The 144,179-nt window shown below is 45.5% G+C and overlaps 2 protein-coding genes across 5 annotated transcripts; both read right to left on the minus strand.

Annotated features, from left to right (window-relative positions):
* Positions 1-1,701: 1,701 nt before the first annotated feature.
* PRKCH (protein kinase C eta) lies at positions 1,702-119,182 on the minus strand. Of its 4 annotated transcripts, XR_014548137.1 has the most exons (16): positions 117,705-119,182; positions 86,403-86,466; positions 59,055-59,205; positions 55,562-55,596; positions 54,275-54,363; positions 53,130-53,259; positions 52,109-52,236; positions 48,686-48,829; positions 48,020-48,193; positions 41,813-41,967; positions 16,335-16,473; positions 13,095-13,283; positions 4,927-5,070; positions 2,553-3,247; positions 2,350-2,379; positions 1,702-2,315 (listed from the first exon to the last, which is right to left on the minus strand). XR_014548137.1 is itself a non-coding variant. In XM_083614064.1 (14 exons), the coding sequence occupies exons 1-14, from the start codon at positions 118,050-118,052 to the stop codon at positions 3,065-3,067; spliced, it is 2,073 nt and encodes a 690-aa protein (XP_083470190.1). In that variant the 5' UTR covers positions 118,053-119,182; the 3' UTR covers positions 1,702-3,064. The 4 variants fall into 4 exon arrangements, 1 of the variants encoding a protein (XP_083470190.1); XR_014548138.1 differs by having other exon boundaries at positions 1,702-2,379; XR_014548139.1 differs by having other exon boundaries at positions 2,350-3,247.
* LOC310764070 (uncharacterized protein) lies at positions 77,478-80,288 on the minus strand. Its single transcript, XM_083617260.1, has 2 exons — positions 78,896-80,288; positions 77,478-77,610 (listed from the first exon to the last, which is right to left on the minus strand). Exons 1-2 carry the CDS (start codon positions 80,240-80,242, stop codon positions 77,596-77,598), a joined length of 1,362 nt encoding a protein of 453 aa, XP_083473386.1. The 5' UTR covers positions 80,243-80,288; the 3' UTR covers positions 77,478-77,595.
* Positions 119,183-144,179: the final 24,997 nt, after the last annotated feature.

The raw sequence follows: 144,179 nt of genomic DNA on the forward strand, positions 1-144,179 counted from the left end.
TTCTCCAGTGAAAATAGGAACAGAAAAGTGGGACATTCCGGGATCAAATCAGAAACCCGGACGGCTTCTCTGAATCGGGGACATCCCTGGAAAATAGGGACACTTGGAGGTTCTGTATACAGGACAGGAATAGCGAACCTCTTGCCCTCTAGATGTTGTTGGACTTCAGCTCCCATCAGCCTCAGACAGCATGGCCAATAGCGAGGGGTGATGGGAGTTGTAGTCCATGACATCCAGAGGGTGCCATGTTGGCTACCCTCGCTGAATCAGAATTCCAGGAATGAAGGCGAGAAGGTACCATTCTTTTCATCACTTGCTGGGCTCATGTAAGGTGAACCAACCTGAAGATGGATCAATTAAACCAGGCATATCATGATGGGCTACCTCTTGGTAGATGCCACACCCAGGGTGGTTCGCAGTGATGCTGGGAGTCTGTTGGCAAGGAGCACGATTTTTATGGCACAAGCTGGCTAAAGTCATGATGCGCAAATAAATAAATAGGACTTTCCTTGCTCAGGGCTGCTGCCCAAGCGAGGGAAGGTGGCCATCAATCAACCAGCGGCATGGGGCAGGAGGCACCTTCTCCCTGGCTGTGCCACGCATCTGCGTCCCCTCCTGACACCCATTCTGCTGGGTGCCCTTCTTGGTCCTCGCACTCTGTGTCCAGATGCTGCCACCATGCGCTCTGGCTCCCCTCAGGCAGGCTCGGGATAGGGGAAGCAGGCCACGGACAATTTCCAAGTTGCCTCTCTCTCCTCCCGCTCTCTCTCCTCCCCGCACACCCTCTCTGTTAAAGTGGGGTGCTTCTACACAATTTCACTTATGCATGTTGGGGCCCGGAATATAACCCACCCACCCCCGTGTAAGTTGGTGGGGGACACCTGTACTGGATGTTAGTTTCTGTTTGCCACTGAGCAGCTGCATGGAGTCACAGGACTCTGTTTACATTCCAGAGACAGTCCAGGCTATTGGACGTCTCACGGGAGACGGGAGATGGGATGTGACGTTAGCGGTTTCCTGTTTCCTTTGTTCCTTTGTTCAGCTGCTCTCTGCTTTCATAGTGAGAGGATGTATATTTCTTTGTTGTCTGCGTAGTAAGAAATGAAGCATAGTGATGTAGCCATAAATCTCATCACTTCCCTGTGCTGGATTCTCTGCTGAATGGGAGAACGTGCCTGAGGCCTTATCAAAGGCTCAGGTCGTTAATTATTCGTCGGGAGGGCGATTCCGAAGGACTTGGAGGAAGACGAGCCATATTGGCTTGGCCGAGCGGAGATCCCAACACTGAACACAGTCTGCTAGCCGAAATCAGTACCCTACTTAACTCATATAAACTAATGTTACTCATTCAAATAAATATACTTTTAATCAACTTAAGAACGTAAGAAACCAAGAGGAACCCTGTAAGCCAATGGCCCATCTACCTGTAGTCCAGCATCCTGTTTTCAAACTAGCCAAGCAGGTGCCCACTGGAAGCCTGCAAGACGGCCCTGAAACCAACAACACCCCCCCACACTTCTGATTCCCCACAACTGGGTATGCAGAAGCACATTAAGAACCAAGCGGTTGTGGCTTAAGAACCTCATCTTCCGCTTGTGTGAAATTTCCCTGCTTTGTCCCAAAATGAGGTCCTGAGTTGTAAGCCGAGTGCCTGGCAGAAAGGTCATGCCACCAGTGGCGAAATAATTTGAGGGACCACCATTTTGGTTTCAGTTTTTTCTTCTTCTGTTTTTAATGAGCCCTGAAGAAAACATCCATATTTTTTTTGAAGGGAACCAGGGTAAAAATCCTCTTTGAGGTAAAAGGCAGAGAGTACTTTACACAGTCTGTTTTAAACAGGAGAGGAAGCACTGAGGATGGGAGAAGAAAATGCTTAGCAAGCCCCAGGTCATCTCGGTTATTTGACAAACACAGGAAATAAATTCCCTCTCATCTTACAGTTAGGAAGGGCTCATCTAGGCTCTGTAGGCATGGGTCCAAGCAGGGACTTGTTTTGTTTTTGTCCCATTTGTGAATCACAATAAAAGTCAACTGGGTTTGCTGTGGATTGACGTTTTCTCAGATGAAGCAGTAAACAGCCAGGTTTCCCAAGGAAAGCAGTGGGGGGAAAAAAACCTACCCTACTCTTGACACATACTGGAAAGCATGGAGCTGCGCCTACAAATTGTGGCACAATTGGAAGTCTCTAACACAAAGAGGTAGCAGGTGGTCTCACTCTGTTAACAACAGTCACAAACTTTCACCCCAACTCAGCAAGGAAGATTCATTCTTCACCTCCTCCTCCTCTCTCTTTTCCTCAGAGCAGATATGAAAACCTGTTTTATCCTCCTTTCAGTTGACAGGACGCACGTGTTGGAAAGGAGGACAGTACAATCCCATCTGGAGCTACCACTAGCATACAACAAATCAGAACCGGGCCTGGATCTGGCCCTATATACCATGGAAGACTTCCTTGCCTCGAGGATATTTTGTTAAAAAATGTTTTTGACAATCTGTGCAATGAAATATCTCTTCAGATGGAAGCCTGAAACATTTCAGAGACCCATTTTTGCCCAGGAGGGATCTACAACGTTCTTCCTCGGAGGAAGAACAGTATACTATATAAATTCTTTAACCAAGGTAATGCCATGCATAACATTTTTCTTGATGCAGTTCGACCCAGTCATTGGCTGCCCTCTTTTTGTTACCCCTGTTTTGTGGAAGGTGCAATTGCAGGACATCAGTGGGGTATAAAAACTTGGCCTGCCTCAGAGTTCATTTCACCCTTCTGGTGACTCCCCAGACGCACTGCAAAGTCGAATTTCCCAGCCAGCTGTCCCGAGTCAACAAGGTCAAATTATTTCTTCTTCCCACATCCGCACCATCCATTTACCGAAGGGGATTCGTTCCCCTGCTATAAATATTTGTTCTTGCTGCTTCAAAAATTCCAGGACAGAACCTCTGCTCTGATATTAAACTAACAGTGCTTCTCTTGTCTGCGAGGCATGAATATTAGGCTGTCGGGTTTCGATCTCCCAGCTGGACAAATTTTCAGGAAAGCCTAAATTGCCACTGTTCCTCATTGTCAGGGGGAGAGGCTAGTAGACGCCCGCAAATGTGGTGAAGACTCTAGTTCTGGGTCTGTGTAAGAAAAGTTTTTAAATTCATCTTGGTTAATCATAGAAAGAATTCCTTCTTCAATGGGAGTTAATATTGGCTCCTCTTTTAAAAATTCGGGATCGAAGTTGCTCACATCTTCTTTCGATTTCTGTCATATGCAAATATAAAACAAATATATTAGGTTTTCGTTCTCTCCCTCCCCCCCACCTATTAACAAGGGTGACATTCACTTTGGTTTCTCAGTATTTTGAGGATTTTGAAAAATTGGCATTGTCATTTTCTAAAAGTTGGGCAGGATCGGGACTAAGTTTGTTACATCACACTAAGTACTTGCACTAACAGAAATCAGTGTGAAAAGGTAGTTAACACAATGATTTCTATAGGACCTAAGCGTGAGTAATTTAAGCTTGGGTCCAATCTGTTAGGCTTATATATCAGAAATTAGCTGTACTCAGCTTTTCTGTTAAAAGCACCCCAAAAGTGGATTACAGAAATGGCTGCATACACACCAGACATATAAAGCACATTTGAAACACATCTCTCCCAAAGGATCATGGGAACTGTAGTTTTTTTAAAGTGTTGAGAATACTAGCTCTATGATAGGTAAACAACAGTTCCTAAATTTTGGGCGTGTGTTTTAAATGTATAGTGTGTACCCAACCCAAAATACCAACAACCATCTAGTCCAAAATATTACATTAAAGGCTTATCCCAGGAAAACAACATACTAGCCTGGTTTGCACATAATGCTAAACCATAGTTTTCTTAACAAGTTGTCCCACAGACTATCAAACAATTCTTGTTTCTCCAATGTTTGTTTTGTCACTTGGTGATGGGATGGGATGACCAAGCAAACCATGGTTAACTGAGAGTGCCGGATTCACACGTAACACCCATGTTTTGTAAACAAACGCTAGTTTCAGATTGTATTTTGCTGGCAGCAAATAAAGCATTGTTAAATTACCGAGCAGGGTTCACCAATAACTTTGAGCCACCGTTTAATAACCCACAGTTATTAAACTTAGGGTCCTCGTATTTATGGGACCGCCTCTCCTGGTATGCCCCGCAGAGGACCTTAAGGTCCATGAATAACCATAGTTTAGAGGTCCCGGGCTCTAAGGAAGTCAGATTATCCTCCACCTGGGCCAGGGCCTTTTCAGTGATGGCTCCGACCTGGTGGAATGCTCTGTCCCATGAGACTAGGGCCCTGCAGGATTTAACCTCCTTCCGTCGGGCCTGTAAGACAGAGCTATTCCGCCTGGCCTTTAATTTGAATTCAGCCTGATCTTTTATTTCCCTTCCCTTCCCTCCCCCTCCCCTTTTATGAAGATCACCTGCTCTGAGACCCCACAGCTAATTCTCCCCTGGTCTCCTCGCTGGCCCAAGTAGGACCAATTCAGCCAGCTAGCCCTGGGGATTACCTAATGCTTATTTCCCCTGAATTGATTTCTGAATTTTGAATTTTATTGTTATTCATGTTTTTATACTGTACTTTATGCTGCTTTTACAATTAAGTGTTTTGAATTTGTTGTTAGCCGCCCTGAGCCCAGTTTTTGAACCGGGAAGGGCGGGGTATAAATAAAAATGTATTATGATATTATTATTATTATTATTATTATTATTATTATTATTATTATAGTTCAGTAAACTGTGGTTTGGTGTTATGAGCAAACCAGGTCATTGATGTGAATGCGGTTGTGCTTTGCATGCAGAAGCTACCAGGTTCAATTCATAGCTGCCAGGGGTTGAATCTGGGGAATTTTTTCATGTAATGCATGGTATCTGCTTCTGAGTACATGCACACTTGAGAAAATTCTAAACACTCACAATTCGAGGACGGTAAGGCGGCTCTATCTGACGCTGGTTCAGCAGATCCCAATCCAATTCCTTAAAATATGGGTGCAGTAGGATAGCATTCTCTCCGCCCAGGGCAATGCTGCCAAGACGCATTTTGGGGTTCTTGGTCATGAACTGCAAAAACAAGAAGAAAGGATTAGCAAGGAAGAAAGTGATGCTCTTAGCCATCCACTATCAGGTCCTGTTAATTATAGACATGGGAAGCTGCCGTATCCTTGGCCCATGTAACTCAGAACTGTCTGCTCTGACTGGCAGTGAGCCTCCAGAAATTCTGACAGGGGTCTTTCCCTTGCTTATCTGGAGATGCTGGGGGAAGCCCTATTGACATCAACGAGTGGCTGGGCCTTCTTGGTGGTGGCTCCCCATTTGTGGAATGCCCTGCCTGATGAAGTGCACCTTTTCTCCCCCCTCACATTTAGAGTTCAGGAGGAATTAAAAACCATTGCCAAGACATTTGATGACCAATAGATACCGTTTCTGAACCAAATTAAATACTTCTGTTATTAGAATCATAGGAGTGTAGAGTGGGAAGGGACACCAAGGGTCATCTAGTCCAACCCTCTGCTCATAATCACTTTAAGCCTTTTTCAGCTGGAGCCTTTTTCAGCTGGAGACCTGCTTTTCCTTGTAGGCTCAATGGCCACTCCCGTGCAAGTTGTGGGCAGGGCAAGATGGAAAAGTTGGCAGAGCAATGAATGTTAATTTTGCCCTTGTACAGAAAGCTAGTTTCCACACAGGCTCCTCTCTGCCCTCCACCCAGGCAAGCAAGAGACCTTACCAGAGTTCAAGAACACATTCCAGCCAGGCAAAAACAGCGAAGGAGGATGCAAACCAGGGCTGCTGAGGTGGTATGGCCTGGGGAGAAGAGGGGTGGTGGCCTGAGAAGGATCCCGAGGGCCAGATAGGGAGGTGTGGAGGGCCACATTTCGCCCCTGAGCCTGAGCTTCTGCAAAACTGCCATAAAAATTCTGGATATTGTAGGTTTGCATGCTGGGTCTGACGCTGGTTTAACGACATTGGTGAAAAGTTTCATGGTGCCTTGTAAAAAAGTTTGCAAAAGTATGTGTGTGGGAAACTAGCTTCCCTTGCTGCCCTCAGCAAAGCGCTGTAAATTCCTTGTTACAAAAGCAGCGGCTACAAAAGGAGAGAAGAGCCAGAATCTGCCATCTAATTGCCCTTGTAAAATAAAGAAGAAGGAGAAATATCTGGGAGAGATAGTCATTAAATGAATGGCCGGAAAGGATGAGGGATGAATTAGATCAGAAGGGAAGAGAAAGGCAGGAGAAGGGGAGAGAGGTTCGCTCCAACATCCACTGGCCTTTAAACAAAGAGAGAATAGTTATTTAAACAGAGCAATTACTCTAATTAAGGCTTCCTTCCATGTTGCCCCAGGACTGGAGGCTGAAGGTCCTGTAAGCAATTTCATCTGATTATTATGTAAGGAAAGTGGGTGGGGACAAGCAGGGAAAATTGCTGCTCATTATGTGCTTTGCTTGTGGTTGGAAAATAAGACAGATAAACTGGAGCAGACTGGAGTCAGACCTGGGGTTCCATTTCTGCTTGGAAATGTACCAGGTGCCCGAAGACAAGTTGCCATCTCTCAGCCTAGACCACCTCGCTCTCCAAAATCCAAAAATCCAAAAGAGCTCCCCAAAATTCAGGATGTGAACTTTGCAGCAGCAACAGCTCACACCAGAAATTCCCATCTGCAGCCCAGAGCGTAAACTTTGCCCCTTATGAGTCAGTGAGAACTCTTTCTGACACTGTAAACCACAGACTGATTTGATCTCCTTCCTGGTACTTTTTCCTGTTGAGAAATACCTAATCACACTCCCCTTAGTGAAATCTGCTCTGCATGGAGAACTCTGTTCTTCCAAGCAGATATCCCTTACTAGTTTTGAAAGGTTGCTGTTTTGCCACTCGACTTAAAGGTAAAGGTAAAGGGCCTGACCATTAGGGCCAGTCGTGGCCGACTCTGGGGTTGTGACGCTCATCTCGCTTTACTGGCCGAGCATGACTAAGCTGCTTCTGGCGAACCAGAGAAGCACACGGAAACGCTGTTTACCTTCCCGCCAGAGTGGTACCTATTTATCTACTTGCACATTGACGTGCTTTCGAACAGCTAGGTTGGCAGGAGCAGAGACCGAGCAACGGAAGCTCACCCCATAGCAGGGATTCGAACCACCGACCTTCTGATCAGCAAGTCCTAGGCTCTGGGGTTTAACCCACAGCGCCACCTGCGTCCCCGACAGCGCCACCCACGTCCCCACTCGACTTAGGAACCACTCGACTTAGGAACAGCTTAAATAAGCTAAGCAGATAGTTAACAGCCCAATTCTGCACCTGCCTACTGAGATGTAACTCCTCCTAAGTTTAAATGTGAATTTCTCCCAGCTAAATTTGGCTTATACCCTCAGAAGGGACACCCTTGCCTGAAAACCTCATGCAATTTCCCCCCAGTTAAAAATAGTTTAAAGACTTAGAGGTCACATTTTAGAGGCGCCTAAGTACACAAAAGCCCTCAGATTTATTTGCCTGCAATCTGACAGGGTTCACCCACTCTGGAGGGTCCAGCCTGCAAATTCCACCCACTTTTGTCAAAAAGGAAAGAAATTATATCCATCTAGAATTCCCAAGAGTGAAGTGGGGATGGCAAATGAGATTTGGACCCCGAAACCAAACTGGTCAGCCACTAAATGAGTACGAGGTGAACCAGGCTGTTTTTACAAAGCCCTGAACTGAGGACCAAACCAAATCTTGTGGTCAGTGCACACCCATCCCTTGTCTCTCATGACCCTGCCCTGAAGTTGATTTGGATCAGCCAGGGAGCACAGCCTGCTGTCCTTGGGAATCTGTTCCTGTCCTGGGAGCTGGAATGAGACAGGACAAATCCCAGGTGGGCAATGAATGCACAGGAAGAACTCCAGCCTTTAAATGTCACAACGGTGCCTAATGATGAGGCTGTAAAAGGCAGGTCCCTTCCACTGTTCTTACACATATAGGGGCCTGAAGCCCGGCTCTTTTAACAGAGGAGCAACGCAGCGAAGCAAACTGCAGAAGAGATGTAATGCCGAACTCTGGAAATTCTGTGGACTCATGAATGCACCTTTGGGGGGAATTTGCAATTGCAGAAACACATGTGTGTATCTAACGATTGCAAAATGCAAGCTGGACAGTGTTTTAAATAATATTCAGTAAACACGCAAGATGTAACCGGATGCAGAAAGCAAATTAGAATGGACTAATTTTGTGTCCAATGATTTGCGTTTTAATCTTGTCTTAGACTCTGTGAAAGGATTCTGTGGAACTGTAACAACCTTTTGTGTGGATTGTTGGACTCTATGAACAGACAGGTGGAATAGACACTTGCACATACATGGACTTTACGCATAAACTGATTAGAGAATGAACTGATCCACTGGGTCTTCTACAGTGGTACCTCTGGTTGCAAACGGGATCCGTTCCGGAGGCCCGTTCGCAACCTGAAAAGAACGCAACCTGTGTCTGCCCGTCTGCCCATGCACGGGTTGCAATTTGCCGCTTCTGCACATGCACATGACGTCATTTTGTGTGTCTGCGCATGCGCGAGTGACGAAACCTGGAAGTAACCCTTTCCGGTTACTTTGCTGCAGGACGCAACCTGAAAACGTGCAACTTGAAGCAAACGTAACATGAGGTCTGGCTGTACCTTTTTCGTTGAACTTTATGAGCTACTTCTGTCAAAATCTACAATTTAATACAATGAATAGTATACTTTATTTATTCAAACGTACAGCCGGTTATGTCTTGTGTGTTTATTGAATATGTTTCACGTAACTAGAGGTTTGTTGTTGTTTTGCGATTGTTTTTGGACAGTGTTTTAAAGCCAAGGCAATTTTTTTGAAGGAGGGAAAACCCAAGCCCAAATGTGTTGGGTATTCAAAATAGTTGAAAATCAAAATAGTGTGACAGTGGCTACTCTTTGGAACTCCCTGCTGTTGCACATCAGAAAACCACTGCCTTTATTTGTCTTTCTGGTGCCTGTTGAAGACCTTCCGCTTTCAACAAGCCCTCTAAGGGGAGATTTCTTTTATTTCAGTCAGTCACCTGTGTTGGATTTCAATTGGTTTCTATATTATTTCATTATTTATACCCCCCGCCGCCACCCATCTGGCTGAGTTACAACTGGTTTTCATACATGCAGCTTTTTAAATAGTTTTGCATTTTTTAAAAACTATAGTGAAATTGTTTTGTGATGCTTCATGGGAACCAATTCCGAAGTTTAATCAGTTAATTGATTAATCAGGAAAGATCCTTTGGATTTGCCTGAAAGTATCCTCCAGTGCCTCTGTTTTAAAAAATAAAGACATTTAAAATTTGGACATATGCTGCTTCAGATTCTTTTAAAAAGAAAAAAAAAATTAAAGCTTTTCTTTGTTTACAAGAGTACCGTACAGTCATACCTCAGGTTGAATGTGCTTCAGGTTGAGCGCCTTCGGGTTGCGCTCCACAGCAACCCGGAAGTAACGGAGCGCATTACTTCCGGGTTTTGCTGCTCGTGCATGCGCAGATGCTCAAAATGACGTCACACGCATGCGCGGAAGCGACAATACGCGACCTGCACACGCACAGATGTGCCATCGCGTCTTACGTTCTGTTTGGGATGCGAATGGGGCTCTGGAACGGATCCTATTCGCATCCGAGGTACCACTGTACATGCATTGTCTCTTTTTCAGGTTGTAGAGTCCTTTCTACAGATCAGTTACATTTTATGTGAAACATTAGTGTTGTGAACAGAATATTGTTGGGGAAGAAGGAGGAAAAAGGGGAGAGAAGGGGTAGGGGGTGGGGTGGTAAAACTTACATTCTTTACTTAGTGTGTGTGTTGGGGGGGTTATGTCAGCATCACTTGTGTGGGTTCTCTTTCTATTCGTTTGTTATATTTCCTTGGTTGGGGTGCCCAGAGCATGGTTGGTTGTCTTTAGTAAGATTTATTTGTGTGTGATGGGAGGAGAGTGTTGTTGGGTTAAGTTAGCCTACGGCTGCCATATGTCCTGATTTTAGAGGACATGTCCTGGCATTTGCCCCCAAAATTGGTGTCCTGGATTATGTTTTGGAAATCGGGCAAATGTCCCGGAAAATTGGCAGTGGGGGTTAAATTGTGCCGAAAATGCCTTAAAAAGCTCCAAAACAATTTTGGGGTATTCCTTAAAAAAAGCTCAAGAACTTTCAGGGTGCCCTGCTTTTTACATTTTGAAATATGGCAATCCTAAGTTAGCCATATTGATTTGTAGGCTATCGGTGCTCCGATTATTTTATAAGAATGAAATATACTCAGAGTCGCAAAGTGATTTCATGTTTGCCTCAAAGTATCTGCTTTATATACATTATTTACACAATGGGCTGCACGTGATTGGCTAATTCCGGACTTCTCCTGTAGGCCAATCAGGTTGTGGATTCACTTCTATCTGGAGCTGGATTGGGTGGCTCCTGCCGACCAATCATACTGCTGCATTCTGAATCCTATTGTTCTAGGACCAATCAGACTGCTGCATTTTGGATCCTATTGTTCTAGGACCAATCAGACTGCTGCAGTTTGGATCCTATTCAACTCAGTACATAAGAAAGAACATAAGAAGAGACCTGTTGGCTCAGGCCTATCACCAATCTAGTCCACCATCCTGTTTTTACAGTGGCCAGTGATTATTCTATTGTTTGGAAATGTTATTTGCCTTGGAAAGCTGACAATAAATTGTTTGTCAGAAACAAATAACTGAAGCCAGAGCGAGGGAGTGATCTTGGGAACCTTGCTCAGTTTCCCCCCTTGTGCATTATAGGTCACTGCCGCTTTCCTGCTAAAGAATGTTCTCAGGAACATTCCAGGAAGAGAAGTGACCTTCTAAGACTTCCACACAAAGAGGAATCTGGAGAAAGTCAGATGGTTCCTAAGAGGAAGCAGCTCTGCTGCCCAAGGGAAGGAGGTTGCCTTCCAAGGAACAGCAAACTTGGAACTGGAGACTTGTCTTTTGGAATATCTCAGTCGGTGGAGCATAAGACTCTTAATCTCAGGGTTGTGAGTCCCATGTTGGGCAAAAGATTCCTGCATTCCTGGGGGCTGGACTAGGCTATGGTTACCAGATGTCCCCGTTTCCCGGAGACAGTCCCTTGATTTACAAATCTGTCCCCGGACAAAATCTGTCCCCGGAATGTCCCCGGATTCATATTTTAAGTGTTGTAGATTTATTAGTAGGGAATGAATGTTGCGTGATTGGTTCAACGGCACAAGACGCATCATATGGGGATTTCCGGTGAGGCAAAATGGCGGGCGCCACAGCAGCGAGCAGCTCCTGAAGCCAGCCAGAGTGAACTGTGCTACCAGGCTGGCTCCGGGCTGCTGAGACTCCCGCTGCCGCTGCCACTGCCAAAGGGGAACCGGGGACGCCAGCGTGTCAACTGGGGGAACCGCTGACCGCCCCCCATGACCCAAATCGAGCAGGGAGCGAGAGCGCCCGGCCACCCGGCCGACTGCCCAGCGGCGCTCCGGGGCCAGTAAAACCCCTGGAGCTGACGCAGGGAGAAGGAGGAGCGGAGGAGAAGGAAGAGAGAGAAAGAGGAAGGAGAAAAAAGAGGGGAGCCCTGACCTTGCCACAACGTCGCCATCACCACCGCTGAGGAGGAGAGGTAGGAGAGCACCGGGAGGGCAAGGACATGTGGCCGAGCCCAAGCCCGACCCGAGCCTACTCCACGGCAGGGTAGCGCTCCAAGAGAGCAGGCCAGGGCCCAGAGGAGGGCCATGTGACAGAGGAGACCACAGAAGAGAAGATATTACTTCTTAATTTTTTAAAAAAAAAAATTCGATTTTTTTTTTCTCTTTTCAAAAAAAAAATAATAAATGTCCACGGATTCTTTGAAAAAAAAATCTGTTAACCTTAGACTAGGTGATCTTCTTGGTCCCTTCCAATTCTATGCTTCTGCTCCTGCCTCCCTGGCCCCACTCCCCTTTTGGGTAGCTGTGAGAGACAATACCTGTGAACTCAACATTTATTGCCCAGTGGTGGCTTGTTCCTACTGGGACCGACAGGGCAAAAGGCAGGGAAGATCTGCATTAGGTGGAGACACAGGCAGTGACAGGCAGAGAGCCACATCCTGACCAGTTGTAAACAAGGAAGGTGGGGTTGGCTGGGGACAGACTGAGACTGGTGGGACCATGGCCCATTCGCCCAGATGAACCATCAAAGGAGCAAAACATGGCAATTTTAAAGAATCGAAACAATGACAACACCTGAGAACATTTTAAAACAGCCATATATCCCCACAGCTGATATTTCCAAGGTTGCCAGGAACAGTATCTTTCATAGAATCACAGAATCAGAGATAATTTTAGGGTTGGAAGGGAACCTAAGAGTCATCTGGTCCTGCAAGACAGGAATCTCAGTTAAAGCATCCCTGACAGATGCCCATCCAACCTCTGCTCCAAGGAATGAGAGTCCACCACCTTCTGAGGGAGTCTGTTCCGCTGCTGAACACCTCTTACCGTTGGAAAGTTCTCCCTAATGTTTAGTTGGAATCTGCTTTCCTGTCATTTGAACCCATTGGTTCGGATCCTACCCTCTGGAGCAGCAGAAAACCAGCTTGCTCCATCTTCCATGTGACAGCCCTTCAGATATTTGAAGACGGCTGTTCCATCACCTCTCAGTCTTCTCTTCAAGCGAAACCTCCCCAGCTCCCTCAACCGTTCCTCAACAGGCTTGGTTTCCAGACCCTTTATCATCTTGGTTGCCCTCCTCTGCAAATGCCTGGGTGAACGGGGATATTTTAAAATTCCTACTGACTCTTACTGTTTAGCAAAAGATGCGCCGTATTTTTCGCTCTATAAGACGCACCAGACCACAAGACGCACCTAGTTTTTGGAGGAGGAAAACAAGAAAAAAAATATTCTGAATCTCAGAAGCCAGAACAGCAAGAGGGATCGCTGCGCAGTGAAAGCAGCAATCCCTCTTGCTGTTCTGGCTTCTGGGATAGTTGTGCAGCCTGCATTCGTTCCATAAGACGCACACACATTTCCCATTACTTTTTAGGAGGGGAAAAGTGAGTCTTATAGAGCAAAAAATACGGTAAGTCAGAGGGAAGTTGTGCAAACAAGACAAGTGTATACATACGGCCTTCAGAATTGAAACAGCATCTTCTGGGAGCCAAGACGGGTAGGAGATTTCATCCTTAAGGATGGCCTCAAAGAGGTCATCTTCGTTTTCAGCTTCGAAGGGAGCGTGGCCGCAGAGCATCTCGTAGAGCAGCACTCCCATTGCCCACCAGTCGACATCGGGACCATACAGCATCTCTTGTAAAATCTGCCGTGAGGTGAGCAAGAGTCAAAATCAACAATGCTACCCAGTCATTCTTATTCCCTGCCTGTTGAGGACTGCAACACTGAGTGATGGCATGCATATGTGAAAGAGGATGACAGATCAAAGCCCAGTGAGATTTAGTAATGGTTCCCAGAAGAGCAGCCATGTTAGGCTCTTGCAGCTAATAATAATAATTATTATTATTGTTGTTGTTGTTTAGTCATTTAGTCGTGTCCGACTCTTCGTGACCCCATGGACCAGAGCACGCCAGGCACTCCTGTCTTCCACTGCCTCCCGCAGTTTGGTCAGACTCATGCTGGTAGCTTCGAGAACACTGTCCAACCATCTCGTCCTCTGTCGTCCCCTTCTCCTTGTGCCCTCTATTATTATTATTATTATTATTATTATTATTATTATTAATACCCTGCCTATCTGGCTGAGTTTCCCCAGCCACTCTGGGCAGCTCCCAATCAAGTGTTAAAAACAAAACAGCATTATATTAAAAACTTCCCTAAACAGGGCTGCCTTCAGATGTCTTTTAAAAATAAGACAGCTGCTTATTTCCTTGACATCTGATGGGAGGGTGTTCCACAGGGCGGGCGCCACTACCGAGAAGGCCCTCTGTCTGGTTCCCTGTAATCTCACTTTTCTCAATGAGGGAACCGCCAGAAGGCCCTCGGAGCTGGACCTCAGGCTGAACGATGGGGGTGGAGACGCTCCTTCAGGTATACTGGACTGAGGCTGTTTAGGGCTTTTAAAGGTCGGCACCAACACTTTGAATTGTGCTCAGAAACATACTGGGAGCCAATGCAGATCTCTCAGGAGTGGTGTTATGTGGTCCCGGTGGCCACACCCAGTCACCAGTCTAGCTGCCACAAGCAATCACAAGGAGTCAAACAGAACCTAATAAATGTATTAGGGTCATAGAATTGTTGGAAGGGACCACAAGGATCATCTAGTCCAACTCCCTGCAGTGCCCAACATGGGACTTGAACCCACGACCCTGAGATTAAGAGTCCCATGCTCTACAGACTGAACTATGGAATAAGCTTTCATAGACTCAAACACACTTCTTCAGATGCAGGAAGTGAAATCTTGGCTGGCAGGTATGGAAAGGAGAAAACCATAAGATGGGAATTGAATGGCAAGCAGATCCAACAAGTTGCATTGGTAGATAACTAGAGCTTAAATATATCTTAAACAGGCACACCTTTAACCTTTTACAGTAGCAAATGGGTGATAATTGCTGAGATGGTTGTATTAACGCCTGCAGGGACTGATTTGCAAGGACAGTCATAGACAGCACAGACATTCTGGCATTGGCGAGCTAATTAACACATGCCGCATGATCAAAATCCTTTGCAGTGTGATGGAAATTTGAGTATAGCATTCTCCAACCCACACAAATGTCAAGCAACCAAGTCCTGGTTCACATTTGCCTGGTTGCCATGGGATGATTGCAGCATCAAGCAACGACTTATGACAAGAAGTGATGGAAGAAAACTAGGATCCTTGAAGGACTTGCTTAGTTTGGTTCCCCCAACGTGCCGTAGAGTAATTTTGATTGACTGAAGTATGGCTCCTTGAATTTAAGGAAAACGTCTGGTATGGTATTGTTGGGAGTTAGTCAATAGACACACATAAGAATTCTAAACACATTCAAGGAATGCTAGCTGAAAAGCTGAAAGCTGTAAAATTTGGTTGTTGGACATAAGTCAGTTTTGTATACTGTGAAACAAAATAAAATAAAAAAATTCCTTCCAGTAGCACCTTAGAGACCAACTAAGTTTGTTATTGGTATGAGCTTTCGTGTGCATGCACACTTCTTCAGAGTGTGGGTTCTTCACAGTGAAGTTACTTATTCAGAAATAAAGCCATTCAGAAACGACTTGGATCTGTGAATGAGCCACTGCAGGGCTAATCTCACAGAAAGAACTTTCATGTCACCTGTCTCACAATTGGCTGCGAATCATCAAGTGTTCAGAAACCAAGAGGAGTACTAGATGCATGCATGAACGATGAATGAGCAAGTTTAACGTGTGAACTGGCCCATGGACGGGACATAAAGAAAACCCTGAAATGTTCAATGAGAATACCCTAGACTTGATCCAGAGGTACCGGTGCAAAATGGGGCACAGGATGCCTTTGATACAAATTCACACAGATACAGTCGTACCTTGGTTCTCGAACAGAATGCATTCCCGAAACCATTCAAAAACCAAGGCGCAGCTTCTGATTGGCTGCAGGAGCGTCTTGCAGCCAATCGGAAGCCGCGCCAGACGTTTGGTTTCTGAAAATTGTTCAAAAACCGGAACACTCGCTTCTGGGTTTCCATCATTCAGGAGCCGATTTGTTTGGGAGCCAAGGTGTTTGAGATCCAAGGTGTTATGTACTGAAGTTCTCACCCTGGGCCAGCAGGGGGATACTGTAGATAGTTATGCAAATAAGGGATCAAAAGTGATGTTCAGTGATTGGATAGTTTTAGAAAATTGTTACAGTTACGTTGTACTGGAGCTCTATATAAGCAGGCTGACTGAACCCTTCAGTTCAGTTCTGTCCTGGCCTGTGAATAAACAAGAGCTGTTTGAAGAATCGCTGTGTCGTCTGATATGTTCACCCACAACTTAACACAAGGTACAACTGTACTGATAGGGAACATATTGGCCCTCGCTGAGGCACAACCATTGTGTAGGGATTTTCCCCACATCAGCTCATGCACTCCCATTTGCGGATGTTCATTATTAATGCACACTGCTTTATCTGCATGCAGTGAGCTTCTGGGTGCATGCACAGAACCGTTGTCCTGTTGGCAGAACAACACCCATGCGGCATGCAGAAGAGTCTCACGGCTTTGAGGCAACTACATATGTAAACCCTGTGCAAGCATGTATCCAAACGCCTCACAAATACTGTGCAAATATTTCTAATTTGGAATCATTTATTCTGCCACATAACCTGGCCTAGCTCAGTTTCTGCACTGCTGAGCTGAGCCTGGTGGAGAAATGCAGGGTTTGAGAAAGCAAAGCTCTTGCCCTGGCAACATCTTTCCTGTACCTCTGGGGCGATGTAATCAGGTGTTCCACAGAAGGTCGCCGTGGTGACCCCGTCGCGGATTCCTTCTTTACACATCCCAAAGTCAGCCAGCTTGCAATGGCCCTCATGATCCAGCAGCACGTTATCCAGCTTCAGATCCCTGCAACAGTGGAGACACAGGTCAGTTTGCAGGTAGTACCGTATTTTTCGCTCTATAGGACGAACCTGACCATAGGACGCACCTTGTTTTAAAGGAGGAGAACAAGAAAAAAAAATTCTCCCCCTCTCTGGTTAGCGCCCCTTCAGCGAAGCGGTAGGAGAACTGGAGCCCCTTCCATTTCTCCTCCCACTTGGCTGAAGGGGCGCTGCGCAGCTCTCTCCTGAAGCCAGGAGAGTCTTGCTCTCCCGGCATCAGCAAAAGGAACCCGAAGCCTCCGGAGCACAGTGTGAGTTCCCGCTGTGCTCCAAAGGCTTCAGGCACCGACCCCTCTCGCTCTCCAGGCTTCAGCGAAAGCAACACGTAGCCTCCGGAGCGTGAAGAGAGCGCTCCCTCTGAGCTTTGGAGGCTTCACGTTGCTATCGCTGAAGCCAAGGAGCCTGCATTCACTCCATAGGACGCACACACATTTCCCCTTAATTTTTGGAGGGGGAAAAGTGCGTCCTATAGAGCGAAAAATACGGTAAATTGAAACAAAAAGAAGTGTGACAACAAGTTGAACACCAACAAAAAAAGGTTATTTATGTATGTCACTACTGCGGCCCGTGTTTTGTTAGCCCCAAAATGGAAAACGAGCGAGGTCCCAACCAAAGAAGAATGGCAACATAAGCTGACGGAATATGTGCAGCTTGCAGATTTAAAATACAGAATAAGAGAACAAGAAGATCATACGTTTAGAGAAGATTGGGAAACGTTTACTGAATACATGGGGGAAATTGTGTACTGTACACTTGAAAACGCGGGCAGCATTAAGATAAATTCAACAGTGCAAATAAGTTTTGATGGATGAAATAATGGAATACTGCATGGTTTAGTTTTTGTAAAATATGCAGGGATTTTTATGATATGTAAAATGAACTATGGGAAGAGAAGGAGGGGAATCATTGATATTTTAAGGATGTTTAAATGAGTATTTTAAATTGTAAAACCAAAAATTTAATTACACACACACACACCCAGCATAGATGCTACCACAAATTCTGTTTTCAGTGGTTCCCCCTGCCCTCCCCAAGTGATGCTTGAATCATCCAGACCGGTGGTTCCCAAATCTTTTCAGAGTTGCCCAGCGCCCCCTACCCCACCCCCTAAAAAGCATCATTCAAAATAGCAGTTTGCATGACCCACCAAGGAAGATAAAAAACACAATAAAATTCAAAACAGTGACCACTGGTTACACATTTATTCAAAATCCAGTTAAAACTATTTAGTTTAATTCAACAAAAATTATGGACTTGATCCAGTAATATCCACTTTTCAGACTCATGGTTATTTACAGCTCCCCACTGCCCCCTTGCCTCTTAATACCCTCCCCAGGTAATCCCCCTCCCCACAGAGGGGGGCACTGCCCACAGTGGGAACCACTGATCCTGTCATGAGTCACATGAATATCATGCAGGTGGTACTCAACTTTACTCAGAGTAGACCCTCTGAAATCAACAGAGGTGAGTAAGTTAGGGCCATGCATTTCAGTAAGTCTGCTCTGAGTAAAATTCAGTTGAATAGCACCTACTGTGTTCTTTGAGTCACTGCCATTTGGGAAGAACCATCAATCCCTATCATGTTCTTATTTAGTCATTTAGTCGTGTCCGACTCTTCGTGACCCCATGGACCAGAGCAGGCCAGGCACTCCTGTCTTCCACTGCCTCCCACAGCTTGGTCAAGCTCATGTTTGAAGCTTCGAGAACACTGTCCAACCATCTCGTCCTCTGTCATCCCCTTCTCCTTGTGCCCTCCATCTTCCCCAACATCAGGGTCTTTTCCAGGGAGTCTTCTCTTCTCATGAGGTGGCCTAAGTATTGGAGCCTCAGCTTCAGGATCTGTCCTTCCAGTGAGCACTCAGGGCTGATTTCCTTCAGAATGGAGAGGTTTGATCTTCTTGCAGTCCATGGGACTCTCAAGAGTCTCCTCCAGCACCATAAGTCAAAAGCATCAGTTCTTCGGCTATCAGCCTTCTTTATGGTCCAGCTCTCACTTCCATACATCACTACTGGGAAAACCATAGCTTTAACTATACGGACCTTTGTCGGCAAGGTGATGTCTCTGCTTTTTAAGATGCTGTCTAGGTTTGTCATTGCTTTTCTCCCAAGAAGCAGGCGTCTTTTAATTTCGTGGCTGCTGTCACCATCTGCAGTGATCATGGAGCCCAAGAAAGTAAAATCTCTCACTGCCTCCATTTCTTCCCCTTCTATTTGCCAGGAGGTGATGGGCCCAGTGGCCATGATCTTAGTTTTTTTGATGTTGGGCGTCAGACCATATTTTGCGCTCTCCTCTTTCACCCTCATTAAAAGGTTCTTTACTTCCTTCTCATTTTCTGCCATCAAGGTTGTGTCATCTGCCAAAAGCAAATGTGATGGGAAGCACTTTATACATAAAAACGTCAGCAAAACCCCAGCATCCATTAATGGCTCCTCTGTTGGGAATTGTAGCACTGTGGAGGTAAACTATAGCCGTGGTTGTTTAAGGTGGCCTCCTTGCGCTATGTGTGAATGAGGCCTCCGCTGCATTCTCAGGAAGAGGAAAAGAGCAATAGGATCCTACTTCAGGCAGTGAGGTTGGAAAACAGGCCCAGGCAGGAGACAAATAACTACTAGCAGAAGATGTAAAAGGGGAGAAGAGCCAAGCAGAGCCAATAATTCAAAAGAGAAGGAACAAGGAAAAAGAAACAGATCTTAATGACAAGCAAAAGAAAACCAACATTACCACCCCAGTCAATACATTACGTCTGGGGAGGGAAGGGGGAAATAAATTTTCCCCTGTAAGTCATTCGGTTCAAGCCTTGCTCACAGATAAAGTTTCCAATAGCAAAATGTTTGGGGAGGCTTTTCTCTAAAGCTGCACTGCAGTCATTTTTAATTTGTTGTTCCTTTTTTAGCTTATTTATTGTGACAGCCCATTCCGAGAGGCAAATTTTAAAACCACAACACTATAGAACTGGGAACAGGGGAAATTGCTCCTCTGCATCTGAAATTTCAAGGGGTTAATAGTCACTCACTCCTGACTGGAGTGATCTCGCTTGCTCCCTGCTCCACATAGTCATAGGGCGGGGAGAAGAATTCTTGACTCGAGGGCCACATTTTTGATCGGAAGGTTGGCAGTTCGAATCCACTCAATGGTAGTAAGCTCCCGTTGCTCTGTCCCATCTTCTGCCAACCTTAGGGTTGCCAAACATCTGGAATTTGCATATGCCATACACAGAATACCGCAGTCAGAAGCAATGTCCCCCCCCAAAAAAAAACTCGACAGCTTTGGTGTTCAGATTTTTACTTGTTGAAATATGGCAACCCTAGCAGTTCGAAAGCATAACCAAACTCGGCCCTCCAGCTGTTTAGGGACTACAAGTCCCATCATCCCTGACCATTGGTCCTGTTAGCTAGGGATGATGGGAGTTGTAGTCCCAAAACAGCTGGAGGGCCAAGTTTGGCCATCACTGGATAACCAGTGCAAATAGATAAATAGGTACCACTGCGGCGGGAAGGTAAACAGTGTTTCCATGCGCTCTGGTTTCTGTCACGGTCTTCCGTTGCGCCAGAAGCGGTTTAGTCCTGCTGGCCACATGAGCCGGAAAGCTGTCTGTGGACAAACGCCGGCTCCCTCGGCCTGAAAGCGAGATGAGTGCCGCAACCCCATATTTGCCTTCGACTGGACTTAACCGTCCAGGGGTCCTTTACCTTTTTACTGAATACTGTTTAAAGCAGTATCACACCACTTTAAACAGTAAATGGCTTGCCTCAAATAATCCTGGGAACTGTGGTTTGACTAAGGCAGAATAGAATGGTACTATTACTTCCCTTGATCTGGACACTATACTTTGGTTGATGCAGCCTAAAATAGCGTTAGCTTTTTTGCTGCTGGATTACACTGTGGACTCATGTTAAGCTTCCTCATGTTAAAGTTACTCATGTAACTTTAAACAAGTATGGCTTCCCCCAAAGGATTCTGGGAAGTGTCGTTGGATGTTACGAGACCCCAAGTCGCGTTCACAGAGCTATAACTTCCAGTGTGGTTTAACAATCAGTCCCTCTTCCCCGGGAGCTCCGTGAGGGAGAATACAGGGTCTCCTAACTATTATTCCCCCTCAACAAACTACAGCTCCCAAAATTTCCTTTCTCTTTTGATCGCTTAGTTTTCTCTCCCCCATCCCCTCCAGCTCTTTTGGGTACCTATCCGCTTGGCTTTGTCATTCCCTTAACTTTCACCATCTCCTTCCTGACACATCAGCCTGTGGGAGACTTTGCTTCAAGGCTCGCTTAGGTGATGCACCTGAGACCTCTAGTCCGGCTTGGCATCACTCGCCTTCTCTCTGAAAAGGGCAAAGCACAGCCAGCCTAAGGCCTGTCTGTGCTTCTTGCCTGTCGCCATGACAACGGAAACACTGGCTCCCATTCATCTTCAGATACCTCCCCTGTGCTTCTGGAGGAACTAGAATTCGTTCCCTTTCCTGGACTGCTCGCTCTTATTTCTTTGCTGTATGAAATGGCCTCTGTGCTCTGGTTCTGCGGAGAGGCTCAGTGCTGGGCAAGAAGTATGTCCTCCTTTTCCAGGACACATCCTCTTTTCCAGGTCTGGGTGCAAATTTGGCAAAAAATTTGGCAAAAAACGGATTTTTTAGCTTGGTTTTTTTGTTTGCAGTAACCCAAGAAACTTTTTCTACTGCATTAGACTTCGATCTAAGGCACCCGGCTAAACTTGTCTGCAGCAGAGAATCACAACAGAGCAGCATCTTAAATTATTATTACTGTATTATTATTTTGCTGAAAGCATGTTTTTACATGAGTAGAATGTGTGCTTTTATTTAAAATGCATCTCTTGGTTATTTGTGGGGCATAGGAATTCGTTCATTTCCCCCCCCCCCCAAATATAGTCCGGCTCCCCACAAGGTCTGAGGGACTGCTGAAAAAGTTTGCTGACCCCTGTTCTATAGCCTACATGTAGTAGGTGTATTTTAAATGATAGTTGTCATAAGGATCTGTAGTTAAAAGCAGAGGAGGGCAAATGTGTCTTCTTTTTTTGCTCTTCAAAATATGGCAACCCTAGGATAGCATAAAGCTCCATGGATATAAAACTCCTATATTGCTTCAGCAGGAAGATGGAATGACCCTCAACCCTATTAAAAAAAAATGGGTTCAGTTTGCCTGCAAGATCGCCGTACCCAATATATGCCCACCTGATCTCTTCGATCGCGGAACTGGCACTGTTAAAGGTGCCATGTAACAACCATTCCACATTTGTAAGATACCAATATTTTAGTTCCTCCGGAACTCCCTGCCTATTGAAGTCCAGCAGGAACCTTCACTGTACTCTTTTTGGCACCTGCTAAAAACATTTTTGTTTAGACAAGCCTATCCACATGTGTAGAATGTGGATGTATGTTTTAATCCTGTTGTTAGTTTATTGTTGATTTTATATTTTGAATAATCGAAAGATTAACTGTTATGGTTTTTTGCATATAATTCTATTGTTCTGTTCTCTTTGTAAACCGCTTTGACGTTTGTTTGTTTTTACAAAAACCAATCGGTGTATAGATTTTGCAAATAAATAAACACACATATATATTAAGTAGAAGCACAGCTGCCTCCTAATTGCGAGACCCACTCAAAATGGAAGGTCATACTGAGGACTCAGCTAGTAAAGGTAAAGGGACCCCTGACCGTTCAGTCCGGTCGCGGACAACTCTGGGGTTGAAGCGCTCATCTTGCTTTACTGGCCGAGGGAGCCAATGTTTGTCCACAGACAGCATGACTAAGCTGCTTCTGGCAAACTAGAGCAGCGCACAGAAACGCGATTTACCTTCCCGCCGGAGTGGTACCTATTTATCTACTTGCACTTTGACGTGCTTTCGAACTGCTAGGTTGGCAGGAGCAGGGACTGAGCAACGGGAGCTCACCCCGTCACGGGGATTCGAACCACCGACCTTCTGATCGGCAAGCCGTAGGCTCTGTGGTTTAGACCACAGTGCCACCCGCTGTGCATTATACGAATGTGACACAAGATAGTGATGGTAAGCTAATGACAGATTCAATATATTTTTTTAATTAAAAAAAAAAGCATTTTCACAGCATTTTTTAATAAATGTGTAGATTCCACCTGAGTCTGAGCCACAAACCTTCCCCCTTCCCTAATGTTCGATTGCCCCTTCTTATGTTCTAATGGTCAGCACACTGTCCAGGGTGCTGGGTTGTAACGGGCAGTGGGCTGGAGTCATCTGCTCTGCAAGGCTAAATTTCTCTCTGCAGTTTGGAGCATGCATGCTTTGGACATTCTTTAGCAGTGATGCTAGGAAGGAGGGACTATGGGAAGAAGGGAGGAAGAGAGAGGTTGGTGTCACATGTTCCTTTGCAAACCACAGACCCTGAAGCTGTGAATCCAGGGAGCCAAATTAAGCAGGACCGCCCCTGGTGGCTTTTGTGCTCTATTCTCATCAGTTGGAAGAACCTTGCTTGCTGGATAATTGGGTTGCTAACTTTGGAGAAGGCGAACGTGGTAAGTTCCACACCGCAGGAGGAAATTGCTAAGCCGTCATGAGAAGACTGGCCAGCCCGAGTCCTCTGACGGAGAGGGAGAAGAAAGGAATATCTGTTTAGCATTAGCGAGTGGAATATTAGCGTTGCAACTGCCCAAACCTTTTCCATTTAACAGAGCGCCATAGAAAAGGCAGCTGCCGGGGAGGGATTGCAATGAACATTCCTACACGTTGAAGCAATTGTAAGGGTTCTTGCACTTCTTCCGACGCATTTATTATGAACTGCTCAAACTACAGCATCCATAACAAAACACGGGAGCATGAAACTGCAGCAGAATCTACCGTATTTATCGCTCCAAAAATGAAGGGGAAATGTGTGTGCGTCCTATGGAGCGAATGCAGGCTTTTGCTGAAGCCTGGAGAGCGAGAGGGGTCGGTGCGCACCGACCCCTCTCGCACCCCGGGCTTCGGGCAGCTATCCGCAAGCCTTCGGCCTGCGGATAGCAGCCTGCAGCCTGAAGAAGAAGAAGAAGAAGAAGAGTTTGGATTTGATATCCCGCCTTTCACTCCCCTTCAGGAGTCTCAAAGCGGCTAACATTCTCCTTTCCCTTCCTCCCCCACAACAAACACTCTGTGAGGTGAGTGGGGCTGAGAGACTTCAAAGAAGTGTGACTTGCCCAAGGTCACCCAGCAGCTGCATGTGGAGGAGTGGAGACGCGAACCCGGTTCCTCAGATTACGAGACTACCGCTCTTAACCACTACACCACACTGGCTCTCTACACCACACTGGCCAACTCCCGCTGCGCATCCCGAGCTTCAGGCAGCTATCCGCAAGCCTTTGGAGCCCGGAGGGAGTTCCCGCCGGGCGCCGAAGGCTTGTGGATAGCAGCAAGCTCCGGGAGCGAAGGCGAGGTTGCGCGCAACCTCGCCCCCGCTCCTGGTCCCGTTCTGGGGGCTGGGGTCAGGGGAAGCTCAGGCTTCTCCCGCCCCAGCCCCACTGCTAAAAACGAAGCCAAGACAGCGAGCGGCATCCATCCCGCTCGCTGTCTTGGCTTCTGCCAAAGCCGCGCACAGCCTCTCCCGGCTGGAGAGGTTGTGCGCAGCTAAAGAGGAAGCAGGATGGATCCAGCTCGCTGTCTTGGCTTCTTTGCTCTCTGAGGCTGGGGGGGGGGAGGGAATATTTCCCCCCCCTTTATTCCCCCCCCCCCGCTAAAAACTAGGTGTGCCCTATGGAGTGAAAAATATGGTATTTGTTTTATTGATGTGGTTAGATAGTTTTTTTGGGGGGGAATCAGCAAGTTTGCAAAACAAACCCGCAAGGACTGCTGTCAAAAATATTGGGGGGAAAAGTGATTACAGTGTGCAACCTGTTCTAACAAGATGTTACATCGGAGGATGGATGTGGCAACCTTATTTCTGCCAGGGGATGAGATCCCTTGAGGGTAGTCTGTCAGGGGATTCACATTCTGACAGAGGGGAGGGCCAGAACTGATCGTGGGTGGAGCCAGAAGCAGAAATGTTTAACAAATCTGGAATAAAGGCCCTCTGTGGAGCAGGCCATTACCATAGCTGTCAACTTACAGATTTGAAAATAAGGGACCAGCAGCCTCGACAATAAGGGATCAGCAGCCAAAATAAGGGATTTTCCAGGCACAGGTATGTTCAACTTCTGAGCCCCTCTGAGCCAAAGGCAGAAAGCCCAGCCAGCGGCCAAACAAAGCCTCAAAGCGGTGGTTCCCCCAGCGCAGCAACCCGGCAAAGGGGATGCAGCAAGGAAAACCACCGTCACCTCTCCGCTGGGAAGTGCTGAGCAAAGGCGAGTCCCCAGGCACTGCGGCCGATTTGATCGGCACAAGGCATGCAAGCTCCACCCCCCAGTCGTTCTTAGACTCCTTATTGGGTGAGCAACGCAGCCAAGCAACACAGTTGGAGCCTCCCTCCTCCCTGGCCGGCAGGGAGGGAGGGAGAGGAGCTGCTTCCTTTGAAACCCGGGAAATTTAAGGGACATCATCAATAAGGGACAGCAGCGTGACACGGCGCTGGGATAAAGGACTGTCCCGCCAAATAAGGGACGCTTGACAGCTATGGCCATCAGCTACTGTTCTAGAAAACAAAGGAAAGACACAAACGTTTGCATGGGTATGACAGAAGCTTGCCAGTTTGTTCTCAGACAGCTGGCAGCGGAACAACTTGTTTTTTCTTCAGCCATACAACCAGGAAAACATAACCAAACCCAGACCCATCAAGCTATTTTTATTAAACAACAAACTGTCTCTTCCAAATATTCTGAAACTACACCAAAAGATTGGGAGGGGCGGGGGGTGGGGAGAGAGAAAACACTTCAAAGTTTAGGGAAAATAAGGAGGCAATAGGAAGACAAGTCCATTTTTAGTGTTTCTCAAACTGAGGGCTCCAGCTGTGTTGGACTACAACTCCCATCATCCCTGACCACTGGTCCTGCTAGTTAGGGATGGTGCCTACCTGTGATGAAATAAAAGCGGCCATTAAGCCCTCCGTCCAATGGCTTGTGGGAGCAGTAAGTTTAGCTTCGAACAATCTCTGGCCATGTGCTTCTCAGAGTCCCACTAAAAGGACTCTTAAAAAAACACCCACCTAAAACCCCAACTAAAGAACCATGGCAAGAAAAATTGATGGACTATGCAGAACTGGCAAAACTGACATATAAGCTACGGGACAAGGATAACTGTGACTTTAAAGATGAATGGGAACACTTTACAAAGTACCGTATTTTTTGCTCTGTAAGACTCACTTTTTCCCTCCTAAAAAGTAAGGGGAAATGTGTGTGCGTCTTATGGAGCAAATGCAGGCTACGCAGCTATCCCAGAAGCCAGAACAGAGGAGGGATTGCTGCTTTCACTGCGCAGCGATCTCTCTTGCTGTTCTGGCTAATGAGATTCAGAATATTTTTTTTCTTGTTTTCCTCCTCCAAAAACTAGGTGCGTCTTGTGGTCTGGTGCGTCTTATAGAGTGAAAAATACGGGTATTTGAAGACGCAGCAAAGTGAACTGGACTCCTTGGCTGGTTTTGAATAAACATTCACAAACTTTTTATTGATAATAATTAGCTAAGTAGTTTGAGGATCTATACAACTTTGTAACATGCAGAAATCAGCATTCTCAGAGAAATCAAAGAAGGGAACTGAGGGAAGTCGGGGGGGTGGGGGTGCGTCGGTTTTGTGTGGGAGGGGGGGAGGAAAAATTGGGGAGGGAATAAGGATGATATGTTTCTGGATAATATGTTTTGTTTTAATTTTGAAAAATAAATAAATAAATACAAAAAACCACCCACCTCTTCACTTATGAATATACAAAGCTGTATCACACCTACACAAACCATTTGTCGGTCTAGCCCAGTCTCCTCAAAAGCGTGCTTGTCCGCCAGCAACAGATCTTTGCAGCCAGGCTGTTTTGAATTCTGATGCCTTGAACCAGGGGTAGGCAACCTAAGGCCCATGGGCCACAAGCGGCCCACGGGGGTCGTTTAACCGGTCCACGAACCACCCCCGAACCAAGGCGACCGCTCGGTGAGTCCCCGTGCACTGCGCTAAACTGGTGCAGCGCGGCACGGGGACTCGCTTCCGCAGTGCCGGAAATCATGTCTGCGCAGACGCAGACACTGGAAATTGTGCCTGCACAGACGCCGGAAATCATGGCTGCGCACGCATGATCCAGCCCATGGAGGGCTCTCCGCTGGAGTGAACTGGCCCAGGCAAGGTAAACCTTGCCTTGAACCATCCGATGGCTTCTAAAACAACCCAGGGGCAACTCACATCCCACATTCTGCTAAAGGTTGCAGTTTAAATATACGTAAAATTGTTGTTCTTTCATACAGACTGAGACACGCAGTCATTTCTCAGAAATGCCAGGGGGTGGGGTTGCGATTTCACTGAATGTATGACAGACACAAACCGGGAAGGGGAAAATCCTTCCTCTGTGGCAAGCGGACTGGGCAAACCTCCTGCTGACCAAATAACCAGCAACCTAGAAATGTAGCAGATTCTTTCATCTCACTGGACGGAGCTGCTGGAATTTTTTCTAGCCTATCCAATAACACAACGACGGAGCCAATTTGCTCTTAACAGTGCTGCTATTTTATGCAGGCCAAGCGGGGGATGGGGATGGCGGGGCAAGCAAATCTGCAACCTGGAGCCCTCCATGGAAAGCACATTGATGACAGCACGAACAAAGCAGATTGGTGTATCCCAGATAAAGGCTTTGGGGCACGTTTCCTGAGCTAAAATTCCACACGGCAGCTCTTTATTCACATACAACTTGAAAAGGCATGTGAATGGCTCATGGAATCGTAGAATTCTAGAGTTGGAAGGGACCACGTGGATCATCTAGCTCAGGCATCCCCAACCTGCGGCCCTCCAGATGTTTTGGCCTGCAACTCCCATGATCACTAGCTAACAGGACCAGTGGTCAGGGATGATGGGAATTGTAGTCGAAAACATCTGGAGGGCTGAAGGTTGGGGATGCCTGATCTAGCTCAACCCCCCTGAAGTGCAGGAATCTGTTGCCCAGCGTGGGACTCGAACCCACGACCACTGAGATTAAGAATCTCATGACTCCAGGAACATGGGCAGGAATCCTCCTAGTCAGGGTGGAATAATCCCATGTATGCTTCCCGGTGTGCAGGGGGACAAGAATGACGTGGGCCTCCATATCCCTTCTTCACTGACTATTGGCCATGCTGCCTGCCTGGGATGGCAGGAGCTGGGAATCCAAGAACAATGGAAACCCCTGCCAACGACACACTGAGTAAGAGGGCAGCTCATCACTTTAGCTGTGTTCCCTGCAGTGCAGGGGGTTGGACTAGATGATCCCTGGGGTACCTTCCAGCTCTCATAATAATAATAATAATAATAATAATAATAATAATAATAATAATTTGGCTGGGCTTCCCCAGCCACTCTGGGCGGCTTCCAACAAAGATTAAAAATACATAAAAATGTCACACATTAAAAACTTCCCTGAACGGGGCTGCCTTCAGATGTCTACATTTTTATGCCTCTTTAATTTCAGTTCACAAGCGCAGCAGCTAACCAGAGTAGCACCCTCAAAGGGCAAGGCAACAGTCAAATCAGAACGGTGGCAGAAAGAGAAGGAAACCAAATCACAGAGAGAAAAGGAGCTTGCCTAGTACTGACCATCACACTTCTCAGGCACTAGGGGGTCAGATTCCCCCCCCTCCACCACGCCATCCCCTGCCGAAAATGAACTTTAGCACAGTAAATCCAATCTTCAATATGCAAGATGCGTGTTAAATCACATGTATAAATGCACATATATGTACTGTGAAGGAACGAAGCATGGAGAGATTCTGGGAAACAATGTGCCCATTTTACAGATGGGAATCTATGGAGCCAAGAATTTACACCCCAATGGAAACAAACCATCACCTCTGTCTCATGCAGAATTAGGGTTTGCTTAACTCTGCATTGGACTAAAACAGCCATCTCACCCCTGCATTTTCTCTCTCTTTTTTTGGTCAGATTAAAATATATATGGGAATGGATCATAGCTCAGTGGAGGCGCATCTACCTTGCATTAAATTACAACAACAACAACAACAACAGCATTTATATGACGGCCACCTGACTGGGTTTCCAGAGCCACTCTGGGCAGCTCTCAACACAGCCCTCCCTGGAGATGCCAGGACTTGAACCCGGCACCTCCTGCCTGCATTGCAGACTCTGAGCCATCAGGCAAGTCTGAAGTGTGTAACAATGGCAAGTGTGGAGATCTGAGCACAGAGCGGCATAATGTCAGATTGTGCCAGACTGTTCTTTGCTGCTTGTTGCTTCTTGCCTCCTCCGCATGTCAAAGCATCGCTCCTTGATGTGGAAATGCTTTTGGAAACGTGCGCTGTGAGATGCCACCCTTCAGAGGTGCCAAAAAAGTGACTCACTCCTATTACTGAGTTGCGAGAGGCAGCTCAGAAGAGAGAACCATGCCAGGGAATTACAGTGAGATCCTAGGCAGGCCTACTCAGAAGTAATCCCTATGGGCTTCAACAGGGCTCCAGAGAGTGTAGGACTCTGACTACCATCACCTCGGCTCTCCGGACATGCTGGCTAGAGATGATGGGAGTTGGAGTCCAACAATTTCTGGATGACACTGCACGGTGTTGACCTTTCAAGCAATCTGAGACCATGCCAACCTGCCTGTCTCTGCTCCTCCCTCTTCATGCCTCTCCTGGTCCTGGAAGACCAGGGGGGAGGTGAGCTTGTTGCAGCCAGAGAAGGAGACACCCATGACTCTTCCCCAGCCTGACTCATCTCTGCCTCTTAGTCTCCCTCCTCTCCTGCTTCAGCTTCTGCCTCTGATTCTGCACTTTTCTCTGCCACAGACTCTCCCAGCTCACTAAGCCCTGTTGTCCCTTCCGCTTCCGGCACCTCCTCTTCCCAGGTTTCTCCCTTTTCTCCCTCTGACCACTCATGGTCGTCCCACCACCACTCCCTGGACTCTGAGTCTATTTCCCTTGGTGGTTCCCCAGTTGGTTCTTCCATCCACTCCTCTGCATCCGGCTAGTCCATGACGTATCCTGGTGTTACTGCAAGGTTTAAATAGGGGCAGCTTAAAAGTTAGGGGAAGGTTAATAATAATAATAATAATAATAATAATAATAATAATAATAATTTATACCCCACCCATCTGGCTGGGTTTCCCCAGGCACTCTGGGCGGCTTCCAGCAAAATATTAAAATGCAATAATTCATCAAACATTAAGAACGTCCCTAAACAGGGCTGCCTTCAGATGTCTTCTAAAAGTCAGATAGTTGTTTATTTCTTTGACATCTGGTGGGAGGGCATTCCACAGGGCAGGAGCCACTACCGAGAAGGCCCTCTGCCTGGTTCACTGTAGCTTTGTTTCTCGCAGTGAGGGAACCACCAGAAGGCCCTCGGCGCTGGACCTCCGTGTCCGGGCAGAACGATAGGGGTGGAAACGCTCCTTCAGGTATAGTGCAGTGGTAGAGCATTTGCTTTGCATGCTGAAGGTCCCAGGTGTAATCCCGCAGCACATCCAGGTAGGGAGAGCTTACCGGGTGCTCTTCCAGGTCCTACATCACATCATTTTGCCTCCCTGCCTCCAGCATGCTGCATGGTGCTAACTGCTAAAACAGCTCCTGCTGAAACTCTGATCCAGCAGCTCTCGAGAAAGGACTGGTTGTGGGAATAGTTCCATGTGAAGTGTGCTTCGAGTTTATTTGGAGGTACAACATGAAGCCCATTAGAACACAAACAAGCTGAACAGAGTTGCAAAAAGTGCTGAGCTCTGGGTTCACTTTGCAACTCGTAACTCTAGACCAGAGATTTCAGTGAAGGGAAACTGGCCTGTAAATGCCCAATCGGTACCTGTTGTTGTTGTTGTTTAGTCATTTAGTCGTGTCCGACTCTTCGTGACCCCATGGACCAGAGCACGCCAGGCACTCCAGTCTTCCACTGCCTCCCGCAGTTTGGTCAGACTCATGCTGGTAGCTTCGAGAACACTGTCCAACCATCTCGTCCTCTGTCGTCCCCTTCTCCTTGTGCCCTCCATCTTTCCCAGTATCAGGGTCTTTTCCAGGGAGTCTTCTCTTCTCATGAGGTGGCCAAAGTAGTGGAGCCTCAGCTTCAGGATCTGTTCTTCCAGTGAGCGCTCAGGGCTGATTTCCTTCAGAACTGATAGGTTTGATTTTCTTGCAGTCCAAGGGACTCCCAAGAGTCTCCTCCAGCACCATAATTCAAAAGCATCAATTCTTTGGCGATCAGCCTTCTTTATGGTCCTGCTCTCACTTCCATACATCACTACTGGGAAAACCATAGCTTTAACTATACGGACCTTTGTTGGCAAGGCGATGTCTCTGCTTTTTAAGATGCTGTCTAGGTTTGCCATCACCTTCCTCCCAAGGAGCAGGCATCTTTTAATTTCGTGGCTACTGTCACCATCTGCAGTGATCATGGAGCCCAAGAAAGTACAATCTCTCACTGCCTCCATTTCTTCCCCTTCTATTTGCCAGGAGGTGATGGGACCAGTGGCCATGATCTTAGTTTTTTTGATGTTGAGCTTCAGACCATATTTTGCGCTCTCCTCTTTCACCCTCATTAAAAGGTTCTTTAATTCCTCCTCACTTTCTGCCATCAAAGTTGTGTCACCTGCATATCTGATCGGTACCTATGAGCACACAAAACTGCCTTATGCTGTCAGCCCATTGGTTCAGCCAGCCAGCACTGTCTGCCCTGGGGACAGCCAATGTGATGGCCTCCACATTGGCAGACTACAACTCCCAGCATCCCTGGTCAGCATGACCAATGGTCAAGAATGATGGCAGCTGTAGAATATCTGGGGAGGGAACACACCACATTGACCAGTCCTGGTTCTCTGCTGTCTCGCAGGAGCTACCTAAGGTGTAGGTGCTGCAGAACCTGTGATGGGAAGTTGACAATTGAACCCAGGACCTCACATGGGCAAAGCCTGTTCTCTCAGGCCGAGCTTTGGCCTCTTTTTAAGCCTGCCACAAGCCAAGCGTTCTGCAGTTTGCCAGCTGGCAGGGGAAAGGTCAGCGGCATTGGAAAAGTCGCCTTCCCAAGATGTTCACAGACACACACGCACATTTCCCGGGACACAGATTACTCAGCTGTATTTACAGTAATTGTGGATCGTCAGCAGATCACAAGGTCCAGGGAGGGGGAGATGGATCAGGAACCCTTTCCACTTGTGACTCAGACACCGGCTCTGTGATACAACCATCCTTACAGTGCCAAAGGAGGCTTCAAATGCCCATCTCCACTTCTCTTTACCAGCTTCTTCCTCCACAATCATGCTTTCCAAAGCACTCATCAGTGGGCACACCGAAAGGTTTCCACCAGGACACCCAACACACATTTGAAGCACGCGACTTCCCCAAGGAATTCTGGGAAGTGTAGTTTTCCAAAGGGTGCTGGGGCGTGTAGCTCTCTGTAAGGAGGGAAACTACAGTTCCCAGGATTCTTCAGGGGGAATCACATGCTTTAAATGTGTGTCGGGTGTGCTCTAAATGCATGCAGTGGATCTGCTCTTAGTGATGCTCTTCCATCTGAAATGCTAAAATCGACATCATCCAGGGGCAGAGGAAGGGGGGTGCAGTGGGAGCAGCCCACCCCAGGTGTCATCACTGAGGGGGGTGACATTTGGTGCGTCATCTGCCCATGACTCCCAAGCCTACCCCGAGCCGTCGGGAGAAGGGGCAGAGCTCCACCGCCTTACCGGCTGCCTTCTCCCCCCCCCCATTCATTTTGACAGCTCGGGGGAGGCTTGGGAGTTGCAGGCAGGCGGTGCGCCGTTGCCCCCCACTCCTGGGCTGCTTCCTGGGGGGGGAGCCTCCCCCAAGCTGTCAAAAGGAAGAGGGAAGGGAGGAAGGCTGCTGGCAAAGCGGCGTGGCTTCCGCCCCAACCAGCCCAGGAAGCAGCCTGCCATGGGCAACTCGCTCCTCACCCATGGGTGTCTCAGCCCCTGGGACGCTCACCGCGGCACCCCCGGGGATGCTGGCCCTGCCACCATGGCTCCACCCCTGGGTGCACGCTCTGGGTGCTGGAACAGCTAGCTCCACTTCTGACACCATCCAGGGCGCTTCTGGGCTGTCGCAATTTTTGAGTGGGATTCAGTCACATACCGGCAAATCAAGTCTGTGGGTTAAAGCGGATTGAGAGCTCTTGAGCAACAAACCCACTTCCCCAAAAGACCAGACCTCGTCTAGTCTCTCTGTGCGCAAATTGGAGCGAGGAAGGCTCATTAAAAACAGCCAGCTGTTGCCTAATCTCCCTGCAGACAAACCAGGACGGATGTTCCGTAAACATGGCCACTGGAAGCGACGACCCTAGATGGCTGTTCTCTGAATATTAAGAACCAAATTACATGGCATGCTTTGAGATTTGGGATTGCATCTCCCGCCTTAACAAAACACTGAAATGCAGCTGAGTGGCTCATTATGCCCCACTCAGCAGCCTCATACGTGGTCGGGGAAAACCCAAGAATCTTCAATGATTCAAATGGCCCTAATTTTTAAGCCAAGGCACCTTGTGCATCTGCAGCAGCACAACTGGACACCTTCATCTGCCTCAGCTGCAACAGAACCTGTCTCTCCTGTATCGGTCTCTACAGCCATTGCAGGCACCGCAACCTTCCAACACCTGCATTGTCTCCCAAGACAGATGGATGCATATGCTCAAGAGCTGAGCTGCCTGGGGACCCTTCCTGTGCTTAGGAAAAGGCAACCAGCAGCTGACCGGGTAAGAGTCCTGCAGCCTCTGAGCCAACATGATCTACCAAGGGTGTGAACCCTGCTTCTCTAATAATAATAATAATAATAATAATAATAATAATAATAATAATAATAATTTATTATTTATACCCCGCCCATCTGGCTGGGCTTCCCCAGCCACTCTGGGCGGCTTCCAAAAAAAATTATTAAAAGAATCACAAGACAGAGAAACCAGTAGGAGAACACTTCAATCTCCCAGGACATTCTATACAAGATCTCAAAGTAGCTGTATTACTACAAAGGAATTTCAGAAATAGACTGGAAAGAGAAGCTGCTGAATTACAACTCATTACCAAACTTAAAACCATGGAGAGACCTGGTCTGAACAAAGACATTGGATTCTTATCTCATTATACATGACAAAGCCATTTTTCACCTTCTCACCCCTTGCTTTTTCCTGTAAGACCTATTGCAGTCGTTAAGAGTCGTCAACAGGCTCATCACAGCTATCTGCCAATCACCCATTCCCACCACCCTTCTGAGTAATACCCCTCCCCACCTTCTCACTATATAGAAGGATCTGGCAACTTCTGTTTCAGTGTATCTGAAGAAGTGTGCATGCACACGAAAGCTCATACCAAGAACTAACTTAGTTGGTCTTTAAGGTGCTACTGGAAGGAAAAAAATTTTTTTGTATTAAAATACTGTAATACATCAAACATTAAAAGCTTCCCTAAACAGGGCTGCCTTCAGATGTCTTCCAAAAGTCTGGTAGTTGTTGTTCTCTTTGACATCTGGTGGGAGGGCATTCCACAGGGAGGGTGCCACTACCGAGAAGGCCCTCTGCCTGGTTCCCTGTAACTTGGATTCTTGCAGTGAGGGAACCGCCAGAAGGCCCTCGGCGCTGGACCTCAGGGCAGAACGATGGGGGTGGAGACACTCCTTCAGGTATACTGGACCGAGGCCGTTTAGGGCTTTAAAGGTCAGCACCAACACTTTGAATTGTGCTGGGAAATGCACTGGGAGCCAAGCTTCCTCTTCCACAGTAAGCTCTGTGAGACTTGCTGTGCTCTGCCAGCCACGTCCAAGGCACTTATGACCCAGAAGGGCTATTAAAACATTGCACAGAACATGCCCAAACAAGGGAGGGTGAAAATTAAAAGACTAAGCGGAATAAGGGGAGGCTCAGGTGGTGCCAAGTGCTTAAGAGGATCCTGCCAGGGCAGGTGAGAGGGCTGAGCTGGAGCAGAGGAAGGCAGCGAGGCGGGCAGAAGAATATGAAGAGTGGCGTAAACATTTTTCAGAGCAATAGAAGGTGACAAATTCAGATTGCAAGACAAGCCCAAAGAGCCTCTTCGGTGCTGGTTTTTCTAAAGCGGCAAAAGAAGAGGTGCTCATAGGAGCCAGAATGAGTGCGGTGCCAACCTCACGCCTCCTCCTCTTCCTCCCCAAAGCTACTGTATTACATGCCAGCTTGCAACTCAGCCACCGATTCACACATGTTGAAGCCTGTGTGGAAAACTATAACCTGGAAACATTTGCAGCTATCAGCCTCCGGACTAACATGGGCTGGAAACAAGTCTTGCAAACGTTGAGACACGATGGGTAAAAAACTTGTCACTCTTCAAACGACCCAAAATGTCCCTCTCTAGTCATTATTGACATTTATTAAGGATTGGAAGCTTCTTGTGGACTTTTTGCATGAAAGAGAAAATATAATATCTGGATTTGAAGATTGAAAAAATACTGGCTTGTGGAAAATAGAATAGTTGGATATCAGTTTGAGTGAATACTTTGAGCAAGTTACTATAGATAGAAAACCAGAAGTCTTTTCATCTTTTTCTCTTTTCTCTCCCTTTCCCCTCTCGTCTTTTCTTTTCTTTTCTTTTCTTTCCCCCTTCTCCTTTATCTTTGCTCCTGTTTCTTTTTAGATTAGATTTTTAAAAACATTTCTTTTATTCTGGTGTATTATAAAAAGATACTTTGTACTGGGTATGTATATCTTTTGGTAAGTATGAATAAGAATAAAAAAATGTTAGGAGGCCAAAATGTACCTCTCTGGTTTTTTCACTGTTCAAATTATATATTACGTTCCACTCTCACCAGTTTGTTCCCCAGGACAAACTGGGGTGGGGTGCTCTCCACCCTAGGTCCTGAGTGGAGTCACTCAGAACAGATAAAATAAAGCATTTTTTTTACACAGCCCAAAGTTAAACTATGGAACTCATTTCCAGAGGAGGCAGTGATGGCCACCAACTCAGCTGGCTGTAAAAGAGGATTGGACAAATTCATGGGGGAGACAGCTTCTGGGGGAATCCAGGCTTCCTCATCCAACCCATCTCCTCCCTGCCAAAATCACACCCTCTTCAAACTAGTGTAATTTGGTTTGGTTTAGCCCAAGCAATATTTCCCCTCCTGAGCTGAGAGAGCCTACAATACGTAGCAGATCCGTATCTCCAGGCCTGGCAGGCCGTCTTTACCCAGGGGGTGCAGGGCACCCGGGCACCAAATTCTGGGGGGCACCAGGGCCCACCGCTGAAGCTGCCTAAGCTCTTAACTATCTACTTGTTATGAAATAATAAATAATTTTGATCAAGCTAGAAAAACAAAATACATATACAGTGGTACCTCGGATTACAGAAGCTTCAGGTTACAGACGCTTCAGGTTACAGACTCTGCTAACACAGAAATAGTACCTCGGGTTAAGAACTTTGCTTCAGGATGAGAACAGAAATCGCGCAGCGGTGGCACAGCGGCAGCGGGAGGCTCCATTAGCTAAAGTGGTACCTCAGGTTAAGAACAGTTTCAGGTTAAGAACGGACCTCCAGAACAAATTAAGTTCTTAACCCGAGGTACAACTGTATACCTAGGTATTACCGAAATGTATACCTACTGTTTCACTACAGGACTTCTGACTTTGTGCGCTCATTTACCAAATATGCGCCACGTCAGCAGCGGCGCTTGTCACTCAGTACAGCGGTGCTTGTCATTCACAACGGTGCAGTGGACGCGAAATTAACACTTCCATCAAAATAATATGTTTCTTATTGTATTGAGCTGCTATGCGGCAGCAGGGTCAGCGGCACCTTTGACACGACTGATGTATCTCTACGTAGGTGCCTAAATAATACTTAAAAGTTTAAGTGTGGTGGTGTTGTATACTTAAGTATAAGTGTATTGCAAATAAATGAGCAAATAAAAAAGTTTGTTTCTTTTCCCTCCCTTCTTTCGTAAACAAGAGATAAGGCGTAAGCGTGGTGTCTGCCATAAGCACAATAAAAGTTAATTTGGGGGCTAAACTAAATTTGGGGGCGCTGGGCGGATCTTTGTACCCCAGCGGCACATATGCTAAGGACAGTGCTAGGGCCTGGTATGGAATTTCTTGAAATCAGGGTTATTTACTTCTGAGTAAACATGTATCAGATCGGACTGCTAAGTCAGCTCCCTCATTTGCACCCAAAGGGGATCAGAAGTAAGATTACTGTTGTCATTTTAAACAGAAAAGGTGACTGAATAAATTCAGGGGAAAGATTTTGCAAACACATTTCCTGCCTCTCATTTAATATCTTTTTCTTATGAACTGCCTTTCCCTGAGCAGAAAGAAACCCACGACTGTGTCCTATCTGCCCTTTATTAGAAATCTTCTGCCTTAAAAAAGAACCCACACATGACAACAACCGCCAGAATTATTATATAAGGCACGTTCTAAATGTCAGCAGCTGCAGCTCAGCCATCAAGTTTATGAACTTGTTGATAAAAAGCATGTCCTGTATAAAAAAAAGCTATAAAAGAAGAAGAAGAGAATAAACCCTGAAGCCCTGAGATCAATGAGTGGGGTCACACCAGGTCGTATAATAAACTTTCTGATGAAGACAAGCTAGCTTGTAAACCTCAGTCGGGAGGAGATAACCATTCAAGGCAAGAGGTTAAGGCGAGATGCGAGCCCTGCCAACCCACAAAATGCAGGAACAAAACACGAGGAAACTTTCTGAATCTTTTTTAAAGTGTGCAAATCAAGGCCATAACTAGAACCACCATTTCGCTGGGAGATTAATCTGCTAAAAGGTGAGCCGATAAAATGGGGTGGGAGCCCATATTAGAATCTAGTATTGTAGAGTTGGAAGGGACCCCGGAAGTCATCTAGTCCAACCCCCTGCAATGCTGGAATCTCAACTAAAAGCATCCAGACAGATGGCCATCCAACCTCTGCTTTAAAACCTCCAACGAAGGCGTGTCCTCCACCTCTCGAGGGAGACCGTTCCACTGTCAAACAGCTCTTGCCATCAGTAAGTTCTTCCTAATGTTTACAGTAGTCAGAATCTCTTTTCTTGACATTTGAAGCCATTGGCTTTGGTCTTATCCTTCTTCAGCAGCAGAAAACAAGCTTGCTTCACCAAATCAACCTAGCCAGATGGGCAAGGTATTATTATTATCATTATTATTATTATTAATAATAATAATAATAATAATAATAATAATTTATTATTGATACCCCTCCCATCTCGCTGGGTTTCCCCAGCCACTCTGGGCGGCTTCCAACAGAATATTAAAATACAATAGTCTACTAAACATTAAAAGCTTCCCTAAACAGGGCTGCCTTCAGATGTCTTCTAAAAGTCTGGTACAGTGGTACCTCGGGATGCGAACGGGATCCGTTCCAGAGCCCCGTTCGCATCCTGAAGCAAACGCAACCCGCGTCCACACATCTGTGCATGCGCAGGTCGCGTTTTGCCGCTTCCACACATGCGCTTGACGTCATTTTGACCGTCGGCGCATGCGCACGTGGCGAAACCCAGAAGTAACGCACTCCGTTACTTCCGGGTCGCCGCGGAGTGCAACCCGAAAATACTTAACTTGAAGCACATTTATCCTGAGGTATGACTGTAGTTGTTTATTTTCTTGACATCTGGTGGGAGGGCGTTCTACAGGGCAGGTGCCACTACCGAGAAGGCCCTCTGCCTGGCTCCCTATAGCTTCGCTTCTCGCAGTGAGGGAACCGCCAGAAGGCCCTCGGCGCTAGACCTCAGTGTCCAGGCAGAACGATGGGGGTGGAGACGCTTCTTCAGGTATACTGGACTGAGGCCATTTAGGGCTTTAAAGGTCAGCACCACCTTCTTCTTCTTCTTCTTCTTCTTCTTCTTCTTCTTCTTCTTCTTCTTCTTCTTCCTCCTCCTCCTCCTCCTCCTCCTCCTCCTACTACTACTACTAGTACTACTACAAAAAGTTACAGGATTTCGGACATTTGGGATTGGAAATGATTCCTGCATTGCAGGGGGTTGGACTAGATGACCCTCAGGGTCCCTTCGAACTCTACAATTTTATGTTTCTAGAAGCAGGATGTCTGCCCCAAAGCAGGCCAAGACCACCATGAGCACAAATCATGGAGGCACAAGAAAAGGAAGTCTGGAGGTGTCCTAAATAAACACCATATTTTTCGCTCTATAGGACGCACCCGACCATAGGACGCACCTTGTTTTAGAGGGGGAGAACAAGAAAAAAAAAATTCTCCCCCTCTCTGCTCAGCGGCCCTTCAGCGAAGAGGCAGGAGAAACGGAGCCCCTTCCATTTCTGCGCTTTGGAGGCTTCGCGTTGCTATCGCTGAAGCCAAGGAGCCTGCATTCGCTCCATAGGACGCACCCACATTTCCCTTTAATTTTTGGAGGGGAAAAAGTGCGTCCTATAGAGCGAAAAATACGGTATACACCTGACCCTACAACCTCCCCACCCTGCCTCATTCACTCTCAGGCAATTCCACAGCTGTTTTCCAAAGCAAGACAACAAGCTACCCATCCCTCCTGCCTTCGGAATGGCTTAATATCTGGACGTGTGTTTGTTTCTGGGTGTGCATTAAACTGTAATATGAGGGCCCGTTTCTCCGCAAGATCAGCCTGCTGCCATCAGTTTCCCTTCGAATATTTATTGTGACACTTGGCGCAAGTGTGTGTGTTTGTGTTTGCATGCGCTGAAGGGCTCCTAGACACAAGATAATTTATTCCACCGTCTCTGGGAGAATACATTCGAGAGCAGGCAGACGCCTGGGGGTGCTCCGATCGGTGTAAACAGATCTCTTCGGAGGACTGATTGAATGTCAATGGCTGTCGCTCGTCGCTGTTTGAAACAGGGTCTCGGTTGCATAACCATTTGGCGTCTGCTCTCCTTCGGGCTTTGGCATCAAGCGCGAGAGGGGAAGTGAGAACGAGAGGCGAGTGCTGTATTAACAGGACATTTCTTCCTTCCTTTCGCCTTGCCAGAGGGGGCCTATGCCCGCAGCAACCAGCTTTTGCTTCCATATTTACAGGCAAAATGTTATGCTGGAGTGGGAGAGTTATTTATGCAATTTCCCTGGTAAAAACGTTCTCAGAGTCTGGCTGCTGTTGAGAGTGTTGCGGCGCTTGCCTGAGATGCAGAAGGGAGGAAGCTTTGTATGGCCAACAACACTTTTCCAGTGAAAATGTGGACAGGCTTGCATTCCTGAAAGGCCCCGACTCTCGCACCTGATCTCTTGCCCCTCGCGGCTCCTTGTGATCTTTTCTCTAAGGCTCTCTGTGTTGCATTCATCCAGTCTGCAAACACCTCTCATGTTTCTGTTTTTTCACTCAAATATACTAGCCTCAACTAGAGCCAGGGCCTTTTCAACACTGGCCCCAGCCTGGTGGAACGCTCTGCCTCATGAGACCAGGGCCCTGAAGGATCTGATTTCTTTCCGCAGGGCCTGTAAGACAGAGTTGTTCCGCCTGGCCTTTGGCTTGGAATCATTTTGATTCCATCCCCCTCTTTCTTTTTTTCCTTTCTTCTTCTGTGTTGGAACTCCTATTTGGGGACTTCCCTGGCTTTTTTCTGGCCCATGTAGGACCAGTCTGGATAGTTAACCTTGGTAGACTTGACGTTTTCATCCCCCCCAAAGTTTTTGATTTGAGTTTCCATTGAAATGAGGCTGCATTTTAATGTTTTAATGTTGTATTTTAATCTTGTATTTTAAGATGTATTTCAATCAATTTGTTCTTATATCTGTTGTTAGCTGCCCTGAGCCCGGTCTTGGCTGGGGAGGGCAGGGTATAAATAATAATAATAATAATAATAATAATAATAATAATAATAATAATAATTCTAAAAACATCACTGTCCTTGAACAAGGATGGGGAACCTTCAGTCCAGGGACTAAATATGACCCTCCAGACCTCTCTGCCTGACCCTGGGGACTTTGCACAGGCCACATAGCCTTCTGAGTCACGCCTCTTACCACCCCTGATTCACATCCTCACCAAATATTTGGGCCTGTCTAGGATCACAGAATCATCTAGTCCAGGGGTCAGCTAGGCTTACCTTGCCTGGGCTAGTTCACTGCCGTGGAGCCCCCTCTGTGGGCCGGATCGTGGGCGTGCGTAAGCGCCCGCCCGCAATTTCTGGTGTCTGTGTCTGTGCAGACACAATTTTCGGCTTCTGCACAGACTCAATTTTTGGCGCTGCCGAAGTGAGTCCCCGCGCCACGCTGCGCCGGTTTAGCACAGCGCGCAGGGACTTGCCGAGAAGGTGGCTCAGTTCGGGGGTGGCTCATGGGCTGGTAAAACGACCCCCACGGGCCGCTTGTGGCCCATGGGCCTTAGGTTGCCAGCTCCTGATCTAGTCCAACCCCCTGCGATGCAGGAATCAAATCTCTGGTCTCCCATCCAATTTGAGACCCTGCCTGACCCTGTTTACTTTCGCAAACGCGCTGTGCCCTTGAATTCTGACAATGTTTCAGATGCCCATGCAGGCCGAGGGATATGCCAGCCTTAAAAAGCTGTCAAAGTCTCCTCCTCTCCAGGGTTTGCCCCAAACAATTGGAGACCGTGCCTGCAGGAAGCCAACCTCTCCTCCGTCCTTTTCATGCCTCTTTTGGTTCTGCAAGACCAGGGGGAGTGGACCTTGTCGCAGCAGGAAGGGGAGACACCAGGACACCAGCAGGACTCGTCTCTGCCTCGTGGCCTCCCTCCTTTCCTGCTTCAGCTTCTGCCTCTGATTTTGCACTTCTCTCTGCCACCGATTCTCCCATCTCACCGTTGATGGAATCTTTTGAGGAGTTGGAGATGGCGTTTATAAGTGGTCCATGTTTCCCAAGCATACAGTAAGGTTGGTAGTACAATAGCTTCAAGAAAATAGCTTCACTGGGCTGTGAGCCAGTAAAAGGGTGAAGTGGGGAGAGTGTTTGATTTCCCCACATACTGCTATATGGCTGAAAAAGTGGCACATAGTGACATTTCCCTGTGAGGCTGCTTTTATTGATTTTATTATTCTAAAAAGAAAAGGAGGCATAGAATCGTAGAACTGGAAGGGGCCACAAGGGTCATCTCGTCCAACCCCCACCAATGCAGGAATCTTTTGCCCAATGTGGGGCTCAGACCCGCAACTTTGAGATTAAGAGTCGCATGCTTTACTGATTGTGCTATCCCAGGTCTATTCTTTTTTGGGGTTTTTTAATGCTGTGAACAGACCTGTGATCATTGGTTGAAGGGCAGGGTATAAATGGAATTTATTCATTTAATTTAATTAGCAGCAGCAGCAGCAACAACAACAAATTATTGCATGGTGTTCTTGCTCACCTGTAAATGATGCCTCCTTCGTGGAGGAACATGAGGGCCGAAATTATTTCTGCGGCGTAAAACCGGGCTCGGGCTTCGTCGAAGCGGCGGGATTTCTGGATGTGAAACATCAGGTCCCCTCCATTCACAAATTCCATGACGAAGAAGAGGCGGTCCTAACAAAAGACATGGAAACACCATGCTCAACAGGAGCCCGTTTGGTAACTGGCAATGCACTGAGGCACCACGTCACACGCAGCCTGAAATTTCACATGCTGCTTTGATTAAATTCATTTTAAATAATCAGTAAGTGTTGGAAGTCTTGAATGCTTGAGGAGCATCGGCAAAGCCCCTATGGGCTGCTCTTAGACACTCCCCCAGTCCAGATTTAGGTTGGATGAGGCCCTAAGCTACTGAAGGTAATGGGGCCCTTGATATGTCCAGCTGTCCTTTGTCAACAACAAATTGTTGCTGTTTTTTTTGTGTTGAATATATGCTATATGGTAATTTATGGACCTAACAGGTATCTAAAACCAGTGATATTTTAGGGAGCAGGCTAGCAGGTGGGGCCCATTACTTACATCATTGGAGCCTACACAACACAAAACACTGTTGCTGTATGTAGGTTTTAATTTATTTGTTTTTTATCTTCTATTTTAGAAATTAACATCCAGTGGTTTTTTTCCATTAAATTTTTTAGGGGGCCCCAAGAAAGTGAGGCCCTAAGCTGTAGCTTGTTTAGCTTATACGTAAATCTGGCCCTGCCTCAGTCTAGAAAGAGCTACTCTTGTTTATTATCTTGCAGAGGGAAACGAAAGCCAGCCAGGCAAGGATCTTTTATCTCATGGCAGGCGCCTGAGCGCATGAGAAGGGAATTCAAACGCGATGAGCGTTCCCACACCCTGAAGGTGATGTCCTCTGCTAGTTCAAACACAAAGAGCCAAAGTTAGGCCTCAAGTCCAGCCAACTAAAAATTCACCGCAGATATTTGAAATCACCACGTGGCTAAGTTTTATCTCAGGTATGTGCACACAGCAGTGGTCCAATTACAGTCCTTTCTACCCACAATGGGCTTCCTAAGAAGGTCAGAACTACATTGCAATTTGTGCAATGTTTTAAACTTGTGCATGAAGAAGGGTGCAACATTTGTAGGGTGGTGGGAGCCTCTGTGGAAGCACTTTCACCCCATTCAACCCAACCACACCTTTCTTTTCCAAAGTGGAGCTTCTGCACATTTGCACAAAGCAGTGGCTGTGCACAGCATGGATTGGCTAGCTCCTGTGATGTAACGGCAGCTAAAAAAGTGTGACGTGGCAGCTAAAAAAGCCAATGCAATTCTGGGCTGCATCAAGAGGAGTATAGCATCTAGATCAAGGGAAGTAATAGTGCCACTGTATTCTGCTCTGGTCAGACCTCACCTGGAGTACTGTGTCCAGTTCTGGGCACCACAGTTCAAGAAGGACACTGACAAACTGGAACGTGGCCAGAGGAGGGCAACCAAAATGGTCAAAGGCCTGGAAATGATGCCTTATGAGGAACGGCTAAGGGAACTGGGCATGTTTAGCCTGGAGAAGAGGAGGTTAAGGGGTGATATGATAGCCATGTTCAAATATATAAAAGGATGTCACATAGAGGAGGGAGAAAGGTTGTTTTCTGCTGCTCCAGAGAAGCGGACACGGAACAATGGATCCAAACTACAAGAAAGAAGATTCCACCTAAACATTAGGAAGAACTTCCTGACAGTAAGAGCTGTTCGACAGTGGAATTTGCTGCCAAGGAGTGTGGTGGAGTCTCCTTCTTTGGAGGTCTTTAAGCAGAGGCTTGACAACCATATGTCAGGAGTGCTCTGATGGTGTTTCCTGCTTGGCAGGGGGTTGGACTCAATGGCCCTTGTGGTCTCTTCCAACTCTATGATTCTATGATTCTAACCAAGGCTGTGTATACAACCATACACTTAAACCAAACTGTTCTTTGGAACTGCAGTTTACCCTTCCCAGAGCTACCATTTCCAGCATCCTTAACAAACTACAGTTCCCAAGATTCTTGTACTTTAAATGCATGGTGTGTGCACAGCCCAAGAAACCTTATCCCCACCCCAGCCTCTGGAGCAATTTTGCATATATGAAAGTTTTCCATTAAAAAAACAATGAGGGAGAAAGTCACAAATGAACGAATGTTCACACGACACTCTAAGGTTCCCTCCAGGCTGCCAGTATTTTGCAGGAGGGACAGGAAGAAGAGAGGAACATGGTGTGTCTTCCTTAGTATTGTCTACACTGACTGGCAGTGACTCTCTAGGCTTCAGGCAGGGACTCAGCTACATTAGTAAAGAAACGGCGATTTGAATGAGCTATAAACATGCAACACCAGATGGCGCCAGAGGGCAGAAAATTTTAAAACTCGATTTTTCATAGAGATTTTTTTCTTTTGTTAAAATGATCTAATTTCTTACTTATTTCCACCCACCCCCACCCGGTGTTTAGAGCCACCACAGGAGTCTCTCCCAGGCTGGCTGAAGGGAGGTTGGGAGAAACGTGTTGGCTTCAGGGCTGCACTACTATGGGGGGAAAGCCCCTCTTGATATGACCATGCTGTAAGATCTGGGCTGGATCTACACAGATATAAAAAAACGCTCTGAAAAAAAACTTCATATATATATATGTGCAATTTGTCATTGAGCTCTACAGTGCCATCTGGTGTCACATTTTTATAACTCACTTATAACGTTATAATTGGGGCTGTGCAGCTGAGTCCCTGGACTCTCTCCATGCAGACTGAAGGTGTAAATAGGTGAATAAACCACATTTCTTAAAGGAAAGACAGTCTCCGCCACGTCTCAGTTCTCCAGAGGAACATAGACCCTGGGTGAGTGCCTGGAACCCCTTGGGATCTTGCTACCACTCGGCAGAGAGTGAGGGGTTGGCGCCCAACTTTTGTGACAGTATTATCCGGGGCAGAAGCTGGCAGTACTAAGAAGTGGCGGAGAAAAGATGGCGTCGACAGGAAGCCGTGTGGCATCAAAAGGCCCTGCAACTGGGCATGGGGACCAGACGAGAGAGAGAGAGAGAGAGAGAGAGAGAGAGAGAGAGAGAGACCCCATTGCACAATGCTCTAGGCTGGAATCAAGCCGAACGAAAAAGCTGCAGAGAAAAAAAGTTACTGTAAATGAGCGAAGGGCTTGCAATAAAAAACGAGAAACATTTAGGAGGCTCCTAGGTACTCAGAAATTAACCAGCAGCATATCTCTTTTTTCTTGTATCCAAAAATGCAAGAAGGGCTTTTACACTTGTCAGAAGCTCGGCTCTGCCCTCACCAGTCTTGGAAGGGTCCTTTAAAAAAGTCCTATATGACCAGAGAATTTGCGCCTGTACATTGGGGGACATAGGAAGCCCTGAACACATATTTTTTAGATGTCCCTTTTACAATGAGGCACATGGAGAAAACATTGACCCCCTGAAGGTGAGGCTTGCTGACCTCCTGGTAAAGCAAAAATTCGATCTTCTCCATCCCCTGATTCAATCTAGTTTGTTAAGAAAATTCCCAAACTTTGATCCACAGGTCACTCTGGGTCATTTCTCTAAGGTAGTCTATCTTAAAGTTTTTATGTGTTTATATGCCTTATCACATTTTAAAACTTAAAATCCATTGTTGTATATTGTTTTAAATGTTTTGCTATTGGGATTGTAGTTCCATTTGTGTTTCACAAGCTGGTCTCTGACTGTGATAAATTTCATGTTCATGTGCTCAGAAATTGATCTAGTTGAATTCTCAAAGGTGAGGCTGGTAGCTCAGTGGACGCTGTCATGCACAAATTCTTGGGTTCAGTCCCAGGAGCCTCCCTCAAAAAGAATGAAAGAACTTTTCATTGGCCACCGCTGGCGAGGATGCCACCCACATCACTTTCACCTGCCCCTTTGGCAGGAGGAAGGAGGAGCTCCGAGCCAGAATTGGGACTCTGGCATCCCGCCACAACTGGCAACCAACCAGCGGGAGGCTGGCGCAGCAACCCCTCTGCCCAACCCACCCCAGCCTGGTGCAAAGGGACTTTGAGTCGCTCTGCAACAGCACATAATCTTTTTAAAAGATAAAATGGAAAAAGAAATCATCGTTGCAAGCAGAGACCTGTGTAAGTGTGTTTGTGTGTGTGTGTGTGTGAGAGAGAGAGAGAGAGGGGGGGGGAGGAAGGGAGGGACTGGGAATGGTTCCATAATGAATCATAATGAATATTATTATTGCATCAACAACGAAGGTCAGGAGGCTGTTTCTGTGACCCTATCTTTCCTGGCAATTCAGTTTGGGTTATTTTTCTAGTCTTCTGATGGTGACATGGCAGCTGGTTCTATGTCAAGCAGGAAAGCATTTGTGTGACTCAAATGAGGGAGAGGAGAGGAAATAATAATAATAATAATAATAATAATAATAATAATAATAATAATAATAATTTATTTGTCTGGGTTTCCCCAGCCACTCTGGGCGGCTCACAATAGAATATTAAAAACATGATAAGACATCAAACATTAAAAACTTCCCTAAACAGGGGGGAAAAGGAAAGGAAACATTAAAAGCTTCCTGAAACAGGAAACAGGAAAGGAAAAAGAGGCAAGGGGGATGTTTTCAGACCTGACATCAAGAGTTGGTACAACTGGAGATGTAATGAGGGCCTATACTTTAGGAGGGGGGTCACTGATAAGATCCCCCAGTACTTGCCGCAGGGAGGAGGTGGACCCATTTGGGTGGAGGCCCAAGATGGGTTGTCTTGCCCAAAGACCCCCCAGGAATCAACACCGGAGTTTTGAACACAGCCTTGCTCACCGTGAGCAACAACCGCGGCTGCGTACCCACCACACATTTAAATCACATGGCTCCCCCCAAAGAATCCTGGGAACTGTAGTTTGTTAAGGGTGCTGGGGGTGGTGGCTGTGTGAGCAGCAAACTGCATCTCCCAGGACTCTTGGGGGCCCAAGACATTTTGGCACCTGAGGCGAACCACAAAATGGCGGCTCACCCTACCCCATCCCCACTGCCCCAGCCAGGGAAGAAGAGGCGAGCGAGGAGCTAAATTGGGAACAGTGGCAGCAACAGCGAGGGATGCATTCCTTGGATCTGCTGCCCCTGTGCATCCTGCCGCCTGAGGCAGTCGCCTCACCTTGCCTCATGGGTGGGTCGGCCCTGGGGGGGGGGTGAGTTGTGTGCTTTAAAGGTATGGCATGGAGGCAGCCGGTTTCCTTGGCAGGCATCGTGGGGAACATATGAAAAGAGGAAGATCAGCCTCTCAAAAACTGAGTCGCTCCCAGGGAAAACTAGTAATCCTGTTTTATTGAAATGCTTGTGAGGGAAGTTAATGCCGAGGGACTCACAAGCCTGTCCTTTGGCAAGAATGCGGACTGTGGTTGTGAGGTCCCAACGAGGCAGCTGCTGCCTCGTTTCCTCAGCTAACCTTTCCTGGGAATTTTTTTTTTATAAGGGCCACGTGACTGGCTGCATTTTTCACTTGCGACGCCTGCCACCTAGTGCTCACTCTCAGGAAAACACAGCCCGTTCCTTATGAAGTCAGAAACTGTATTGTAATCAAGACAAGTAGATCTCCAGAGCTGTGAGCTTTTTGCAGAAAGAATCATAGAACTGTAGAATTGCAAGGCAGGAATCATCTTTGACCCAATGTGGGACTCAAACTCACAACCCTGAGATTAAGAGTCTCATTGAAATATACTTGGAGTTGAGAGTGGATTTCATGCTCTTTATTCAGCTCACAGTGGTGAGGAGGAATGCCAGTTCCCCCAGAATGTCTGCTTATATATATTATTTACACAATGGGCCCCACGTGACTGGCTAATTCCGGGATTCTCCTGTAGGCCAATCAGGTTGCGGATTCACTTCCACCTGGAGCTGGATTGGGTGGCTCCTGTGGACCAATCAGACTGCTGCATTCTGGATCCTATTGTTCCAGGACCAATCAGACTGCTGCATTCTGGATCCTATTGTTCTAGGACCAATCAGACTGCTGCATTTTGGATCCTATTCAACTCAGTACATAACACTCATGTTCCACTAACTGAGCTATCCCAGCAGGATCCTCTCTATACTTATTTGAGAATAACTCCAACAAACCCAGAAAACGCTATGGTCCACAGGCCTGTTTTGTAAGGAAGATTTAGAGCTCATTTAGGAAGCGAAAATCTCTGTGTTCCTAATGCTGATTTTGCTGTGGAGGTTGAGAAGAATACTTACAGGTGTCTGAAAGCAGCAGTAGAGCTGGGTTAGGAATGGATGATTCCTGGCCAGGGTCAAAATCCGCTTTTCTGTCAGAGTGCATTCCACATCGTCGTCTTGCAGAATCACATCCTTCTTCAGCACTTTTATGGCATAAAGGAATCCCGTCTGTTTTGTTTTAGCCAGCATCACCTAACCAGGCAGAAAGAAATGTTTTTAGTTTGCAGGGAAAGGAGATACGAGTTTATAAAACTATGGATGTTGTGGGGGAACTGGGTAGAGGGACTTTTATGCTATAATTTGATCTCATTTGGTGCTGGGCAGGAGCTTCTGATTTCTTCTGCTTTTCTCCCACCTTAAAAAAATAAATAAATCTATGGGCACAAATAGAAATAGGTTAATTAAATAAGTAGTGATGCAAAGAGGAATGGTTTTAAATTGTTGTTTTTTTATATACTGAGTTTCGTACACTGCTTAGATATCTTTATTCAAAGTTAACGGGGTTGCAAATGTCCTTAAATAAGTAAGTATGCAAAGGCGGAACCAAATGGCCGGGAAATTGGGTGCAACCCAGTTCTCCTTCCCCCCTACACGCAAACCCTGTGGAAATGAAATGGAAGTTCCACAGAAGAAACTGAGGAGCAAGTTCTGCCCATATTCCGGGTGCCGACGAGGAACTCTTACCTTTCCAAAACTGCCCTTTCCCAGAACTCTAATGAACAGCAAATCCTCAATTTTCAGCTTGCTCGCTGAGACTTCAGCCACTTCGTTGCCGTCCTTTCCACTCTCTTTTTTCTGCCGCCTCAGCGTTGACCTGGAGACCAGTTTCTGGGAGGGGGAGAGAGAAGGCAGCAAGCCACCGCTTATTTTATTTTATTTTTGCAAGGAAGCGCCATAGCTGACGTATTCACACCCACATGACGTTTGCATTTTTTTTCTCCGTAACAATGAGGGACAGAAACTTGCTCCATCTGATCAAGTAAGCTAATAGCAACTGCATAGCTGTAAACTTTTCCCTTTTTTAAAAAGGGAAATTCCCTTATTCCGAATAAGATTCCTCTCAAGAAAAGGGAAGAGTTGACAGCTATGAGCAACTGTGGGGACTGTTTTGAGGCTTTGCCGTTGAGGCGGGCTGAATACCCACCCTCAACTTTTGTGGAAACATTTGCCCCTCACAAAGATTTGGTGACATTTGGGGGAGGCACATTCTTAGAATTTTCAGGGGCGAAATTAATACGAAAGGTGGCCAGAAATTTCCCTCTTCATTTGCTCTTTAACTCCTCCAGAAGAAAACCTTGCTGCCACTTCAGGCAAAGGGGGCACCCATATCTCTCCCCCCACCACAAAAAAAATACTTCTAAAAACAAGGCTCTGTGCTGAGATTATCAAGCCTGCTATTATATATTTTAGTGTGGCATTGTTTTAAAGTGTTGTTGTGTTGTATGATTCTTTTTAAAAATAAATATATTTGTTTGGTTTTTCAGATTAAAATCTTACAGTCACGTATCCATCATGCAACATAAAAAGAAGATTCCAAGGAATCTCTTGGACTTCACTCTTTCCCTTTGTGGGTCCTATTATTAATCATTTCCTCCTGCATCTATCTTTTATGATGATCCAAATATTTTATATCTCCATTGTGTCCAAAATTCACCATTAAACTATAAGTGTTATTCCAATCCTACTAACGATCCAATCCTACTAACGATTTTAGCTGTTTACAATGGTCTTTAAGATAAGTTATAAATTTATAAGTTATAAATTCCTTATTAAAATTTTGGTCTTCCTGATTTCTGATTCTTCCGGACATTTTAGCTGTTTTGGTATAGTCCATCAACTTGATCTGCCCTTCTTCTCTGGTAGGGACTTTATCTTCTTTCCATCTCTGGCCCAATAACATCCACGCAGCTGTGGTCGCATACATAAATACTCTTTTCCGCTCCCTTGGGATTTCTTGTGTTGTACGATTCTACCGTATTTTTCGCTCTATAGGACGCACTTTTTCCCCTCCAAAAATGAAGGGGAAATGTGTGTGCGTCCTATAGGGCGAATGCAGGCTTTCGCTGAAGCCTGCAGAGTGAGAGGGGAGACCCCGCCGCCAGCGCAGCAAGCTCCGGGGACAGTGGGGAGGCGCAGCGCGTCTCCCCGCTGTCCCCGGACCTGGTCTGAGGGCGGGCGGCAGGGAGAAGAGTGCTTCTCCCCGCTGCCTGCCTCGCAAGCTCCGGGGACAGCTGGGAGGCGCAGCGCGTCTTCCTGCTGTCCCCGGACCTGATCTCAAGGCGGGCGGCGGGGAGAAGAGCGCTTCTCCCCGCTGCCTGCCCCGCAAGTTCCGGGGACAGCTGGGAGGCGCAGCGCGTCTTCCCGCTGTCCCCGGACCTGGTCTGAGGGCGGGCGGCAGGGAGAAGAGCGCTTCTCCCCACTGCCGGCACCACAAGCGCCTGGGGGGGAAATAAATTTTTTTTCCTTTATTTCCCCCCAAAAAACTTGATGCGTCCTATGGGCCGGTGCGTCCTATGGAGCGAAAAATATGGTAATTGTGTTTCACTAGCTGTTTCGAACACCGTCTAGGTTTTGCCATCAGCCTCTGCCAACCTGGTGCCTTGAAGGAGTTTTGCACTCTGGCTCCCATCATCTTGACATGCTGGCTTAGGCTATTTGGAACTGTATCCCAAGAACACCTTCGGAGCCACAGGTCCCCCCCCCTTGTGCTAGAGGGTGGGGCAGCTCTTTACAGTCCTGCAATGGCTGCACTCGTTTCTCTCTGGTCGGGGACAGAGGGTGGCGCTTGGGGGGAATTGTCATCGCACCACTCCTTGGTGTGTGGAGTGCTTCAGGGTGCGGTACTCTCCCCAATTTCAACATCTTTATGCGCCCCTTCGCCCAGCTTGTCCAAAGTTTTGGGCTGGGCTGCCATCAGTATGCTGATGACACCCAACTCTATCTGTTGATGGATGGCCATCCTGACTCGGCCCCAGACACACTGACCAGATGTTTGGAAGCTGTGGCTGGATGGTTACGTGGGAGTCGGTTGAAGCTAAATCCTTCGAAGACAGAGGTCCTCTGGCTGGGACGGGACGATATGGAATTGGGCTGGGGGCAACTCCCATCTCTTGCGGGGGCACAATTAGTGCCAGCATCGTCCGTTAAGAGTTTGGGTGTAATCTTCGACACCTCCCTTTCCATGGAGGCGCAGATTGCAGTCTATAACAAAGGCGATATTTTTTCATCTCCGCCAAGCTAAGCAGTTGGCTCCTTACCTCTCTCGCCCTGACCTAGCCACTGTGATCCATGCGACGATCACCTCCAGACTGGATTATTGTAACTTGCTCTACGTGGGGCTGCCCTTGAGACTGACCCAGAAACTCCACCGGGTGCAGAATGCAGCGGCAAGACTCCTTACAGGGTCCTCACTGCGAGATCACATTCACCCGGTGCTATACCAGCTGCACTGGCTCCCGGTGGAGTACAGGATCAGGTTCAAGGTGCTGGTTTTAACCTTTAAAGCCCTATATGGCCTAAGACCCTCATACCTACAGGAACGCCTCTCCTGGTATGTCCCACAGAGGACCTTATGGTCTTCGAACAAAAACATCTTGGAGATCCTGGGCCACAGGGAGGTTAGGCTGGCCTCAACCAGAGCCAGGGCTTTTTCAGCTGTGGCCCCGTTCTGGTGGAACGCTCTGTCACAAGAGACGAGGGCCCTGTGGGACTTGACATCTTTCCACAGGGGTTGCAAGACAGAGCTGTTCCACCAGGCCTTTGGCCAAGGCAGTCTGACCCCCTCCTTCAGTAATCCTCACAGAACTCTAGCCCAATGGTTGCTGTTAATCGGATTTTGAATTGATTTTAGAATGAATTGATTTTAGAATGCATGTCAATTAATTGATTGTGATTTTATGTAAACTGTGTTACTTTTATTGTTGTTAGCTGCTCCGAGCCCAGCTATGGCTGGGGAGGGCAGAATATAAATTATTATTATTATTATTATTAAGACAACAAGTGACTGTTCATCTGGCCTGTGCGCTCCTCTGTGCTGCAGGATTCGATTCGAGCTCCTGACGAGGAGAAGAGGGGAGGGCCAGAGAGAAGGAATAAACAAATCCTTACCCCATTTGGAGAAATGTTTCCTGGTTGCAAGCCCATACACGCCAGCGTCTTGGCCAGCTCTGCAGCGTTCACGCCGCAGTTTGGTGCTACGTTGGCTTCGCAACGAATATGTACATTCATTTTGCATACTGAAAGAGGGACAAAGAAAGAAATGGGACAAAGAGTGAGAGGGGTCAGAATCAATGCACTGAGCAATGGTAATATTTCCATAAAACTGAATTAGATGGCAGAAGGGCAATGGCATCTGCCTGGGACACCTCTGCCTGGCTGTTTATTTATGTTATGTTTTTTCTTAAAGGTAAAGGGACCCCTGACCATTAGGTCCAGTTGTGACCAACTCTGGGGTTGCAGTGCTCATCTTGCTTTATTGGCCAAGGGAGCCGGCGTACAGCTTCTGGGTCATGTGGCCAGCATGATTAAGCCACTTCTGGTGAAACCAGAGCAGCGCACGGAAACGCCATTTACCTTCCCGCCAGAGCGGTACCTATTTATCTACTTGCACTTGGACGTGCTTTCGAACTGCTAGGTTGGCAGGAACAGGGACCGAGCAACGGGAGCTCACCCCGTCGTGGGGATTCGAACTGCCGACCTTCGGATCGGCAAGTCCTAGGCTCTGTGGTTTAACCCACAGTGCCACCTGCGTCCCTATGTTATTTCTTAAATTCGTATTTGCGGCTCTCCAAGGTTTCAAGCAGGAGATATTCCCAACCCTACCTGGAAATGCCTGGGATTGAACCTGCTCTATACCATTGAGCCACAGCTATTCCCACTTATCCTCAGCTTGTATATTAGCAAATGAAACAATTATTACAAAGACACTGTAGGTCTCTGGTGCTCTCTCATCCAGAAGAAATCAAACCCTGGGGAGCTCTGACTAGGGACTTTTCATTGCTCGGGGGGAAGTACAAACTTGAATGAATGTTTAACAGCTTTCCCTCGCAAACAGGAAACCCATATGAGGAAGGGGCTGTTGGCCTTTTGCAAAACAACAAGTGAGAAAGTATTATGAATTCTGGCTTACTTTTGCACTGTAGACCTTGCCTCATGATGCCCCAAAGCAAAGACCCGCAGTGGTCGCAGAAGGTGGGCACTTTGTAATTGTGGATCCGGAATTTGTGAGGGATGTTGATTCCAAATCTCTGCTCAGAAATCTGAGGAGATAGCAACAATAGAGGAAAGGCTGGTTAGTTGGGGAGGTGGGAAATCAAGTAAAAATACACACAAGAATATCCGTCCCAGCAAAAAATACCATTAATAGCCAATGGAGGACTACAACTTCCATTGCATTTCAGAAACAATGCAATACTTTTCTAACTTCATTGCCTAAGGTAAAGGTAAAGGGACCCCTGACCATTAGGTCCAGTCGTGACCGACTCTGGGGTTGCGGCGCTCATCTCGCTTTATTGGCCGAGGGAGCCGGCGTACAGCTTCCGGGTCATGTGGCCAGAATGACTAAGCCGCTTCTGGCGAACCAGAGCAGTGCACGGAAACGCCGTTTACCTTCCTGCCAGAGTGGTACCTATTTATCTACTTGCACTTTGACGTGCTTTCGAACTGCTAGGTTGGCAGGAGCAGGGACCGAGCAACGGGAGCTCACCCCGTCGTGGGGATTCGAACCGCCGGCCTTCTGATCAGCAAGTCCTAGGCTCTGTGGTTTAACCCACAGCGCCACCCGCCTAGCAAGCCTTTGTTTTTTATTGATTGGCTGTCTTTAAAGTCTTAACTCCAACCTTGTGATGTGGACAACTATTATGCCCATTTCACAGGTAGGGAAAGGAACTTGGGGACAAACAAGATGCGGCATCCGTCATGAGCTGGTAGGAAGGAGATTTCTGCTAGATGGGCCAAAGGTTGGACATGGCATAAGTCAGGGGATTAAGCCCATTGAAGTGAACGGACCTAAGGAGATTGTGTTCGGCTCCAGGACAAAGGTAGAAGTGGCATAGGAACATAGGATGAAGTTACTCCATCTCAGCAGGGTACACCCATCCATCTTTTATCACACAAAACCAACAGATCCTGGCACTAAGTACACAGGCAAACCCACAGCCCGGAAATGCATTAAACAAAGTGTGTTGCTCTGTAGAAACAGGCGGATCAACAGAGAGGTGAATAAATTACATTGCAATAAGCTACAGAACCCCAAATGTGTAACTGTGTCTTTACCTTTGTGTTCACCTTGTGACTATTGTTCTGGCACGTGCAAGCCGTGACAATGAGATGGTGGCAGCGCTTGTGCACGACACACGTGCAAACTGGAAAAAAGACGCAGGTGTGTGGGGGGGGGGGAAAGGGTTGAAACAGAACAGGAAGGTGAGATCGACAAAAATCACTGGGAAGCCCAATGCAGGTCATGTTCTGTATTACATATATCAGGGTCGACATCTATTAGTTGCCCTGGAAAATGGAAGCACCAACATTTTTATCTTGTTCTCAAAGGAGCTTTGGAGGTGGTAGGTCTGGAGTCAAAGCACAGGAGGAAGGGGTGGATTTAACCATTTGCCCCTGTGCTGATCCCCTAACCACACCCTAGCTCAGTCGGTAGAGCATCAGACTGCTAATCGCAGGGTTGTGGGTTTGAGCCCCAAGTTGGGCAAAATATTCCTGTGTTGCAGGAGATTGAACTAGATGACCCTCTTGGTCCCTTCCAACTCTACAATTCTAAGATTCTATGAAATCCCCCAAGCTGCTGTTAACTACAAGGGCAAACTACAAACTACAAACATCAAGGCAATTGCAACATTCATAGCTGATGACAGGTCTATGTTCCACCAATTTGTCTAATCCTTCCCCTTTTCCACCCCCCACAAAGGCCCTCTAAGTTGCCACTAACTACATCTTGTGGCAAGGAGTTCCATAGGTTCATCGTCCACCACATAGGGGTGACAAGAAGTGACAGACAGGACTTCTCCAGAATAGACTGACCATCAATTGCAACCAATATAACTATCAACAGAGATAGTTACAGGTAGGTAGCCGTGTTGGTCTACCACAGTCGAAACAAACAAACAAAATTCCTTCCAGTAGCACCTTAGAGACCAACAAAATTTGTTATTGGTATGAGCTTTCGTGTGCATGCACACTTCTTCAAATACGAAAGCTCATACCAATAACAAACTTAGTTGGTCTCTAAGGTGCTACTGGAAGGAATTATTTATTTTTATTTTGTATCAACAGAGAGGCAGAGAAATTATTTGGCGATATCCATCTGCGTCATATGGACTCTGAATGGACCCTTTCAGATCAAAATGGCCTTAGCTGGTATGACTAATGTTGTCTACCAGCACACCCAGCGATATGCATAACCTCAGCCTAAACTTCAGCATGGGCCTGATTCACCGAGAACCAGCCTTGCATATATCTCCCATGCATTTTAACAGGGTCTGTGCGGCAATAGAAAAAGGCCAATTTGTGGCATGTGCATTTCGGCGAGAGAGAGACGAGGCACGTTACCTTGGCACTGGTATCCTTGCTTTCCAAATACTCCCCTGTTGGAGACAAAACAGAGAAAGCGCATGACTCAGGATCAGATAAAAGAGCCAAAATCAGGTCAGGTTTGTACACAGCAACACAGTGGCTGGGAAAGCAGCAGTGACACAGTTTACAATGCAAATGTAAAAACAGCTCTTTTGGAGACTTTTCCACCTCTCCTTGAGCAGAGTCAGAGCAGACTGACGCAATCACGGCTGATCCTTTTTGCTCCCCACCCCTCCCTGGACAGACATAGCAGGTTCATAGGCTTCTCTCGCATATGTAAAAAAACCCAAACCCATACATTTAAAGAAGGCTCGCTATTTTTATACACTCTTGGTTCAAAGCTGACTCCCCCATGGGAGTCAATATATCAGGCAGAGGCACCTCTTAGCAATTTAAAGATCAATGGATTCATCTGCCTTGCTCCTCTTCACTCCGATACAGGCAAGCAAGAGGAATGATCACAGATCAAAAATCTGTTTTTATAAACACTGTATTGGGTTAGATGTAACTTTGTAATAAAAAAATTTAAGGTCTCATATATATATAATAAATGTTCATAAATGTAACAAGCAAACACATACATAAATATATGTCTGGAGCAGCACAGGACGACAGTCCTGAAACCATTTTGACTCCCAAAACTGACCAAATGTTTTCTCTGCAAGGAGGGAGGGGGTGGGGGAATCTTCCCATTGTCTCGGGAATTAAGTGATTACCATCTCAAAGGAATGGCCAGACTACTAGGAAAGGTAATCAGATAAGGCATTATCAGATAACTTGGCAGACAGGAAAAACAACAACATTCAAATTTCTGTTGTAGACCGCCTTTTCTGTGATGTAGGTATGATGTATCTGGGGGGTGGTCTTGGACTCCAGGGCAGGCAATTTAAAATGTCTATATAAAGGCTTGCACACCTTTGTTCTGGGTCCTCCTCCTTTCCTGCGTGTGAAGGGGGCACCCTGTTGCAACCGTTCAATAAAAATCAGGCTTACTAACTGCTTTGCTTCTCAATATTCTCTGGTTGGCCTCTGTTCTTTTCTCCGACCGATGGAGAACCTATAAGGGCTCTTGTGTCCCCCATAAGGGAATAAGGGCAGATTTTATTTACAACAACTTCTAATGCTTATAAGGTTGGGGGTTTTTTTTGTATTGTATATGGATGTTATTTTTATATTGTATATGGATGTTACCATGTGCACTTTTAATTTTACCTTTTCACCTAACTTTTTCTAACATTCATATATCATCTTTTAATAAAGAAGAAGAAGAAAGAATCCAGCCCTGGTAGGCAAAAGCACTCCAGCAAGTGTCAAAACATAAGCCAGACTATGATAGGCCATTAAAGGGAAATTATAACTCTGTTGGTAGAGCATGAGGCTCTTAATCTCAGGGCCAAGGGTTCAAGCCCCATGTTGGGCAAAGGTTTCCTGCATTTCAGGGGGTTGGACTATAAAAATAATAACAATTTATTATTTATACCCCGCCCTTCTGGCTGGGTTTCTCCAGCCACTCTGGGCGGCTCCCAACAGAATATTGAAAACACAATAAGACACCAAACATTAAAAACTTCCCTAAACAGGGCTGCCTTCAGGTGTCTTCTAAAAGTCAGATAGCTGTTTATTTCCTTGAAATCTGACGGGAGGGCGTTCCACAGGGCAGGTGCCACTACCGAGAAGGCCCTCTGCCTTCATGGTCCCTTCCAACTCTGTAGTTCTATAGGCTCTGTATGAGATGGCAAATAGGTGCGATGGGGCCCCTCCCTCAATGTATGGAAAGTTATAAGGACAAAGCCTGAGTTTAGAGTTGAAAGGGGGCAGTGGTTTCACCTAGAAGTTGTTATGTATTAAGATTAGCTGCAGTTCTCACTCAGGGCCACCAGTATGCAAATGAAGGATTGAGAACTGTCGCTCACTGATTGGTTAGCTAGTTGGGAGTTGTTACTGTTTCAAGTTACTTAGTATTATATATAGGCTGCAGTCAGTCTGACTCCAGGAGCAGTTCTAGCTGCTGTAATAAAGAGCTGTGAATCTAACAGAGCTGTGTCCTTCGTCCATCTTTCCCACTATTTAACAGAAGTAAAGGCTGGGGAAGAGGGGTCACTTGTTTCTGCTTTTAAAAAATAATAATATGCATTTTGTGTTTTTATTTTGCGTTTTTACGTACAAGATAAAACCATGCAACCATTCAAACACTGTTTTAAAATTAAATTAAAAGACTGTATTAAAAACAGGTATTGCCTAGGCAATTGTCCCAGTGGCCTGAGAGGGGTATCTCAATGGCTGCATTTGGCCCTGAAATAAATGATGATGATGAAATCTTGCCTTTTAAAATAAAAGCTGTGATTCTCAGGATGTGGAATATTTAGGGATGGGTCAATCTCGGTTTCTCTCAGTTCTCCACCTTTCCATATCAGTTTGCAGATTAATTTTCTAAAATCCTCACGAAAACTCAGCAGCATTTCCGTGTGAATTTATCATGCTGCACACATTTTTGTATACAAATTTGGCCTAAGAGTAATATTTTTGCAAGGCAATTCTCTCAAACATTTCGGTATGTTGTTTTCACTAATAATATATGCATTCTTATGCATGCTTCGGGTTGAATCCAAAGTTCATCCTACTCATAGAGGACAACTGGACATTAATGGACACAGCTGAGTTAGGTAGGTTCATTTCAATGGGCCTACTCCATATTACTTGGATACAACTCTTTACCCTTCTATATGCAGTTTTGCACACGTTACTTGACTGAAGAACCAAATTTGGAGAAGCACAAATTTCCAACGATGGCTGTGTTTCGGCACAGATGTTGTTTCAGACAGTGCAAATTAGGCCAATCCACCTTTAAATTCAAGGTAAAGGTAAAGGGACCCCTGACCATTAGGTACAGTCGCCGACGACTCTGGGGTTGTGGCACTTATCTCGCTTTACTGGCAGAGGGAGCCGGTGTACAGCTTCCGGGTCATGTGGCCAGCATGACTAAGCCGCTTCTGGCGAACCAAAGCAGTGCACAGAAATGCCGTTTACCTTCCCACCGTAGTGGTACCTATTTATCTACTTGCACTTGGACGTGCTTTCGAACTGCTAGGTTGGCAGGAGCAGGGACCGAGCAACGGGAGCTCACCCTGTCACGGGGATTCGAACCGCTGACCTTCTGATCAGCAAGTCCTAGGCTCTGTGGTTTAACCCACAGCACCACCCGCGTCCCCTTTAAATTTAGGGTGAATCAAATTTCTCCCCCTTCCCTTTGGATATTCTACGGGCTGCCTGCAAATCTTCATAAGCAGACATGATGGCTCTGACTATCTTTTACACCCCTATCTTAGGTCAGAGAGATGCACTTTGTGCCTCTGTTGTGGTCCCTTCTCTTTGATCTGCAGAGAGAAATTGTTGCAGGTAGGGCTGCTCCTAGCGAAGGGATTAGCAAGAGACAATGGGAAGACTCTCCATTTTGAAGCCTCTCTCTCACCAGATAAACTCCCGGCAGTGCGAGCAGTACGTGGGTTGCCGCAAATAGGTAGCCATAAACTTGTGCCCGTTGACTTGGTGGACTCGCCGCCGCATAGCCCGTTGGCGCTTCCGGGTGAAGTTCTTAAATATTCTGTCCCTCTGGAGTGTTCCTGTGTGTACAAATATAAAGGAGACAAAACAGGGAAGCAAAGGCTTATCAGTACTAGTTCTTGCTTATTTGTCTCTCTTTTCCTTTAATTTTCAACCACAAGTTTTCTCAAAACATGATACAATGGTACCTCGGTGTTATGCACTGAGTTGAATAGGATCCAAAATGCAGCAGTCTGATTGGTCCTAGAACAATAGGATCCAAAATGCAGCAGTCTGATTGGTCCTAGAACAATAGGATTCAGAATGCAGCAGTCTGATTGTTCCTGGAACAATGCAGCAGTATGATTGGTCCGCAGGAGCCACCCAATCCAGCTCCAGGTGGAAGTGAATCCACAACCTGATTGGCCTACAGGAGAATCCCGGAATTAGCCAATCACGAGCAGCCCATTGTGTAAAGAATGCATATAAAGCAGATATTGTGGGGGAACTTCCATTCCTCCTCACCACTATGAGCTGAATAAAGAGAATGAAATCCACTCTCGACTCCAAATATATTTCACTCGGGTTACTGACGCTTCAGGTTACAGACTCTGCTAACCCAGGAATAGTACCTCGGATTAAGAACTTTGCTTCAGGATGAGAACAGAAATCGTGGGCCGGCGGCACGGCAGCAGCGGCAGGCCCCATTAGCTAAAGTGGTACCTCAGGTTAAGAACAGTTTCAGGTTAAGAACGGACCTCCAGAACGAATTAAGTTCTTAACCTGAGGCACCACTGTATTTTTAAGCAACTTCATTCCTTGCTCCTCCTTATCTCCTCTCCTCCCCCTCATTCTCTCTGCTCCATCAGCCATCCAATCGCCTTCTGAAACCCAGGATCTCCACTTCTGGGATCATATGGTCCCTACCCTTTCTTTTCTGCTTGCAGATCCTTTTCCTGTGTCTCGAAGCTCTGTCTGAATCACTGCAGTGTGATCACATCATATGAGCACTCAATTTTCAACCTTGTGCAGTTGGGTGCCGGCTGGCTGAAATCGTGCAAATTAACTGCAGAGAACCTAAAAGCTCTTTTTGTGCCAGGTTTCCCCCCAAGCAGAAAGAGCTTTTAAGCTCTCCCTGTTGACCACCTTGCTTCGCAGGCTCTGGGATGCTCTCAGGAGACCATGCGTGAGCTTGCAAGAGCAGCGTGCCAGAAGGTAAGTATGCTCGCGCAAGGGCAGTTTCAGATTTGAGTATACACTTTTCCCCTACACGCACCATCCCTGGAATATACCTCCCCCATCACAAGATGCAATCGTACTATACTGTACGGAAACTGTGGCCCAGATGTTGTTGGTAGAGGCCACCTCCCATTAACCTCCACCAGTTGGGCCAGAAAGCAACATCTGGGCAACACGTTGGATTGGGGGAAGATGTATTACAGTCTTTAAGCTGTGTGCCTCCACCTATATTCAACCTGTATATTTGTAAATACATGCAAGCCTTGCCAAACACTAGGAAGCCACCGGTGACCTCCTTCCAAAGGAAATCAAACCTTTGGAAGCACTGCACCCCTGAAATCTTGGCAAAGTGAGGTGCACATAACGCTATATTAAGGCTACCACCAGATTAGCTGAGTTTCAAGATGATTAACTGGTTAAATTTGCATATGAGTAGAAAAACCCCCTCAGTGTTCTCAGAAACACCAAGAGGAGTGTTAAGGCATTGAATGATGGCTTCCAAAACCTGCTATTAATTTCTTCCAGTTCTTCAGAATGGCTATTTTAAAAGCTGCACATCACAAGCTTCCTGTTTCCACACTGACACACGGCTCTTCTAAGTGCCTTTACACACACTTGCCTGTCATTCTGCTCCATGACTGGCCAAGGAAAAAGCCAGGTAGCTATTTCCAAATCACACTCGGACATCACACATCAGGAAAGGGCTTGGGAACTGGATTCTTGCACACTGAAGAATTTGGACAGACATCTGTTTGTCTAGGGTGGCCACTTATGTATTGCCAAAGAAAGCAAGGAAAGGACTCAGAGTTGCATATGCTGATTTATATGCATAGATGCAAATTTAGCAATCATTGGTTGTGTCCAGCTAAGTCCTACCTAGAGTAGACCCACTGAAATCGAATTACTCAAGTCCATTGATGTCAATGATCCATTCCATGACCTAGACAACATCTTCTCCTTCTTCTTTTTTCTCTCCATAATTTTTATTGATTTTTTTCAAATATCTTAAACACAATATAGCTTAACAATATTATTCTCCTTAAAAATCTATATCTTATCCAAATTAACTTCCCTTCACCTCTCTTCCGGCTTCTCTATATTGCTCTTACTTAAGCGTGTTTACTATATATAAATTCTATCAATGTCTATAATTCCTTAATAAGTTTTAAACATAAAGGTAAAGGTACCCCTGACCGTTAGGTCCAGTCGCGGACGACGCTGGGGTTGCGGCGCTCAACTCGCTCTATAAGCTGAGGGAGCCGGTGTTTGTCCGCAGACAGCTTCCGGGTCATGTGGCCAGCATGACTAAGCCACTTCCGGCGAACCAGAGCAGCGCACAGAAACGCCGTTTACCTTCCCGTCGGAGCGGTACCTATTTATCTACTTGCACTTTGATGTGCTTTCGAACTGCTAGGTTGGCAGGAGCAGGGACCGAGCAACGGGAGCTCACCCCGTCACGGGGATTCGAACCACCAACTTTCTGATCAGCAAGCCCTAGGCTCTGTGGTTTAGACCACAGCGTCACCCATGCCCCACTTTAAACATACAATCCTTCTTATATTACAGCATTACATCTTATGGTCTAACCAAATGTTTAAAATAAACGTTATGAGTTTTATTTCAGTCCTGTGAGTGTCTTTATTTATGTACAGTTTTCTCTAAGTGTACCATAGATTTGGACCATTCTTTTTGGAATTTCTCATTGTCCTGCTGTCAGATTCTTCTAGTTAGCCTTGCTAGTTCCATATACTGTCACGAATTCCTCGCGGCGCTTTTAGCGAAACGCTCAGAGTCCCAGGTTTCTTTTTAGTGCAGTCTTTTTAATGTGAGCTATATACAAGTATTTACAAAAGCAGTTCATACAGAGTACCTGCACCTTAAGGCAAACGAATACTCTCCACCACAGCACCACCACACCACAGCACAACCACCACAGTTACTGTTGAACAGGCTTTCCTTTTTAAAACAGGTGATAGCCAATCACATTAATCACACACCCAGCAGTTCACAGAGTATTGCATCAGCCTGTTGAAGCCTGCAGACTTACTCAGTATCCTGCGAATCCCAACATATACTCCAATAATTTCTGTTGCCATTCTTCAATTGTCGGAATATCCTGTTGCTTCCATCTCTGTGCGAGGAGTAGTCTTCCTGCTGTTGTGGCATACAGGAAGATTGTCTTCCATGAATACGGTCTTAACGGTGTGTCCATATGTGAACTGTGGAGGCCAATTCTGGATCCACACGTCCTCCCACAGTGGGGACATAGGTTTCTGGGTGGAAGTTGATCACAGTGTATATTTGCCAAGCATATCTTCCTCTTAGCAAGTTTCTCCCTTTCGTCCTGAGTTTGAGCGTCTTCAAAGCCCATGACACCTTTGGTAAAGGCTGTTCTCCAATTGGAGTGCTCACAGGCCAGTGTTTCCTAGCTGTCGTTGTTTATACTACATTTTTTTTTAGATTTGCCTTGAGAGAGTCTTTAAACCTCTTTTGTGGACCGCCAGCATTAATGCTTTCTATTTTTAAGTTCGGAATAGAGTAGTTGCTATGGAAGATGACAGTCGGACATCTGAACAACATGACCAATTCCACAAAGTTGATGTTGAAGAATCATTGCTTCAACACTGGTGATCTTTGCTTCTTCCAGTACACTGGCATTAATTCACCTGTCTTCCCAAGTGATGTGTGAAATTTTTCAGAGACACCGTTGATGGAAACTTTCAAGGAGTTGGAGATGGCGTTTATAAGTGGTCCATGTTTCAAAAGCATACAGTAAGGTTAGTAGTACAAGCTTTGTAAAGAAGTGTTTTGATTTCCCTGCGAATGTCCCAGCTGCACTTGCAGAGCTCAGGCGATGTTTGATTTCGGCATCAATGTCAGCCCTTGTGGAAAGATAGTGATCAACATTTTCCAATGTTACATATGGATGTCAATGATCCATTCCATGACTTAGACAACATACCAGGGACTCAGCTACATTAGTAAAAATAAAATGTTACAAATGCGTTATAAGACTGTCACACCAGATGGCGCTCTAGAGTTGAAATCAGAACTCTACGAAATTTTCCATTGTGAGCTTTAAAATGGATTTTTCAGAAGATTTTCAGAGCGTTTTTCTATAGAAGTATAGATGCAGCCCGTGACTATAATTTAAACAGGAATACACATGATTGTAAGAAAGCCTGTGAGCAGGCGACTTGTGTGCCTAAGTCAGTTTTCCAGCTGCTTCTAACTGTCAATGGGCAACTTCATATATGCAGCTAGACTGCTTCTCAGTTGCTTGACCTTGGATTGTTTGATTTGTGCTCCTCCTGCAACCCTGACTGGGTCCCTGTCCCCTGAGGGTGCTCATGGTAATGGGACACCCATGTTAGATTATATCCAAAGTGCAAGAAGGAATCACTCCTCTTCCAACCACTAGGGCTTCCAGCCTAGAAAGAATGAGGGCAGGGGGAAGCAAAACCTTCATTGCGGGCGGCTGGGCTAGATGACCCTTGGGGTCCCTTCCAACTCTACAATTCTGATTCTCTGGAAACTGGAAGGTGCAAAGCAAGCTTATTTACAAGCTAGTCCACATGTTCCTGACTTGTGGGTTCTTCCAGGGGGGAAACTATTCAATGTATAACACACACACACACACACACACACACACACGGCTTTTTCCTGGGGGGACACAGGGTTCCACATAGCCCTAAACATTTTGTAAATTTAGCGGGAGACGAAACTAACAATTTAAAATCGTCAGTTCTGTTGCTACCTCCCGATGGCCTCATTTCCTGTCACTGTGCTTCCTGAGTCTCAGACGGAATGAGAGTACCCCTAAACGTTTTTTTAAAGAAAAAAAGCACTCTGTGTGTGTGTGTGTGTGAGAGAGAGAGAGAGAGAGAGAGAGAGAGAGAGAGAGAGAAATCTATACCACCCTTCATCAGAAGATTACAGGGTGTTTTACAACCTAAAACTATATACCATAATAACAAACAAAAACATCCCCACACAGTTATTTTTATTGTAAAGTCCATTCTGGTTGATATTTATGGAAAAGCTTCTCTCTCTCTCTCTCTCTCCATTTGTCTAGACTACTAATGACCTCCTGATTTACATATTGGGAAGCTTCCCCTAAAGCAGCACTTCTCAACCTGTGGCTCCCCAGATGTTGTTGGACTACAACTCCCATCATCCCTGAGCTCTGGCCTTGTTAAGAGTCGTCAACAGGCTCATCACAGCTATCTACCAACCACCCATTCCCACCACCCTTCTGAGTAATACCCCTCCCCACCTTCTCACTATATAGAAGGATCTGGCAACTTCTGTTTCAGTGTATCTGAAGAAGTGTGCATGCACACGAAAGCTCATACCAAGAACTAACTTAGTTGGTCTTTAAGGTGCTACTGGAAGGAAAAAAAATTTTTTGTCTTGCTAGAAAGGGGTGATGGGAGTTGTAGTTCAACAACATCTGGGGACCCACAGGTTGAGAAAGGCTGCCCTAAAGGAAGAAGGTTCATTATTTGGGAAATTTGGAAATAAGTTTGGAATTAAAATTGGCTGCGCTTACAGATGTCCTCTTCGTTCCCCTTGCATTTCCATAACACTCATTCTCTGTAGCCTTAGACAGAGCAGGATCTTATAAGCAGGTGAGGGGGACACATGCTTTAGAGTCGCCAGGTCTTCTAAGACTCACACCTTTATTTTATTTTATTTTTAATGATATTTATTAGAAGTTTAAAGATTACAGAGAAAAGAAGAGAAAAAAGCAACAAAAAAATTAACAAAACATACGTTACAATACATAAAAAATACATAAAAAAATAAAAAATAAAAATACAACAATAACAATAAAAAACACACATCCAATAATTCCATATCTTTATCTTTCATTTACTTGTTTCATTGACCTCCTCACACCTCCCTTTTTGTATTCTAGTTTAGTTATTTGTTTCAGCAAATTCTTTCCATCTTTCTCAATTTTTATTGGGTAATTTATCTTAGCAGTCTAACTTATTAATTAACTCAGCAAATCCTTTCCATCTTTCACTATATTCTGTCGTTCAGTTTACCTTAATTTATTTTAACCTTATCTTGCCATAAAATACCTTAAAGCTTAAAATTTAGTACTTATTTATACATATTTTTTTTTTTTATAATATATTTATTAAAGTTTTCAAATAAAGCATATATTAGATAAGCACTTATCATTGTCCATTTAACATCTCTCAATTGTTACATGGGACTCCCCCACACCTCCCGCATACACTTACATCATTATTAAATTAATTTCAAACAAATTATCATTTAACTCATCTTAATTAATAATCTTAATTTGGTTTGACATATAATTCAGCCTTAAATCTAATTTAATGGTAGACAATTGTCTACACTGGCATCCAATTCAGCACTCAGCCAAATTACAATATTTTTGTAAATAAATCTTAAATTTCCTCCAGTCTTCTTCCATCCTTTCTTCTCCCTGGTCTCGAATTCTGCCGGTCATCTCGGCTAATTGCATATAGTCCATCAGTTGCATCTGCCATTCTTCCACAGTGGGTAGCTCCTGAGTTTTCCAATTCTTGGCAATTAATATTCTTGCTGCTGTTGTTGCGTACAAAAAGAATGTTCTGTCCTCTTTTAACACACTCTGGCCGACAATACCCAGGAGAAAGGCCTCTGATTTCTTAGTAAAGGTGTATTTAAACACCTTTTTTAATTCATTATATATCTTCTCCCAAAAGGCCTTCACTCTAGGGCAGGTCCACCAGAGGTGAAAAAATGTTCCTTCATTTTCCTTACATTTCCAACATTTGCTATCAGACGAATGGTATATTTTAGCCAGTTTAACAGGGGTCATGTACCATCTATACATCATTTTCATCACATTTTCCTTCAACGCATTACATGCAGTGAAGTTCAGCCCAGAGGTCCACAACCTTTCCCAATCTTCAAACATAATATTATACCCAATATCCTGCGCCCATTTTATCATTGTTGATTTTACCATTTCGTCATGTGTGTTCCATTTCAGCAGCAAGTTATACATTCTTGAAAGTACCTTAGTCTTAGGTTCTAACAGTTCAGTTTCTAACTTTGACTTTTCCACTTGGAATCCTAGCTTTTTGTCATTTTTAAACACTTCTTTAATCTGAGCATAGTGTAACCAGTCTCGCACTTTGTCTCTCATCTTTTCTAAACTCTGCAATTTCCAGTTGTCACCATCCTTTTCTATTATCTCCCAATATTTTGGCCAGTTGGCCTCCATATTGGCTCTTTTCCGAGCCTTAGCCTCCAGGGGTGACAGCCACCTCGGAGTTTTATTCTCCAGTAAGTCTTTATATTTTGTCCAGACATTAAAAACTGATTTTCTGACAATATGGTTCTTGAAGGCCTTATTTATCTTAGCTTTATCATACCATAAATATGCATGCCATCCAAACGCATTATTAAAACCTTCCAAATCCAAGACATCCGTATCTTCAAGAAGTAACCAATCTTTTAACCAGCAGAAAGCTGCAGCTTCATAATACAACTTTAAATCTGGCAGGGCAAAGCCCCCTCTTTCTTTCGCATCTGTTAATATTTTAAATTTGATTCTGGGCTTTTTGCCCTGCCAGACAAATTTAGAAATATCTTTCTGCCACTTCCGGAAGCACTCTGTCTTGTCTACAATCTGCAGTGTCTGAAACAAAAATAACATTTTTGGCAATACATTCATCTTGATGGCAGCTATTCGGCCTAACAAAGAAAGTTTTAGTCTTGACCAACTATCCAAGTCTCTCTTAATCTCTGACCAACATTTTTCATAATTATCTTTAAATAAACTCAGATTTTTTGCTGTTATGTTTACCCCTAGGTATTTAACTTTTTTAACCACATTTAGTTCTGTCTCTTTCTGAAGCTGTTCCAACTCAATATCTGTCATGTTTTTCCCCAAAACTTTAGTTTTTTGCTTATTTAACTTAAATCCTGCCACTCGACCAAAGTTTTGAATCAGTTGTAGTACTCTTTTCAAACTAGACTCCGGCTCCTGTAATGTCAGAACTAGGTCATCTGCAAAAGCTTTAAGTTTATATTGTTTCGCTCCGACCTGAATCCCTTCCACCAACCGGTCCCCCCTAATCATATTCAGGAGCACTTCCAGAACCGAAATAAACAGTAATGGGGAAATCGGGCAGCCTTGTCGTGTACCTTTTTCAATTTTAAACTCTTCTGTAACCACATTGTTAACTATCAGTTTAGCCTTTTGTTCTGAATATATTGCCTCAATCCCGTTCTCAAACCCCCGTCCCACTCCCATTTCTTTTAAATTCCCCTTCATAAATTTCCAAGAAATGTTGTCAAAGGCTTTCTCCGCGTCTATAAAAATTAAAACTGCTTTAGTGTTTATGTTTGTTTGTAAAAGTTCCAATATGTCTATGATGTTCCTTGTGTTAGTAAACATATGTCTGCCCGGGAGAAAGCCTGCCTGGTCTTTATGGATTATCTCGCTTAAAACTTTCTTAAATCTTCGTGCCAAAACATCTGCAAATATTTTGTAATCCACATTTAAAAGGGAGATGGGACGGTAATTCTTGAGTTGTGTCTTTTCAGTTTCTGACTTTGGAATCAATGTGATAAATGCTTCTTTCCACGATTCAGGCGCCTTCTTCCCCTCCATTATTTCATTACTGACCTCCAACAAAGGTTGTATCAAATAATCCTTCAATGCCTTATAGTAGTTAGAGGTCAGTCCATCTGTCCCTGGTGATTTGCCCTGTTTCAGACTCAGGATGGCCTGTTCAATCTCTTGTCGTGTTATTTTGCCATTTAAAATTGTTCTATTTTCTTCTGACAGCTTTGCTAATCCATTTCTCTCCAAAAATTGTGTAATCTCTATTTCATCTTGTGGCCCTTGAGTATATAACTTTTTAAAATACCTCTGGAAGCACTTTCTAATCTCTCCCGGGTTCTGAATGTTCCTTCCTTCAACCTCTAAGTTTGTTACTGTATTTAATCTTTGTCTCCTTTTCAACTGCCAAGCTAGCAGTTTCCCACATTTATTTGCCGATTCAAAAGTTTTTTGTTTCATTGTTTTAATCTTCCATTCTATTTCCTGATTTATCAGCTTGGAATATTGCGCCTGATAAAGTTTGATTTCTCTCAGAATCGGTTGGGACTTCGGGTTAGATCTTAACTTCTTCTCCAACTCTTTGATACTTTCCAGAATTTTATCTTTCTTTTCATTTTGCAGTCTTTTCTTTAAGGAATTCTGTTGAATCAAGAACCCTCTCATCACAGCTTTACTTGCATCCCAGATAGTTCTTTTTTCCACCGTAGTGTTCAAATTAATCTCAAAATAGTCCTTTAAGGTTTTTTGGGCCTTCTTTACAATTCTTTGGTCTCTAAACAGGCCATCATTCATCTTCCATCTAAAGGAGCCGATTGGGATCAATGTCATATCCATTCTCAAGGCGTTATGGTCGGAGCATGTTTTGGGGCAGATTTCCACCTTCCTCACCTTAGGTGCCAGACTTCTAGTTATCCATATTTGGTCGATTCGTGTCCAAGTCAGTTGAGCTTCAGAAAAGAATGTTCCTTCTCTTCCCAGGGGGTTTCTAACTCTCCAGATGTCAACCCAGTCCATATTGTCAGTCATTTCAAAAAAGGTCTTAGGTAGTCTTCCCTCTTTAGTAATGTTCTGGTTCTGTGACTTATCCATATTTGTTGATACGACCCCGTTCATGTCCCCCATCATGATGACGTTGTTGTAATCCAGATAATCCAGCATGATCTCGTGCAACTTCTTATAAAAATCCGATTTTCCTTCATTTGGAGCATAAATTCCTAATATCAAAATTTTTTCTCCTTGATACTGTACTTCTATTGCGAGGATTCTTCCATTTTCATCTTTAAAGAGAAATTTTGGTGAAAGGCTCTCTTTTGCATAGATCACTACACCTCTCTTTTTAACTGTGTCCGATGATATAAATTCTTGACCAAGCCTTTTATTTATTAACACCTTTCTATGGAGCCTAATCACATGTGTTTCTTGTAAGCATATAATGTCCAATTGTTCCTTTTTTAAAATATGAAAAATTTTAGACCTTTTTTCGGGACTGTTACAGCCATTTATGTTCCAACTCAAAAGCTGCAGAGACATCCTGGATAGATCTGGTTATTCTTTCTGGGGTGGTACCTTGTTCTCCGGTCCTTGGGGATCCGAGGGGGCGGGCTCCCCTGGAAGTTCTGGCGCTGGCAATCCAAGTCCTTTGTGGAGGTCTTCTCCGTGTGCTCCCAAAAACTTGTCTCTATCTTCCACTGTTTTGATTTTGATCTTTCTCCCTCTGTAGGTAAAGGATAATCCTTGTGGAAACTCCCACCTGAAGATAATTGCGTTGCTTCTCAACAGTCTTGCCAATTCCGTGTAGTTAGATCTAAGGTCCAGCAACTGCTTAGGAATGTCCTTGTAGATTTCAATTCTCTTGCCCAAAATGTCTAGTGACTTTTCGTAGTGCAGGCCCAAAATCTTGTCCCTTTCCTCCTTTGATCTCAGTGTTATCAAACAATCTCTGGGCTTCTCTGTCCTTCTGACTCTGCCAAGCCTGAAAGCAGATACAATTTTAAAGTCTTTTTCCTCTAACTTCCAAAACTTGGCAAATTCCTTAGTTAGAAATTCAATAAAATTGTCTTCTTCCACCTCTGGTATTGACCGTATCCTCAAGTTGGTCTCCCTGTTTCGCAGTTCTGTCATCAAAAAGTAAATCTGATGTTCTCCAACTTGTTTGCTGAGTGGTCTTACTTCTTTCTCAAGTTCTTCCAATCTTTGACTAGTATCTTCAGCCAGTTTACGATTTTCACCTACAGCCTCCTTTAATTCTCCAATAGACTGGGCATTCTGTGCAACTTGTCCAGTCAGCTTATTCAAGCTTTCTGTGTTCTGTTCAATTTTAGCTGTATGCAAATCAGCCTTCTTGTCCAAAGCCTCCAGTTTCTCCAAAATTTTCTCCAAGACAGAGCTACTTGTCCCTGAAGCCATATCTCCCAGGTGCAGCTCCTCTGTCTCACCCTCCCCTGCCTGTATTAGGGAGGCCGCCTCTATGTCTGGAGGCAAAGTGGAAGGCAAGGCCGGCACAGAAGATCTACGCTGTGAGGCTGCAGATAAAGTTAGAGTTGTTTGTTTAGTCCTTCCTCTTCTCCTTGCGCCACTCATTCCAAAGTTATCTGTAATCCAAGGTCAATCCAAGTTGTTCCCATGAGAAAGCAGAGTCCCAGATGCAATAGTCAAACAGAGGCCGGGAAAGGGAAAGTAAAACAAAGTCACTGCTGTAAGTCCAAAATCCTCTAGAGGGAGCTTAATACGTCTTCAGGGAAAAGATCAAATCCAAGTTAAACTTATAAATTTAAATCCATGTCTATCGCCTCCACAATGTATTATTTTTAGCAGAGTAAAACTTAAAGCAAAACAGTGTTTCTTACAGTGCCTTGACTGCAACAGTTTCAAAGTATCCAGTTCCAACTCAGAATGTTTCAAAACCTGAATTCAATGTATCCAAAGTTGCAAACTGGTGCTCATCCAGGCAGCTCCAGCACCAGAGATTCTTATTTATTTTATAATCCACTGGTGCCACAGAAGAAGGATATCAGTGCACCCCGAATATGACCAGCAAAAGTCAATAGCTCAAAGTCTTTCACTCAGAAAACTGCTTTAACAGGGTGCCAGCATTTAGTTAACGCATAACTTTTTGTCTCCACTCCTCCTGCTCTTTGCTTAAAATTCAGTATAGCGGGAGATGGGCTTCCTGCTTATCCTCACTCCGTTTTCAGCCAGATTTCAACTTTTCAAAAAAGTTTTAAAAGTTTCATAAAGTTCTCAAAAAGTTTCAGAAAGTTGACAAAAGTTTCAGAAAGTTTTCAATGTCCAAATTTACTCACGGGTTGTAGTTTCCAAAGTTCAGAAAAGTTGCAGGAAGAAAGGACAGCGCTGACCGGCAACAGCAATGCGGCTTCACTTCGCTGTTTGCGCAACGACCCACAGCGCCGCTACCCCCTCCGCGATCCGGAGCCCCTTACGGGGTCCCTTCAACGTTTTGGGGGCTGCTTCTGGCGCCCGCCGGGTCCCGAGACCACAGGCTTCTGCCACCTGTGGTTTTCCTGAATGGGTCTCCGCTTCGCCGTAGCGGACGACCCGTTTACAGCGGAGCTCCCTTCTCCTTACTCGGAGAAGGCAGCCATTACCGGTCGCGCCGCCTCCGGAAGTCCTTTATACATAACTCCTTATATCATTTCTACTAAAGCCAAATAGTTTCATTCCAACATTTTTCCTAATACTCGTTAATTTTACACCAATTCCCAAAATAAATTTTTTAAAAACTCTCTTCCAATCTTCCTCCAACGTCTCTTCTCCCTGGTCTCGGGTTGTATCAGTCCTTACTGTCCATTCCATCTAGTCCATCAACCTGGTAATCTTATGTCCGAGGCTCTTCTTTTCCACGTCTCTTCTGCAGATCTTCTTCTTGTTTATACCTGCACTTTACCTTGTCTTTTGTTGATCTCTTTCTTAGTTTCTTTCCTTTCTCATTGAGGAGTAGGTCTCGGGGAAACTCCAACCCAAAGATATCTCCATCTCCCCTCAGCAGATCAGCCCATTCCCCACAGTCCCATTCCCCACAGTCAGCAGTGTAGTCCAGAAAGTATTTAAGAGCATGTTTCAAAGTCCCTCCAAAATTAAGAGCCCCCACGACTCCAGACCCCCCCCGGCCCGCTCCAGATTCAATCTTCAAGGACAGCGGCTTATGCTCCTGCAGGGCCTCGGGTCTCTCCATTTGTGTTACTTGAGGTTCAACAGCAACCTCCTCCATTGTCTTCTGCATTTGCACTTGCCCTGTCAAAACAGGTTCCTGGGTTGGTTCCTGAATAGTTTCTATATAAGTATTCACTGTTTATCCAAAGTTTTTGACTGCAATAGTCATCAAATCCATCTTCTCATGCATCTGCTCCAACAAAGCACTTGTCTTGCAGAAAGCAAGCACCAAAACTTCTTCTAAACACATTTTTATTCAAGGTCAGAGTCTGGTCCCACGATCCTAATCTCCACAGCTGTGAAATCCCCAGATTGACTCCAGCAACAATTTAACAAGCTCCCTCTAGAGGAGACAATTTCTATTTGTATCCATCTTTTGAAAGCAGGTCCAACAAAAGAAAATTACTTTCATTTTTCAACTTTTTTGTTTCTTTTAAATGCAAAAGGCAACATTGGAATCAATTTGTTTCTCTTCTTCACCTATCTGTCAAAAGACGTTCCGTTCACAGTCAATGAACTTCCACAAAAATTTCTGTCTCTGACACCCCGTTCCCAGGTTTGAGACGGTGAACATTTATCTTTCTTTACTTTCTTTCTGCAGGCTTGAACAATCAAAAATTCCCCCTCTTTTCTCCTGCTTCCAAGAGGGGTTTTGGTGGTTAAAACTGAAGGAAATTTAGACCTTTATATACAGCTTTCCAGGCTTTAGCTTGCACAATTTTTGCTTTAGTCTATTTACAAAAGCGGAAGGCGGACTTCCTGTTCAGACCTTCCCGCTTCGATACCAAATTAAAATGTTTCTTAATCCAATTTTCCGTTCTACTCACGGGTACTTGTTTAGAGTCCAATTGTCCACAGGAAAAAGTCAGCGCTCTCCGGCAACGGCTGTGCGGCTTCACTCCGTAAAAGTAGCGGTCAATTCAAAACACCGCACCGCTCACCCCACGTCGATTTGGATCCCCAAAAAAGGGGTTCCCTGCGAGTAGGGGAGGCGCTCCTGGTGTCAGCCGAATCCCACGTTCCCAGGCTTCCTCTGCCTGGGATTTTTGAGGGGTCTCCGCCTTCGCCGCCGCGGCAAGACCCGATTTTCACGGAGCGGGTTCCTCTCAGTCAGAGGAACTCCGCCATTGCCGATGGCGCTAACCCGGAAGTCGTCTAAGACTCACACCTTTAGACACAGCAGGTGGAGCTTGAGAGCTAAGAGGTGGTACCTGGCAGTTCATAGGGTGGAGCATGGTGGGATAGGAGACAGATCAGAGGAAGTTCATGGTAATGCCTAGTGCTCCAGGACTGAAGCCCAGTGAATATCATGGGATGGATGGAGTGGCTGAATGACAAAATATATACAGCCCTCACCCCCTTGCTTCTGAGCCTTTGTCTTGAGATTTTACCCCTTCTGCCAGAAGGCCTAAGATTAAGTAGAGTTGACACTTTTGTATTACCCAAGAAAGCTAAAACAGAATTGTTTTGCATAGCATTTGCTTGTGCTAATTGATATGCAAATTTGGAAACAATGGGGACAATTCTGATAGAAATAAGGCCTCTCGTCATGATGGGAGAGACGGTGAACTTAACAGAGGACTGTCCCATGACAGCCCTTCAAATAAACAACTGAAAGTTCAAGGTCAAACTGATCGCTCACAATCTTAACTGCAGATGTATCTGGAATAGCTGAAAACCCACAGGACTAGGAGCCTGCACACCTGTGTGCCACTCTCCTGAGTGGTGAGCCACCAGTCCTACTGGTTGGAGCATCAACAGTTTGTTCCAAAGCTCTGGAACACCCCCACCCACTCAGGCCAGCCATTGAGTTCTCCTGACCCAAAAGAACTATACAGGATTTCCAGGTCAACCTGTGTGACTCTGTTTGTGCAACGACAGTATTTACTCGCATCTGACTGCATCTCACCTAGGAGTTGTCTTAGGTGAATCACTGACAGTACCCTTACTGTATGCTTGTGAAATGTGGGCCACTTATAAACACCATCTCCAACTCCTTGAAAGATTCCATCAACAGTGTCTCTGAAAAATTTTACACGTCACTTGGGAAGACAGGCGAACTAATGCCAGTGTACAGGAAGAAGCAAGATCACCAGTGTCGAAGCAACGATTCTTCAACATCAACTTCATTGGACTGGTCATGTTGTGTGGATGCCTGATTATCGTCTTCCAAAGCAACTACTCTATTCTGAACTTAAAAATGGAAAGCGTAATGCTGGTGGTTCACAAAAGAGGTTTAAAGACTCTCTCAACGCAAATCTAAAAAAAATGTAATATAAACACCGACAACTGGGAAACACTGGCCTGCGAGCGCTGCAGTTGGAGAACAGCCTCTACCAAAGGTGTCATGGGCTTTGAAGACACTCAAACTCAGAACACAAGGGAGAAACGTGCTAAGAGGAAGGCATGCTTGGCAAACCCTCACCGTGATCAACTCCCAACTGGAAACCTATGTCCCCACTGTGGAAGGATGTGTGGATCCAGAATTGGTCATTTACGGACTCACTGTTAAGACTGTGTTCATGGAAGACAATCTTACTTGGCTACGTGTGATTGCCAAAAAAGAAGAAGACTGACAGTACATACATGGAAATGTATTGCAAGGTGTGTGTGTTTAAACAAAACAAAACAAAACTGTGTTATTAGGTCTTGTCTTTTTGCACATGAGAACTCTGCCAATGATTCTGCATTTGAATTGCTACTTTAGTTCTTGATCCATGCTTGGTTCCAACTGCACACCTGCTTTTGGTCAACTGGGACTAAGAGCCGACTTCCGCAAAGTCTTGGGACCCATATGCCTTGCCCAGTCCTGAGATTGTTCAACATTCCACTCCCATTATCTCTCTACCTGTTAAGTTTCACATTATATTTGAGACTTCACACAATGTAAAAGCCTCTTTTGGAACTCTAGTGGAATATTGGTGGAAGTTTAACACTCATTTCCATGTTATTTCCTTCTGGAGGGGGGGGATCTGTTTTCAAATTTATTTATTTACTTACAGTGGTACCTCGGGTTGCATACGCTTCAGGTTACATATGCTTCAGGTTACAGACTCCGCTAACCCAGAAATATTACCTCGGGTTAAGAACTTTGCTTCCGGATGAGAACAGAAATCGTGCGGTGGCGGCAGCGGGAGGCCCCATTAGCTAAAGTGGTGCTTCAGGTTAAGAACGGACCTCCAGAACGAATTACGTACGTAACCATAGGTACCACTGTATTTATTTATTTTAATACTGCCCTATGCCCACAGATCTCAGGGTGGATCACTATGTAAAATGACAATATGAAAAACACAAAATGCGTAATAAATATAGGAACAAAAGCTAACCAATATTCCCCCCCCTTCCACAACACATTTTAAAAGGCCATTGGAAGTCAATCAGCTGAAGATGAACATTTTCGCCTGGCACCTAAAGGCGCCAGGCGAGTCTCCCCAGGGAGAGCACTCCACAAACGGGGAGCCACTGCCAAAAATGTAATATGAAAAATATAATATGGAAATGAGTAATAAAATTGCGCTTATATTCTATAACGGTTCCACTATGGGTAGGCAAACTAAGGCCCGGGGACCGGATCCGGCCCAATCGCCTTCTAAATCCGTCCCGTGGACGGTCTGGGAATCAGCGTGTTTTTACATGAGTAGAATGTGTCCTTTTATTTAAAATGCATCTCTGGGTTATTTGTGGGGCATTGGGATTCATTCATTTATTTTTTCAAAATATAGTCCGTCTCCCCACAAGGTCTGAGGGGCAGTGGACCGGCCCCCTGCTGAAAAAGTTTGCTGACCCCTGTATTACGCGATAGTTGTAGAAGAGGCTTTTACATTGTCTGCAAGCTCAAATATAGTGTGGAAATCGCAATGTGCCGTGAAAATGGAGGAAACTGTAGTGTCAATGCTGCCAACATGCCTCTCTGTGTCCCAGAACTGAAGGGCACACACACACACACACACACACACACACACACAGGTTTTCAGCCAAAGAGCTTGACCATTTTCCTCAGCGACGACAAAGTAGGCTTTATACTTCATCGGAAAATGGCAGAGCTTTCCTCCTGACTCACACCAGCCCTTCTCTTCCTTCCTGCAGCATCCGGGTTTTCCCAAAGGAGCCAAATTCCTAAGCAGGTGTAGTCCAAGGTGGTCCAGCAGCATACCTTAGATGGATTATCTGTGATTTCCACACGCCCCTTGGGCAACTAGGATGCAACACAGGTTCCTCTGGTTCTCAGGTGCTTCTATCACTTCCCTCTCCCACCTTGACTCCTACACAGAGGAAGGGAAGCAGGAATATTCCCTCCCCAGTCCATTTCACATTCAGAACAAGTGCATTTGGCAAAGCCTACCAGGCCAATGATTATCAGAGTGTTGTTGTTGTTTTGTCGTTTAGTCGTGTCCGACTCTTCGTGACCCCATGGACCAGAGCACGCCAGGCACTCCTGTCTTCCACTGCCTCCCGCAGTTTGGTCAAACTCATGTTTGTGGCTTCGAGAATACTGTCCAACCATCTCGTCCTCTGTCGTCCCCTTCTCCTTGTGCCCTCCATCTTTCCCAACATCAGGGTCTTTTCCAGAGAGTCTTCTCTTCTCATGAGGTGGCCAAAGTCTTGGAGCCTCAGCTTCAGGATCTGTCCTTCCAGTGAGCACTCAGGGCTGACTTCCCTAAGAATGTTTAGGCCCGATCTTCTTGCAGTCCATGGGTCTCCCAAGAGTCTCCTCCAGCACCACAATTCAAAAGCATCAACTCTTTGGAGTAATAGTCCCTTATCGGAGTAATAGTCCCTTATTTCTCACAAGATACCTGAACATCTCTAACAACTAAAGTGTAGGTGGGTTCCCACAAGGCAAGACACAGTGATAACAACAAGAACCTTGACTGAAGTACGTAACTGAACAACAGGGACAAAGCAACTGCTTATATACATTTCTGAGGGCCTGGACCACGACCACTCCCAGCGTGATTGGCTGTCTAAACTTCCAAGCTGTGAATCATGACTCAGAGTTTAAGGGCCAATGGCAGAGAACCAAATCATGAAATGTTCTGTGATTGGACATCATGGAACGAATCAGGACACAGGAGCTCAGATTCCTTAGTCCAGACCCAAGCCCAGGCAACACCGACCACTGAATACATAACACAACGATGTCTCAGGTGCCTGCCAGCACAGCAACCTGCCTGCTTCTTTTTTGGAACTGCTACACTGACATGGGCAGGAGACATATAATCAGAAAACATGGAGAAGAGCAAAAACACTTGGGTTTGCCCGGACAACTGCCTCATTCCCCCAGGAAAAGCATTATGCAAAAGGTTCTCTCGACAAAAAGTTGGGACCTATTGCGGCATTAGATTAGATAAATTTATTGTCATTGTCCGTATATACACAGTATACACAACAACGAAAATCAAACACCCCCCCAAAGACCGGGTTCACATACACATTTACACGTATCTCCAACACTCTCATCCTATTCAGACATAATCTATAAAACATAACATAATCCAGAATATAACATAACCTATTTAAAGGCATAACATAACCTAAAACCTATCTCATTCCTTCCTACTCCCTGCTTGCTATTTCTTGCAACTGGCCCTGAGATCATTATTTAGTGCAATCAGAGCTCTTGGATAGAAACTATTCAGAAGGCGTGTGGTTCGTGTTTTCATTGTCCTATATCTTCTGCCCGAAGGCAACAGTTCAAAGAAGTTGTGAGCAGGATGGGTGGGATCTCTCAGGATATTGTGTGACTTCTTCAAAGTGCGAGACGTGAAGATCTCATCCAGGGTTGGTAGTTGGAGCCCAATAACATTCTGGGCAATTTTAATTATTCTCTGTAAAGCTTTTTTATCCGTTTCGGAGCTGCTCCCATACCACGATAATACACTATAGGTTAAGACACTCTCGATGGTACTGTGATAATAGGACAGAAGTAGGTGCTGAGATAGATTCAGTCCCCTGAGCATTCTCAGGAAATACAACCTCCCCTGCACCTTCCTCACAACCATATTAATATTTGCAGTCCATGAGAGGTCCTCAGAGATATAAATGCCCAGGTATTTAAAACTACCAACCCTCTCCACCTCCTCGCCATTTATGTACAATGGTAAAAATACACTTTTCTTTCTCCTAAAGTCAATTATGAGTTCTTTGGTTTTTTTGGTGTTAAGCATAAGATTGTTTTCTTTACACCATTGAATTAACCCCTGTACTTCTTTCCTATAAGCAGTCTCATTGTTCTCACTAATGAGCCCCACCACTGTTGTATCATCCGCAAATTTGATGATTGTGTTGGACTTATACAGTGGGGTGCAATCAAATGTGTACAGGGAATAGAGAAAGGGACTTAGCACACATCCCTGAGGGGCTCCTGTGCTTAATACTAGAGTAGAAGAATAGTAAGGTCCCATTCTCACTGTCTGCGGCCTATCAGTCAAGAAATTCCTTACCCACAGACAGATCTTCTGATGTATACCCAAATTGGTCATTTTAAGAAATAACCTGTCTGGCAGAATTGTATTGAAGGCAGAACTGTAGTCCACAAACAACAGCCTTGCGTAGGTTCCCTGTCGTTCTAGATGACTCAGTACAGTATGGACAGCGATGGAAATAGCATCATCAGTAGATCTGTTTCTTCTGTATGCAAACTGGAACGGGTCTAGAGTGGATGGAAGACCAGCCTTAATATGATCTAGCACCAATCTCTCAAAACATTTCATAACAACAGATGTTAGAGCTATTGGTCTATAGTCATTGAGAGATACCACCACTGACTGCTTGGGGACTGGCACTATAATCGATGTCTTCAGGCAGGTAGGGACAGAACCCTGCAACAGGGATAGGTTAAAAATGTCCGTAAATACCCCAGCTAATTCTGCAGCGCAGTCCCTAATAACCCGTCCCATAATTCCATCCGGTCCAGCTGCCTTCCTAATGTTAATGCTCCGAAAGGCACGTTGTACGTCAGAGGTCTGTAATAAAAATGGTTGTCTATCAGTAGTAGTTTCTGATGATGTGCTGGTAGCCAATGCTGTAGTGACGGTAGTTCCAGTTCCCACCTCGAAGCGACTAAAAAATTGATTCAGTTGATCAGCCAGGTGCGCACTGCTACTGGCCAATTCGTTTTTAATATTTTGCCCTGTGATTTGTCGCAGGCCTTGCCATACTCGACGAGGGTCGGAGCTCTCAAAATGTTTTTCAATCCTCCGGCAGTACATAGCTTTGGCATTCCTAATGCCCTTTTTCAATTTGGCTCTGGCTTCTCTATACTGTTGCGCATCACCAGAATGAAAAGCAGCATTTCTTGCCTTTAACAGAAGATACACATCCCTGTTTAGCCAGGGCTTGTTGTTAGGGAACACCCGTATTTGTTTGGTGGTAGTGACAACATCAATGCAGCTTTTAACGTAGAACAGTACTGTTGAAGCGTATGTGTCCACATTATTCTCCACAAAAAGCGACCACTCGGTGCTCCGAAAGCAATCTTGAAGTTGCTCAGATGCACCTACTGGCCACACTCGTATCTCTCTAGTTGATGGTCTAATTCTGCATACGAGAGGTCTATATGATGGTATCATAAGTAAAGATATGTGGTCTGACTGCCCCAAATTGGGCAAGGGCTTGGTCTTGTATCCATGCATGATGTTACTATATACTCGGTCCAGGGTATTTCCCCCCCTAGTGGGACAATCAACATACTGGTGGAACTTAGGAAGCACAGTCCTTAAATCGGCTCGGTTAAAATCACCAGCAACCACAAATGCTCCATCCGGGTGGGCCCGCTGCTGTTTGCTAATAGCAGTTAGCAGGTGGCCCATAGCTGTAGTAGTGTTTGCATCGGGAGGTATATACACCGCTGTTATTATAACAACATTAAACTCACGTGGCAAATAAAAAGGGCGGCACTTCACCACTAGGTACTCCAAGTCAGGAGAGCAATGCGTGTCCATTTGTTTGATGTCCGAGCTCCAGTTGTTATTTATATAAACGCAAATTCCTCCTCCTCTGCTCTTCCCGGATTCAGCGGTTCTATCCGCTCTAATTACTGAGCGTCCTTCTAGCTGCAGAAGTCCCTGTGGAAAGGAGGGATCCAGCCACGTCTCTAAAAGGACCATAACACAGCAGTCCCGGATACTTTTCTGCCGAGAGGTAATAAGCTCCAACTCCTCCACCTTGTTAGGTAAGGATCTCACATTTGATACAAGGAGACTTGGCAATGCAGGCTTGTGGGGATTTTTACCTAACCTCACTCGTAGTCCAGCCCTGCAACCCCTCTTCTGCTTACGCCCTCTCCGTTTTCTTTTCTTTCTGGCAAGGAGAGCAAGGGGAGTATCCCAAGAATGTGCAAGATATGGAGGCTCTCTGATAAGCTCAGCTGGAATGTTATAGGTTGAGACCTCCTGGCTGCAACCTTCTCCTCTGCCGATACTTAAGAGCTCTTGACGACTATAAATTTCTTGTGCCTGAGTATTCACAGTCCATAGCAGCAATAAGTTCACAAATAAAAATAAAACACAAATCACTGAATACCGGTCTTCGGAGTGCCGAGCCGCTGCAAGTGCTTGCGCCGCCATCTTAACCCCTTGCCCCTTGCATGTGCAGGCAAATCCAGCCGCCCTGTTTGCATGTGTGAAAACTCCAAATTGGAATGGCAAGCTGAGCTAAGGTGCAAATTTCAAATGTCATGAAAATATAAGAAGAGCCTGTTGGATCAAGCCAATGGGATTTTTGTGAGTGTGCTTTTGCATTTTTTTATTAAAGAGAGTGTTTCCAGTGTCGTTTTAAAAAATAGATTCTTTTCTTTAACTGGTGTTTTATTTTATTATCTGTAACTGCGTGTTTTACACCTGTTTTAATTTATGTCCGGAACCATCTTGGGTCCTGTCCTGGGAGCAAGGCAGGCTATAAATAAAACAAGAAATTAAAAAACTTTCTGTAACACTTGGACAATGAATGGGGAAAGTCTGCACTTACTAGAGAGGGTCATATAGGTTACTGACTCTTTGAGAGGAACTTTCAGCTGAGCTTGTGAAAGCTTGCCATCTTAGAGTACCCAAAAAATGTCATTATGGAGGCAGAGAAGTCATTCAGCATCCCTGGGCAAAGGCATTGCATATGACACCAGTTTTTCCTCTCTATCTCTTTTGCAAGGATGAGGTTGGGCCAAATTAAGGAGAGGAAGTGTTTGGCTCTGTGCTTCAGGTTTCCCCATGTTGCTAAGCATGTTCCGCCTTTGAGCAGATAATAATAATAATAATAATAATAATAATAATAATAATTATTATTATTATTATTATTATTATTATTATTATTATTATTATTTATACCCTGCCCATCTGGCTGGGTTTCCCCAGCCATTCTGAGTAGCTTACAACAGAATATTAAAATACAATAGCCTATTAAACATTAAAAGCTTCCCTAAACAGGGCTGCCTTCAGATGTATTCTAAAAGTTTGGTAGTTGTTTTCCTCTTTGACATCTGGTGGGAGGGTGTTCCACAGGGCGGGCGCCACTACCGAGAAGTCCCTCTGTCTGGTTCCCTGTAACTTGGCTTCTCGCAGTGAGGGAACTGCCAGAAGGCCCTCGGTACTGGATTACTTACAACACATATTTAGGGCGCTCTTATGCCACTGTAACAGTCATGGATTATTTTGCTGGGAATTGTAGCTCTGTGAGAATCCCAGGATTCTTGGGGGGGGACGCGCGTGCTTTAAATGTACGTCGCGGATGTGACCTACATATCTTTAGCAGTGGCAGAAAGCTTTGCGAACGGAAACGAACGAGTGGCCGAAGTTTCCCACAGCCCAAAGCCACAGGTGAAAAAACATGCTCTGCATTTGCAGAAGAGAAGAACGATACACTCCAGGACCCAAGGCAAGCTGAAAATTGTCTGTCTCCTTCTCAAAACATATTATTTATCACCAACCCATCTCCCTTCTCGGGGCTTTGTCAGCATTTCCCAGCACATCTCACTTGCTCAGACTGGAAGCAACGTGTCAGACAGATTCTTCTGCACTTCAGAGGTAGGTACACCTTCTGCAAATATAGCCAAGCATGAAATATTCAGGAACCAGCCCCATAAAAATTGCATTAGTAAATTCTGAATTTACTCCCTTTGATCTGCTTGTGCTGCCTACAGCTTTCATTTGTTTTTGTCTTAAAACTGGGGATGAGACTCTGAGTCAATATTCCACTGCGCACATAACATTATTTGCTCTGTTAAGCCACAGAGAAAGGCTAGATTAGCATGGCAGCGAAAGGAGTGTGTTCTGGGAAGATCCTCATTCAAATCTCACCTTCGCTATAAATTCACCAAGGAACCTCAGTGCTTTAGAGCAACTTGGCATCCCCCAGACGTTTTGAACTTCAGCTCCCGTCCACAACATCCCAAGGCCTCCAGGTTGCACAAGTCTGCTTCAGAGCATTCAAAGCACGGTTCAAACACATCATCACCAATGTGCATGCTTCCAGCAGGAGCGGGCAACCTTAATTCTGTCAAGAGAGGCATCCCCCCTTAGGGTTCATCAGCCAGACACTGCAAACTGCCAATGGGCAGAGCCTAGACAAAACTGTCCTCGTACCTACGGGACCGCCTCTCCCGGTATGCCCCACGGAGAGCCTCAAGGTCCATAAATAGCAACACCCTAGTGATCCTGGGCCCTAAGGAAGTCAGATTAGCCTCAACCAGAGCCAGGGCCTTTTCAACACTGGCCCCAGCCTGGTGGAACGCTCTGCCTCATGAGACCAGGGCCCTGCAGGATCTGATTTCTTTCCGCAGGGTCTGTAAGACAGAGTTGTTCCACCTGGCCTTTGGCTTGGAGCCAATTTGATTCCCTCCCCCTCTTTCTTTTTTCTTTTCCCTTCTCCTGCAATGAGGCTACATTTTAATATTTTAATGTTTCAATATTTTAATGTATTTTAATTTTCTTTTTAAGTTGTATTCATTCAACTTATTTTTATTATTGCTTGTTAGCCGCCCTGAGCCCGGCCTTGGCTGGGGAGGGCGGGGTATAAATTAATAATAATAATAATAATAATAATAATAATAATAATAATAATCTAAAACAGAATTAAAACCACCCTGCTTCAATTTTCACCACAACTTACTTATGAGAATTTGCAACCCTGTGCAGGCCTACTGAGAAGTAAGCCCCGCTGGGTTTGATGGGGTGCCAGATAAATAAAAGAATTTTATTTGTTTATCTTTTCAGCCCAGTACAGCTACTGTTCTGGGAAGCTAGTGAAGTCATTCCTTTCTAACTTTTGTGTGCTGCAAGGGGCAGACCTTGGTAATATGCTGCCCTGTGTGAGGCCAGCATTTGTCGCCCTCCCCACCAGTCCCTGCGGCCTGGCTTAAGCCAGGTAAACAAGGCGCCCGACTTGAGGAAGGAGGCACAACGCTTTGACAACGTCCTAGAGACCTCCTACCCCCTTCCCAAAGCCTGGTAAGCACTTCCTGGGCTTTGAGAAGGAGCTCAGCTCTGTGCCATTGGTCTATTTAGCTCAGTAGTGCACACACTGACTGGCAGCATCTCTCCAGGGTTTCAGACACAGGCCTGCTTGAGAGTTGCCGGCAATTTAATTTAGGACCTTCTGCATGCAAATCAAATTGGAGGGGGTTGGAGGATGGATGGCGGCTAACAGATTGAGGATGAATCCTGACAAGACAGAAGTACTGTTTTGGGGGGACAGGAAGCGGGCGGGTGTGGAGGACTCCCTGGTCCTGAATGGGGTAACTGTGCCCCTGAAGGACCAGGTGCGCAGCCTGGGAGTCATTTTGGACTCGCAGCTGTCCATGGAGGCACAGGTCAATTCTGTGTCCAGGGCAGCTGTTTACCAGCTCCATCTGGTACGCAGGCTGAGACCCTACCTGCCCACAGACTGTCTCACCAGAGTGGTGCATGCTCTGGTTATCTCCCGCATAGACTACTGCAATGCGCTCTATGTGGGGCTACCTTTGAAGGTGACCCGGAAACTACAACTAATCCAGAATGCGGCAGCTAGACTGGTGAATGGGAGCGGCCGCCGAGGCCACATAACACCGGTCTTGAAAGACCTACATTGGCTCCCAGTACGTTTCTGAGCACAATTCAAAGTGTTGGTGCTGACCTTTAAAGCCCTAAACGGCCTCGGTCCAGTATACCTGAAGGAGCGTCTCCACCCCCATCATTCCGTCCGAACAGTGAGGTCCAGCTCCGAGGGCCTTCTGGCAGTTCCCTCGCTGCGAGAAACCAAGTTACAGGGAACCAGGCAGAGGGCCTTCTCGGTAGTGGCACCTGCCCTGTGGAACGCCCTCCCACCAGATGTCAAAGAGAAAAATAACTACCAAACTTTTAGAAGACATCTGAAGGCAGCCCTGTTCAGGGAAGTTTTTAATGTTTAATAGGTTATTGTATTTTAGTGTTCTGTTGGAAGCTGCCCAGAGTGGCTGGGGAAACCCAGCCAGATGGGCGGGGTATAAATAATAAATTATTTCTCGGTAGTGGCGCCCACCCTGTGGAACACCCTCCCTTCAGATGTGAAGGAAATAATCAGCTATCCTATCTTTAAAAGACATCTGAAGGCAGCCCTGTTTAGGGAAGTTTTTAATATTTAATGCTGTACTGTTTTTAACACTTGATTGGGAGCTGCCCAGAGTGGCTGGGGAAACTCAGCCAGATGGGTGGGGTATAAATAATAAATAATAATAATAATTATTATTATTCTTATTATTAATGCTCTGTTGCTGAGCAGCCTCAATAAGTTCTTCCTCTTATGTCTCCTGAACCTCCCATCATTCATGGAAGGTATTGTAACTGTGGTTCCAACTCTTCTTCTTTGCTATGCATAACTTTCTTCTTTTTTTTTTTTGAAATAATTTTTATTAATTTACATCAAAAATAATAAACAAATTAGTTCACGTCAGGTATTTCACAGCTTGTTCTTTTTCAAAACTTCCTTCAGTTTTTCCGTAAATCATTCGTGGCTATCATTTAAGTTACGCATTTCTTAATTTTGTATTGACATTCTTTATATCTTTCCTTTTATTCCCTTTAGACAATATTCCTTAATTTTTCACAGTGCTTCTTTAAGTCCCCTTAGCGTTATCTGACCATTACTTATACATTCCAGATATTCCACGAATTTCCCCCAGTCCTCGATGAATTTTTGGTCTCTTAAGTATCTAATCTTTCCTGTCAGTTTATCTAACTCAGCATAATCTAACAATTTTGTTCTCCATTCTTCTACAGTCGGTATTTCCTGTTGTTTCCACTTCTGAGCCTGCTATGCATAACTTTCTAAACTTTTATCTCTTTACTTGCCTTTTTATTCCTGAATGAAAGAGACCAAACCATAGGTTAAGATTTGCCAAAAACCAAACAAAAACTCTTCATGTCTGCTACAACCGCGGCAAGGATGCTATTTGCACAAAGATGGAAAAGCGATAAAATGCCAACCAAAGAAGAATGGCAAGAAAAACTTAGGGAATATGCCTACATGGCAAAACCGAAAGACTTCAAAATAAGGACAAAAAAATCCTTTAAGAAAGACTTGGAACCATTTTCGGCCTATGTAAAGAATCAATGCAAAGAACTGGACTCATGAGCAGGTTTTGAATAATCATTTACAATTAGCAAAAAAATTATATAATTTGTAAGTTAAAGTATATTTTTAAAAAAGCAGTGAAAAAGGAAATATGCAGGAAATGATATTATTTTGAAATAAAGCAGAGAAGGTGGTTGAGGGAAGTCTGAGGGGAATGAGGAAATTTTGGAATTGTGAATCATGTTTGTTATGATGTAATATTAAAAAAATGGAAAACTTAATAAAAATGATGAAAGAAAAAAAAGAGACCAAACTGTTCTTAATTTTCCTTGCAGAGGACTTGTTCCAGGCCCCGGATCCACCCCAAGGCACAAGAGACAGCAGGATTGAAAGGATTACGCACCCTCTCCTTTCCTAGCGCATCTATATTCCATCTTCAGTTCCCCCCCTTCTGAATCTCCTCTTTAAAAAAAAAAAAAAAAACAGCGCCAAGGCTCAGATGTGCCCTTCAAACTCACTCTGTAGCTTGAGCTTGTTAAAGGAGATCTTTGCTCCCATCCAGGTATCTCCTGCTGTTATTCCGACAAGGATGCTTAAGCTATGTGAACCCCTGGCAATTATGACATCCTTACGTTCTGCTCAGTGGCCACAGGAGACTCTCAACTGCAGCAACTAGAGGCTAATGGTGTGTTATGTGTAAGCTCTAAAAATATAACGGGCTGGTAAAGGGGAGAATGGTATTCCTCTTACCTTCAGTAAAGCTTCCTGAGAGAGTTATTGCTACAAACACTTTCCCTTCTGGTTCCAGGTCCACCTGTAAAAGAAGGAGAATTTATTATCATCATCATCATCATTTTTAAATTAATTTATTGAATGCAAGCTGCCCAAAGGCAGGAAAGGTCCCCTACTATAATGCTGAAAGATATCTATTTATTGCATTTCCCTTTATACCCTACTTTTTCCCAAGTGCGCTCAGAGTAGTGCATATGGTTCTCCTCACTCCCAATTTACCGCATTTTCGCTCTATAAGACGCACCAGACCACAAGACGCACCTAGTTTTTGGAGGAGGAAAACAAGAAAAAAATTATTCTGAATCTCTGAATCCCTCTTGCTGTTCTGGCTTCTGGGATAGCTGCGCAGCCTGCATTCGCTCCATAAGACGCACACACATTTCCCCTTACTTTTTAGGAGGGGAAAAGTGAGTCTTATAGAGCAAAAAATATGGTATTTGTTTATTTCCAATATTTGTAGACTGCTTTCCCCCACACTGTGAAAATCTCAACCATCACATTATAGGAACAGACTAGACCGTTGCTTTCAGCTCCCTGCCACCAGTTAAGATCAGGGCTTTTGTTTTTCCAGACCAAGTTTAGTGCTAATTGGAGGATGGACAAATCAATCCATTTCAGTTTCCCTTGTTTTCCCAGTTGACTCAGCGGAAATCGTCTGCGTTTCTCCCAACAAGTAGATTTTTCTAAGCAATTTTGCATCCTGTACACGTTTTTTTTGCAATGAATTTTGCATGCTTTTGCAAATACACAGGTATTTTCGAACATATTTTGGCACAGAGGGACGCAGCACAAAATACAGAGAAGAGGGGGGGGGGAAATCAAGAGAGCAGCATTTCTGTTCATGTATGGCACTGTGGGTTAAACCACAGAGCCTAGGACTTGCCGATCAGAAGGTCGGCGGTTCGAATCCCCGCGACGGGGTGAGCTCCCGTTGCTTGGTCCCAGCTCCTGCCAACCTAGCAGTTTGAAAGCACGTGAAAGTGCAAGTAGATAAATAGGTACCACTCCGGTGGGAAGGTAAATGGCGTTTCCGTGCACTGCTCTGGTTCGCCAGAAGCGGCTTAGTCATGCTGGCCACATGACCCGGAAGTTGTACGCCGGCTCCCTTGGCCAATAAAGCGAGATGAGCGCCGCAATCCCAGAGTCAGTCACGACTGGACCTAATGGTCAGGGGTCCCTTTACCTTTACTATTTGTTTCAGAAAGTGCCCTAGCTTAACAGAGTCTGTAACTAAGGCTGCATGCGCAACATACATTACAACTAAATATCAGGGAGAACCTTCTGACAGTAAGAGCTGTTCAACAGCGGAATAGTCTATCTCGGGAGGCGATGGACTCTCCTTCCTTGGAGGTTTATAAGCACAGGTTGGATGGCCATCTGCCTAGGCATGGATGGTGCTATTTTGGCTACATAAGCCAGTTAACACTCGCAGCCTGAACACTAGAAACAGAGGGAATAATGATAGGCAATAGCTGTTCAGCAGGTGTCCAATAGGCCCTGCCTTGAAGCTCAAAAATTTCTGAATTTGGCTGGGTGAACTAAAGGAGAATCAGGTTCACCTTTGAACAATTTCTGGTCATTTTCACAATCATTTCCTCCTTGCAGCCCAGCAGGGCCCCCAGACTCATAGCTTTTACTTTAAACAAAGAAAGAAATAAAGAAAACAAACAAGCAAATAAATAAATAAATAGGTCATCTATAAAGGAAGTTAGAAAGTAAAGCGTGGAGGCAACCTTCCAAGACCTATTAGGCAGCTAGGGAGGTGCTACTTTTGCTAAGGATGCTTAGTCACTAAATCACTGTTGCTAAGCAACAGAAGGCAGGAATGTGAGGCATTTCCTGTATCTTCCCTGAGGAAGAGAGTCGCTCTCTTCCAAAAGGAACAGCTTGCCTCAAGAAGCACAGGAATAAAGCAAATGACACCTTGTGTGGATGGCCCAAATTAAACAGGTTAACCCTTTTTTAGCATGGAAATATGATTATGGTGAAAGCTTCATCTGTTGATATTCTGCCTGTCACACACTGTATTACTTGTGTGTGGTCCCTGATTTACTTTCTGAAACTGGCACAGCAGTTTGTAACAATCTGAATGCTGGGAGGCAGGTTGAGAGTGCCAAGACTGAACTTTTAGAAACTAGCTGGAACCAGAACGAACTCATTTTTGAACAGGACGAACTTGAACTACACCTAGTTCCTTTTTAAAATGGGCATTCCAAGCACTAGGAACAGGCAATTAGTTCTGTTTCCCAGCCAACATCTTACATCAGGATTCTGTTGATGGAACTTGAGGTTCTAGGTTTTTTTAAAAAAAAACAGACCCTGAAAATCCAGCTTCTGCTCACCCCTGTTTTAAATAAAACCATTAGCTTATTTGCCACAGGTTTTTACAGACGCTCCATTTGTTTTTAGCTGTTATTTAAGCAAAATACAGGTCAATAATCTGTGGAAATTTTTCTTTAGCTTTCTTTTTAGTGCGATTCTGCTGAGATCTGCAGAGTTCAAGTCACCCCATTGCGTGCTATCTATAAAAAGCTCCCGGTTAATTTGTTTTTTTTAATCACAGCTGATAAATGTAAACATAAGCCTCGCGCTGCATGCAATATTCGCAACAGTTGAAAGATTCTGAAAATAAAGTTCTCTGGAGGGATGACTAAGCCTCTTCCCACAGCCTGTCCTCATGCCCTGACTTGCAAGCAGACCCAAAATAAGTGTTTCGTTTTAACAAGCCACATTTTTTTAAAAAAATAACGAGGAAAAGCACCCAACCCAAACAACTCTGCCCATTCGCTCTGAAGTTTAGCATGGAGGGAAATATGCCATTTTTCTGAAGCTCCTGTACGGAAGTACAGCTGTTCCAGGAGATGGTTTGAGGTCAAACTTATAAGACAGGGGTTGGGGACATATATATTTTTCTGATGAGGACTACACTCCCACAAGGGTGATCTGTTGAGGAATGCATATCAGTGATGGACAGGGGCTGACACTAGTGGCATGTAGGGTGAGACCAAAAGTGGCCAGAATTCTCTTTTTTTAAAAAATAATTTTTATTAACTGGCCAATCACATCAAATTCAATCACATCACATAAATTCCTAATTACAAAGCCAAATTTTTAAATTTTGTTGGGGGAACCCATACTTCAAGATCCAAAGGGGGATTCAGATCATCTTCTTATTACTGTGTTAATGTCCAAATCAGTCCCAATCAGTCCAAACAAAATTCATTATTCTATCCAGTCTTATCTTGGTGTTTCCACATCATATCTTGTTCATATAATTTCTATTTTTCCTTTACGATCTCTTCTGTTAGTCTCCTTAAGCCAATAAGCAAAATAATAATCCTGTGTGGATTTCCCGTTCCTCCACTAAGTCCAGATGGTTTCCATATATCTCCCTCGTAGATAACATCGCTCTTTCCATCATAAATTTGGCATTTGTCACTCTTAAGTCCCACCGAGAAGTTGATCCACGATATGTAAACAACTCTATTTCTCTCTTTCTCCTCCCAGACCCAAGAGCTCCAACAATGCCTCCCAAAATGGCGACGGCATTTTTAACTGCGTCATTCCAAAACTCTTAGCTTTCCAGCTTCATCTTGAAACATTGCTTTGGTTCGAAAGTTTATCTCCACACAGCCTTAAATCCACAGCTTAAGTCCTTAGTTTCTGACTCATTAGGGGAGGGGATTCTTGTTAAATCACATAAGAAAAAGGAAGGCAGGTTTTTTCCCCCCTCCCCCCTCAGTCATACCATATCTTGACATATCTTCTCATATTTTATTCTTGTCTTGTTATCAGAGATCTCTTCTGTCAGCAGTCTTTACTCCCCTTTTTCCTTGAAGCATGTGCAATTTATCTCGTCCAAATTGTTTCTTTTGAAGATGCTTGCAACTAGCGGCGCGAATCAGGGACGGCGTCCAGGAGTGCAAAAGTGGCCAGAATTCTCTCTCACTCATAGAATCACAGAATTACAGAGTTGGAAGGGACCCTGAGGGTCAACTAGTCCAACCCCCTTCAATGCAAGAATCTCAGCAGGCTTAGCAAATGCAGTAAATAACAAGACACCAGCCCCTTGCTGCCGGAATGTCCAGTTCAACGCCTTATAAGTCATGTGCTCTGTACTACTAAGCTGCACAGAGGAAGCTGCTTTGTTGTTATGTACTGAGTTGAATAGGATCCAAAATGCAGCAGTCTGATTGGTCCTAGAACAATAGGATTCAGAATGCAGCAGTCTGATTGGTCCTAGAACAATAGGATTCAGAATGCAGCAGTCTGATTGGTCCTAGAACAATGGGATTCAGAATGCAGCAGTCTGATTGGTCCTAGAACAATAGGATTCAGAATGCAGCAGTCTGATTGGTCCTAGAACAATGGGATTCAGAATGCAGCAGTCTGATTGGTCCTAGAACAATAGGATCCAGAATGCAGCAGTCTGATTGGTTCTAGAACAATAGGATCAGCAGTCTGATTCGTGCACAGGAGCCACCCAATCCAGGTCCAGGTGGAAGTGAATCCGCAACCTGATTGGCCTACAGGAAAATCCCGGAATTAGCCAATCACGTGGGGCCCATTGTGTAAATGATGTATATAAAGCAGACCTTCTGGGGGAACTTCCATTCCTCCTCACCACTATGAGCTGAATAAAGAGCATGAAATCCACTCTCGACTCCGGGTATATTTCATTTGTCCTAACTTCAGCCCATTAATTTCAATGCATCTACTCTGGGTCAGTCCAGCATTGAATAAACCAGAGGTTTTCAACCTTTTTGAGTCCCTTGACCAAGTATACTCTTTCTGCAGCCCCCCTGTGGGGCTCAGGAGCCCAGTGATGCCACCCCTTGCCTGCAGAGCTGGCAGCCCCTCACCCCTTTTCGAACACCCTCCCTTGCGGAGTGTTCCCTCAGCCTCCTCTCCTCTCCCCTCTCCTTGGGAGTCCTCTGGGCAGCTGCTGCTGCTGCCGCCCCGGTCTCTGAGCTGCCCCAGAGAGAGGTGCCTCCTCACACTGCCCCACAGGGGCCTGGGACTTGTCTGTCCATTCCCAACAGCAAGGGCTGGTGGGCAGGCTGGCTGGGCTCCCTTGCCCGCTTGCTTGCTGACTCTGAGGCCGCCTCAGCTCCTGATACCCAGCACCCCTGGCCAGCCCCAAAGGCACCATTCACCTGGGGAGCTTGTAGCCAGGGCTGCTGCAACAAACGGCTGTGCAAGAATACTTAGAATTAGCCAAATTGACAGACATAATAAGACAAAAACCAAAAAGTGAAGTAAAAAAAGAATGGGAGTGCCTAAATGAATACCTCAAAAGTCAAGGTTCGAGGACAGAAATCTGGCTGAGTCTGGAATAACCTTGTGAAGTGAAAGGATAAGAAAGAGGGATTTATATCTAGATGTTAGGATAGAGATGATAAGGAAAACAGGAAGACACAATGAGAGATAAAGGAGGTGCTGTCGGATTGGTGGAAGTCGATGTGTTGGTTTTTTGTTGTTGTTTTAGTGTTTATATTATTAACTTGTAGGATATGGATTTGTTTTGGGGTTTTTTAGTTGTTGCTTTTTTAGTTTTTCGAATGTTGGTTTTTGTGTGTTGTGTATTGTTATTTTTCGATATTTTTCGTGTTGTTGTTGTTGTGTGGAAAATATTAATAAAAATTATTTAATAAAAAAAAGCTGTACAAGCCTTTGGGAGTCAGAGAAGCAAGAGGGCATCAGAGAAGAAAAGAGGGACAGAGGACAGTGTTGGCCGCGGCACCTCTGACCAGCATTCAAGGCACCCCAGGGTGCCTTGTTATTGTTGTTGTTGTTGTATCTGGGGGGTCACAAGGTTGTCAGGCTGACACAAGTCCTTTTCCACACCACCAGCTACCTGATCCTTTTAATCAGAAATGCCAGGGACTGAACCTGCATGCCTGGATAGCTCAGCTGGTTAGAGCGTGGTACTGATAATGCCAAGGCTGCAGGTTCGATCCCTGTATGGGACAGCTGCATAGTCCTGCATCGCAGGGGGTTGGGCTGGATGACCCTCAGGGTCCCTTCCAACTCGACAATTCTATGATTTTATGTATTCTGCCTCCTCCATCTCCCAAGGATGCCCCTTCAAAACCCAAAGGAGAAACGAGTTGCAAGACCGAAACGCAGAGGGATCTTTTAAATTGGCCCATCTCCCATACGTAACAGAAACTGGCTGCAGATTAGTCATCACCAGTAGAGGGTTTCAAAGCATCACACACACACACACACACCTTACACTGAGAAAACAGGGCAACACACTGACAACCAAACAAGGCACTCAGTGAAGTGGTAGAGCAGGTACGACCGGTTGATGTGGGAAAATGAAGCTTGGCTTCTTCTTTTTCCGACAAAAGAAACTTCACGGCTGTGATGAGAAGGGGAGGAGAAAGACGGCAAACTAAGCTTTCATTTGCACCGCGCTCACATCCACAACATACAATTAAAGCGCATGTCTCTACCCCCCAAAAAAACTCCTGGAAAATGTAGTTTCCCTCCAACAGAGCTACAACTTCCAGCACCCTTTTAACAAACAACTGTCTCCAGGATTCTTGGAGATGTGCGGTGACCTTGCGAGAGAGAGATAAAGGCTTCTAGAATACAAAGATAGGTGAAATATGAACAAGCTTATTTTCAAAGATGCATTACCTCTTTTTTGGCGACGCATAAGTGGTCGCACTAGACTGCAAGGAGCCTTGCTTGCACCAGAGGAAACAGGAGTCTTGCTAAAGCGGCAGGCCGTCAGGTTTCAGAGCTAGAAGCAGGGCTGGTTAAATGTGCCCATTTTTGTTTCCCTCAGTTTATCGATGTTCCAGGTCAGTTTTCAATTTTTATTTGTTCAAAGTCCTAATGAAAATTCATCGCTGGGTTTCTCCCAAGTTTATATGCAATTCTTCCTAATAAACGACTTCTGTAATCAGTTTCCCCTCATATGATACACTAAGTGGGGAGTGCCTGCCGATGCCGAGGAATTTTGGAAAGCCAAAATATATTGTGATTTTTAAGCAGAGGGTGTAATTTCAGAGTTCCGTGCCAAAAAAATCAAGCAAAGTCACAGCAAAATCATGTATTGGTCAGCTATCTTGATTGGAAGTGGAACCTGGCGCCCAAACATCCACCTCTGGGTCACTCATGCCAAGTTTGGTGACAATATCTCAAGAAGCAACGAGTTCGAGTCATGCCAAAGTGAGATTTCGGTCCACCATCTTGATTCAAACTGGGGGCTGGGGGCCCAATGTCAATGAAAACTGCTGCAGTCAAGGAGGTTTGCCTTTCAGTGAGAACTAAATCCAATCCCCCCATCCCCAGCTTTAAGTATGGAAAAATGGAGGCACCCGATTGTCTAGTTGCTTAAGTCTTGCTGCTTCTCCTGAGCTGTTTAATTAGGAATTTGCAACATGCTTACAGCCCTGGACAAAAAGAGGCTGTGAACTTTTCCCCCTCCGCCTTATTTTGCTTCGACTCAAGTTGTAACTCAGAAAAGTCTGCCCTCAGCTTCCACGGTGAGTTTCGCCCTACAAAAACAGCTAGAGCATTCATATAAAATACTTGTGTCTCCTGACAAACCTGTTTGATCGGCCCCTGAAACCTATTCAGAAGGCAAGATTCCCCCCCCAAAAGGCTTTTATTATGGGGTCTCATTCAGCAGCTGTTGCCTTTAGCAATAATACCAGAAGCAGAGATTATACTGAGAGCCTGTTCAAACACACACAGAGGCCCCGGTATGTGAGGAACTGATTCTCCCAGTCCTCCTCTCTCTAAAAAGAGGTGCCATATTCCTCACCTCTGACCGAAACTAAGTGTGCTCCATTTGCTCAGAGTAGGCCCATGACTGGATACACCTGCGTACAAAGCGATATCCCTGCATGTAGAAAATTAGCCTGTCAGGGACAAAAGCTCTCCGCTAACCTGCTCTTCTATACATAATTTAAATTCCTCACACGCAGAAATCTAGCGTGCCAGTGGGGTGGTGAAGCTAGAGTCCTTCCTGAGGTGCTGGCTTTCTATGAGCAGGGGGAAATTGTACAGCGAAGTATCAGATCATGTGGGTCAGGGACAGGGAACTTGCGGTCTTCCAGAAGGCTGTAGCTCAGTGGCAGGCATTCCCAGGTAGGGCTGAGAATGTCCCCTGCCTAAAGACCTCAGTCTGCAGACAATGTGGGCCTAGCAGGTCCAATGGTCTGACTCTGTACAAGGAAGCTCCCTATTTTTCCAAATGTTGTACAGAGAGTCAACAACCACTTTGCCCAAGTTTGCAGGGAGTCTGGCCTTACCTTCTTCTTCTTTGGCGATCCCTCGTAGCCGAGTAAGATTAGCTTCTGTTATGTACTGAGTTGAATAGGATCCAAAATGCAGCAGTCTGATTGGTCCTAGAACAATAGGATCCAGAATGCAGCAGTCTGATTGGTCCACAGGAGCCACCCAATCCAGCTCCAGGTGGAAGGGAATCTGCAACCTGATTCACCTACAGGAGAATCCTGGAATTAGCCAATCACGTGGGAGCCATTGTGTAAATAATGTATATAAAGCAGACACTTTGCGGGAACTTCCATTCCTCCTCCCCACTATGAGCTGAATAAAGAGAATGAAATCCACTCTCGAATCCAAGTATATTTCACCTTCCATGAACACGGTTTTAACAGTGAGTCCGCAAGTGACTGTGGAGGCCAATTCTGGATCCACACGTCCTTCCACAGTGGGGACATTGGTTTCCGGGCGGGAGTTGATCATGGTGAGGGTTTGCCAAGTGTGCCTTCCTCTTAGCACATTTCTCCCTTTCGTCCTGAGTTTGAGCGTCTTCAAAGCCCATCTTTTTCAAAGGCTGTTCTCCAGTTGGAGCACTCACAGGCCAGTGTTTCCCAGTTGTGGGTGTTTATACTACATTTTGTTAGATTTGCCTTGAGAGAGTCTTTAAAGCTCTTTTGTGGACCCACCAGCATTACGCTTTCCATTTTTAAATTGGGAATAGAGCAGTTGCTTTGGAAGACGATCGTCAGGCATCCGCAAGACATGACCAGTCCAACGAAGTTGATGTTGAAGGATTGTCGCTTTGACACGGGTGATATTTGCTTCTTCGAGTACACTGGCATTACTTTGCCTGTCTTCCCAAGTGATGTGGAAAATTTTCAGCAGCCTGATGAAAACCAACAGCCCGAGTGAGGACGTCACCAGCATTTTCACATCAGCATTGGTGACCACACACTTGAGGTGATAGGTGATTCTGCCTTCCTGGGTTCCACCACAATCTTTAGCCTCATCCCTTTGCACCCCCAAAATTGGCTCTGGGAACTCCCAAAACAGCACACAGGAGGAAGAGAAGGGGGAATAATCTCACCAGGCAACTCAAAATGCTTTTTGTTCCAGAGGGACAGTCAGAAAAGCACGATGTTGAATTCCTCTCTGCGTTCCACATTTTAATATTGCATTTCGTCATTTATATTCTATGAGCTGCTCAAAGAACACGTGTCGATAGTCCGCCATACAAATCGAGCAAATTCTTGAATAAATAAAGCTACTCAGTGAGCAGGACATCTCAGACTGGAAGTTCCTTAGAGGATGCAGCTTCTATTATTCCCTTTATTCTGTAAAAGTGCCACACACATTAGTAGTGCTATGGAAATTTGTGACACGAAATATCAAGCATGCTGCTGGGATGTTTATTTATTTTTTATTTTAAGAAAAAGAACAGCATGAAACACAACAGAAGCGTCTTTTGTATGTAGGGATTGAGAAGCTGGAAGGTGTGCAGAGGAGGGCGACCAAGATGATCAAGGGTCTGGAAACCAAGCCTTATGAGGAACGGTTGAAGGAGCTGGGTATGTTTATCCCAGAAAAGAGGAGACTGAGAGGAGATGTGATAGCCATCTTCAAATATCTCAAGGGCTGTCACATGGAAGATGGAGCATGCTTGTTTTCTCTTGCTCCGGAGGGTAGACCTTGAACCCATGGCTTCAAGTTACGAGAAAGGAGATTCCAGCTAAAGATCAAGAAGAATTTTCTGACGGTAAGAGCTGTTTGACAGTGGAATGGTCTCCCTTGGGAGGTGGTGGACTCTCCTTTCTTGGAGGTTTTTAAGCAGAGGTCAGGTGACCATCTGTCATGGATGCTTTAGCTGAGATTCCTGCATTGTAGGGGGCTGGACTAGATGACCATGTGTCCCTTCCAACTCTACAATTCCATGATTCCCAGAATGTAAAAGGTCTTTACAACTTGGGACTAGTTTCTCTAAGAGGTAGCCTTAACACACGTTTCCCCTCGACTGTTTCAACTGGTGGAATTGGCACTACGAGAGGTGCCACATAATACCCATTCAGAAAGAACTCGGTTGTTGAGTGCAGCAGCGCCTAGACTTTGGAACTCCCTGCCTCAAGATCAAGAGGTGCCTTCACTGTGCTCTTTGTGGCACCTGCTGAAAACATTCCTGCTCAGACAAGCCCACCCAGATGCTTAGGAAGTTGGCATAATTTTAATCTGTGTTTCCGTATTTTAACTTTGCTTTGCTTTAAAGCACAGCTGCGGATTTTCCTTGATGTTATTGTTTTATCTTCTTTGAGGTTTTTTTAAAAATTTTATTTTGCAATCAAGCGGCGCATAGGTTTTAAGAAATGAATAAAACAAACAAAAATTCTGGAAGTGCCGGGCCCCTTTGTCTTTCATAGAAGACACTTTTCCAGTTGCGTAGAAAAAGAAGAAGAAAATGTGTCTCTCTCTGCAATGCATCAAGAGAAATCTCCCTCCTTTGCAGTCAACCACATTGAATGTGGACGTTGCGTAGTCTTGGCTGGGACCAGGCGCATTTCATGTTACCGTGCGACATCTCTGTGTAATCACATGGGTGTTAACCATGTCTCTGAGCGCTACATCCTGCCTGACCGGGCCAGTTAGCTGACACTTTTCTTACTCACAACTCACAAAGGGGGAGATTTGTGCTTGTTCAGATATTCAGTGTACAGTGGTACCTCGGGTTAAGTACTTAATTCATTCCGGAGGTCCGTACTTAACCTGAAACTGTTCTTCACCTGAAGCACCACTTTAGCTAATGGGGCTAAATGCTGCTGCCGCGCAACCGGAGCACGATTTCTGTTCTCATCCTGAACCAAAGTTCTTAACCTGAAGCACTATTTCTGGAGTCTGTAACCTGAGGCGTATGTAACCCAAGGTACCACTGTAACTTGGACGGACACAGCAGAGGGCCACCTCAACTTTTAAATGAGCAAATCTCATGCAGAATGGGGTGGGTCACTGAGAAATGCAAAAGGGGGGGTGAACCCTCCATCTAAGCTCTACTACTCTACCCATAGCCTCTATAGACTTTGTCCATGCCTTTAAAGCACGTGACGTTTCCCGAGAATTCTGGGAACAACTGTAGTTTGTTCAGGGTGCTGGGAAGTAAGCTACTGTTCCTTGCCACATGCGTTAAATGTATTGATTTAATACACTGCTTGATGATAGGAAAAATCCTCATGTCTGTTTACAAAAAAAATAAAGCAATAAAATTATTGGTAAAAGCAGTTTAAAACAACTATGTATTTAAAACAATAAAAAAACCCCACCAAAAAAAATTAGTGATAGACTAAAAACAGATTAAAACACAACGTTCTCCGTATCTGGGAAGGCTTGTCTGAACAAAAATGTTTTCAGCCCTTGCTGAAAAGAGTACAGTGGTACCTAAGGTTACATACACTTCAGGATACAGACTCCGCTAACCCAGAAATATTACATCAGGTTAAGAACTTTGCTTCAGGATGAGAACAGAAATTGTGCAGCGGCAGCGCAGCGGCAGCAGGAGGCCCCACTAGCTGAAGTGGTGCTTTAGGTTAAGAACAGTTTCAGGTTAAGAACAGATCTCCAGAATGAGTTAAGTACGTAACCAGAGGTACCACTGTACAGTGAAGGCACCTGCCTGATATCAATAGGTAGGGAGTTCCAAAGATTTATTTCTTACAAATGCAGAATGAACATTTTGTGGCACTTGTAACAGTGCCAGTTCTACAGATCGAAGGGGTTGAGAGGAGAAAAATGGGTTAAGGCAATATTGAAGACTGAACCACCCCAAGTTGTTCAGGACTTTATAGATGAATGATAACACATTGAACTTGACCCTGTTTAGAGCTCAAGTTTCTGAAGCACATGACATGGTGTCATTAAGTTGCATCTTTCATCCATCATCAAGCTGTTTCTGTGGTCCTGCAAGCAAGCTGCTCATGTGTTGGTGCTGACCTTTAAAGCCCTAAACAGCTTTGGCCCAGTATACCTGAGGGAGCGTCTCCACCCCCATCATTCAGCCCAGACACTGAGGTCCTCCTCTGAGGGTCTTCTGGTGGTTCCCTCATTGCGAGATGTGAGGTTACAGGGAACCAGGCAGAGGGCCTTCTTGGTGGTAGCACCCGCCCTGTGGCACACCCTCCCACCTGACTTTTAGAAGACATCTGAAGGCAGCCCTGTTTAGGGAAGTTTTTAATGTTTGATGTTTTATTGTGTTTTTAATAGTCTGTTGGGAGCCGCCCAGAGTGGCTGGGGAAGCCCAATCAGATGGGCAGGGTATAAATTATCATCATCATCATCACCATCATCATGTCCCAGGCAGGACTCATGGAGTGCATTGCAGGGTGTGAAAAGTGACTCTGCCTGCTCCATGCATGCAGGTGAACGCCTGCAGAGGTGTCAGATTCTTAGCAAAGGGTGAGGGTTGCATGATGCAGAACTATTCCAATTGCAGGGTGTTTGCACAAGGCCAGGCCCAAGGCATTTTGCTGCCCGAGGCAAAGGACAAGATGGCAGATTCCCCAATTCCACATACAAAAGCAGTTGAAATTCGCTTCGAAACGAGGAAACGAACAGCACAGCACACCTGAGGGCAGGAGGCCAGGCCAGGCTCCATGTTGCATATAGCTGTGATCTCTCCACACCCCTGGGTGATATCTGTCTTTTCAACATTGTGATATATCACAATACACTGATATATCACAATGTCTGAAATAAGGATGATTTTTGCCGGCACCTATACTTGTGATTCAGTTAACAGAGGCTGCAGGAATCGAGAGAAGCATTGGTTGGCTTCACAGTTTCCCCCCCACATTGTGTCGTTTGCATCACACATCACAATTCGCGATATATTGCCAGATTTAAAATTATGAAACTGATATTACGATATGGACTTCAAAGTTTGGGGCGATGGATGTATCTCCCAGCCTTACCCCTTATCATCTGCAGCCCAGGGCAGCTGTCTCCCTCTGAATACAGAAGAGTAGCCCAGCAGGATCAGGCCAAACGAACTACCAGCAGTCCAGCTGTTTTCATAGTGGCCAACCAAATGCCCGCAGGACGGCCGCCAGCAGAGCTAGAGCTCAAAAGTGCTTTCCCTTCCTGCAATTCCCTGCCGCTGGTATTCAGATTCATCCTGCCTTCTCTTATGAGCCCCGTTCAGGGTGGGACCGGATTGTGAGCTTTAAACAAAACCCTGCTGTGTATGCCAAGTTGATCCAGATACATGACTCAAGGATGTTTCTCTGCCAAAAGGGAACGCAAGGATACCAGGATAAAAAACCAGACCAGAAACAAAGCTGTTTTAGGGTTGCCCTATTTCAAAAAGCGAAAATCCAGAAACAAAAGTTGTTGATGGGGGAGGGGGTTGCCCAAAGTTCTTGAGCTATTTTTCTGGAAATCGGCAAAAAAACCCCGACAACCAACATATAGGATATGGGCTGCCATATGCTTGGGTTTTCTTGGACATTTCAAGCGATATTAGATAATTCCTCCCAGATGCCACTTTTGAAGGACGATTCCTGGCGATGTCCAGGAAATTGCGGACATGTGGCAGCTGTACTTTATTTGCTAGCAACTTGTAAGAGCAAGGGTCTTCTTTCCCTGATAAACAGAAACCCTGGGAATGAGGAATGGAAACCGGAGGGAAATAAACCTTAATTCATACAGGCAGGGGGTGGGGTAGACTCACTCACACATACCTGTTACAGGCTAGGGATCCTGTAACAAGCAAAAATTGTCAATTGTGACACTCCTGCCACAGTGGACGTAGAAGATAAGCATCATAGTTAGTTGCCATTGGCAGCCTAATAAAGGTTAACATTGAGAACAAGGGAGTGAGTGAAGATCAGGAACAAGGAGAAGGAATCGAATCAATCTTACACGATAGTTGAAGTGGGAATCTGAAGCTGTAACAAAAGGGGGAGTAGCCTGCTCAGAATCATGCCAGGTGGGCGCAGAGCCCAGGAGACCCCCAGGGAGCAGCCCCTAAGGGTGGGAGGCAGGGGCGGAGGAAGGGGGTGCAGTGGGGGCGGGCCGCCCCGGGTGTCACCGCTAAGGGGGTGACAAAATGCCAGGCGGCACTCACTGCAGGGCCTGCAGCACACCTGAGCCACGTGTCTCTCCTGGGAGTGACGCAGTGGCTTGGGTGCCCGCAAGCTCTGCACTGCCCCAAACCGTCTGCCCACTGCCTCCCCCTCAGCTGTAGGGCGGCTGAGTGGGAGGAGGTAGACAGACGCGGAGTGTTGTGCCCTGGCTTGCCCTGCCCCTGGGTGCCCGATCGCTGGTGGAAGGAGACCTGCAGCACCTCCTGTTCACCATAAGACCACTGTAGATGCAGCATGGCAGGGGCTGTCAAGGAGACAGGGAGTGTGTCACAGCTGTCACTGCAGCTGCAGCAGCAGCAGCAGAAGAAGAAACAGCAGACAATGCATTCCTTGGAGCCCAGGCCTGCTCTTCCTGTGGATCCTGCCGCCTGAGGCGGCCACCTCAACTTGCCTCATGGATGGGCCAGCCCCACCACCTAAAAGCTCAGCACATGGAAGGTTCTTAAAAAAGGAGATTTACAAACCACCTTGTTCTGCCATGGCGGCACAGATGGTGTTTCATCCTTTGCAGTTGGGAATGCCAGGAAGAGAGGCCTTGATGCAGAGATGCAAGTAGTTCTATTCCCCCACCCCAAAGGATGGATCTAGAAAACATCTCTTTGTGTGTATTATGCAAAAAAGGGGGGGGGGACTTCACATCAAATTGGCTGTTTCAATTTATAGAAGCGATAAACTCTGTTTTTAGCATTTTGTGTCAACAACACCCATTGTGAGAACAAAACCAAAGAAAAAAGTTCCCAGCTCATATTGTATCTGGCCTAGATTTTGTCGACTCTGGAAATTCCCCAGCTTATCCAAATATTCCCATTTGTCGCAGAGATGGCCCTTCTTCTGAAATCACTGCTCTATTTGGCACAGGTCTCCTTCGGCGGAAGACACAGGCAGTTGCTAGTTCATCTTTCTAACTTCCCTTTAAAGTGAATACACAAAAGTGGAATGCAGGAAGTATGTTATATAAGTTCCCCTACAGAAACCATGGACAATCACAAGGCAAAATAATCCTGGGTGTTTCCCTTCCGTCGTAAGATATTGTAGAAAGGGGTGCTCAAATGTATTTGTATAAGCATTACGGAAAGAAAATAAGTATTTGAAATATGCAGAGCAGGTGCAGCAGCTAGAACAGGCAAATGGTTGTGCAAGAGATTCCTGGTTTAAATTTAAATTCAGCTGGGAGCTTGTAAGGTAACCCTCACCAAATCACACAACTTCAGACAGCACACAGAGCGTTCCACCTTTAATGGGAAGGTAATGTTTGGTCTACCATACAGAGCCATTATAATATAAAGCACTTAGTAAACTTGTTGTGTTATTATTAGGGCATTCCTGATAAAGAAACAAGGAAATAACATCCAACCCGGGACACTTGTGGTTTATCCAAGCGCTGCAGCTAAAGGCTGACGTTTCAACAGGGTAATTCCCTGATGAAGCCACTCTGCAGCTGAATTCTTCCTTTTAAACTTATTGTCCTAGCAAAGGCCAAGACAAGCCAGAGTCCTGATTTAAAAAAAAGAATATGGATCCATAATATAAGCCCAACACCCGTGATGTAAGAGAGAGAAGTTACCAGAGACACCAACAAACTCGAATCCAGCTTGATTTCACATTAAACCTCTGAATCACCACAACAATTTATTTTTTTTATATTTTTTTTATTTTGGTGGCCAGTACAGTGGACACTTGGGTTGCGAACGTGATCCGTGTGGGAGGCGCGTTGGCAACCTGCAGTGTCCGCAACCCGCAGTGCCGCATTTGCACACGTGCGGGTTGTGATTCGGCACTTCTACACATGCGCAAAGCACAATTTAGCGCTTCTGCGCATGCGTGACCACCAAAACCCGGAAGTAACCCGCTCCAGTACTTCCGGGTTTTGGCGTGTCCTTAACATGAAAACGCACAACCTGAAGCGCCTGTAACCTGAGGTATGACTGTACGTAGAGGACTACTCTCTGTCTTACAAAGCTATTGTTGTCACTCCAAGGAAACCGAACCATTTCTGCCCAGGTGTATCTGCTTGCTTGTGTGAACAAAGGTTTCAGAGAGCGATCTCTTGGGTGTCTATATAAGGGGCAGCCTTAAAGACACTGAGTGATGTCTTCCATTCTGAAGGAAATCAGCCCTGAGTGCTCACTGGAAGGACAGATCCTGAAGCTGAGGCTCCAATACTTTGGGTACCTCATGAGAAGAGAAGACTCCCTGGAAAAGACCCGGATGTTGGGAAAGATGGAGGGCACAAGGAGAAGGGGACGACAGAGGACGAGATGGTTGGACAGTGTTCTCAAAGCTACGAACATGAGTTTGACCAAGCTGCGGGAGGCAGTGGAAGACAGGAGTGCCTGGCGTGCTCTGGTCCAGGGGTCACGAAGAGTCGGACACGACTAAACGACTAAGCAACAACAACAAAGTTAGGGGCCCATCACTGACTCCTGTGGCAGGGAGTTCCACAGTTCCACTGCGTGCTGTGCTCCAGCTTTGTGCCTCCACACAAATGTCTAGCAATGTCAGAGGTGGGGTTATTGTTTCGGTTCAATCATTTACTTGTATTTTATCTTGTATTTTGTTCTGTGAAATGCCCTATGATCTCTTGACGAGGGGCAGTTATATAAATTTAATAAATTTAATCATGATAAAAATAAATACACATGCCCACCTCCACACATAGGGGCTAGAGTGGGAAGAATCCTGCCCTTGGAGAAGGCGCTGTCCAGGTTTAGGCCTCATCCATTCCAAGTGACTTCCTCCCCCCTCACCACGCACTTTCTTTCTGCCGGAGATTGCTCTTGAGCGCAGCCGACTGAAGCACTGCACAAAGCTGCCTCCGCTATAAATAGCTGTGTGGTAAATAGTGCAAGAAACTAATGACCGACCGGAAAAATTAAGAGCCGAGAAATGGAAAGATCTCAGAAGCTTGTGAGGCGCGAGAAACACCCACACGCGTCTGCAGTGTGGGTTTCTCAACGGGCCACAGGGGCGCTTTGCTGCGCGGAGCTCAGTTCCTGTGGAAAACAGTCGCTGACCACCCTGAGGTGCCAGATTCAGAAGCACGAAGTCAGTGAAACAACCCCAAATGGCTCCTTCATCATCTACTGACTTCTAAATGCCCCACTTTTCAACACCGGTTTCTTAAAAAAACAAAAAACCATGTAAACACCATCTAGCAACAGTGTGGTCAAGTGGTTAGAGTGTTGGACTAGGACCCAGCAGACCAGGGTTCGAATCCCGACCATGAAGCTCACTGGGTGAGCTTGGAGTCAGTCCCTATCTGTTAGCCTAACCTACCTCACAGGGTTGTTGTGAGGGTGAGATGGGGAGGAGGAAAAAACCATGTACACCACCTTGAGTTCTTTGGAAGATAAAGGTGGTATATAAATATAAATAAACAAACAAATAATGGTGTCACGTGCCTGATAGGTTGGGTTGCCCCAGCTGCCTGTACCTTCAGTGGTGAGGGCAAAGAGCACACTGGCAAAGAAGCACCCAGCAGGATTGAACTCACGAGGGGAGATTTCAATCCTGCATTCTGCAGGCATCTGCTTCAAACAGAGGAGCGGCCTCTGTAAAGGAAGACACCTGACTATCCTTTTTTAATTTTTTGACACCTGGTTTACAGTCAGATGGGTGGGGAACAACAACAACAACATGAAATGGTGTCTGGACTACAACACTTCAGACTGGGGGCTGTTCACATGACTGAATGCTGCTCTGCACCAGTGGGCTGGGAGAATTCCCTGCACGAAGAAGACTAGCATATCAAGGAGAAGAAGAAGAGAAGAGTTTGGATTTGATATCCCGCTTTATCACTACCCTAAGGGAGTCTCAGAGCAGCTAACATTCTCCTTTCCCTTCCTCCCCCACAACAAACACTCTGTGGGGTGAGTGGGGCTGAGAGACTTCAAAGAAGTGTGACTAGCCCAAGGTCATCCAGCAACTGCATGTGGAGGAGCGGGGAAGCGAACTTGGTTCACCAGATTACGAGTCCACCGCTCTTAACCACTACACCACACTGGCAGGAGAAGGTGAGAGCAAGCGAAATTCATAAAGATGAGGCTCTTCCAAGGACTCTGTTGCTGTTCCCACTCGGAAAAATCAGGCCGAAGACCGCTTGGCAGCTGCATCGTGACTCGCAGAGGGGAAGCAGAAGAATGATAGAATTGTAGAGTTGACCACAAGGGTGACCTAGTCCAACCCACTGCAATGAAGGAATCTTTTTGTCCAATGTGGGACTCGAACCCAGATCCCATGCTTTCCTGACTGAGCTATCCCAGGAGATGTATAAGGGATGCGATCCAGTGGTGAGGGATAGGCCAGAGGCCAGAGGAGAGGGAAGCCTTTGGTGACCAAGCTAGCATTTAGCCATTAACTGCCTATCTGTTTGGCTTCATTGCTTAGAACAGCAGGGCTGTGCAATATCTGGTTTTCAACTTCGTGATATATCACCAGTTAAGTGTTGCGATATACCGGTATATCACAATGTCTGAAATAAGGATGGAGCTCTGCGGAGGCATCGGCTGGCTTCACGGTTTCCCCCACATTGCGATTTCTGCATAGCACACAGACACACATACATCATGTGGCCAGGTCAAAAATTATGGACTTCGAACCAGTTTTGGACGATATTATCAATATATCACCGATCCCAAAGGCACGGAATCCCCAGAAGGTCCCATGCTTTGTCCTGGATAAACATTGGACCCTGCAGTGGCCTGTGTGCAGACTGCTCCACGTGGCTAATCGTTCGAATTCTGCCCTCTCCCAACTGCTGGGAAAGATTAGGTGCATGAGAGAGAGTGATGGCTCCTAGGGACAGCTCAGGTGACTGCCAGGCCCGTGAGACTTAGTCAGGAGGCCGCCTCAGGTGGCAGGCTGGAGACAGAAAGGAGGGACAGCATGTCCAGTGGTGTAGTGGTTAAGAGCAGTGGACTCTTAATCTGGTGAACCGGGTTCGATTCCCCGCTCCTCCACACAGTGGCGTAGCGTGGGTTGTCAGCACCCGGGGCAAGGCAAGTAATTTGCGCCCCCTAACCTGTGGATTTGCGCCCCTTAACCCATGGATTTGCGCCCCCTAACCCATGGATTTGCCCTAACCCCAGATGTTGCGCCCGGTGCGGCCGGCCCCCCCCTGCACCCCCCACGCTACGCCACTGCCTCCACATGCAGCTGCTGGGTGACCTTGGGCCAGTCACACTTCTCTGAAGTCTCTCAGCCTCACTCACCTCACAGAGTGTTTGTTGTGGGGGAAGAAGGGAAAGGAGATTGTTAGCCGTTTTGAGACTCCTTAAGGGGTGGGACGCGGGTGGCGCTGTGGGTTAAACCACAGAGCCTAGGACTTGCCGATCAGAAGGTCGGCGGTTCGAATCCCCGTGACGGGGTGAGCTCCCGTTGCTCGGTCCCTGCTCCTGCCAACCTAGCAGTTCAAAAGCACATCAAAGTGCAAGTAGGTAAATAGGTACTGCTCCTGTGGGAAGGTAAACGGCATTTCCGTGCGCTGCTCTGGTTTGCCAGAAGCAGCTTAGTCATGCTGGCTACATGACCAGGAAGCTGTACGCCGGCTCCCTCGGCCAATAAAGTGAGATGAGAGCCGCAATCCCAGAGTCGTCTGCGACTGAAACTAATGGTCAGGGGTCCCTTTACCTTTTTAAGGGGAGTGAAAGGTGGGATATCAAGTCCAAACTCCTCCTCCTCCTTCAACCTTCATTGCACCCAGGCCACCTCCAGTAACTTCAGGCAGTGTCTGTGGGGTGTGACAGGAGGACGTCCGACAAAGAGGAGGCAGGGCACTATTTTCTCTTTCGCAGCATCTTGAGCCTGGGTGGCTGACCAGCATGAAAGATCAGGTGAATCAGAGGAGATCGGCTGCAAGGAGAGGGTTTTCTGACCACCGCTACTCAAATCCCGATCTCAGAAGATCGCAACAAAATTTAAAGTGCACAAGAAGATAAAGTCCCTACGAGAGAAGAATGGCAGATCGAGTTGACAGATTATGCCGGAATGGCAAAAATGACCCGAAGAATCAGAAATCAGGAAGACCAAACTTTCAATAAGAAATGGGGGAAATTTATAACTTATCTTAAAAACCGTTGTAAACAGTTAAAATCGTTAGTAGGGTTGGAATACCACTTGTAGTTTAATGGTGAATTTTGGACACAATGGAGAGGTAAAAAAATTGGATCATCATAAAAGATGCAGGAGGAAATGATTAACATCAGGACCCACAAAGGGGAAGAGGGAAGGCCAAGAGATTCTTTGGAATCTTGTTTTAATGTTGCACGTTGGATATGTGACTGTCAACTTTTAATCTGAAAAACCAAATAATATTTTTTTTAAGCGTGCAACGCAGCCCAAGCGCACTTTGCTCTGCACCTGCCGCACACAAAAACCTCTGCCAAAATATGTCAAAACAGCTGTGCTAATCTGACATGCCCCTCTGGCACCAAGGCAAGAGGTTGCGATGTAATTACAGCAGCCGTCGAGTCCTTATTACAGATGTCTGCTTCCCTACTGCTGCTTTGGTTTTGTTTTGGAAAGAAAGCAAAGGATCTGGGTCGAAGGCTTGAGAGACTTATTAAGTCCTTGCGGTTGTGCCTCGTGGAATTTCCAGTGGGTTGTGTCTGGGAGAGGGCAGGTGACTGGAGACGATGGAGCCCTTCCCAAGGAGAGCCAGGATTGATGCAACATCTCCTCCTGCTTCTTTCAGGAGGGGGGGACTATCAAATGAAAGGCATGTGCAACATCAGAACTACCTATTCCTCAGAAGAGCCCACTGCCTGCATTTTTGCATGAGTCACGGACCTGGCAAGGCCTCAGTTCTGGAAGGAAGCAAGCCCAAAGTACAGTAGAAGGAGCTTGCTTTATACAGCCAGGCCATTGGCTGTCGATTAGCTACCAGGCTAGGTTTAAAGCTATTGGTGTATGAAGACAGCTTGAGACAAAGATATCTAAGAGATCACTCATCCCTTACATTCCTAATTGATTGCTGCATCGATCCGTGTATCCTGCAGATACCAGCTTATCCAGAGCTATGTTCCTAATGCTGTCAGAACTGGAGCTTTAATGTGGCACCCTTTGGAACTCTCTGCCACTGCAAATCAGCCAGGCACCTGCTCTTTTTGGTGCCGCTTAAAGGCATTCGTCTTCTAAGGAGCCTTTGAAAATCGTTATCTCAGCTGGAGTCTGTACTGGATTTGAATTGGTTTTAGGCACATGCTTAAAACTACTTTTTATATTTATAACTGTTCTCAAATTTGTTTTTTTTTAATATATGCAGCTGTTTTTATATATGCAACAGTTTCTTAGCTTTTTTTGCATATATTTATTTATAACATAACGGAGTATAACAGCATAGGGCAAATGGAATAAAAGTAGAAAGGGATATCTGGCGCTAAACATGTAGGGGCAGATTTCCACACCAAAAGAAACACAATAAAATCATATCACAAGGTTCCAAGAAAGGCCAATGGGTTTACATTACTCTGTATCTTATTAATCTGGTCAACAACAACAACAACAGCAATTTATTACTTATATCATGCCCCTCTGGCCATGCCTCCCCAGCCACTCTGGGCGGCTTCCAACAGGATATTAAAAACATCAAACATTAAAAACTTCCCTAAACAGGGCTGTCTTCAGATGTCTTCTAAAAGTCAGATACTGTAGTTGTTTATTTCCTTGACATCTAGTGGGAGGGTGTTCCACAGGGTGGGTGCCACTACCAAGAAGGCCCTCTGCCTGGTTCCTTGTACCCTTACTTCTCACAGGGAGGGAACCGCCAGAAGGCCCTCGGAGGTGGACCTCAGTGTCCAGGCTGAACGATGGGGGTGGAGACGCTCCTTCAGATATACTGGGCTGAGGCCGTTTAGGGCTTTAAAGGTCAGCACCAACACTTTGAATTCTGCTTGGAAATGTACTGGGAGCCAATATAGGTCTTTCAGGACCAATGTTATATCGTCTCAGCAGCTACTCCCAGTCACCTGTCTAGCTGCCGCATTCTGGATTAATTATAGTTGATCTCTCCATAAAAACATCATCTTGTCTACCCTCTCTGGTTCTTATTATATATGTAAGCTCAACCATGCATACTATGCCCCAGATTTAAGACATCCATTCTCTTGTGAATGATTTTCCCACCCCCCTGCCTATAATTTTGACAAATAATAATTACGTCAGCAGTTAAGCGATGTTGCGTTAATGTCTTCTATTAGTACAGATTCTTTAACATATCCAAATAGTAAAATTGGAGGATTTTACTATTACATGGATAAAGTCTAGCCAGTTATAACTTCAGTCTCCATATACATAGAAAGACAGATGACAGATAAATAACTAGCCAGCTAGATAAAGCAGCTGTTTTCAAGGTTTTATATATGTAACTGTTTTATAACTGTAATGGCTTTAGGGGTTGCTTGTGCGTAAGTTACCGCCGCTCTGGGCTAGGTTGCCTGGTTAAACCGTTTCTGTCTGGACAGCCATCCACTCCGTGGCTGTTCAGTCGCTAGCAGAATCCGTCAGTGGGCGTTTCTTGAACCTCTTCCAGCAAAGAAGTTCTTTGACGCCAAGTCGCCGCCTACTTTCCCTGCGCGGAAGTCTTCTGCGCAGGGTGGGTGTGGGCAGCGGAGGACCTGTGCTCTCCTCGCTGGTCTCCTGCGAAGAGTCCTGGAGCCTCCTCTCTGCTTTCCCCATCGGCCTCCCTCTATCCCTGGTGTTGCGCTGATTTTCTTCCCCAGCCAGAGACCTGCCTCTCTCCCTGCTTGGCCCCTCTCCAGCATCGCTGTGGAGCCTCGCCTCCTCCTCTAGTTCCGATGGCAGTTCCCTGACAATAACTATTGCAAATAGTTTTGGGAAGTGACTCGAAAATATTGGTACTATACTGTAATGTCTACCTAGCTCAGCCTTGTTTGCAATGGCAGGTAGAGGCTCTGCAAGATTTCAAACAGGAGACATTTCAGGCCCCGCCAGAAGATGCCAGGGTCTGAACATGGCACCTTCTGCATCCCCAACACATGTCCTTCTGCTGAGCTATGGCCCTGCCAGGGGGCTTTGGGGAGTGGGGTTTGGTGGAGATTTGCCAGGGATTGGCGAGCGAAACAAGCAGGGGTATGCGTCCCTGGTTAAGGCAAATTCACACCAAAATGCTGGCAAATTTTCGTGAGGACACACACATGCGCATATTTGCAAATGGGGAAATGAGAAGAGCTGAAGTCAAGAATGGGAATATGAGGAGGCGAAGAAATGGAGGCAGTGAGAGATTTTACTTTCTTGGGCTCCATGATCACTGCAGATGGTGACAGCAGTCACGAAATTAAAAGACGCCTGCTTCTTGGGAGAAAAGCAATGACAAACCTGGACAGCATCTTCAAAAGCAGAGACATCACCTTGCTGACAAAGGTCCGTATAGTTAAAGCTATGGTTTTCCCAGCAGTGATGTATGGAAGTGAGAGCTGGACCATAAAGAAGGCTGATCCCCGAAGAATTGATGCTTTTGAATTATGGTGGTGGAGGAGACTCTTGAGAGTCCCATGGACTGCAAGAAGATCCAACCTATCCATTCTTAAGAAAATGAGCCCTGAGTGCTCACTGGAAGGACAGATCGTGAAGCTGAGGCTCCAATACTTTGGCCACCTCATGAGAAGAGAAGACTCCCTGGAAAAGACCCTGATGTTGGGAAAGATGGAGGGCACAAGGAGAAGGGGACGAGAGAGGATGAGATGGTTGGACAGTGTTCTCAAAGCTACCAGCATGAGTTTGACCAAACTCTGGGAGGCAGTGGAAGACAGGAGTGCCTGGTGTGCTCTGGTCCATGGGGTCACGAAGAGTCGGACACGACTAAACGACTAAACAACAACAAACCTGTCCCTGACCCTAGTGACGCACATGCACTTGCTATGCCCCATGCCAGGCACATATCCAACTACCATGTGAAGCGATGTGCCAACATATGCACACTGAGCTCCTCCATGCAAGGGCCAATCCGGAAGCTGCAGTGCTGCAACACTGCCAGAATAAGAATACCAGTGAGATCGCTTCCAGGCAACCTGATTATCGTGCGTTGACCTTGATTTGGTTGCAGAGAGGTTATATACAATGTCGCCTCAATAAATTTCCACCCCGCACTTTCCAGTGTGTTCCCCCGTCATGAACCTTACTGCAAAAAAGTTCAGCGGGTGGGTGGGGAAGAGAACGGGTTTGTCCTGCCTCAGTACCAAATTTGCTTTAATTGGGCGACCCGAATTTGCCTGCATGTGATTGAATCCCACCCACACACAAAAAGATCAGAAATGAAACCACCAAACTCGGTCCGTGATGCAACGTTAAGAACGAAAGTCGTTCCTCTTAAGATCCCATTCTTGCTACAGAACCAGCCGATCGACATCTCCCCATGGAGCGTGGCTCTCTCTATGGGTCATGTGTGGGCAAAACCTCATTTGTTAAGCTGAAACGAATACGTTCAAATAAACTCTACCCACATTGCCTAATGGACAGAGAGGCTCAGAGGGAGGCCAAGAGTTTTGTTTACCTTTGTCTAATAGGTGCCACAAGAAGCAAGATCACAAGTGGGACTTCAGATGGCCTAACAAAAAACACAGACTCTCCTCCCCTGAAGCAGCTAAGGCAGATCCACGGCAGGCAACACCCCAGGACTACCCACCCTGAAACAACTCAATAAATGTGTTCCTATCTCCCTGGCCTGCAGGACTGCCATGAAAAGAGGAAGCCGCTGAACATTAGCCTCCTTTTCAAAGGCTTGATCAAGGCATAGCGTTCTATCCTCACAATATTCATCTGAGTACAGGAGAAATTTGGATAAGTTCGCATTTAAAGGTGAACCTAACAAACTCACACTTCCCCAAAACAAGACGTGAACTGAAGGACAGTCATCCTTCAGAATTTCACACTGTTCTAAATTTCATAACACAGCTCTCAAAGCAACCTGTCTGTGTTCGAAAGCTATTATTTACTGGCTCACTCTTTCCTTTCTGTGCAGGACCCATAGCGACATTTCCTTTAAGGACAAAGGCTCACAAAGAATCTATAAGTACGAGCACAATGCACTGCCTGGCTAGATCACACCAGTTCCACAAAGCCCAGTGTACTGTTTCCAGTAATGGACAGCCAGAATGCTTTGGCAACTCACAGGGCAGAAGGACGGTTACAGCCACCCTGTTGTCATCCACAAGTGCCTGATACTTCACCGTTGAATGTGAAGATCCAATTTAGTTTCATGCTGAAGAGCAGGGGTCTGCAAACTTTTTCAGCAGGGGGCTGGTCCACTGTCCCTCAGACCTTGTGGGGGCCGGACTATATTTTTGGGGGGAAATATGAACGAATTCCTATGCCCCACAAATAACCCAGAGATGGATTTTAAATAAAAGGACACATTCTACTCATGTAAAAACACCAGGCAGGCCCCACAAATAACCCAGAGATGCATTTTAAATAAAAGGACACATTCTACTCATGTAAAAACATGCAGATTCCTGGACCGTCTGCGGGCCAGATTTAGAAGGCAATTTAGAAACCAATTGAGCCTTCAGTAAATCTGTCTTCCAGGATAATGTCTAATCCACGGGTAGGCAAACTAAGGCCCAGGGGCCAGATCTGGCCCAATCACCTTCTAAGTCCAACCCCCTGCAACGAAGGAACGTTCAAAGCTGACTTTTTCTCACTCCCGTTGCTGCTCGTTTGCTAGGAGAGGACTGTTTGGACACAGTGAAGAGGCTCAGCAGCCGCCTGAAAGCCTCAGGAACAGTGGTGAAGCCATAGTTTATCCGTTATCTCTGAATTGGGTCAATGGCATTATGGTGTATTGCATATTATTGGATGCGGGGAGGACTGCTGTGTGGCCCAGCCCCCTCAGGAATATCTCAGCCGCCTTCCCTGTAGGCTCAGTGGTCAACTGAAGAATTCAGCAGGGAGCACATAGCCTTGTTAGTTTCTGTTGCACGGGCACAGTCCAAAGGCCTGCGAAATAAGCTATGAAATGCAGAAAATAACTAACATCACTAAGGATGAGGTATTTGTTTGTCTTCCATCAGCAGTGGAACTGCCTGCAAGCAAGGGATGTTAAGTGCCAGTGGAAATGATGGAGGAAGAGGATGAAGGAGTCAGCCCTGGCAGAAGACTTTGGAGATTATAAGAAAACCAGGGCAAGGAATTCTCTCGCTGCGATTCCTGCACTGCGGAGGGTTGGACTAGATGACCCCTGGGGTCCCTTCCAACTCTATCTATGGAATGGGGAACCTGTGGACCTCCAGCTGTTGTTGGAGCACAACTCCCATCATCTCTGACTTCCAACTACATTGGCAGGAGCTGATGGGTGTAGAGGGTCCAATGAGATTTGGGGGGGGGGGGGATTGCCCCTTGAGATAAGGGACAAGTCTGCCCAGCTCTCATTTCAATGCAAACCTAGTTCTGAATTAATGCTTTCCAAAAAAAACCCGAAACGCAGTTATGTTTCAAACTTCCACTGAATTTTGCAATGTGGTTTTCCAAAAAAACCAAGCCTTCAAAAACCATATATATGTGGGGAAAGGGTAGATTTAAAAAAAATAAAATGCATATGTTCATGGAAAGCAACATGCAAAAGTGCATTGTTAAGGGAAATTGCTGGCAAAAAAAAATATTTACATCAGGCAAAAATGCACACACAAAATGTCTTCCTTAGGAGGAATGCACACAAATTCACACTAGTGAATTTCTGCGAGGGTTTTCAAATCACAAGCTGCTGCAAACTGAACATAAGATTTGGGGGAAACGATAAAATGGAATTAACAGGCTTATCCACCACTAAGCGGGTCTGATTTAAAGGCAGCAGCAAATCTCCGACAAGGAAGCTCTGACAAGGTAGCTGAGGCCTGCTTCTTTGAGTGTGTGTTTGCCTGACACATTCAGCACTACAGCAACCGGATGAAAGGGGTACAAGGAACTTGTACCTTTAATAATTCTGAAGGAGAAGGGCTGTCTACGTGTTCAACGTGCCTTCACCCCATGTGGCAATGGGGATTGCCAGCTTAGAGGTCCCCCCGCCCTCTGGCCAATACATTTGAAGTGTAAGGTTTTCAATAGCTGGCATCTTTCCTGAGAAATTTCCAAATACCCCCATGTCTTCTGATGCAGGAAATCAATAGGCACACATTTCTTGTCGATGCCTGAATGACCGCGAGGTGCAAACACTCTCTCTAGCCTTCTCATTAGATGTGCAAGATAGTTGGCAAAAAAAAATATGTCGCCTTCGCGCAGCAAATCTTCCACCTTTTGCAAATGTGCAAGATTTTGAACAGCACAGGATAAAAGATAAAATTGATCATGCCTGGCCACTCACAGGACCCAGGTAATCATTCTGAAAAGTTTTAAGGCTGAGAGAGAACATTATGAAAATGATTTATAGGTGGTACATGACCCCAGTCAAGCTTGCAAAAATTTATCATATGCCCAGTAATAAATGCTGGAAATGTAAGGAAACTGAAGGTACTTTCTACCACCTTTGGTGGACGTGCCCAAGGATTAAGGTATTCTGGGAAATGATTTATAATGAAATGAAAAAGGTGCTTAAATGCACGTTCGTGAAGAAACCAGAAGCCTTTCTCCTGGGCATGGCAGGCCAATTGGTGTCAAGGAAAGATAGGACGTTTTTTATGTACGCTACAACAGCAGCAAGAGTACTGTTAGCAAAGTATTGGAAGACACAAGAACTACCCACACTGGAAGAATGGCAGACCAAGGTAATAGACTACATGGGACTGGCGGAGATGACCGGCAGAATCCGAGACCAAGGGAAAGAGACGGTGGAAGAAGATTGGAAGAAATTTAAAATCTATCTTAAGAACTGTTGTAAAATTAATGAATGCTAAAATGTTTTGGGTAATGTAAAATAGAATTGCAGCGATTAACAATTGGATATGAGAAATAAGATCTAAAGAAAGTGTTATATTGAAATTAGGGGATGCTGAAAAGATTGATAACAGGGATGCAGAAAGGGGAGGTATGGGGAAGTCGCTGAAAGAAGGTTCAAGAAAAGAAAGGTTAAGAAAGTATATGTGTTTATATGTTTGTATGTCTATGTATTGTCTTGTATTGTTTTGTATTATGTGTGGAAAAACCAATAAAAAATTTATTAAAAAAAAAAAAGAGATTCCACACACGCTTACCTACCTAGCAGCAAGATCCCATAGATTTACTGCTGAATAAACCCGTGTTGAATTGTGCTTTTGGTGACTCTCAAACTTACTGTTTTCTCTTCTCCCTCCCTTCCCACCCCCCATCAAATGCGCCCCATTTGTTTTAGCCATTAAAATGCAGGGATTTCAATGAAAATGGAATTCTGATTGAAAAACCCATTCATCTGATTCATTTCTCTTCCAATTTCTTTTCATTAATATGTAGCTCATAGACTTGGATGCGACTTTATTCAAAAAGAAGGCTGTGGATCCTGTTGAGAAGCAATCAAATGCATCTCTTCCCTGGAGAAATAAACATTGGCTTACCCAGAAAAAATATATATATTACAAGAATGGTAGGCACCACCTTTGGGTATTTTGAGCACCAGCCGCAGAGCAGGGCTGGGTGAAATGTCAGCTACCAGGTGCACCCGAAAAACACCAGACGCTGGGATTGGTTAAGGAGCAAAGGAAGGATTTCTGAAAACACATAATTAACTGATGAAACACCTTGTCAGAAGGTGCAGCGATAGCCATTAGGTGAGATGGCTTTGGAAAAAACAGACAAAAGTCCTGGGGCAACAGGGTTCTACCTTCTTTTTGGTGAGGATGGCGAAAGGTGCTATTGATTCGTGTATTTGAAACATTTCCTACGTGCTCTTCGTTGCACAGCAATTTCAGAGCAGGTTACAACTCAAACACTCTCAAATTCGCAACGCAGGTGCTAAAATTAGCAGCAGCTTATCTAACAACGACGATACTGGCACCAGATGTTACTGGAAGACAGGTGCCCAAGACTTAAAAGAGCAGGTGCCACAGGGTCTGCTTTGCTTGGTCACAGAGGGTAGGGAGTTCTAAAGCTGGGGTGCCACCACTGAGAAGGCCGCCTCTCATGTTGCCATTTAGCAGACACCAGCCAAAGATGGTGTAATCCAAAGGAAAAACTCACTGGCATAGCCCAGTACACTAACCAGTGGGAGCTGCTGCCCATTGGGACTCATAGGGACCTCCATTGGTTCAAAATCTACACTGTATGGGGCTTTGTAAGTCAGTATGGATGGTACTTGCAGGCTCAAAGGATCTAGGAGTCTTGGTTGACCACAAACTTGACATGAGCCAACAGTGTGACGCGGCAGCTAAAAAAGCCAATGCAATTCTGGGCTGCATCAATAGGAGTATAGCATCTAGATCAAGGGAAGTAATAGTGCCACTGTATTCTGCTCTGGTCAGACCTCACCTGGAGTACTGTGTCCAGTTCTGGGCACCACAGTTCAAGAAGGACACTGACAAACTGGAACGTGTCCAGAGGAGGGCAACCAAAATGGTCAAAGGCCTGGAAATGATGCCTTATGAGGAACGGCTAAGGGAGCTGGGCATGTTTAGCCTGGAGAAGAGGAGGTTAAGGGGTGATATGATAGCCATGTTCAAATATATAAAAGGATGTCACATAGAGGAGGGAGAAAGGTTGTTTTCTGCTGCTCCAGAGAAGCGGACACGGAGCAATGGATCCAAACTACAAGAAAGAAGATTCCACCTAAACATTAGGAAGAACTTCCTGACAGTAAGAGCTGTTTGACAGTGGAATTTGCTGCCAAGGAGTGTGGTGGAGTCTCCTTCTTTGGAGGTCTTTAAGCAGAGGCTTGACAACCATATGTCAGGAGTGCTCTGATGGTGTTTCCTGCTTGGCAGGGGGTTGGACTCGATGGCCCTTGTGGTCTCTTCCAACTCTTTGATTCTATGATTCTATGATTCAAAGAGGATGAACCTCCAAATGCCACATGATCAGAGGACAGAATAACACAGGAAGTTGTCTCAGGCCATCTTAGGCCAATGGTCCATCTCAATCTCCAGGGCGTCAAGCAGGAACCTTTCCCAGCCTGACGTGGAGATGCTGGAATTGAACTTGGGAATTTTTGCATGCACAGCAAACGCTCTACCACTGAGATACGGACATTCCCTGGTAGATGCCCATCATCCGAATACCAAGCTTGTTTTCTCAAGCTCTGGAGGGCAGGACTTCAGCCAATGGCTTCAAGTTACAAGGAAGGAGATTGCGACTGAACATCAGAAAAAAACTTTCTGGCTGTAAGAGCTGTTCAGCAGTGGAACGAACTCCCTAGCGAGGTGGTGGACTCTCCTTCCTTGGGGGTTTTCGAGGAGAAGTTGGGTGGCCATCTGTCATGGATGCTTCAGCTGAGATTCCTGCATTGCAGAGGGTTGGACTAGCTGGCCTTCGGGGTCCCTTCCAATTCTATGATTCCTGGAGCTTCATGGTGAAGCTTGGGTAAGAAATGTAATAATCAATAGCAATGTCCATCATTGTATGATGGTCGAGGGAGATGTTTGGTCAGGCCCAGCAAGATAATTCATTTGTTCTTTTAAGTTCCCCGGTTTCAGGTTTCTAGCTACCCTGGTAACCAGGTCTTTTGCACGCACACACACCTGAAAAAGCCTTGATTCCACCCCCCAAACCATCAAATACCCCAAAGCAGGGAAGAGAGTCCTTGAGCATACACATGTGCATAGGGGAACCTATGGCTCTCCAGATGTTTCTAGCTCCAGTTTCCATTATCCCTAGCCAGCATGGCCAATGGCCAGGGAGAAGGGGAGTTTTAGTAGTCCTGCCACATTTGGAGGGCCACAGATTCCCCCAGCCCTGGTAGACAACATCACACATCACATCACAAACAGGTGCCAAGCTCCCTTAGATGCCAAACAGCCCCAGGAGAAGCTCAGTGACTCACCCAGCCTTCGAAGCTGTCCGAGGACCCGGTGCCGTGCAGGAGGTCATGGAAGTGCACGGTGCAATTGGCCACAAAGTCATCGTAGCCAATGGGGGTGCCGTGGAAGACGGCCAGTTCCAGCTGCCGCCCGTCGTTGACCGGGGCACAGAACTCCTCATTGTAGGTCGGCGTGTTGGTCTTCTGCTTGGTGCTGGTCTGCCCCACCCTCACCTGGTCCACGCTCAGCGTGATGTAGGGGTCCAGGAGCTGCTGCCCCTTCTTGAAGAGCGTGTGCCTGAGGGACCAGCGGGTGGGCTGCAGCCCCACGGCCTCCCCGATGCGCACCTTCATGTAGCCGTTGAACTTCATGGCTCCGGACGGGGGGGGGGGGAACAGAGGGATGCGTCCTCTTCGGAGAAGTAAGGTGCTGTCCTACTGAGTCTGTGGTAGCCAGGAGAGTAGCTTGGCAGTCCTCAGGGGACAGGGCAGCCGGTGGTGGCAGCTCCTGGTCTCTGGGCCATGCTGTCGAGGGCACCGACCCAAACCCAGCCCTTTGCCCCCCTGTCTTCCCTTTCCAGGAAGGAAGGAGACGAACCAACTTGCTGAATCACTTCTCTTCTTCACAGTGGAGAGGAGCTAATTCCTTCACCTCCTTTGGGAGATAACAGGAGCATGGAAATTGACACACAGAGAGAGAAACAGAGAGAGAGAGAGAGAGAGAGAGAGAAGCGAAGCAGCTTTCCAGAGCCCTGCCGTCTGGTGCCAAACACCCCAGAGCTCCCGGCTATGTGCACATCAGCCACCGAACACCCTTAGCTGTTCTTGGTTCTCACAGACAAACCGCTTCAGTTTCCCCCCTCCCTTTAGTTCAGGAAGAAACTGCAGCAGAGTGAGAAGGGGGGGGACCTCTCTTTCCCCCCTTTTCCTGAGCCGCTCACCCAAACCACAAGCCACAAATCCACAGATAAGAGAGAGCAGGCTTTCAGTTCGGCAGAATCTTCCTCTCTCTCTGCTCAGTATTTGCTTCCTTCCTTCTCCTGCCCGGGTGGTTTGAGAAGAGCGTCTCCTCCTCCTGAGAGACACACAGAGAGAACAACCCAACACAAGTGGTTGTTGAGCAAGGGAAACACCTGAGAGATGTGACTAGCCCACGAGAAGGGAAGGCCGAGGGGTGGGGCTTCCAGCTAGCCTTGCAAGGACTTGTCCCGGCGGCGGCTGCTGCTTCTGTGTGTAGCTCTAACCTGTTCTTCAGAACTACAGCTGTCATTTTATCACAAGCACACACTCTCCAAAACCCCATAGTGCAAAGAGCTCTCTTTCTCGCCCCCTCCTGGCTCCTTTGCTGGGAAAGGTCTTCGGCCAATTCCTGCACCTTCAGATTCCTCCAGGAAGGCGTGTCTCCAAAGCCACTTATTTGAATCTCTGTTGGCAACTTCGCTCCCTCCCTCTTTCTCGGAGGAGGAGCCACAGCTGGAATATCCACTTCTTCTTCTTCTTCTTCACATCCCCCAGCAAAATTAACATCTTGTCTCAGAGGACAGGAGCAGCCAGAAAAGAAGGGTGAAATTTCGCCTCCTCTCAACTTCTTTGCATCTCAACCCACATGGAGGCGCATCTTGCTTTGCATTTTTAAAAAATAAAATAAAATTGCTTTCTTTATTCCCCTCCCCACCTTTTTAAAAGCATATTTTTATTGGGTTTTATAAATTTACAAAGCTGAACATGAAAACAATAAGTAAGGCATCATAAGAAATAAGAAACATCCCATATTCATTCCTACTCAAGTCAGTTAAAAATTAAATTTTGTTTCATTATGCAGCTTGGAGTTATCAGGAGGGTGGAGTTTGGTTTGTCCATCGTAGTGGAACACACCATCAACCTGTCACAGCGATGCTAATTTGATGTTTCTATGTTGATATTATGACAGCCATATCTGTTGTTGAATGGATGATAACTGGTCTGTCCCATGATTGTCATTAACAGATGAAATAAAGGGTCACCAAATGGTAAATAAATATCTAGTTTCTCTTTGCTTTGCTTCCCCTTCCTTTTTAGATTCCGCTTGCAACATTCGTTTGTTTTAACTGTGTTAACTGGGGGCAGAGTTACAACGACAAACAACAACAACAACAACAATTTATTTTTTATACCCTGTCCATCTGGCTGGGTTTCCCCAGCCACTCTGGATGGCTCCCAACAAAATATTAAAAGCACAATAAAACATCAAACATTAAAAACTTCCCTAAACAGGGCTGCCTTCAGATGTCTTCTAAAAGTCAGGTAGTTGTTTATTTCCTTGACATCTGGTGGGAGGGCATTCCACAGGGCGGGTGCCACTACCGAGAAGGCCCTCTGCCTGGTTCCCTGTAACCTCACTTCTCGCAGTGAGGGAACCACCAGAAGGCCCTCGGCGCTGGACCTCAGTGTCGGGCAGAACGATGGAGGTGGAGACGCTCCTTCAGGTTATTGCTACTGCTTGTTACTGTGGTATGATTTGTGTGTGTGTTTATATTGCAAATTCAGGTGATCATTGGATGAAGGACAGTATTTAAATTTAATAAATAAAATTTAATAAATAAATGCATCTTCATATTAGATTGCTGCACACCAGCCTAATCTGCAAGCGGCGCAAAATTCCAGCGGTTTGAGGTGCTTACCCAAGGTTCGAGTATTCTTTTGGGAATGAGGCATAGCGGAGGCTGTGGTGTCTTTGTGATATATGGTTTATTTATATAGATATACAACCTGAGCCGGCGATGGAGAGGTTCACAGCATTAACACCCCATGAGGGTCTTGTTTCTCCCAGAGCTGCAGCCTTAGGTTCAAGCAGAGATCTAGCATTCCTTGCCCCAACTCTGCTTGCTATTATGATTCTAGGCCACATCACTGCCACTTTATAGAGTTGGAAGTCTCACACAGAGCCCCTTTCCTTTGTTCTCCTTAATGGCCCATCACCCAGGCTATCGCTTCAACAGGAAGTTAGCCTGGCTTAAATTGTAATGCTTGTTGCATTGCAGAGGGTTGAACTAGATGGTCCTTGGGATCCCTTCCAACTCTACAGTGATATGATTCTATGATTCCTGGGACTTCATGGTGAAGGTTGGGTGATTTGGAAAGAAGATAAAGTCCCTACCAGAAAAGAATGGCAGATTAAGTTGATGGATTATGCTGAAATGGCTAAAATGACTGGAAGAATCAGAAATCAGGAAGACCAGAATTTTAATAAGGAATGGGGAAAATTTATCATTTATCTTCAAAACCATCGTAAACAGCTAAAATCGTTAGTAGCGTTGGAATATCACTTGTAGTTTAATGGTGAATTTTGGTCACAATGGAGAGGTAAAAGATTTGGATTTTCATAAAAGATGCAGGAGGAAATGATTAACAATAGGACCCAGAAAGGGGAGGAGGGAAGGCCAAGAGATTCCTTGGAATCTTATTTTTATGTTGTATGTTGGATATGTGATTGTAAAATTCTGATCTGAAAAATCAAATTATTATTATTATTATTATTAAAAAAAGAAAGTTGGATAAGAAATGTAATGAACAATAGCAATGTCCATCATTCCCCCTCCCAATAATTTTGTTTTAAGTTTTAATAGCAGACAGGTTATATGGGGAAGGGGGTAGAAATAAAAGAAAGATCATTTTAAAGATAACAATAAGTTGTCACACAATCGCCCACAGGATACAGCTAGGCGGTCTACTGAGTCAACAGCAAAACATACCGAGTTTAAAAAGGACTTGTGGTCTATGATTGTAGTCACACACCCATCATGTCATGTCATAAGACTTGGTTCGGCTGGCAGATTGTTTGGGCTGTGTTTAGTGTATTTCGTAAGAACGGGGCAGAGTTTTGTTTGCCAGCTGTTCAGAGTTTTAACAGCAGATTGACAAACAAGGGGTCAGAAAGGTGTCACGACATTTTGCATTTATCATCATCATCATTTTTTATTTGTATGCCGCCTTTCCACAGTTAAAAAAAAATGCTTGAGGCGGCTTACAGCATAACAAGATTGACATAATTACAAAAGTCATAAACAATAAATAAAGGTAAAGGTAAAGGGACCCCTGACCATTAGGTCCAGTCGTGACCGACTCTGGGGTTGCGGCGCTCATTTCGCTTTATTGGCCGAGGGAGCCGGCGTACAGCTTCCGGGTCATGTGGTCAGCATGACTAAGCCACTTCTGGCGAACCAGAGCAGCGCACGGAAACGCCGTTTACCTTTCCGCTGGAGTGGTACCTATTTATCTACTTGCACTTTGCCAAGCTTTCGAACTGCTAGGTTGGCAGGAGCAGGGACCGAGCAACGGGAGCTCACCCCGTCGTGGGGATTTGAACTGCCACCCTTCTGATCGGCAAGTCCTAGGCTCTGTGGTTTAACCCACAGCGCCACCCATGTCCCTAAACAATAAATAAACCACATCAAAAAAAAAATACACAACCAAATGAGAAACAATTTCCACATAAATCAAAATCTGAAACTAAGAATACGGCATTAATATCACAGTTTAAAATGACCTAGGTAAAAAATAACAGCAATTTAAACAAAAAACAAAACAAAATGGAGCCCTCTCTGCCCAGTGGCGGCAGCAGCAGTCCTTTATAGAGCCCATCAGGCCCTGCTCTGAGCCAGGTGGTGAGTGGCAGGATTGGGGCCCTCAGGCGCTGAGCAGGGGAGTCCCAGGAATAATCAACCCCAGAAACCTCCCATTGAATGGCTGTGAGCACCGCGACTGGGAAAACTCCCTGGAGAGGTATTGTTGGCCAGAACACACAGCAACAGATGTCTAGGTTGTATCTCCACTGCCAGACACAATATCTCAAGTGGGGAGTGCTCTTGTACTCAGGTCTTGCACATGGGCTCAGAGCTGGAAGGGACCTGAGGGTCATCTAGTCCAACCCTCTGCGATGCAGGGATCTCAGCTAAAGCATCCATGGCAGATGGCCACCCAAGCTCTGCTTAAAAACCTCCAAGGAAGGAGAGTCCACAACCTCCCGAGGGAGACCGCTCCACTGTTGAACAGCTCTTACCGCCAGAAAGTTCTTCCTCGTGTTTAGTCGGAATCTCCTTTCTTGTAACTTGAATCCATGGTTCGAGTCTTACCCTCTGGAGAAGGAGAAAACAAGCTTGCTACATCTTCCATGGGACAGTCTGTTAGATATCTGAAGATGGCTTTCATATCTCCTTTTAGTCTCCTCTTTACTAGGCTAAAGGGGACGCGGGTGGCGCTGTGGGTTAAACCACAGAGCCTAGGGCTTGCCGATCAGAAGGTCGGCGGTTCGAATCCCCGCGACGGCGTGAGCTTCCGTTGGTCAGTCCCTGTTCCTGCCAACCTAGCAGTTCGAAAGCACGTCCAAGTGGAAGTAGATAAATAGGTACTGCTCCGGCAGAAAGGTAAACGGCGTTTCCGTGCGCTGCTCTGGTTCGCCAGAAGTGGCTTAGTCATGCTGGCCACATGACTCGGAAGCTGTACGCCGGCTCCCTCGGCCAATAAAGCGAGATGAGCGCCGCAACCCCAGAGTCGGCCACGACTGGACCTAATGGTCAGGGGTCCCTTTACCCTTTACCTTACTAGGCTAAACATAGCCAGTTCCCTCAATCGTTCTTCATAAGGCTTGGTTTCCTGATCCTGTATCAACCTGGTTTCCCAACTTGTCAATATCCTTCATAAATTGTGATGACCAGAACTGGACACAGTATTCCAGGTGTGGTCTGTCAACATCTGGTTGGCCATTGTGAGAACAGGATGTTGTTGAGATGTGTGCAGTTTTCAACCGTTCATTCTGCCATCTTGATTCAGAATCATGTCCAATAGTATCCAAACTTGGATGAAAACCTGCTTCTCAGTCTCAGGAACCATTGTGCCAAATTGGGTTGCAATATTTTAAGAGGTGTCTGAAAGCACAGAGAAAAGACGAGTAGACAACTTACCAAAAACATAGATACTGTATTGCGTTCATGTCTTTGAAATCCTGTAAGCTCCTCTAAGTATCTTTTAGGTGAAAAACAGGGAAAAAGCAATCAGGTATAAACATCTCCCTTAATCTCTCCTATTCCTCGACCAAATCAACATTTTCCAATTAATTGGGGGGGGGGAGTTTAAATAGTCTTAATATTATGAGAAAATATTAAATGAGGGGAATGAAGGGAGAAAGTACAATAAGACAAAACTACCAAGAACAAAAAGAATGTGTGGTCTGTGATCGCACTGGCTCTTTAAAACTGAATTGGAACTGAAATATAGTCGGAGTCAAGTGTGGATTTCATGTTCTTTATTCAGCTCATAGTTGTGAGGAATGGAAGTTCCCCCAGAATGTCTGCTTTATATACATCATTTACACAATGGGCCCCAAGTGATTGGCTAATTCCAGGATTCTCCTGTAGACCAATCAGGTAGCGGATTCACTTCCACCTGGAGCTGGATTGGGTGGCTCCTGTGGACCAATCAGACTGCTGCATTCTGGAGCCTATTGTTCTAGGACCAATCAGACTGCTGCATTTTGGATCCTATTCAACTCAGTACATAACAGGAACAAACAGCAATTTGGGTTTCCCATGGATTGCTGTTTGCTCTGATACAACACTGGAGGGGGAAAAAGGGGGAGGGTGGACTTAGGAAAAACTGCTAAATGATAAGGCTAAGACACCAGGCTTCTGTTAAAGGCACAGCAGTAAGTGCAGTTTTCTAAAACGTTGGCGACAAAGTTGTTAATGTAAGGTTGCCAACTTTCCCCCTGGCAGATTTTATGGTGTAAATAATCAAAAATTCAAAAAGTACCGTGCTTCCAGGAAACGGGGAGTTCTTAAGAACCATTATAGACACATGTGTAGGAGGAAAGAGATATAAATAGGCCCACATAGTGAAACTTGGTAAAGAATAGTTCCTGCTTTGCAGAACTGCGGCTTGCAGGGGAGATGGGGGAGGTGTTACTCGTAAGAAGTGTTTCGTTTGTAAGAAGCTACCTCACCCAGCACATCAAGCTACCTCACCCAGACCCTGTCTGCACTAAACATTTAAAGCACTTTAAGCAGCAATTTCCCCAAAGAATCCTGCAAGTTTGTTAAGGGAGCTGAGACAGGAGACCCCGTCCCCCTCACAGAACTACAATTCCCAGAGTTCCCCAGGAAGAGGGATCGGCGGTTGAACTACTCTGAAATTATCGCTCTGTGAACAGAACAGGGGACTTCCTGAAAACCTGAATTGCCATCGGTTCCAACTCAGCATTGAAAAGCGGGATTTTGCAGGGGACACGGCAGGGCAAAGCACACAGACAAAGCGCTTTTAAACACAGACCTGTGCCTAGAAATGCGGTGCAAAAGGGAGTCTGGATGAGCCCCTCAATCATCTCTAAACTCTTTCCTTCAGCGCAGGATTTAGGGCAGTGCGGGCATCGGTTGCCCCCCACAGGGAACCAAGCTGAGGGGGCACAAATAATAATACAGTCATACCTCATGTTACGTTTGCTTCATGTTACGTTATTTCAGGATACGTCCTGCAGCAACCCGGAAGTACTGGAAAGGGTTACTTCCAGGTTTCGCCGCTCACGCATGCGCAGACACACAAAAATGACGTCCCACGCATGCGCAGAAGTGGCGAATCGCAACCCCCCGCATGCGCAGACGCGCCACTGTGGGTTGCGCTCTTTTCATGTTGTGAATGGGCCTCTGGAACGGATCCCGTTCGCAACCAGAAGTACCACTGTAATCACAAAACAACAACAACAACAACAGGTACTTACCGTATTTTTCGCTCTATAGGACGCACTTTTCCCCCTCCAAAAATGAAGGGGAAATGTGTGTGCGTCCTATGGAGCGAATGCAGGCTCCTTGGCTTCACCGCAACGCGCCTGTCCTGGAAGCCGGAGGAGGAACAGAAGGGTCTCCTGTTCCTCCTCCCGCTTCGCAGCGACGCGCCTGTGCTGGAAGCCAGAGGAGGAACAGAAGGGTCTCCTTCTGTTCCTTCTCCAGCTTCTCTGAAAGGCACTGCGCCTTCTCCCTCTCTGTGCAGTGCCTCTCCTGTGAAGGAGGGGCGCTGCGCAGAGAGAGAGAGAAGGCGCAGCGCCCCTTGAGCAACGCGCCTATCAAGCAAAGCCGGAGGAGGAACAGAAGGGTCTCCTGTTCCTCCTCCCGCTTCACAGCGACGCGCCTGTCCAGCGAACCCTTCTGTTCCTTCTCCAGCTTCACTGAAGGGCGCTGCCCCTTCTCCCTCTCTGTGCAGCGCCTCTCCTGTGAAGGAGGGGCGCTGCGCAGAGAGAGAGAAGGCGCAGTGCCCCTTCAGCGATGCGTCTGTCCTGGCTTCTGCTTTAGCCCTGCGCAGCCTCTTTGGGCAGGGGGAGCCTTCATCCTGCTGCCCTGAAGAGGCTTGGCGCAGTTACCCCAGAAGCCAGAACAGCCACACGGTATCCCAGAAGCCAGATCCCTCTTGCTGTTCTGGCTTCTGGGGTTCAGAATAATTTTTTCTTGTTTTCCGCCTCCCAAAACTAGGTGCGCCCTATGGTCCGGTGCGCCCTATGGTGCGAAAAATACGGTATACAGGTACGTACTGAGAAGATCCATTTAAAAAGCAACTGTATCAAAAGGAATTATTGTGAACAGGCGCACCAACTCTAGGGCGTGGCAGTTTCTTCAGCCTCCTCAATATTTGTCTGAATGGGGCCCAGTCCCCACAATGTTGAGGGGGCCCAGCACCATGTCACAGAAGGCCTGTACGGTGTCGAGAGATGTGTGTGATGTCACGCATCACACATATGATGTCACACACATGCGACGCGTGCCACCGCCCCGCAAGCTTAGGGGTAAACCAACACCTCTGATTGTGAAAATAATAAATATTTTTTGGGGGGCGCCCAGTTCTGTCCTCGCTCAGGGGACCGTATTACCTAAGTCCGTCCCTGTTTTCTCATACGTCTTGATCTTCATTGCCTTCCCCTGGACACGTTCCAGAACAGAGTGTTATTGTTAATTTTTGCATTCCGAGTGCTATGCAGCAGAGAACTGCATTCTGTTTTTTATCTTCTGTGCCTCTAGGCTGACTCATGCTTAGCTTGTGATCTGCTAAAACCCCTTTATCCCCCCCCCTTTTTTTACATGTTCTTCCAGGTATCACCTATCCAGCACTTGTCCATCCCACAGTGGGGACATAGGTTTCTGGGCGAGAGTTGATCACGGTGTGGATTTGCCAAGTGTGCCTTCCTCTTAGCACGTTTCTCCCTTTCATCCTGAGTTTGAGCATCTTCAAAGCCCATGACACCTTTGGTAAAGGCTGTTCTCCAATTGGAGTGCTTGCAGGCCAGTGTTTCCCAGTTGTCTGTGTTTCTACTACATTTTTTAAGATATGCCTTGAGAGAGTTTTATTCTGTTTTTAATGTGTTGAAAGCCACTCAGAGTGGCTGAGGAAACCCAGCCGAATGGGCAGGGTATAAACAAATAATAATAATAATAATAATAATAATAATAATAATAATAATAAACCTCTTTTGTTGACCAGCAGCATCACGCTTTCTATTTTTAAGTTCAGAGTAGTTGCTTTGGAAGACGATAATCAGGCATCCGAACAACATGACCAGTCCAACAAAATTGATGTTGAAGAATCATCGCTTCGACAATGGTGATCTTTGCTTCTTCCAGTACACTGACATTAGTTTGCCTGTCTTTCCAAGTAATGTGTGAAATTTTTCAGAGACACCGTTGATGGAATCTTTTAAGGTTGAGTGTCATCTGCAAATCTGATTGTGCCACTTCAGATTCTGAAGTGGTTTTATAAATCACAAATTATAGTGGACGCTCGGGTTGCGAATGTGATCCGTGCAGGAGGCATGTTCGCAACCTGCAGCATTCGTAACCCGCAGCGCCGCATCTGCGCACGCGTGGGTCGTGATTTGGCGCTTAAAACGCGATTTAGTGCTTCTGCGCATGCGCGAGCGCCGAAACACGGAAATAGCCTGTTTCGGTACTTCCAGGTTTGGCGCGGTGCACAACCCAAAAACACACAACCTGAAGCGTCTGTAACCCAAGGTATGACTGTATTTATAACATAGATATCGTGTGGTTTTATAAATTGCAGGCCATTGTTTATTAAAATAAGCAATACCGCCTTCTTACTGGCTAATGATTAATGCAGCTAACGGGAGCATAAATTACATTGCAAGGGCTCTCGTTTGTTCACAGCCATTAATAAACATGGCGGTCATTAAATGCTGATATCAGTGGAGCTGGCTGAATTTATTAAAGCTTTCTCAAGAAACAAATCTAGTACTATCTACCTTGCTGGTCTGAAAGGACCTTTTTCTCTTGCTTATTTCTCAATCTCATTTAGACTCCTGTGTGTTCCAAAAATGTGACTGATATCACACGACAGGATATGAGATGTGCTGACCTCATTTGAACCTCTTTGCTGGATGCACGAGTGCTCTGTTAAAAGGTACTCAGCATGGTGTGGCCACAGACACATCACCAAAAAGGAGAAAACATAGCACCAAAAAGAGATCAAAAGGTTTGCTGGCATAACATTTACATATGCTAATTTACATGCAAATTTAGAAATTATGGGTTGTATCCAACATTGCCTAAATTCAGAGTCAACCCATGGGCTCCCTCAGGTTCACTGATTTCAATAGATCTACTCTGAGAAGGACATCAGCCATTTTCTCCTCCCAGAGCTACAATTCCCAGAGTTCCCTGTGAAAAGCAATTGATTGTAAAACTACTCTGAGAACTGTGGATCTGGGAGAACAGGGGTCTTGAAATTCTTCAAATTTTGAAATTCTCTGAATTTTTCAATGCAGTCTTCCAGCCATGCATAAAAATGCATAATCTAGGGTAATGTGCACATTTTAAATTTGCATATATTGCTGCAAATAACATGCAAAGGCGCATTCTATTAGGGGAAATCGGCTTTCCAAAATGCAAACGTTAGGCAAAATTGCACACAAATGTGTGTTAAGTAGGAGAAAATCACACTAAAGCGCTGATGAATTTTCATGAGGACATTTTTTTAAAAAAAAGAAAGAAAGCTGAACGCTGATGTGTAGATGCAGAGAAATGAACTTAAATTTGGAATCATGAGAAGCTGAGATAGACCAAAATCCACCAATGTGCCCATTCCTGCATTTGACAAAGTAAAACATTGTTGAGCAGCTCTGTAAAACAAAATACTGAACAGAGGTTGACGCGTTGACATGAAATCTTTCAACTCCCGCCCACTCCCAGCTTTTATGAGCCACTTTGAAACCAGTCATTCCAGACTAATTACGTAGCCGAAAAGAATAATAATAATAATAATAATACTCTGCCCTAAATAAGAACAGGAAAATCTGGACAGTGGTGATTGCACACGTGGATCTGAAGGTGCCAGTGTAGGTGTGTTGTTGTGAAGGTGGCATTTGGAGCTGGGCCATTATTCCCTGTAAGGGTTTCGCAAGACCGCATGGTTCTAGCCTGTGGTTTTGATAGATACCACTAGATGGAGATGCCAGACATGATATGAAGCAAAACTGAGGCAATGGCCAATTCCAAGCAAAGGTCAGGGAAACTCACCCTTCTCTGTTTGTGTGAAGCTTTGTTCATTCTGATATTTTTTTATTTCAAAAAATCTGCAATTTGCAATTTGGGATTATACTGCAGCACCTTCTTCAGGCAGCATGCTGAAGCAGCAAAATCTGAAATACCAAGCATGAGTTCAATAAGGATTATAGAGTGATTTTCATTTAAGGAAAATCTCTGTCTGGGAAAGACAAATTCTTTGCTAAGAATGGCTGGATTCTGAATCTTCTATGCATCGTGCAAAATGGCAGAAATGTTCTTTTGTATAACTTATAACACTTGTATCTCAACGCTTTCTCAAACGAGCTCCTCTTTATCCTCACAACAACTCCATGAGGTAAATTAGGTTGAGAGTGGCCAGCCCACTTTACCTTCCCAAGGCAAAACCACGTGGCTTTGCAACTATTTTGCATGATTGCTACTTGTATTTTAAAGTATTGTTCCAAATTATCTATCTGTCTTAGTGACAAAGTTAGTTAGTTAGTTAGTTAGTTAGTTAGTTAGTTAGTTAGTCCGTCAGCTAGGTAAAGGGACCCCTGACAGTTAAGTCCAGTTGCAAACAACTCTGGGGTTGCGACGCTCATCTCGCTTTACAGGCCGAGGGAGCCGGTGTTTGCCTGCTCCGCAGACAGTTTTTCTGGGTCATGTGGACAGCATGACTAAGCCGCTTCTGGCGAACCAGAGCAGCGCATGGAAACGGTGTTTACCTTCCCGCTGGAGTGGTACCTATTCATCTACTTGCACTTTTTGGCATGCTTTCGAACTGCTAGGTTGGCAGGAGCTGGGACCGAGCGACAGGAGCTCACCCCATAGCGGGGATTCGAACCGCCGACCTTTTGATCGGCAAGCCCAAGGCTCAGTGGTTTAGACCACAGCGCCACCTGCACCAGCTAGTTAGACTTTAAAGTCCCTAGCTCGGCTATGAAGTTAGTTATATTTTATTTTTATTTTTTTAAAAAATAATATTTATTAAAAATTTAAGAATTACAAAAAGAAAAGAAAAAGAATTAAACATAACAAAACAATACAATACAGAAACAAAAACACTTCATATACATAACAAAGCAAGACAAAAACAATTAAAAACACATCCAATACTTTCAATATTATTATCTTCCATTTACTTGTTTCAGCGACCTCCTCGCACCTCCCTTTTTGTATTCCACTTCAATTAATTGTTTCAGCAAATCCTTTCCATCTTCCTCAATTTTCTGTCCTATAATTTATCTTAACACATTCAAACCTTATTTTTCCCTGTAATCCATTTACCATCTATTGTCCTTAATTCTTTATAGCATTTCTGCTAAAGCCATGTAACTTCATTCCAACATCTTTCTAACATTCATTAATTTTACAGTATTTCTGTAGATAGTCTTTAAATTTCTTCCAATCTTCTTCCACCGACTCTTCTCCCTGGTCTCGGATTCTGCCAGTCATTTCCGCCAATTCCATATAGTCCATCAACTTCATCTGCCATTCTTCCCGGGTGGGTAAATCTTGTGTCTTCCAATACTTTGCGATGAGTATTCTTGCTGCTGTTGTTGCATACATAAAGAAAGTTCTGTCCTTCTTTAGCACCAATTGGCCGACCATGCCCAGGAGAAAGGCCTCTGGTTTCTTCAGGAAGGTATATTTAAATACCTTTTTCATTTCATTATAAATCATCTCCCAGAATGTCTTAATCCTTGGGCACGTCCACCAAAGGTGAAAGAATGTACCTTCAGTCTCCTTACATTTCCAACATTTATTGTCAGGTAATTTATAAATTTTTGCAAGCTTGACTGGTGTCATGTACCACCTGTAAATCATTTTCATTAAATTCTCTCTTAGGGCATTACATGCCGTAAATTTCATACCTGTGGTCCATAACTGTTCCCAGTCAGCCATCATAATGTTGTGTCCAACATCTTGTGCCCATTTAATCACAGCAGATTTCACCGTTTCATCCTGAGTATTCCATTTCAACAACAAGTTATACATTCTTGACAAATTCTTAGTTTTGGAGTCTAACAATTCTGTTTCCAATTTTGATTTTTCCACCTGGAAGCCCAGTTTTTTGTCCAAATTATATGCCTCCATTATTTGGTAGTAATGGAGCCAGTCTTGCACTCTATTTTTTAATTTTTCAAAGCTCTGCAGTTTTATTCTGTCTCCATCTTGTTCCAGAATTTCCCAATATTTCGGCCATTTGGCCTCCATATTGAGTTTTTTCTGAGCCTTCGCTTCCATTGGTGACAACCATCTTGGTGTTTTATTTTCTAACAAATCCTTGTATCTCATCCAGACATTAAACAGTGCTTTTCTAACAATATGGTTTTTAAACGCTTTGTGTGCTTTAACCTTGTCATACCACAAATATGCATGCCAACCAAATACATTGTTAAAACCTTCTAAGTCCAGCACATCAGTGTTTTCAAGAAGCAGCCATTCTCTCAGCCAGCAAAATGCGGCTGATTCATAATAAAGTTTAAGGTCTGGCAGGGCAAATCCACCTCTTTCTTTGGCATCAGTTAATATCTTAAATTTTATTTGAGGCTTCTTGCCCTGCCAGACAAATCTAGAGATATCTCTCTGCCACTTCTTGAAACAGTCCATTTTGTCCAGAATTTGCAATGTTTGAAACAAAAACAGCATCCTTGGCAATATATTCATTTTTATCACAGCAATTCGGCCTAACAATGATAACTTCAAATTTGACCATATTTCTAAATCCTTTTTCACTTCAATCCAGCATTTTTCATAGTTATCCTTAAATAAATTCACATTCTTGGCAGTCATATTAACCCCTAAGTATTTCACTTTCGAAGTTAGTTATATTTTAAAGTCCCCTAGAAATTCAGCTACTTGTCTCAGCTACAAAGCTAGTTGGTTAGCTAGCTGTATTTTAAAGCCTCCTGGCAATTTATAGATGTGTCTCAACTACATAATATGCACTCTCCTCCACCAACACCCCCCCCCCGAGCTGGCTGTGGTGTTTCTTGCTGCTATTATGAGTCGTGCCTTTAATGTACAGTTATTGCTTTTTAATTGCCTTCCACGGCCCACTCCATTTGTCAGTAAACAGAAAGAGCAGATCTGCCCCTCCACAGCCCATACATCTGGTTCTCATATTGCTTAGCCACCCATGGTGTCCTAAGCTATCCCCTACTGCTAGCCAGGCTACCAGTTTATTGCACGGTTTTCTCCCAGTGCCTTTTTTTTTTTAAAAAAAGATGAAAGTTCCTAAAAGCTTTGTGTGTGCATGTCTGCATTTGTGGCCGGTTTAGGTTAATGAACTTATCTGGAGTCCAGGGGACGGGGGGGGGGGGGCAGGAGATGGGAGGCGGAGAACATGCCAGAGATAAATTGCTTTGGGGTAGGAAAACTTCCCTGCCGGAGAGAGCAAGGCCAGCGATTACTCAGCGATTAAATATGTGGTGACACCATCTTAAAGATAATTAGTTGACAATGAGTTGTGAGTCTGTGAATCCCTTTAACACCTACTGCCTGTTTTATGGGCAGGATGGAAATGTTTTGGGACAGTGCAAAATGGATCTGGATTTCTACTGAGAACATTGGCCTCGAGATAAACAAATAAATAGCTCGGGGTTAGGGAAACCTCCCTGGCAGAGAGCGATTACTCAGGAATTACTCAACCTGATTTCTTTTTTTGATGGAATTACAAACTTGGTGAATCAGGGAAATGCTGCGGACAAAGTATATCTTGATTTCAGTAAGGCTTTTGACAAGGTCCCCCGTGATATTCTCATGAGGAAGCTGGTAAAATGTGGGTTGAATGAGGTAACTGTTTGGTGGATTTGTAGCTGGTTGACTGACCGAACCCAAAGGGTGCTCATTAATGGTTCCTCGTCATCCTGGGGAAAAGTGATAAGTGGGGTGCCACAGGGTTCTGTCCTGGGCCCGTTGTTGTTCAGCGTCTTTATAAATGACTTGGATGAAGGAATTTGCTCATCAAATTTGCAGATGACACCAAACTGGGAGGGTTAGCTAATGCCGCAGAAGACAGAATCAGAATTCGAAATGACCTTAACAGATTGGAGAACTGGGCCCAGGCTAACAAAATGAATTTCAGTAGGGACAAATGAAAGGTTCTGCACTTAGGCAGGAAGAACCAGGTGCATAAATATAGGATGGAGGACACCTGGCTTACTAGCAGTACATGTGCAAAGGATCTAGGGGTCTTGGTGGACCACAAGCTTAACATGAGTCAACCATGTGATGCAGCAGCAAAAAAGGTAATACTATTCTAGGCTGCATCAACAGAAGTCTAGTGTCCAGAACAAGGGAAGTACCACTATTCTGCCTTGGTCAGACCACACCTGGAATACTGTGTCCAGTTCTGGGCACCACAATTTAAGAAGGATGTTGACAAGCTGGAACATGTGCAGAGGAGGGTGACCAAGATGATCAAGGGTCTGGAAACCAAGCCTTATGAGAAGTGGTTGAAGGAGCTGGGCATGTTTGGCCTGGAAAAGAGGAGACTGAGAGGAGATGTGATAGCCATCTTCAAATATCTCAAGGGCTGCCACATGGAGGATGGAGCAAGCTTGTTTTCTCCTGCTCTGGAGGGTAGGGCTGGAACCAATGGCTTCAAGTTGCAAGAAAAGAGATTCCGACTAAACAAACATTTGGAAAAACTTTCTATGAGATTGTGGGAGGGGCCAGCCCCACCATTATGTAGGCTTCCCACCCCAGCTAACATTCTGCATCCTCCTCCAGCTTTTATTTGCTCCCACCGGCTCTTGGGCCTCGCGAGTCTAATTAAGAAACAAAATGAAGTACCTTGGGTTACAGACGCTTCAGGTTACGTTTTTTCAGGTTATGGACCTTCTGAAACCCGGAAGTACCGGAATGGGTTACTTCTGGGTTTCGGCGGCCGCGCATGCACAGAAGCACTAAATCACACTTTGCGCATGCGCAGAACCGCAACCTGCATGTGCGCAGATGCGCCATCCCCCACGGATCACGTTCGCAACCCAAGCGTCCACTGTAGATGTCACAACAAGCATGAAATCGTAAGAATCTGAGCAGAGCCCTGCAGGATCAGGCCAAAGGCCCGTCTAGACCAGCATCCTGTGGATGGGGTCCTACCCCAAAGGCTGCAAGAGAGCATTTTTCTGTTTGAAGGGCTGTTTGGTCCAAGCCCTGTTTAATGAAGAAGAACCTTGAGTAGGAAACTGTGCAAGCACACAAGTCAGCGGATGTAGGTGTTTCTATTTAAATTGCACAGCTATTTTTAAATCTGCATATGCAAATCTTATGCAGAGCAGTGCTTTCTTTTTGCTTTTGCATTTCCTCTATTTTGGCAGTGACTAAACGGCCACCCTTTTGCATACATATGTATTAAGACAGGAGCCCCAAATGTCACTAAACCATCGCCATCTTTAGTTATGAATGTCTGGGATTAGTAACAGTCCTTCAGGGAGTTGTGGACACCCACCAATATTCTGGATATACACTGGTGAATATAGACGCATGCCAAAACAGATGTCGTCACTCATTAATGCTGACAATCATAGAGAAGTGTGTTTCTGAAACGGTTGACGTTTGCCAGTGCAAAGCTAAGCAGAGAAAGCTGTGGCTGACATCTACTAGGGTGTTTTGGTACATGTGTGGCAGGGGTTTGCTTGGGCACGGGTTGTTTCGCTCACATTTAATGCAAACCAATGAAGTTCACACTTAGGGAACTCATCTATGAACCGAAACACAGCTGTGCTCTGAAATTCACACTTCTCCGAATTGTCATTGCAGTTCTCCAGCGGAAGAGTGTGTGCAAAATATGTGTTTATTAGTGCAAACAACATACCAAAATGTGTTCATTTAAAAATGTGCATATGCATGTGAAAATGCTGGTGAATTTTCACAAGGACTTCACATTCGTAGTGAAATATGGCAGACTGCATTTCTAAGGTGGTGAGAGAGAGAGAAGCAGAAGAGGGTGAATTGTATCCAGTGCTCACACTGGCGAGGGAAAAGTCAGATCAGCACTTTTAACTGGCGGTTCCCTCCCTGCGAGAAGTGAGGTTACAGGGAATCGGGCAGAGGGCCTTCTCGGTGGTGGCGCCCGCCCTGTGGAACGCCCTCCCGTCAGATGTCAAGGAAATAAACAACTATCTGACTTTTAGAAGACATCTGAAGGCAGCCCTGTTTAGGGAAGTTTTTAATGTTGGATGTTTTATCGCTTTATGATGATGATGATGATGATGATGATGATGATGATGATGTTAGGAGCCGCCCCGAGTGGCTGGGGAAATCCAGCGAGATGGGCAGGTTATTTATTATTTATTTATTTATTCATTCATTCATTTTATTACAGTGGTACCTCGGGTTAAGTACTTAATTCGTTCCGGAGGTCCATTCTTAACCTGAAACTGTTCTTAACCTGAAGCACCACTTTAGCTAATGGGGCCTCCTGCTGCCGCCGCGCCACCAGAGCACGATTTCTGTTCTCATCCTGAAGCAAAGTTCTTAACCTGAAGCACTATTTTTGGGTTAGCGGAGTCTATAACCTGAAGCGTATGTAAGCTGAAGCATATGTAACCCAAGGTACCACTGTATTATTATTATTATTATTATTATTATTATTATTATTATTATGTGGTACCTCCGGTTGCGGACAGGATCCATTCCGGGGGTCTGGTTGCATCCCAAGGTTTCCGCAACCTGAGGACCACTTCTGCGCATGCGCACGTGGTGGTAGACCACTTCTGTGCATGCGCAGAAGCGACCTACCACTTCTGCCCATAAGCGCGAGGCGAAACCCGATCAAATACTTCCGGGTTTGCCGCTTTCGCATCCTGAAGTTTACATAACACAAGATGCCCCTAGCACACCTAGGATGGATGTAGGAGTTTCTGAGTTGATAGGGCAAGGGCTGCGGAAGCTTCCATGAAGGGAAGGGGGAGTCAGACATCGGATCTCGCCCTCCAAGGAACCACCTCTGATTCTCCACCCTCGGAGATCTCATGCTTCTCAAGCACCGGTGGTGGTAGTGTGTTTGTTGCAGGGTGTGTGTGTGTATGTGTGTGTGTTTTTCTCTTGTTCCACCACCACACAATAGGACCTTCACAGGAGAAATGGCATTCAGATGTGGGCATCAGCCATTGCTAATCTCCTCATTATAACTGTAACGTATCTGCTGGCCCCTCTGCCCGCCTATAGACACAAGATGATTGATAAGTGAAGGAAGAAGAAAGGGGGGGGGCGAGAATGCAAGGAACAAGAGGACTTGAAACATAACCCCGCAGTGCAGCAGATATATTTCCAGGATGCTATAACATGATTTACTGCAAATAGTTCCACGGCATTAAAACAACTCTCTTTTTTTTATTATTATTTTCTGTGTGTGCCGCTTCAAAGAGGAACGCTGCGGGCTCATAAAAATGCAAAAGAACAAATAAGGGGCCTCTAAGCCCAATTTATACGCCATGCCCACTGTGCGGTGGGACACATATAATCTGTAAAATGTCAGCTTCAAAGTTCTGCAGAGATTGGTGTTAGCCTCGAACGCTGACCCCGGCGACTCTAGCTGGGCCTGCATGCTCTTTTGCCCAGCTGTTTTAAATAAACGTCCTCCATTTTTTACAGAGATTGTTCTCAAGAGCTCGACACAAATAGCAGTAATAATATTAACTCTCATTGGAGACAGCAGGAGGGGGAGAGAGAGAGAGAGAGAGAGAGAGAGAGAGAGAGAGAGATCTCTACCTTTGCGGAGAGTCTTTGCAAAAAATTTTTTTTAAATAGCTAATCAAAGAGTTACCTCATGGAGAGGGTGGTGGGTTAATAAATATGTCATTGTGCTTGAAAATATTTAAACAAGATTGAGGGGGGAAAGAGTAAGATATACAACAAAAGGAAAGCATATTACTGGGGCTTCCTGTCAAAATACACAAGGGAAGTACTTCGCTTTGACCATTTTCCTCATAAAGAGGCACAGTAGGCCAAAACAAACAAAGCGAAGGAATCTGGTTTATTCCACCGCTGGATACTGGAGTCTCTTGACTTCAGTGAAGTCAGGCGAAGAGGCCAAACCCGGTTCTCCATGACAAGAGTTATTCACTGAGTGAGGCCAATATGCTCAGAGTGACCCTGTCTTCCATGGCTCTGTAATGGCTCCTTTGGTTGCCGCCATATTGGATATCATCCTCTGCATGATGAAGGCTCACGGCCATCAGGAACCCATTCACACCATACAATTAAAGTGCTACCATACTGTTTTAAACAGTCATGCATTCCCCCAAAGAATTATGAGAGCTGTAGTTCCAAGGGCATACCCTCCAAGATTTCTCCGATTAAAATGCGTATGTTCTATTCTTCTATTATTAGTGTACAACCCGAAACAGAAAACCAAGAAACACCCATGTACAGGCCCTCCAAATTTTCTTTATTAAATCTATATCCTGCCACATCTCCCCAAAGAACCCAGGGCCAAAGAAGGGATGGTTGATCTGTCATTAGGGTTTCTCCTTTTTTCCAATCTGAAGTTCCCTTTTCCATACCTGGACATCAGTTTGCCTTAAAAAAAAAAAACATTAACCAATATTTTGGTGCACATTTTGCATGCAGTTGTGCTCAACGGATGTAGATTTGCAAGCAGTTTACAACCCTAGAGTACTAGGGTTAGAGTACTAAAAGAGATTAAAAGCCGTTCAACTTCCTAAGCATTTGAGTAGGCTCGTCTGAAAAAAGGATGTTTTCAGCAGGTGCAGGAAAGCGTACAACGAAGGCGCCTGATTGATCACAATGGGCGGGGAGTTCCAAAGGTCAGATGCTGCTACACTAAACAATTAGGTAAAGGTAAAGGGACCCCTGACCATTAGGTCCAGTCGTGACTGACTCTGGGGTTGCGGCACTCATCTCGCTTTATTGGCCGAGGGAGCCGGCGTACAGCTTCCGGGTCATGGGGCCAGCATGACTAAGCCGCTTCTGGTGAACCAGAGCAGCACACGGAAACGCTGCTTACCTTCCCGCCGGAGTGGTACCTATTTATCTACTTGCACTTTGACATTGGCAGGAGCAGGGACCGAGCAACGGGAACTCACCCTGTTGTGGGGATTCGAACCACCAACCTTCTGATCAGTGCCACCCGCGTCCCATACACTAAACAATTGGGTTCTTACAAATGTGGGACGGGTATTATGTGGCATCCGTAGGAGTGCCAATTCTGCCAATCAGAGCACACATGGAGTAAGGTTAAGGATGCTGAGGGCTGTTAGGGGACCCTTGTTCCTAGGTTTTCCCAGTAGTGATGTATGGAAGTGAGACCTGGATGTATGAAGGTAAAGGTAAAGGGACCCCTGACCATTAGGTCCAGTCGTGACCGACTCTGGGGTTGCGGCGCTCATCTCGCTTTACTGGCTGAGGGAGCCGGCGTACAGCTTCCGGGTCATGTGGCCAGCATGACTAAGCTGCTTCTGGTGAACCAGAGCAGCGCACGGAAACGCCATTTACCTTCCCACTGGAGCGGTACCTATTTATCTACTTGCACTTTGATGTGCTTTCGAACTGCTAGGTGGGCAGGAGCAGGGACTGAGCAACGGGAGCTCACCCTGTCTCAGGGATTCGAACCGCTGATCTTCTGATCGGCAAGTCCTAGGCTCTGTGGTTTAACCCACAGCACCACCTGCGTCCCATGTATGAAATGTATGAAAGTATGATGTATGAAAGTGAGACCATAAAGAAGGCTGATCGCTGAAGAATTGATGCTTTTGAATTATGGTGCTGGAGGAGACTCTTGAGAGTCCCATGGACTGCAAAAAGATCAAACCAATCCATTCTGAAGGAAATCAGCCCTGAGTGCTCACTGGAAGGACAGATCCTGAAGCTGAGGCTCCAATACTTCGGCCACCTCATGAGAAGAGAAGACTCCCTGGAAAAGACCCTGATGTTGGGAAAGATGGAGGGCACAAGGAGAAGGGGATGACAGAGGACGAGATGGTGGGACAGTGTTCTCAAAGCTACGAACATGAGTTTGACCAAGCTGCGGGAGGCAGTGGAAGACAGGAGTGCCTGGCGTGCTCTGGTCTATGGGGTCACGAAGAGTCGGACACGACTAAACAACAACAACAATTCCCCTCACGTTTCTCCAGTGTTTCTAACCTTCCCCTCAGGAAACTCTGGAAAATAGTAGCTCTGTGAACGGACTAGGGGCCTCCCGACAGCTCTCAGCCCCCCTTGGAAACTACAATTCCCAAGATTCTTTGCAGGGGAGCTGTGACTATTTGTACTTGTGAACTGCCCTGAGATCTTCAGAGGAAGGGCAGTATAATCATCATCATCACCTGTTTCAATGTTGTCGCACAAAATTTATATGATCTGAAGAGAAACCTGCAAAAGCCTTCTGGGAAATGATTTATAATGAGTTGAAAGAAATGGTAAAGATAACTTTGGGGGGGGGAATCAGAAGTTTTTCTTTTAGGTATAATTGGTGAAGTACCTAGCAAACAGGAAAAGAATGTTTATGTAGTCCACAGTTGCTGGAATGATTTATGCCCAAAGATGGGAGGAAGAAACAGTTCCCATCAACGAAGATTGGCAATTAAAATTAATGGAATACGCAGAAAATGAGAAACTCACCGGAAGAATAAGAAATCAAGAAGAGAGATTTTTTAGAAATAGAAGGGGGGAAATTCATTGACTATTTGAAGACATGCTGTAAACATATAAAAACATTAGCAAAACTGATATAAACACATGCAGTAAGGGACAATTAAAAGGAAGATAAGGGTAAAAGTGTAAATATATTTGAATTGGATATTGGATAATAAATAAAAAGATTTAAAATAAATAACCACAGAAAGGAGGGGAGGGGAGTTGAGGGAAAGGTAAATTAGATTTTGTAAAGATTCTGGGTTTTGGGTTTTTTTTGTTAAAATATTTGTGAAAGGTGAAAAATAAAATTGGTATCAAAAAGCAAAGTTGCCGCGAAGATGGGGCCAGAGATAACTAGGATTTTCCTTATTATCCTGCAGAGGGCAGCATTGCCCTCCAAACTTCGCCAGTTGATTCTCTAGGCTGCAAGGCAATGAAGTCTTTCCCTGGAACAGAGAAGCTGGTATTTGGACAAAGGGTCTTTCCCTCCCTCAAACATGTGGACAGAGAGCATCTAAACTGGGTTGTCTATGTCCCAATACAGTCTTGCACCCCAGTCCTAAACCATAGGGCATAAAGGTAAAACGGACCCCTGACCGTTAAGTCCCGTCGCAATCGACTCTGGGGTTGTGGTGCTCATCTCACTTTATTGGCCGAGGGAGCCAGCGTACAGCTTCCAGGTCATGTGGCCAGCAAGACTAAGCCACTTCTGGCAAACCAGAACAGCACACAGAAACACCGTTTACCTTCCCGCCAGAGCGGTACCTATTTATCTACTTGCACTTTGACGTGCTTTCAAACTGCTAGGTTGGCAGGAGCAGGGACCAAACAACGGGAGCTCACCCCGTTGCGGGGATTCGAACCACCAACCTTCTGATCGGCAAGTCCTAGGCTCTGTGGTTTAACCCACAGTGCCACCCACGTCAATAGGGCATACCTGGTACAAGTTCTTCCTACTGATCACTTTCGGTTTCCACTCTGACCCCATCTGCTTTCGCTGTTCTTTATTGGTTAATTCTTGCCTTGTTCCTGGTGTTGCTTTCTATCACTGTCATAAAATCCCAATAAAAACTATTATATATATATATATATATATATATATATATATATATATATATAACAATAGTATCAATTCCTGTTTTGTGATGCTTCATTGCTAGTAGGGCATCACCAAATACGAGGATATATATCACCCTCCCCACCCTACCCCACAAAAAAGGAAGACAAAAGAAGGCATTTTCCTACGTTGCAGGGGTTGGGCTAGATGACCCTCAGGGCCCTCATATTTACAGAACCACCTCTCCTGGTCTGCCCCGCAGAGGACCTTAAGTTCCATGAATAACCATAGTTTAGAGGTCCCGGGCCCTAAGGAAGTCAGACTATCCTCCACCAGGGCCAGGGCCTTTTCAGTGATGGCTCCGACCTGGTGGAATGCTCTGTCCCATGAGACCAGGGCCCTGCAGGATTTAACTTCCTTCCACAGGGCCTGTAAGACATAGCTATTCTGCCTGGCTTTCAATTTGAACTTAGCCTGATCTTTTATTCCCCTTCCTTCCCTCCCCCTCCCCTTTTTATGAAGATTACCCACTCTGGGATCCCACAGCGAATTCTCCCCTGGTCTCCTCGCTGGCCCAAAGAGGACTAATTTAGCCAGCTAGCCCCGGTGATCATCTAATGTTTATTGGATGGTTTTCACCCCTAAATTGATTTTTGAATTCTGAATTTATTGTTATTCATGTTTTATAATGTATTTTATGCTGTTTTTTTTTTTGTTTTTTTTGCATCAATTAAGTGTTTTAAATTTGTTGCTAGCTGCCCTGAGCCCGGTTTTCTGAACCGGGAAGGGTGGGGTATAAATAAAAAATTATTATTATTATTATTTATTCCAACTCTACGATTCTAGGTCTGCATCTATGAACCTCCATTGGTTGAAGTTGAGCCAGCCACAGCCTCCTAGCCTAACCTACCTCACAGGGATGTTGTGGAGCTGGAAGAACCTTGAGTTCCTTGTAGGAAAGGTGGGATTTAAGTTCAATAGCAAGGATAAAACTGTGAATTGTGATAATGGATCAGAAAGATGCTGTAACAGTATAGGCAGTCTGTGACTTCCTGCGTACCATTGATCTGCAAAGTCTTGCTCGTTCTTTTCTTACTTTCTTTTTAAATAGCTGCAATTTCGTAGCACCCTTTCCAAACTTTCTGGAAGTTAAATCCCTTGGATTTTGTGCTGGAATTGTAGGAGATGTCTATCTGGAAGGGGTGGGGGTGGGATTTCTACCCCCCCCAACCCTCCACCCCTCGCTCTTGGTGATTATGTCTCATTACCCTTGTCTGGCAAACCCATCGTCTCGCCTTGATTCTTCAACTTTTTCATGCAATAACACTTGTAAATGCTCACCGCAAGCTTAAATATTTCTGCAGTGACTAATAAAATCCATAAACCAGATGCAGACACTTGCAATGCGGGATGAATCAATCCGTTGTGTGTGCAAGCGAGGGCAGAGAATATGCTGTGGGCAGCCAAAATACCGGGATGGGGGGCAGAGAGAGAGAGAGAGAGAGAGGAGGGGAAGCAACAGCTGATTTTAAATGCCTACATCCTGACTTTCTCCCCAGATACCCAAACGGGCGAGAATGTTTGCGGAATACATATAGAATCCTTGCCAAAAGAGCACGCTTTAAATTTAAATTGCTTTGTATCTTACTTAAATGAAATGGGGGAAATAAAGGCTGTTGGGAAATAGCCACCTTGGCAAGTCACCATGGATAATCCTGTCCTCCGTGAATCCGTCTCATACTTTTTAAAAAGCCATTCACATTTGTTGGCCACCACTGCCCCTTGTGGCAGTGAGTTCCACAGTTTAACTATGTGCTGTGTGAAGAAGTGTTTTCTTTTGTCCCAAATCTCCCAACATTCAGCTTCGTTGGATGCAGTGGTGTAGCTTGGTGGGGGGGGCACGGGGGGTTGGCCCAGGCGCAAAATTCTTAGGGGCGCAAAATTTCAACACCCGGTGCTGCACGCTCCATTGAAAATGGCTTCTCCATGTGAACCAGAAAGTGACCTCTCCAGGCAATGGCTCTTCTTTCCTTATCACTGCGGCTGCGATCTCCTGGGTGACACAGACGCTGTTAGGCAGTTGAATGCTCATGCACACGCTGTTGGTTTCCCTCCCTCTTTGCGGCCCCGGGCACTGGCAACCCACGCTATGCCACCGATTGGATGCCCACAGGAAACAGACCATTGGCCATGCTGGATAGAATCACAGAATCATAGAATTGTAGAGTAGGGAGGGACCACAAGGATCATCTAGTCCGAGGGTCAGCAAACTTTTTCAGCAGGGGGCCGGTCCACTGTCCCTCAGACCTTGTGGGGGCCCGGACTATATTTTTTTTTGGGGGGGGATGAACGAATTCCTATGCCCCACAAATAACCCAGAGATGCATTTTAAATAAAAGCACACATTCTACTCATGTAAAAACACGCTGATTCCTGGACCGTCCACGGGCCAGATTTAGAAGGCGATTGGGCCGGATCCGGCCCTCAGGCCTTAGTTTGCCTACCCCTGATCTAGTCCAACTGTCTGCAATGCAGGAATACGCAGCTGTCCATTTCCATTTCCAGCTGTGAAATGTAAATTAAAAGAGGGTGAACTTTTCCACATGTGGTGGACATGCGAAAAAATTAAAAAAGGGGGGGGGGATTTGATATATAACGAAATGAAAAAAACTGTTTAAATATACATTCCCAAAGAAACCAGAGGCTTTCTTACTAGGGATAATAGGAGATGAAGTAAGAAAAGAGGATCGTAAGTTATTTATGTATGCTACGACTGCCGCTAGGATTCTTGTGGCCCAGAAATGGAAAACCCAGGAGATCCCAACGTTAATGGAGTGGCAGATGAAAATGTTCGAATATGTTGAGTTGGTGAAAATGATTAATAAGATTAGATACCAAAAAGTAACAAAGTCTGAAGAGGAGTGGAGTAAATTTGTTGTGTATATACGGAATAATTGTAGAAGCTTAAAAACTGTAGCAGGGTTATCTTAAATCTTGTGACGTGGATGGAGTCTGTATGAGTGGATGTTAATTTGGGAAAGCCGAAGCAGGGAAGGAAGGAAGTCTGAGCGTGACAAAGCGCAAGGTAAATAAGAAAACATTAAGATGCTGAATGTAAGAGTATAACACGGGTCTTGAAAGACCTGCATTGGCTCCCAGTACGTTTCCGAGCACAATTCAAAGTGTTGGTGCTGACCGTTAAAGCCCTAAACGGCCTTGGTCCAGTATATCTGAAAGAGCGTCCCCACCCCCATCATTCTACCCAGATACTGAGGTCTAGCACCAAGGGCCTTCTGGCGGTTC

The sequence above is a fragment of the Podarcis filfolensis genome, assembly GCF_964270895.1.
Source record: "Podarcis filfolensis genome assembly, chromosome: 1".
Classification (NCBI taxonomy): domain Eukaryota; kingdom Metazoa; phylum Chordata; class Lepidosauria; order Squamata; family Lacertidae; genus Podarcis; species Podarcis filfolensis.

Coding starts and splice junctions, on each gene's coding strand:
- LOC310764070 (XM_083617260.1), bottom strand. CDS start 80,242: ATGGTCCTTTTAGAGACGTGGCTGGATCCCTCCTTTCCACAGGGACTT.
- PRKCH (XM_083614064.1), bottom strand. CDS start 118,052: ATGAAGTTCAACGGCTACATGAAGGTGCGCATCGGGGAGGCCGTGGGG. Junction 59,206..86,402: donor CTCAGGAAGCTTTACTGAAG/GTAAGAGGAATA, acceptor TTGTACACACAG/GAACACTCCAGAGGGACAGA. Junction 54,364..55,561: donor GCAAGGATACCAGTGCCAAG/GTAACGTGCCTC, acceptor TCTTTTTTCCAG/TTTGCACGTGTGTCGTGCAC.